This window comes from Tasmannia lanceolata, unplaced genomic scaffold (assembly GCF_043159265.1).
Source record: "Tasmannia lanceolata isolate RefF3 unplaced genomic scaffold, GAP_Taslan_0.1 ptg000006l, whole genome shotgun sequence".
NCBI classification, from domain to species: Eukaryota; Viridiplantae; Streptophyta; class Magnoliopsida; order Canellales; family Winteraceae; genus Tasmannia; species Tasmannia lanceolata.
The window spans coordinates 46,784,439-46,919,337 of record NW_027518683.1 but is presented as its reverse complement, the minus strand read 5'-3'; the positions used below and the strand labels follow the sequence as shown (position 1 = coordinate 46,919,337).

The window sequence follows — 134,899 nt, the reverse complement described above, 5'->3', positions numbered from 1 at the left end:
ATGGAGGAAAATCAGCAGCTTTTCATACATTCTTGAAAAAATCTGAATCTTATGGGTTTCCTTAAAAAACCCACATGGAATTGGGTTCTCAATTTGAGTATTTAAACACCATCAACGGCAGAATACAGCCATGTTCTGAATCTGTGCATTTGAGGTTAATATTTTGCATTTTAGCAATCGGGATTTTGGTTTAGATTGGAAGGAGGTTGGAGGGAGAGAAGTTTTTCTTCTACTTTCTTGCTTCTTCGAGAATGCAGCAGTTTTTCATATTGACTTGAAGAAATCTGAATTTTCTTGGTTTCTCTCAAAAACCACACAAATGGAAATGAGGCCTTGATTTGAGTATTTAAACTTCAATGGAGAAATATAACCCAGCTTTGAATCTTTGTAATTGGGGTTTAGATTTTGCATTTTGGCAATCCATTATTAATCAACAACTTCTGCTTGTGTTGCAATTTTTTATTAGACAATGAAATATCAACACTAAGGAGGGAGATGTCTCAATTCCTGATTCTAGTGCTTACCCAAACACTTGAAACGGAATCGACATTCCCTTTACCGAGGGAATTGGAATAGGATTGGAAATCGATACCAATAGTCCAATACCAATTCCTCATTCCTGCAATCCAAACGCACCCTTAGCTTTTATAGGAGCTTTCTTCTTTTCTTCTTTTGCCTCTGGTTCTGGATGGAGAAGGATGAATTAGGCAGGGTTTTAAACGGTGAATGCCAGTGGGGTATTTTGTTTCTTCCCTCCGTGGGGCCCATAATTTTTGGGTGATCTAAATCGATGAGTCCAAGGGACCTTATAGGATGATCCTAATGCCTTCACATGTGTTAACTTAGGGGTGCAACTGGTCCCGGCGGGTTCAACCCAATTTTTGGACGGGCTGGGTTGAATTTTTTCGGGTTGGGTTGGGTTGCGGGTTGAGAATTTATAATACTATTCAAAATCGGGTTGGGCTATCGGGCAACCCGACCTGATTTGTAATGCGACCATTTTTTGCTAAATTTTTTATCTTTTTCAAATTTTAGTGGTATTTACAGTTTTAGACTTATAGTCTTTTACTTACTTTTAATAGTTAAAACTTTTAATTCATCTAGTTAAGACACTAATTTAGTTAAGACACTAATTTAGTTAAGATACTAATTTAAATTACAGAATGCCACTTGCCGTCTTGCACTCTCGGTAGTGTTCAATCTACATTTATGCACCTAATATCTAACTTTCTATCTTGGATAGTTAGTGTCATAACTAGATACTAGTGCATCACTAAATCAATGACCCTTCATTTCTGACTTTCTATATTGGATCCATTAGTGTCTTAATTAGATGAATTATATGACATCCGTACATATTTTCTGAGGAAAAATACTGGTAGCAAAAATACAAGTGGGGCCAACATATTTAGATGGTCTAAACACGATTCAATATGGAAATCGGGTCGGGTTGAATCCCACTGGGTTGGAACTCGGGTTGGGTTGGGTTGGGTTGGCTTCAACCCTACCCAACCCGACTTGGGTTGCACCCCTAATCTTTTAAATGGTTCAGATCACCCAAATATGATGGCCCATGGAATGAAAAAAACCATGTTTGTTCGCACTCATCTTCTTGGTGTGGGCCAGTCTGGCGGTTGTGCCCCAAAATTCTTCTCTGTAATTGCCATTTTTCATGGAAAAAAAGCCAAAAATCAAGGGAAAGATTTCTAATGTATCATGAAGCTACTAGTTGTAGTCCCGTACGATGCACGGGCGGCCCAAAATTTTTTTTTATAACTACAAAAGAAAAAAAGCTTTATAACTAAAAAAGAAAGCTTTATAACTTGTATTTAAAAGATAAGAAAAGAAAGAAGAAACATTCATTCATAAGAAGATCTAGAGAAAATTTCAAGAGAAGAGGGCATAAGGAAACAATCCAAGGATATATATATCTTCAACAAAAAATAATGAATAATTAAAAAATACATAACAAATTTAAGCACAAAAATAAAGGAATTCATAATCCGAAACAAAATTAGAAAAAAACACCTAACTTTACAAACAATGAAGCAAAATAACAGATATAAACAAAAAAAAAAAAAAAAAAACGAAATGAAGCAAAAAAAAAAATTCCAAATTGCAACAAAAATAAAAGGAAATCCAACTAAACAAAAAGCATAATTGGTAGAAGCATATTTCTGCTCATTTGAAACATTCAATGAGAAGAAATTTTCTACCTTTTTTCATACACATAGAAGCACCACGAACAGTATTCAGAACTGCAAAAATAACATGAGTAAATAATTTTTCATAAATATCAGCAGTACCCAATACTAATAGTCAATTAATATAAAAAAACTCCATTCACAAACAACCGGCATCATAATTCAACCCTATACTAGGAATATAAACATAAAAAAGAAATCTAATGACATGAACAAAGTAAAACACATCGTAACATAGAATCCCAATTGGTCAAAATATATGAACCAACATAAAAATTAGTAGTAGAAAATATTACTTAACTGTGAGTTATAAGCATAACAGAACAATTACAGATGCCATACGAATCTGTAAAAAAACAAATAAACCGGCATTGACTCCCAATCAGCAAAGCTCCTGGAAAAAATAAAAGTATGAAAACGTAAAAGTCTAAACACCCCAATTCAAAGAAATAAGTAGGCACATATTGTTGGAAAAAATAAGAATTGGTGATGGAAATAGGATAATGGAGAAGTGAGTGAGAAGTTGAAAACCAGATCTGTTGAGTTCCTCCAAAATTGCATCTGGTGGACTGAAAACTCTCGACTGAAGCACCCTATTGTAGTCAATGTTGACTTTTATTTAAATGGAAAAGTCATATGTAATTTAAAATTACATATGGCCTCAATTTTGTCCTTTATGGTTTGTCCTTTGTGATCTACTTTATGTGTTCGAGGTTTTTTCACTAAAATTTGAACTTCCCTCCAAAAGGGCTAAAGTCAAGTGTAAACCATTAGTCCTAGATGGGAAGTTTGAGAGGGAGAGAGTGCCCTTATATATACTTTCACTCTCATTGTCTTGTGAATGAGAAAGAGGAAAAGGGAGACCCTCGCGCTTGAGCCGTCGGGTGGCCCGGTGGGCCAAACCATACCACACGTGCGCGCCGCCCGGCTCGGCCGGCCGCCCACGTGGGCCCATGGCCTTTTCTTTTTCTATTATTTATTTTCTCCTTTTCTTTTAACAGTTCAAGAGTTTCTTTATTTTGTTTTAACTCTTTTTACCGTTTGAGATTCTATAATTGTGGTTTAGTGACCGTTTGGGAAACGTCTCTCACGCACTAAAAGAGTGCGACGTTTCACCCCAACGTATCTCTTATTTTCTATACATTCGGATTTAGAGAAACAGAAAGAGATCCTCAAAGGATTCTTCTTCTGTTCTTATTCTTCTCTCGTTTTCTCTCTAGTTTTCTGTTCTTTTCCCCCAAGCTTTCTGATCAAGGCTTTTTGACACATACAACTGAGTTCAAAGGCATCCGGGCTGCGTGAGTGTACACCCTTAAAGTGAGAGTTGTTGTATCCTGGAGGCATACGCCAAGACGCCCATCTGCACCATTGATTCGTCATAGTGGGGGCGAGATTTGCCTTAAGACAGTGAAGATCCTTCATGCCTCAACTCAGTAAGTAGTCTAACTATTTCTCTATTTATTTACAATTGATTCTTGCAGAATAGTTATTGTTGATTTCTGGCTTCACAAGTTAAGGAATTAATTACGATAAGGTATTCATGAATCCATAAATTCTAGATTTGCACATCAAATTTTCTAACAATCTTAAGGCAAATCTTCGATCTGTGATCTGTGATCTGTAATTTTGGGATTTCGATTACTGGAAATTAATCATCATGGCTTCGCAAACCGAAAGACAGAAAAATTTGACGGATCGAATTTCGGTAGATGGCAAGAAAAGATGCAATTCTTTCTGACCTTTCTGAACCTAGACTATATCTTGAATGATCCTGAACCATCACCTAATGAGGAAGAACCCATCTCACTGAGAAAAGGAAAAGAGATAATTATCTCTGTAAAGGACATATACTGAGTTGTTTCAGTAATCAGTTATTTGATGTGTCTTTTAGAATTGAGTCTGCCAAAGAGTTGTGGAAAACTCTAGAGCAGAAATACCTAGTCGAAGCAGCGGGTTCTAAGAAACATCTTATTGGAAAATATTTTCGATATCAGATGGTGGATGGTAGATCAATTATGGATCAAGTGAATGAGATCCAGTTGATTGTTTCTGACATTCTTGCTAGAGGGATCAAAATAGAAGAATAGATCCAAATTGGTGCAATTATTAAAAAACTACCACCTTCATGGGAGAAATTCCAAGACACACTATTGCATGACAAAAATGATTTTTCTCTTCAAGACTTGTTTGTTTATCTTAGAACTGAAGAGGAAAACTGTTTCAGAAAACAGAAATCTAAAGCCTATGAGTTTAACTCTAAGGCAAATCTCATTGAATCTTCATCTGGAAAGAAAATCTCTTCTAAACCTGGGTCTGGATCAGGAAAAGGTCATTTCAAGAAAAATAATAAGGATTTCAAGAAGAAGGGTAACTGCTTTGTGTGTGGGAAAACATGTCACTATGCTAAAAAACTGTCGAAAAAATGATAAGAAGAAAAACCCTCAAGGAAACAATATGCCTCAGGCAAATGTGGCTGAAGATCAATATCTGTCGGCCGTGGTATCTGAAGTGAACCTGGTTAGTAACATGAGGGACTGATGGGTGGATACTGGTGCTACCAGACACATCTGTAGTGACAGGAGTGTATTTTCTTCCTACAAGATGGTAGGGCATGCAGAGCGGCTTTTCATGGGAAACTTGTCATCATCTGTTGTGGCGGGTAAATGAACAGTGTTATTGAAGCTTACCTCTGGAAAGGTTCTGAAGCTCTGTGATGTCCTTCATGTACCAGATATAAGAAAGAATCTGGTGTCTGGGTCACTTCTGATCAAGAAAGGTTTCAAACTTGTTTTTGAGGCGGATAAATTTGTAATAACTAAGAGTGGTGAATTTGTGGGAAAGGGCTATTCAAGTGAGGGTTTATTCAAACTAAATGTAACTGAGAACATTATGAATAAAGCTTCTTCTTCTTCTGCTTATATTATTGCTTCTTCTTGTTTATGGCATGGTAAGCTAGGTCATGTTAACTATGCATCCTTAAAGAAAATGATGTCAATAGATCTAATTCCTAAAAGTGATCAAGTAGTAGATAAATGTGAAATATGTGCAATCAAAATATTCAAAGAAACCATTTCATAAGGTGGAAGAGAGAAAAATAGAACTTTTAAATTTAATTCACAGTGATGTATGTGACTTAAACAATATTTTAACTAAATGAGGTAAAAGGTATTTCATTACATTTATAGATGATTTCTTTAGATATTGTACTGTTTATCTTATTAGAAACAAAGATGAATCTTTTGATAAATTCATTACATATAAAACTAAAGTAGAGAATCAGTTAGATAAGAAGATCAAAATTTTAAGATCTGATAGAGGTGGTGAATACACCTCTAATGCTTTTAGTGAATTTTGCGAAATCCATGGCATAATACATCAAGTAACTACACCTTACTCTCCACAACAAAATGGAGTTGCTGAATGTAAAAATAGAACTTTAATGAACATGGTAAATTCAATGTTAGGAAGTTCAGGATTACCTCAGAACTTATGGGGAGAAGCTCTTCTCTCTGCTTGTTATATCTTGAATAAGATACCTTTTAAAGAACCAACAAAACTCCTTCTGAGTTATGAAAGAATAGAAAACCTCATTTCAAATACCTTAAAGTGTGTGCGTGCTTAGCTAAAGTTAGGATTCCAGATCCTAAGAGTACTAAGTTAGGACCTAAAACTGTAGATTGTGTATTCATTGGATATGCACAAAACAGTAGTGCATATAGATTCTTAATCTATAAATCAGATCATGTTGATATGCGACCTAACACTATAATAGAATCCAGAGATGCTGAGTTCTTTGAAACCATATTCCCTTATAAGACTAGTCTAAGTGAGAACACACTTAAAAAAGATCAATTGAATCTATAGATAAAGACCATCTAGTGTCTGAGGAATCAGTAGAGCCTAGAAGAAGTAAAAGGGCAAGAATAGAGAAAAATTTTGGTCCAGATTTCATTGCTTATCTTCTAGAAGGAGATCAAAAGACATATAAAGAAGCAATGTCATTTCCAGATTCCTCATTCTGGAAAAAAACTGCCAAGAGTGAAATAGACTCAATTTTGAGTAACGGAACATGGATCTTGACTGATCTGCCTCATGGTTGCAAACCTATTGGTTGCAAGTGCATCTTTAAGAAGAAACTAAAAACTGATGGAACTGTAGATAATTACAAAGCTGGACTAGTAAATTAAAGGGTTTAAGCAAAAAGAAGGAATGGACTTCTTTGACACCTATTCACCTGTAACCAGAATAACTACAATAAGAATCTTAATTGCCATAGCTGCAATCTATAACTTAGAAATACATTAAATGGATGTTAAAACTGTATTTCTGAATGGTGAATTAGATGAGGAGATCTATATGGATCAATCTGAAGGCTTTATAATCCTAGGCCAAGAGCATAAGGTGTGTAAACTTAAAAAATCTTTATATGGTTTGAAACAAGCACCAAAACAATGGCACGAGAAGTTTGATAGCATGATGCTATCAAATGGATTCATAATAAATGAATCAGATAAGTGTGTATACAGTAGATTTAATGAAGATAATGGTATTATTGTTTGTCTGTATGTAGATGATATGTTGATCATCGGAACATACATAAATATAATTAAAGACACTAAGAAATTTTTATCAAATAATTTTGATATGAAAGATATGGGAAAGGCAGATGTAATTCTGGGTATTAAAATAAAAAAGAAACCCAGAAGAAATAATATTAACTCAGTCTCATTATGTTGAAAAATATTAAGAAGGTTTAATCAATTTGATTGTAAACCTGTAGGTACCCCTTATGATTCTAGTATAAGGTTATGCAAAAATAAAGGAAGTGGAGTAAATCCACTTGAATACTATAGAGTTATAGTGAGTCTAATGTATTTGATAAACTGCACTACGCCAGACATAACCTATGCAGTGGGTAGACTCAGTAGCTATACCAGTAATCCTGGTAGTGATCACTGGGAAGCACTAATTAGCGTATTGAAATATCTTATAGGAACCATAGACTATGGTTTGCATTTCATTAAATATCCTGTTGTACTAGAGGGGTATAACAATGCCAATTGGGTATCTGGATTTGAGACCAAATCTAGGACTGGATATGTCTTCACTCTAGGACGTGCAGCGGTTTCTTGGAAGTCTACCAAGCAAACATGTATACACATATCCACTATGGAGTATGAGTTCATTGCTTTAGAGAAAGTAAGTGAGGAAGCTGAATGGCTTAGAAATCTTCTGTCTGATATTCCACTTTGGAATAAGCCTGTACCGGGTATTACAATCCATTATGATTGCCAAGCTGCTATTGGAAGAACAGATAATAAATTATATAATGGTAAATCCCAACACATTCGTCGGAGGCATAACTCCATAAGACAATTGTTGAAGAATGGAGTGATAACCATAGATTATGTAAGATCAATTGATAATATATCAGATTGTCTTACAAAAGAACTAAATAAAAATTTAGTCATGAGCACATCGAGGGGGATGGGGCTGAAGCCCACTGTTTAGATCACCTATAACAGGAACCCAACCTATCTGACTGGAGATCCCAAGAAGCAGGTTCAATGGGAAAAACAAGTTATTTGAGTGATTTGTTTTGCACCAAGTTGTATGTGAATTAAGTTCACTAAGTATATCCCTATGGTGTGGGTGCAACATGTAATGATAAGAGGATGAGTTGTAGGACTCTTAATGTTATCTATAGCTGACTAGCTGGCAAGCTGATTGTCAGTAGGGTGCGTAGTTACAGGGCACTCCTGATAGATACACCTATGTGAGTGTGGAAGTGTGGCCGCTTCCTATGAGAATTGGGTTAAATTCTCTAGAGCGCTCATGAAAGCAGGATATAGCACATGGCCGAAAAGTGGGACACTGTATGAACTTGCTTATGCATTCCTTGTTGTGTGTGTGTGGTGTATTGTCTTGGTTTATTACCCAAAGTAATTGGTTCATGACGTATGTTCACCAAGTACTTAATAAACCCGATATACCTACACTAAGTAAAGGTTCAAGTCCAAAAGACACCTCTACTGATGCATAAGATATTTGCCTTGATCAAATCAATTATTTGTGATTTCATTATTTTCTGGTAATTTTAAATTAGTGGGGGATTGTTGACTTTTATTTAAATGGAAAAGTCATATGTAATTTAAAATTACAAATGGCCTCAATTTTGTCCTTTATGGTTTGTCCTTTGTGATCTACTTTATGTGTTTGAGGCTTTTTCACTAAAATTTGAACTTCCCTCCAAAAGGGCTAAAATTATGTGTAAACCTTTAGTCGTAGATGGGAAGTTTGAGAGGGAAAGAGTGCACTTATATATACTTTCACTCTCATTGTCTTGTGAATGAGAAAGAGGAAAAGAGAGACCCTCGCGCTTGAGACGTCGGGTGGCCCGGTGGGCTAGACCATACCACATACGCGCGCGTGGCTCCATGGCCTTTTCTTTTTCTATTATTTATTTTCTCCTTTTCTTTTAACGGTTCAAGAGTTTCTTTATTTTGTTTTAACTCTTTTTACCGTTTGAGATTCCATGATCGTGGTTTAGTGACCGTTTGGGAAACATCTCTCACGCACTAAAAGAGTGTGACGTTTCACCCCAACGTGTCTCTTACTTTCTATATATTCGGATTTAGAGAAACAGAAAGAGATCCTCAAAGGATTCTTCTTCTGTTCTTATTCTTCTCTCGTTTTCTCTCTAGTTTTCTGTTCTTTTCCCCCAAGCTTTCTGATCAAGGCTTTTTGGCACATATAACTGAGTTCTAAGGCATCCGGGTTGCGTGAGTGCACACCCCTGGAGCGAGAGTTGTTGTATCCTGGAGGCATACGCCGAGACGCCCATTTGCATCATTGATTCGTCATAGTGGGGGCAAGATTTTCCTTAAGGACAACGAAGATCCTTCATGCCTCAACTCGATAAGTAGTCTAACTATTTCTCTATTTGTTTGCAATTGATTCTTGCAGAATAGTTACTGTTGATTTCTGGCTTCACAAGTTAAGGAATTAATCACTGTAAGGTATTCTTGAATCCATAAATTACAGACTTGCACGTCAAATTTTCTAACAGTCAAAAGTTCAACAACAATCTCGCAAATAAAATCATATATTAGCCAAGAAAATTTTTTTAAAAAGAAGAAAAATATAAACAAACAATTCAGAACCCACTTCTTCTTCTTCTGTATGAAATATGGAAATAATGTAATGGTTGTCAAACACAGCCTTTGGATATGAGAAAAAGACCCGCTGATCCAATGACCGAAGTCAAATCTTTTTTGTTCACTCTCCAGAAAAAACAATTAGGGCCTGTTTGGATACCTCATGCATTTGTATTTTGATTTGGATTTGAGTTTTGGATACAAAACACATCATTCATCTTCATGATCATGTTTTAAGAGAGAGAGAGAGAGAGAGAGAGAGAGAGAGAGAGAGAGAGAGAGAGAGAGAGTGAGGGATGGATGGATGTCTCGTGCTGCCGGAGCAACGTTGAGGAGCAGCGATGGTGACGGAAGTTGCCACAAACGTTGATTTCCAAATAATGTCTCGCAAAAAAGATTTGAAAATCAGAATTTTTGCACTGTTGTAACTGATTTGGAAATTCTAAGGATCTGATCCAGTTCAAAATATCAACTAAATCCAAATCTAAATCTTGCTGGTATCCAAACGTGGCCTTAGCGGAAAGTGAAGGCAGGGAAGGCAGCGGACGTTTCTTGCTTAATTAGAGAAACATTTGATTTCGGAAAGAGGGCAACTCTATCCCTTCCTATTTTAAAGCCTAATTTAAGAAAGCTTATTTTGCGTTAAAAGCTAGATTTTCATTTTGCGGAAAAAGATGCCACGTTGGAAAATCTTTGCAATTTGAATGTTAGATGGTTGATCCTGACACTATAGATCAGAGGGTTAGGATCAACCTATGGAAAGAATTTTTGGGTCACAACCTATTTAGGTTGTGACCCATCTAATGGACAGTTTGGATCATCCTATGGTGCGGGCCATACCGTACTTGTAATAAAGTGAGGAGTACTCTAATCAAAATACCGTAGTGCGGATAACATTTCCCTTTTGGAATTCAACGTAGATAAAGAGGGCTGACACGAATAGTCCGTGAGCTGGTTTTAGGATAAAGTCCAAAACATCCAGAATAAAGTGGGGAAAAATAAATAGCAAGTGATAAAGGCAGAGAGATAGATGGGACTCTTTTGTAACTCCGACTTTTGCCGATGGGGGAGGCCACGTGGCACAACCAGTAAAAGAAGGGGTAAATCCCTTTGGCTCTGTTCACTTCTTTTCCCTGGTGCTGTTTTCCCTGGAAAATAGCCTTTTTTCCCTGACAAGACCTTGACAAGACAGAATTTCTGTGTTCACTTCTTTTCCAGAGAAAACTATTATCAGATGTGGAATTTCTTATTTAAAAGCTAAAAATGACGTGGAAATTGACTTTTTCCTTGTTACTTGAGATTTGCTTTCCGATTAAATATATCAGAAAGAGGCTTTCCAGGGAAAACGAAGCATTTTCCTCTGGATTCCTTTTCCTTCTGCCATGTCACCTGGAAAGGAAAGGAGGAAAGGAAAGGAAAACGAAATCCTTTCCTTTCCTTTCCGGGGAAAAGAAGTGAACAGAGCCTTTAATTATAACGCGTTAGAATCCGGGGAATTGGAAAGTTACTTTTGGAATTCCGACTTTTTACATACAATGGATGTATAGCTGCGGTATATAGAATGGCTGAGCGTTTTTAAATTTCGGGTTGCAGTGGGGGTGCCACGTTGCAACACCCTAGCTTATCCCGTTCAGCTTTATAGATAGAAGTGGGGGTGCCACGTGGCAACACCCCACCTTACCACATTCAGCTTTATAGATAGATTTGAATCTCTATTTAGTATTTCGTTTTTTGTTTTCTTAGACCTCACCCCCAAGTCTCCAACCCTCTCATGTCTCTCCATCTCCCCCACATCTCTCCCAACTGGTCCGTACAAATATTCCACAGAATACAGAATATTATTTCAAGGTGGCCACACATTGCCTTGATATTAGGGTTGTGCAGAGACAAGCTAAATCCGTGATATTTTTTAGGAAATGATATCAACACTCACATGTTTTAGAGGCACTCAAGCTCCTCTCGTTTAGTATTTTAAGGCTGTCAGAAGTATATTACAGTTTTCAAAAAGCCCTTTCAATTCCTTTAAATACTAAACGGCAAGAGACTTGAGCGCCTCTTATTAAAATATGTGAGTGTTGATATCATCTCGCTATTTTTTTTACTACTTTATCTTATAGAAGAAATGTATTGTTAGTATGTGGTCAAAGCCATGCGGGCGATGTCTACAAGATCAACGGTCTTGATTACGCGTACATATTCTCACGTGGGGCCAAATTTTTTTGATTAGATCCGTTTTAGCAAATAAAATGATCACTACAATGCCAAAAGTGCCTTACTTAGGCCCTGTTTGTTTTGGAATTTGATAACCCACTGTGAGTCCAAAACTGATTGTTCGATTCCAAATTAGGCCCGTTTGTTTTGGATAAGAGAACTGACTGTGAGTCCAAAACTGATTATTGGACTCAAATTTATTGTAAATCTAAATGTAACAATTCAACCTATCCATTTTTTTCCACTAGTCCATTCTTTTCTCTCTCCATATGGGAGCAGGAGATTTAGAAAATGATTGTTATGCACAACTCATGTCTTGATATGGAAAATGACGTGTGTCCGTTACTAAGCACAAACATTGAGTAGCAGGGAAACATCGAAATGGTGAAGTTCCAATATCACCTTGTATTTTACAAGGATGGAATGTGCATCCTCCCTTTTTAAAGTCATAAAATAGACTTGATTGGTGGTTAACCTTCATGAATCACTGTAGACACCCCATTTTGACCGTACCCCTAATAGTGTTATTTGGTTAAAAATCCTTTTAAGTAGTTAAATTAAAGTCCCAAAACCAGTCCTAGTGTAGGTTGGGGTCCCATAAAGATCCTATCAAAATTTGGTTAAACTCCGTGAAGGTTTGTTAAATAGGACGAGCTAGGAAAGAGGTGTAATATCAATGTATAAGGAGGGTGAAATATCTGCAGAGGGGTCCATCCAGGTAAGAAGGGAGGTGAATTCATCCTCCGAGAGGCTCGCCTGAGCCGAATAAGACAAGAATGGCGGGCGCGACTTATCATTTTTCGTGTGCTCATCAAATTTTGGCGCGCTCATCAGTTGAGGGGTGCCAATAGTGGTGATTTCATCTTTTGTATATAAAAAACCGAAAAAAAAAATTGGAAAAAAAAATCCATTTTCGTTCCAAAAATCTGAGAGAGAGAGAGAGAGAGAGAGAGAGAGAGAGAGAGAGAGAGAGTAGATCTGAATCTGGAAACCCTTGTCCGAAACCCTAACCCTCCGATCTCTTTCTCCGGCATTTTTACCGATTTCGACTCATCTTCTCTGATCATCTCCCTCGGCTAAGATTTCGGCCGGATTGCCGGAGCTCCGGCCAAATAGTGTTTCACAAGTTATTTTCTTCTTTCCTTGGCCTATCTCCAGTTTGAAAATTTTAGGTCTAAGTCTCAAATCTTAGCTGAAACTTTTCCCCTATTTTCGATCATCTTCTCCGGCAACTTCACCGGATCTCCAATCCTCATCTCAAGCCAAGATCTGTTTGATTTCTTTTGTTTTTAAAATCACTTTGTTTTTCTAGATTATTCTATCATTTTCTTCCAGCTTTTAAATCGTAGCTTCTACTCAAATCCTAAATCCAAAGCTATGAACTCCAAATCTTCTTCTTCTCTAATTTCAAAACCCTAACTGAAACCTTGATTTTCTCTGAGTTTAGAGTGTAAGATCTCGATAATTTGTAATCCGATTTAAGAGTGTAAATCGAAAGAAGAGGAGGAAAGCAGACCCTCGGCTTTGATTTTGAAGAAAAAATAAAATAAAAGAGAATAAAGGAGGTAAAATTGCCGAGGTAAAATTTCATCTCATATTTTGTTATAAATTTTCTTTATTTTTATTTTTTTTAGAAAATGTTATGTGTGATTCAATACTGTGATCACTATCATTCAATACAAGTAATTTCTTTCCCTTTTCTTTCAGTTTATGGGTTGGATTGAATTCATGCTTAGGGTTATTCAGTAGAATTACAATTTATTACTAGTGTTCTATATATTTTCTCATCATATTAAAATACCAATAAGTTTTGTGAATCATATTTGATCTACTTTTGAATTTCTTTGAGTCTCTATTTCACAACAGATCTGCAGGAATTTTAGTGGGCTTATCGTTGGATCTGTTGGAAAGTGAAAATAAATGATAATCAAATTCATTTCGACTCAATTTACTGTCAGAATTTCTTTGATCAATTGAGAATCTGAGCATTAACTTCAGTCTGGAATGATTGTTCCAAGTTCAAGGGTTTTATGATAAATCTCAGTTCATGAATGACATATTTGTTGGCAAAATTTAATGCTCTGCCTGAATAAGCATTTTGATTGCCCTTGGGTTTGAAATGTTGAATGTCCATGATTTTTGGGCTTTGCTTTTCCTCTTTGCATACCGAACTGTGTTTAATTTTCGGATAAGAATTTTGCTCTTCATTGGTTGATACCTCACCTGTTTATGTTGTTAACGGCATAAGATCATTGCTAGGAATTTCCAAAATTATTTGGGTCCATATACTATAGCATAGACCTGCTACATTGTGGTGTTATTTAGGCTTCAATTGACACTTGGCCTTTGTCTTTATTCAACCCTTACACATGGGAGTATTGCTTCTTATTCAATTGATTTGATTCATACAAGAGTAGAATAATGGCCGACATGTGTCATTTGCATGCTATATGATTACATTTGGGATGTGGAATTTTACTCTTACATTTGAAGAGACTATCACAGGACAAAGATTTTCATTAACTCTTTATTTGGGCCTTTGGGATGGAATTTGGATGGGATTTGTTTACTGAAGCTGAATTTCATTTGCTTTAAAATCAATTTGAATAATCTTTCATTTCATTTTTTCCTACTACTTCTAAGCTTTTCTGTGTGACACAAAAATAACTACAAAAAATGTTTCTTGGTTGGAGATTCAATCCATATCTAGCTAGGGTGCCATGATGGATCCAATCTCCATACCCACTTGAGTTGAGTCATGGGTCTGTGATACCTTGCTTTTCCATTCAAATTCTGATTGTGTTGAAAGATGATTCATATTACATAGCTTGGAGTTTGCAGAATTTCAGAATTTTGTTATCAATAGATACAACTTTTGAGTCATTCAGAGGGTTGGATATATCCATATTCAGCTAGTATTGGACTAGCTAACAATTGTGAGCAACTGTCTTGGCAGACTAAACTCGGCAATCTGGGACATGGTTTCACAAGACTTGGATTATAATGCATTACTCATACAATTGATTGGGTCATTTTTTTATCATGCTACTATAAACATTGGTCTGCATTCATTTTTTTATTCAAAAGAAGACTGATTGAAATTTGCCTTGTGTGAGTGTACATGGCCTGTAGCTAGCTTTTATCATGTATTGATGTGGATGTCACTAGATGATTTTATGCTGTTTTGAACAAAGAGTTAGCTCATAGTATTGTTTTTCTTCATTCCAAAAATTCTATCCATGGATAATGTGATTCCCCTTCATTATTATTTGTAGTGAGTATCTGCTGGTAGTAATTTTATTGGATAGATGAAATTGACTCTTCCTATTGCATGTCTGTACATAAAAACTCAGAAAATGTTCTGTTATATTTGTTCATGGGGTTCAGAGCATGTCCAGCTATATTTGCCTATAAAAATTTAAAGCATGCTTAGTTGTATTTGTTAAAAAGGGCCTTACATGCTGCTGATGGGGTTATTTTCATTCTAATTGTACTTCTTAGCTGTTCTTGGGTTCACATACGTGTGACAAAGAAAACTTTAGTGTGTTTCAGTCGGCACTATAAGTTGTAGCCATTCAATTCCACTCACAAAACAGCTCTTGTTTTGCACAATTTCACTCACAAAATAGCTCCTGGTTTTGCACAATTCCAATCACAAAACAGCCCCTGTTTTTGCATAATTCCCCCTATAATTTAACCCCTGTTTTGTGTCACAAAGTTAACATCTGGACGAGATCTAAAAGTTTTCCTTGTTTAGTTGAAAATTTCAAGTAGCAGTTCAGGAGTATCAGGTTCAATTGTTCTCTGTTAGGGGACTCATAATCAATCATTCTTTATTCTAGTTACATGGAAATCAGTGGTAATCTGTAAGTCATTTGGAAAAGGAAATTTTGATATATTCATCCCTTTTAATATTGACACATGTATTGCTATTGAAAAATAGAGATGTGTGTTGAGGCTAAGTGTTGTTTTAGACTCAGCAAATAAGGTGAGAGATATTTGTGTGATGAATTTTTATTTTTTTTATTTGTTTCATCTTTTGAACTGATTTGGGTTGAATTGGACCGACAAAAGTTGGTCTGAATTATGTTCTTAATTGAATTGATTGGAATTGAATTGAGCATATGATGATTGGTTTGAACTGTGTTCCCAACTGAACTGATGTGCATTGATTTGAGTGGATATTCTTCTTTTTATTGTTATAAAGTAGGGAAGTATGATTCATGTGCTGCCAAATGAGTTTGGAGTACACCAATTGATCTTTACTGAAGGTATTAGGTTTGATTCGGTATACTGTAATTGTTTGAATACTTAATATGGGGTGCAAACCCCCAATCACTTGGAAAAGAGTAAAAAGAGCTAATCATAGATTTAAGAGGGTATGTTTTAGTTTCGATGAATGTATCCTTTTAGACGAAAGGTTTTCATGTGATAAGTGATCCATGATTTTGTTTCTATAAATGGTTGATAAATATCAGTATTTGTTTGAGAAATATGATAATGAGATTTCATTACATGCCTTTATTTTTCATGTGATCTAGTATTATAGATGATAGATGGAAGGATCAATCTTGGATGGTAGTTTATTCTCATAGTTTCACATGTTTTTATTTGGGACACATGTCTAAGAATCCAATGATTAGTTTTGTTCCTTCCAAAGATATATCTTTGAAATGTTTGGTGTGAGCATAGAAATAAGGTTTAAAATTTCAAATTTATTTAAGCACATATGTTTCTTTGCCCTGCCTTTCCGAAATTTGTTTAACCCTTTAGAGGTACCCTTAAAGCATTAGCCACCCTTCTTCATCGCAAGGGCGATGAAGGTGTTAGCCTAAGCCCATCATTTTAGAGGACTTGCTCAGTTCTAGTAGAGTTTCCTCTCTTTTATTTAGAGACTTCTCTAGTCTTTTAGACACTATTAGATGATAGTATCTTCTTTTCATTGCAAGGGCAATAATAAGGTTACTTGGAGCCCACCTTCGTGTATAGGAGGCATGCCTTGCCTCATTTGTAGAGCCCCCATTTGGAGGCGAGCCTGGTCTCATTTAGAGAGTGTTTCCTTTAGGAGGCTTACTCAGCCTCATGTTAAAATCCCCCCTTCTTTTGGGGTGAGTCTTTGACTCGTTTGTCCTTTTAATGGTATCGTTAGAGAGTCTTCGACTCATTGGGTATTATTAGAGAGTCTATAACATTTAACCTTTTAGTGGTATTATTAGAGAGTATTTGACTCACTCGTCCTTTAGGTAGTATTATTAGATAGTCTTTGACTTGTTCGTTCATCTCCTTAGTATTAACAGTTAGGAGTTTCTCTTTAGTGTTGTCGTCGCTTTTCTTCTTTAAAGACTAGCGTTCTCCTTTAAGCTTTGCTTGTTTGTGATCTTAGATCATCTCCTTGTCTTTGGCGTTAGTCTACCCAGTTTAGGGGTTTCCCCTGTTAGCCCTAGGGTTTTGGTTTGCATATTCCCTTAGGTCTTTGACCAAAAGGGTGAAAAGATTAGAAATTCAAAGAAAATCTAAAATACTTAAAACCTTTAAAAATCCAAAAAATATTGAAATATCTTAAATTCAAAAACATCAAAAACACCAAAAGCATTAAGTCGTTTGAAGTGTTAAGTTTTTTAGTGGTAATTAGGAGAGTTTGTTTCGAACTACATTGGTTTGATCCTCTTCCACAAGGTACGTAGTGCAGCTCGGGATCTGTATCCCAAGTCCAGCCAAACTTTATAAATAAAATTTCTAAATTCTTTCTTTAAACAAATCTTTTATACCTGTTTTCAAAAAGATCTTCCTCTAGAGTTAGGACTTTGTCTTAGGTAGAGAGTTTTTTAGAGTTAGGGGTTTGTCCTTGATGTATTGTTTGTTTGTTGTGTGCTTGTTTTAGAGTTAGGGGTTTGTCCTAGAGTTATAGGAATGCCTCTGTCCGGTCAGTTGGCGATCCACATCACCGACTGATGGCTAGAATAGGATGCGTTAATCCACCCTTTGTTTTTCTTAGGAAACACAGCCTAGTTACACATAGGTTGTAGGAACCACCTGCATTAGCTTAGAGCTAACCTGCATTTAGTTAGGGCATATAGGGTGTCCTAAAATCCACAATCCATTGGAATTTAAAGAATCACACAAGAAGCTTTAATAACTAGTTCGGTCTTTTAGATCGAGTCTAGGATAGAGGTCTAGATGTCTTAGGCATCATAGTTTAGAATAGGTGCAAAGAACTACGTGACTCTGATTCTTGGGGAGGTAGGGATACGTACGCTTCTTTGGATGAACATCAGACCATCCAAAGACTCGGGTTAAATCGTTTAGAGTCCTAGGATTTGTTGTTTTGCCCTGTTGTATGTTTTGTTGTGTTTTCTTACTTTCATGTTCAGACCTTATACCTTTAGCTGTAGCATGCATGTGTTTGACTACCAGAACTTAGACACCCATTAGGCATGACACTCATAACCTAGCTATGTTTAGGTGACACTTCTTTCATTATTTTGTGTGCGCTTATTATTTCATCCTCTAGCCATGCATGTTTAGGTAAACGTCCGCTCGAGGATTTTTGTTCCCATTTTACATGATTTTCGCCCAAAACTCTTCAAGGTTAATAATAAATGGCATAAGAGACCAAGTGCTCGCACTCAAACGAATTGAGGGTGCTTTTCTGACCTTCTCCATTCGTAATCAGGCACGAGCCCATATATATTTCTAGTTACCCATTGCACAGATGATTGTGGACCCCGATCCGAGAGAGAGGTGGGGGACGAGCCCCCAGTGGCCTCTGGATCATCCACGTGTGAAGGAGAGCTCTACCAATGAACTCTCGAAACAGTGCCACCCTCATAGCATAGCACGAGTGGTGATATAAAAAGAAAGAGATACGTCTTGATCCAGAGCCGAGGCTCGAAACCAAGACGTACCTAAAATAAACTCAGAGTCTGGAAACAGACGCCACTCGTGCTATGCTATGAGGGTGGCATCTGTTTCGAGAGTTCCTTGGTAGAGCTCTCCTTCACACGTGGATGATCCAGAGGCCGCTGGGGGCTCGTCCCCCACCTCTCTCTCAGATCGGGGTCCACAATCACTTTGTTATTTTCCATGAAAATAAAGATAGGCTAGGGTGCTAGCAACAGATTTAGTATGAAATTATGACTCAAGTCTGGAAACCAGAAATATCAAGCCAATTAGGGTCCCTTTTTTAAAATTTTTGTAAACATGAAATAAGGGCCCGTTTGGATACCTCATGCATTTGTACTTTGATTTGGATTTGAGTTTTGGATACAAAACACATCAATCATCTTCATGATCATGTTTTAAGAGAGAGAGAGAGAGAGAGAGAGAGAGAGAGAGAGAGGGAGGGATGTCTCGCTGCTGCCGGAGCAACGTCGAGGAGCAGCGATGGTGACGGAAGTTGCCAGAAATATTGATTTCCAAATAATGTCTCACAGAAAAGATTTGAAAATCGGAATTTTTTGCACTGTTGTAGCTGATTTGGAAATCTAAGGATATGATCCAGTTCAAATATTAACTAAATCCAAATCTAAATCTTGCTGGTATCCACCTTTCTTGTAATTGTTCGGACCATTGTCCTCTTCTATTAGACCTCAAATCATGTACTGCTCCATCACTCCAGCCATTCAAATTCCAAAGTATGTGGTGCAGGCATGAGAATTTTCAGGAGGTGGTTAGAGATGCCTGGAGTGTGTCAGTAGATGGGACAGCACTTGAGGTTTTGGCAATAAAACTAAAGAATACTAAAAGGAGACTCAGAGCATGGAACAAGGATGAATTTGGGAACATCTTCCAGAATGTTAAAGATGCAGAAGATACAGTAACAAGAGCAGAAAGCATCCACCAAGGCGAACCTAACCAAGCCAATCATGATAGACTTGAAGGAGCTAGGGAAAATCTAAATGAGGCTATTCTCCGGGAGGAAATTTTCTTGAGGCAGAAATCCAAAGACAAGTGGCTTAAAGAGGGAGACCGAAACTCAAAATTCTTCCATGCGTCAATCCAATTACAAAGAAAGTATGGAGGGATAAAGATGATATTGAATGATAATACTTGGGAGGAGGACCCAAAAAAAATCAAGGAATTGGCCACAGATTACTTTTTCAATGCTCTTCAAGATGAGGGAGTCTCAGCAGATGAAGAGCTTCTTGAAGCAATTCCTTGTCTGCTAACATCTGAGGATAATGACTACCTCTCTATAATGCCATCAGTTAAAGAAGTTGAGGAAGCTGTATTTGGGTGTCCTGAGGAGAGTGCCCCAGGCCCGGATGGCCTAAATGGGACCTTCTTCATTAGTTGTTGGGAAATAATCAAAGAGGAAGTGGTGGAGGCTGCAAAAGTTTTTTTTGCTGGGGGCAAGCTATCTAGACACTATACTTCAACCTTGATTGCTCTAATCCCTAAAGTTGAAAGCCCAAAAAATTTCTCAGAATATAGACCAATAAGTTTGTGTAATTTTTGTTATAAATTTTTTGCCAAAATCATAGTTACAAGAGACTCTAAAGTCTTGCCTAACCTGATTTCTCCTGAACAGGGCGCATTTGTAAAGGGTAGATGCATTTCAGACAACATATCTATCGCCCAGGAAATGATGGTGGGAGTGGGAAGGAAAGTGCGAGGTGGGAATGTGATGCTTAAAATCGACATGGCCAAGGCGTATGACAGACTAGACTGGGCTTTATGCAAAAAGTGCTTGCTCGCTTTGGATTTTCTGATCCATGGAGAAAACTCATTGAGGAGGCAACCCAAAAGTGCTGGTTCTCGGTTGTCATCAATGGGGAACCTAGTGGTTACTTTAAGTCCGCGAGAGGGCTTAGACAAGGGGACCCGTTGTCCTCATGCTTATTCATCCTGGCGGAAGAAGTGTTAAGTAGAGGGATCTCGAAGCTCTTTCTTGATGGAAAAGCTAAAAATTTCATGAGAAGTAGAGGCAGCACCCCAATCTCCCACTGCTTATTTGCGGATGATACGGTTATCTTCACTAATGGAGGCAAATCAAGCTTGACACAGATCATGAGGTTCTTAAAGCGATATGAAGTTATGTCACTACTTCAGATAAGATGAAATCAAGCAGGCAGAGAGACATTGCAAAATGTACAGGGTATATGCAAAAGAAATCTCCAATAATGTATTTAGGAGCCCCTCTTTATTCGGGCCGGCCAAAAGCATGCTACTTTGATGGTTTGGTTGACAAAGTCTGGAAGAAGATAGAAGGGTGGAAAGGAAAAATGTTAACTGCAGGGGGCAAGCTAGTTCTAATCAACCATGTTCTAGCTAGCATGCCCATCTACATTCTCTCAGCTATGAGCCCCCCCAAGAAAGTCCTTCAACGCATTGACAGCTTAATGGCAAACTTCTGGTGGGGTAAATCGGATTATGGGGCAAGGAACCACTGGGTCTCATGGAAGCAAATATGTAAGCCCAAAGATGAAGGGGGTTTAGGTACAAAAGCAATGGTTGATTTGTGCGTGGTGTTCCGTATGAAGGCTCTCCATAGGCTCCATCAGAATCAAGGGTTATGGAGCTCTTTCTTGAGATCTACGTACTGTAGGGGTCAGCACCTCAACTATGTAGAGCCAAATGCAACATCGTCAAAACAATGGAGAGACATCCTGGCCACAAAATGCTTGTGGCAGGAAAATGCGATGTGGTCTATTGGGAAAGGAGATGTGTTTTTCTGGACAGATGTTTGGATAGGGAAAAGCCAATTGTGGAATATACGATTAGAGCAGAAGGCATGAATTTGAATTGCAAAATTAGTGATTTGATCAACAGTGAAGGAGGATGGGTCAAGGAACAAATATTGCAATTCTTACCTGACGGATGGCAAGCCATTCTAGACAGCATTCACCTTGCTATCAACCAAGTTGAAGACAAATTAATCTGGTCTAAAATGCCTTCAGAGAATTTCAGCACCAAATCAGCTTGGGAAGTAAGCAGAAGCCGAGGTGAAAACGTAGACTGGTCGCATGGAATATGGGACCACATTCCCACAAAGGTGGGCTGTTTGCTTGGAAGCTCTTCAAAAATGCAATCCCAATAGATAACAGAATTAAAGATTTGCAGATTCAGATAGCTTCAAAGTGCAACTGCTGCCCCTCCTCCAAAGAAGAAACTGTAAACCACCTCCTAGGGAATGGTGAGTTAGCAAGCAGTATATGGAGTCTTTTTGCTCGTCTTTGAGCGGTACAACTGCTCCCCCTGCAACCAGTGAGAAGCCGAATTAAAGATTAGATGGCCATTGGTCGCTTAAGGAAATCTCAGACAGGTTTTCTCCTGGGTATGTCAGCCCTGCTTATCCCTTGGCACATATGGAAGGAATGCTGCTTGAGAAGAATGGAAGGCAAGATCAGCAATATAAGCTGGGTTATAGAGAAAGTTGTGAGTGATTTAAGAGCAGTGAGAACTAGCCAAAAATTCTCGAAAGAAATCAGCATGCTGGACCGGCTTGCTTTAGAGGATTTGAAGATTGACGTTCGGAATCAAAAAATTAGCAGGGAAATCTGGATTTGGTGGGAAAGACCTGTGTGTGGTCTTTTTAAGCTTAACATCGACGGGGCGTCAAAGGGAAACCCGGGAGAATAAGGAGGCGGCGGAGTCTTGCGCGACACTAAAGCAAAAGTTATCTTTGCCTTCGCCTATTTCTATGAGATATCCACCAACATGGTGGCAGAAGCAAGGGCGCTCTTGGACGGTCTCAGGCTATGCAAAGCATTCGGAATAGTGAACCTCTTTGTAGAATCGGATAGCAAGGTGTTAATGGATCTCATTTCAAAGAAAGAGAGCTACCCGTGGTCCATCTCCTCTTTCTGGATGGAGATGATGTTACTCATGGATCAACTTTGCCTCTCCCATCAACACCAATTCAGAGAAGGCAATAAAGTTGCGGACGCTCTCGCAAATGAAGCAATTATTACCAAATCGAACCGATTTATCAAGGCTGGTCAGAAATGCCAACCACGGCCCGTGGGGCTGCAAGATGTGATGCTTTAGGTCTTCCTAATCTCCGGTCGAGGATGACCTAGGTGGTGGGCGGTTTTTAGGGAATGTGTTGTTTTTTTTTTTTGTTCTTCCCCTTTTGGTTTCTGATTTAGAGGCGAGTTGATTAGCCCTCTTTCTGTAATTTTGCAATTCCTATATAATATTTTGAGGTCCTCCCCGGGGCCGCAATCTGTTCCGGGTTTAAAAAAAGAAAAAAAAAATCTTGCTGGTATCCAAACGTGGCCTAAACTTCTTTCTTTTGAAGATAGAGAGCTATACAAAGAAGAAAGAAACACCTGTAATTCTTTTGGTGGGATCAAATGTCAACATTATCTCCATAAAATCTAGGGTGCAACTCAGGTCGGGTTCAACCCGTAAAAAAGTCGGGTCAGGTTGGATGTCTTTCTGGTCGGGTTCGGTTTGGGTTTTCTTAACCTGGGTTGAGTTCGGGTCGGGGTCGGGTTGAGAACTTGGAAACCCAACCCAAGTGAAACCCGTCATTTTTTTTATCATTTTTTAAAGTTTTTAGTAAGCTTAAAAACTCGAGTTGGAAAAAAAGGTTCCTCGGGTTCGCTTGGGTCGGGTTGAACCTCATCGGGTTGGAACTGGGGTCGGGTTCGGGTTCAGATTGAGTATTTGGATCCTCGGGTTGGGTTCGGGTTGGACCCAACCCGACCCGAGTTGCACCCCTAATAAAGTCAATGGCAGGATGAATTTTGGGGAAAACCTCTGCTAGCAGTTGGAGAGGATGATGAGGAAGTTGCTGGATATAACAATTATTGTTATTATTTGCTAGGTAGTAGTGGTTTTCGAATTGACAAAACTACAAAAAAGTACTTAATATGAGTATAAAATGCTTTCCTTTTTCAGAAATTTTCAGTCATAAAAGACTTCCAACTAATAAGGACTACACAAAGTAGGGTTGCTGTTTATTGAACAATCTGATGCAATTGTTTTTTTTTTTTTTTTGAAAATTGACATTTATATATATTTTCATACTTATAATTACATGGAAGAGGGACCAGGGGTCCCCCGTGATTACAAGCATGAAGACAATCTGATACAATTTTCAAGCATATAGATGACACCTACAATCTTATCTCTGTCAATAAGTGCATCTGATGCACAAGATCTCTACCTAGAAATAAAGGTTTCTTGGGCTTGAGCCTCTAGCTCCGTTGGTAAGAGGCTTTGTTACTTGACCAATAGGTCAGAGGTTCAATCACAGCTTACCTACAAAAAAAAAGTAGGTTTCTAGTTCATTAACTCCATGACAGCAGTATAATCCGCAGTGCAGCAGCAATTCTGGTGCCCTGTACCATTTGGTAACAACATATATGTCATAAACTCATTTTCTGATGCGGGACTAGAGCGACCAAAATCATAGATCTTCAGATCACTGTTTCATTTAACAAAAGGTTGCTGGGCCTTAAAGTCTCGATGAAGAACATTTGCAAAACGTATATTTCAATCCGCAAAGGATATGACACAAAAATACTGAATAATTGGCTAATCATAGTCATTTATCAGCTATGCAAGTTAAAAGCTAGTACATGTGACGGCTGAGTTATTATTTGCATATGAAGTAATTACGTGACAGCGCTCTTATGTTAATCTTGATTGGAGAGAATTATGTAATGAAGATCAGTATCCATTTGCTCAGTAGCAAATATAGGCATTATTAAATGCTTGTGGCAGGTGCGGGGATTACATCTCTTATTGCTATGACCCGTTTTACACAAGATTTCAACAACGATTAAAATTAAGAAACCAAAATTATCCATGTGTATCAAAATGGATTTTTATTTTACTACCCCACTCTTTGTTGTTTTCAAGTCTTCAATGTGCAGTACTTCAGTGGTAAAAAAAAGCTCAAATATTTATCCTACATAATTTTTGCGTCTTACTATTCATGGTTCTCATTTAGCAACTATCCTGGCTTAATGTCTTCCCCATATATTCCCTTTTCTAAAGTCTAAACTCACTCTTCAGCCATTACAAAACATAAATGCAGTCTTGAAGCAAAAGCCAGAAGTGTGATAGTCTGAATCAGAAACAATTATTTATGCAATAACTGCATCCAAATTGACTAATGGGAACCACTTAATGATAAGCTCTCAATGCAAGCTTTCAAATTATATTATTGTCAAGGACTTGTGAAACTACTGATTTTGTTTTCTCCATCTAGCCCTCCAAGGTCAATGATCAACAGGAACTGTTAACCTGTTTTGGAGATGTTGAGTTCAATGTTCTTGATCAAGTGGCCGCCATTTGATATCAGGAAATGGTTACAAATTAGCATCTAGGCCATGAAACAAAACCTATGTAAAATTGGATGTGTTATAGAATCTGTCAAAAGCTCCTTCCTCAAATACGAAGTCTCTTGATCGGATAACCAGAACCAAGGTACAAGAGAAAACAAAGTATGAAAAAATATTGACTAGTAAGTAATAAGTGAGATAGATCAGACTCGGTTCTGTCAATCTCCATATTGGAGGTGTTAGAAGTCGAGCGAAAAATGGGTCCTAACTCATAATAAAGTAGACATTATCTGTTCCTCAAAAAACAATAAATAAATAAATAAAGCAGACATCTTTGTAAAACATAGGCTGCTTTTTTCTTAGTTACTCCGAGAGGGGCTACCAACATGACATTTCCTTCCAACTTTATTGACATTTCCTTCCAACCTTATTGCACTTCTCCTAACTCATGCTAATTGATACAAGTCTTCTCCTTCAAATAAAATGCCCCAATTGGATTATCATCACACTGATATCGTCAGTAGACCCTCGCATTACAGATAAATCAGTAAGCTTTTTACAGGCAGATAGCACTGTGGGATTATTGGTGCCTACACACAAGGGCCGGGCCATATCTATTGCCTCCTGATTACCAACCTGAGAAAACAAAGATAGTACCACTATTTAATTAAGAATTCAAAAGTGAACAAGTAACCGAGATTTTGGAAATGAGAATCATGAAATTAGTGAGAAGTTTCTAAAATTAAATTACCTTGTCCCATAAACCGTCAGATGCGAGAATTAAGAACTCGCAATCAGGCTCAATTCTTAGGATCTTTGTCTCGGGCTCAGCTATTGCCCATTGTTTAAGATGTAAATCACCGATTCCTCTAGATACAGCTAGTGATCCTTGTATTCTCCACACACCACGGCAGCAATCAACATAGCCACCCTGCAATACAATATTTCTCAAATTATAACTCACAATTCAAATTTGAATAACACAGATGAGGAGAAAATATAGGATCATATGGGCAATTCGATTAGAACGAAGCTTCCATAAACCAAGTAAAACTATAGTACAACAATCGACACAGTTAATTCAATGTAGAAAATATGAAGAAGAAGAAAATTGGACTCACAAGGTTCACAATTCTGTCTCTTTCGTCTTTCCTCGAAGGTTTTTGATCAACAGTAAGGGCCTCAGCAACCCCACCTCTGCTCATAACAGCACGACAATCCCCAACATTTGATACCACGAGATTACCATTCCTAATCAATGCAGTTACACAACAAGTGCCACTTTGAACCTCCTCTTTTAGGAACTCCAAATCTGTCGTTAGATAACCATTTTTAACTGCCTCCTCCATTTTCTCATCTCCCCTTTTCATCACTTCATTCATTATATTCTTATCCATATTCTCCATCGCAAATTTGGCTGCTCTTGTACCTCCATGCCCATCAAAAACCCCAAAAAAAGCCTGCCAAAAATTAAGCAAAGAAAAATAAAATTACAATGCTGCTTTTTCCTGATTTATTGAATGGATTTCAGTAATCAATCACCAATTCCTAAATTTCAAAATTTCCCTATCTAGTTTTAGAAATTAATGATGAAAGTGGGAAAATAAAGAAAACCCAAACCCAATTTAGATCGAGAGGCATCCTAGTACTACTATTATGAGATCACCCAGCCTAGTACTACTCTCTATCAAGCACTCTTAACTGCACAGTTCTCTAAAATCAGTGATGATAAGGGGAAACGTGTGTTGAAGTATAAATGACTAAATAAATCTAACAGCTTAAGCTTTTGGAGTAATTGGTTGTTTCAATTGGTATCACAGCTATCGGGACAGGTCGGGGTTCAAAACCCCAAAACTCCTCGATATTAAACATCGAGCCTAACCCAAAAAAGGGGGCCACATGTTAGGGGAGTGTTGAAGTATAAATGATTAAATGACACCAACATCTTTAGCTTTTAGAGTAATGGGTTGTTTTACAAAACACGAATAAATTAAACCTCAAAACGCAATTAAGATTGAAAAGCATACCTGCTTTGGATCTCCAAGAACATCTGCAACTGCAGAATGTGTATCTTCCATCACTTCTTTTCTCCCTTTCTTACAGAGAACTGAGAATCGAGCAGTCTCGACCTCAACCTCTTTCATATCCTGAATCAGACCCGGCATAGTCGCGGGAAAGCTGAGTGGAGAAGAGAAAGGAATATCAATGCGAGCTGGCCTTTTCCTCTTCAGAACTGAAGCTTGATCCTCTTTCTTGTACACCCCAAATCCACTAGCTTGTTTTTGTAATCGGAGCCTAAAAGAAGAAGGAGAAGAAGGAGAGACTCCACGAGGAGATCCAGCCAGGGTTAGGGTTTCAGAAGAAGAAGAGGTTTTACATAAAAGTGAAGATCGAGTTGGGGAGAAAACAGGGGATCCTACCATTGCAACAGCACAAGACATGACTATTGTTGAATTCAGAAAAAACACAGAGATAGAGAGTGTGTGTTAGATTGTTTTCTCTTTTTTGTTTCTGGGTTTTGATTGATATGAGTGTGTTATAAATCGAGAGGAGTCATTGAGTCAAAGGGAAAATTTTCTTCTCTGCTGTAAAGAGCGTGTTTCTCTCTGTTTTTTTCTCCGTATTTTTTTATTTTTGGGCGGTTGATAGGTGGCTGATAACACGGATTTTCTTTGGGGTCATGATATATTCACACCCCCTATAGAATGTTCCGCACCCATTATGACGTGATTTGACGTCAAAAAGCGTCAAAAGTCTGCCATAATTCACGTTACAAGGGGTGCGAATCATCCTATAGGAAGTGCGAATTTATCATCTCTATTTTCTTTGTTATGGATGAGTAGAGTGAGGTTCGGCGAAGTTACCGTTCGAATATGAAAACGGTTCATTTCGATTACGTGGCAAGGTTCTGCGGGACCCACACTAAATTAAAAGAAAGTTGAGTGGCCTTGACTCGGTATCCATTGACGACTAAGGCATATAATTAAGTTAAGCCTAAGAGCCGTTGGATCTAGATCGGACGGATAGAAGAAGGAAAATTTTCAAAACCGAGTTGCTTTGGAAAGAATGGCCGTCCGTGACGGTGCGGACTCTTCACACTAGAACCGGTTCTTGTTGAAAGAGACTCTTTGACTCTTTGTTTTACGCGAAGAGAGAATATCTGTTAATAAGAAGGGGAGGTGATAAATTCGCACCCATTGTAGGATAATTTGCATCCCTTTTAAAGTGAAGTAACAACAAAGAAGCGTTAAAGTAAGCCTACAGTGGGGCGAATTATTCTACAGGGGTGCCAATTTATAATAGGCCAATAAGAATAGGGTGAAGATTCGATGAAGATGGTATGGAGGAAGGAAGAGAGGAGACTTTTAGTGCAAAAGTCATGGCCCACTGCCACGTGTACAGTGGTAACTGGCTAGATCCTTGATCTATTGGTGCTCACTACAAGGATGACCATAGCAAAGAGTGTGGGGGTGTGGAAATATCAATTCCATGGTTAATTTTTATTTTCAGAAGTAATTGATATTTCCACACCCCTTGCTATTAGACTATTAGCGAGGGGTCTGAGGAAAGTTCCTCGACCCCGACCTGAGACCTGAGCCAAGTTTAACGCGTTCTGTCTGGAAGCATTCAGCTGTCAATTTTCCCAGGCTTTTATCTAATCGATGAAACTTATAGAATCATCTAGTCGTGGTCCATAAGATCAACGGTTCTGATCGTCAAAGATGTTTGCCACATGTACGATCCCTTTCCATTTATTGGACAGTCGGAACTTCTTAGATTCTTTATATTAGAGTTACACTCCACCTTTGAATGATCTGATCCGTCCATTTGACAAGTCTTGGCCAAAAAATAATGCAGATTATTCGTTTTGGCATCCATTAAGATGTACTATTCCTCATTGAATGTGGACGATCAAAACTACATTTATGCAGCACTTTAGATTGCATGATTGGTGTGATTTTTGAGCTATATGAGATCCAAAGCAAGGCCTATGAAATGCACGGTTCAGATCATTCAAAGAAGGACAAAGTTTGCTGTTGTGGTTGTGCCTCACTGTACTCCAATGTAGTAGCGCCCTACGGAAGCATTCTTCACGGAGTAATATAAAATCATGGATTCCAATGTTGAATTAGTTGATTAATAGCATAATTCACTTTATTAGTTGGGATCAAGGTTTCAAATTTTAGTTTCGGAATTCGTTTCGTTCCTCACCGAAACTGAAATTTCAATAGAAATTTTGAAATTTCGAACGAAATATAATGAAATCAAATAAAATAATATTTTATCTCGTACAAAATTTCGAACGAAATTACAGAAATTTTGGCTGAAATTTCTAGAAAATTTTAAATAAAGAATAAAATCCAAATTGATGGAAATTTCGAAATTTCTGTTGAGATTTTTTAACATTTCTAGTTTACCCAATTTCGGCTTCCGGGTTAATCGAAACCCGAAATTTCGGATTTCGGTCGAAATTTAAAACCTTGGATGGGATCACATATTTTCTTCATTTAACCATGATGGTCTTAGAATTAGAAGAATGGAAGGCATAAACTTAGCCATTCACATTTGATATTTTCAGATATTAAAGTAATTTAAAATAAATTATCTCAGTAATTAAAGTAATTTAAAATAAATTACTATTTTCCCATCATGGATCTTTTCACATGAATATTCATGGATTCCTGAAAGTAATTGGTATGAGAATTACATCACTTTGCAATCCAAGTGTCTTGTTGATTGATGTAGCGTATCCTAGCATCGTTCCCTCTAATATTCATGCGTGGTGGGGCCAGCCTATGGCCAATCCAGGTGCTGCGAAGATGTTTGCTTTGAGGAATAGCCAAAGCTACTTATTAGTGGTCATTAGCACTAATAAGTGTCATGTGTCAATGGTGCATGCACACATATATAGGTTAAGTGTCAATGCATTTAGGTTAGCAAATTTAGTTTTATTTGCATTTCATTTGGGTTGTGAATGCTTTTAGGTTCTTTGATTGACATGCAAGAAGAGATTCGAAATAGCTCTGGATAGGGGTGCAAGTTTGGCCCCCTGACCCGCCCTGAGCCCGAACAGGGTCAGGGCTGGATTTTCTAACCCTGAGGGCGGGTCAGGGTTCATTTTTTTTTTAACCCTGACTCACGTCGGGCGGGTTTTGGGTTAATGCCTCGGGTACCCTGACCCGGCCCGACCCTGAGTTTTCTATTATAGAATTGAACCATCTGTGCATGTTTCTTTTGCTAATGTTTTCTATTATCTTGGATTGATGTTTCTTTAGATTATTATTATTAATTGTCTCTGTTGCCCGCATGTTGTTGAATTCATATTGTCTTATTTTGTTCCCTTTCTCTGTTTATTGATCATTTTGTTCCATATGATAAGTGGTTGTCTTATTTTTGGCACTCTTAACAGGTATTTGCACTAGGGTCAATTAGGGCCGGCCCTGCCCAATCAAGGCCAATCAGGGCTGGCCAGGGCCAACACAATACCTTGTAGGGCAGGTAATGGGTTGTGGTTTTCCAGCCCTGACTCAGGGTCAGGGCGGGTCAGGGCCGAGATAATGGGATCCAGTGTTGGGCTAGGGTTTTGAAAAACCCGACCCAACCCGACCCTGTTGCAGCCCTAGCTCTGGACAATGATTGTTGGCATTTTCAGCATTGCTGCAATGAGATTTGTCTTGAAGGTTTTTCTTGACTTCCTACCTTCCAATTTCAAGAATTAATTGCATCTTTGGTAAGCTTCTTCGAATTCCTTGGATAAAACTCCTTTTGAAATGAATTTGTGGTACGAAATTCTTGCGAGATGTGAAGTTTCAAGGTGCTGGAATGCTATGTTCCTGAACTATTGGTTTTCTGGATAAAACCTTCCAGATCTGGAGTTGGAGTTTGACTATCCCTTGTTGCACAATTGGACATCGTTTTGAGGATTACATTTTTCAGACCACCAAAATCACTTGGATCTGGCCATAGCATGTTCATTTTGGTGATATGAAATCTTACATTGAACTCATGTACTGTGAGTGATCGGTTTGTACCATTGTATTGAATGTTTAGTGCTTTTGAGGTAGATTTATTTCTTAAATGGAATCCGTACTTACTGGCACATGAGAACTTTGGAGTTCTGAGCTAATCCGCATGTTAATTGTGAAATTACCGGTTACTCCAAAAGCATAAGCTGTTGGAGAAGGCGTTATTTATTCTTTTATACTTCAACACTCCTCCTCACGTGTGGCCATTCTTTCTAGGGTTGGCCTACACGTGCCACATGTGACCCCACTTTTGGGTCGACCGTTGCATGTGTGGATTTTTTTGACATCAAGGAGGTTTGAACTCAGGACCTTTGCTCCGATACCATGTGAAACTACTAGTTACTCCAAAAGGTTAAGCTGTTGGAGAAGGTGCTATTTATTCTTTTATAGTTTCATCACCTTCTTTGGGCTGATTTTCTCATGTTTTCATTATGAAACTGAGACTCCTTCCTGTGCATGTGTATCTGCTACTGGAAGCTCATTGGTTTTTTTTTATTAGTATTTCTATGTTTGTTGTCAACGAATGAATCCTAAATCTATTGACATGCTCATCGTTTCTTGGAAGGCGGGGACTTGAACAGCTTTGGTTAGACTAGCATGTAGATATATTATGCCGTGTTAAATGAGTCAACCAAACTCTAGAATGATTATTGTTTCGGAGAAGTTTTTTCTAAGAAATAAAATGCCTACATCCAAACATGCTCTTAGCCTTCCCAATAAGGGCTGCAACTCGGGTCGGGCAGGTTGGGTTCTGAAGAACCCAAGCCTACCCGAGAAATATCTCAGGTCGGGTCGGCTTTTTTTTCCCGAAAACCCATGATTCCCAAATCCGGCCCTACCCATGATAAATCTCGGGTCGGGTCGGGTTAGGTTTTTTTACGTTGACGCAATTTTTTAAGGAAAACTCTTATTTGGCAAGGTAACTCAACTCATAGAAGTAGAAAAACTCAAGCATGCCAAACTCTTTAGTGCATTAACTAATAACTAGTCCAAAGAGAATAAATTGATGCATTACCAAATGAAAATGATTATACTCATATGAGATAAACAACAAACTATTTAGTGCATTAACTATTTAGTTGAAACTTGAAACCCTAGAGCTAAAAGGAGGGAAACGAACAGAGGATGGAATGAGTCCCTATGATTGCGTGTGTGCGTGAGTTTTACTTTAAAGTTTTCACTTTTAAAGTAACAAAGTTTTAGAAAAAAAAATACATACTATAACTTAAGTAACTCGGGTCGGGTCAGACCCCTTCAAACCCGGCTCGACCCGAGATCCATGCGGGCTTTTGGATCGAAGACCCGGCTCAACCGAAAACCCGAGAAACATGAACCCAACCCAAGCTATTTTCGGGTCGGGTAAAACCTGACCCAAGTTGCAGCCAGCCTTTCTACACCCTTTCTACACCAGGATGTGAGAAGATATAGCCTAAAACTACGGGAGTCTAGGACTGATTAATAGGGAGTTGGGGATTGGTTTGGGAAGGAGAAAGGTGAGATAAAGGTAGTTTTGAAAGAGGCTTTTGGCTAGGACTTAATGAATGTTTTGCATGAAAAAAATAGAAAAGAATAGGGAATTACGATAATAGGGAAGCAGCAGATGGCTTGCGAAGATAGGTGACTTTTCCGGCTAGATTTTGCGACAAGGACAAGCAGCAGGTGCCTTGGCAACTCGAGTTTGCGACTAGTTGTGAAGATCTTCTTCAACTAAACTAAATTTCAATTAATCAAAATCTTCTCAATAATTTACATCGATGTTGTATTTATAGACTTGCATAGAACTTTCACCAAAAATCAAAAGGGGAGTGATAAATCGACTCCCCATGTGTATTTCTCTCTCCTCTGGGTTAGAGAGAGAAAGAGGAGAGAGATAGACACATGGGGAGTCGATTTATCATTTTGGGGGGTCAATTTATCACTGCCCAAATCAAAATTATATCATATTCCAACTAGGAAATTAAAGAAATTCCTAAAATTTCTCCTACACTTGGATCACCAACTAAGGTGAGAATTTCATCCAACAATGAAAAACACAATTTAAAATCATAAAATATCTCTACAACTTCCTAAAACTTTTCTCCATAATCTCCTAGATTACCTTAATTCATACTTAAGTCTAAGTCAGTCTCTAAAATTTGTCCAACTTAAAAATATAAAAAATAAAAAATAAATAAAATAAAACTAATTTAGGACTCTTGAAGCATGATGATCAACGTGGGCCATTGATCTAGACGATGTTTGATATCTTCCTATTTGAGAATGATTGGAGTTTGGAAAATGTGAGTTGGCATCATCCAGGGCTTGATCTCGGATCGGTGATGTGAGTCTTAGACAGTCCGATCAAGTTTCTGACGATCATAACTATTGATCTTCTTGATATGGCGAGATGTACCTGCATCAGCACCACCCCAGAAGCTAAGTTTAATTTATGGTTTTTGCTAGAGAGGTATTTCAGCAATTTTTCTCTGTAGTAATAGCTTAATTACCTGGATGATTTGAATCCTCAACCCTATCATGGCTAACTATGATTGGATTTGATCTTTCCAAATCGAGACGTTTCATCCCATCAAATTCTCAATTTTTGTAGATTTTTTATTTGCTACTCTATTAGCCATGATACCTTACTGAGAATTTAAATAAAAGAGAGTTAGATTACTTACCAAAAGACCGGAATAGTCAAGTTACCTGTTAATAAGCTCGATCTATGCCATAATGTCCGGAAGTCTTCAGTTGGTATTCCGATCAGGATTGACGGTTGAAATTGATCCGCGATTGATGCTTCTGCTCATTGTTGGCTGTTAAAAGTGGGCTGGATGAGACTTTCACATCTATTGAACAAATTTTGTGTCACATCTAGAAATTCCTCAATTATTTGCATTCTTATGGGTGCAGGTTTCTCAAAATTGTAGTCCACAAAGTTACCCTTCTGAAAATGACTCGGGGCTTACTTTATCATGGCATGGTGGTTCCCGAGGGCTATCGAAAAGAGAGAACACGAAATCGGGCGAGATTCACGTGGTCCAACTCTACAATGGTTTCATTCACCTATTTTCTGTTCTACGATTGTTTCGATAACTTGTCGAAAAAGAAAACCATATGCGCTAAAAGCCCATCCGTTCTTCTTTATTCTCTCTTCTTCAAAACCCACTTCCTCATATTTTGAAGAAAACATATATTGCTTGGTTTTTGACAGAATTGTTGCTTCTTCTTCTTCTTCTTTTTTCTTTTCTTGCATTCGTATGTGAGAATGTGTGGAAGTGTTGTTCTTTGGAACCATGGATTTCCTTGTGTATAATTAAAATGCAAGTGTTCTTAAGATTTATATCAGTTGTTTGATGAAATGCCTACAAGAACTTAGTTACCTTGCAGTTTTGTTTTTATGTATCTGTTATCCACTTGTCCTGAATTCTAAGAAGGCAGGATATTTGAAGTTCTAATTTGGGTAATACATGAAAAAAGTAATTCTGTGAAAAGAGGCTGTATTGGGGCCTGCCATTTTGGAGGTATAAATAGATGCACACCAACACATGAAGACCCACATGAACATTTGCCCAAGATTTTCCCCACACCAAGAACTGTGATAGAAGAAGATAATGGGTTTCTTCAATTTAACATTGAAGATTTCATGTCATTGGACATGATACATAGTAATTTAAATAAGCCTCTATTTTCAAAGACGCTCTTCAGATGCTGAAATTGAAAAACTGAAACCCCTATGTAGACACCCAAGGACATGATACTGAAACATGCAACTCTAGCATTTGTAAGCTACCTTCCTTCCTCCATCTCTACTTCCCTGTATTCAGATATTAAAAGTTATGAAAAAATTACTGCACAAATAGGAGGCACACTAAGCACTCGAACAACAATGACAGATATTGTAACTGTTCTTGACATATAGTAAATTCTCATTTATGGCTGTTTAGATTTGATTTTACATCTGATAATTTTTTCCTTTAGAAGTAAATATTTAATGTGTGGATTACTAGCATTTAGAGAGTGCTATCATTTTCAAGGCTTGCCAAACATTGGCTTCCCTCTTGTGGTTTAGTCTCTCAAAACTGTAAATTTAGTGAAATTGGGTTGACGGAATTGAATTCAACGGTTTCTTGGGTTTCATTTCTGACATTGGATTGTGTGATGGTTTTCTGCAAATTGTTTGTTACATATTCATGTTTTCAAAATGGATTTTTTTATGGGAATATTTTATGAACATCATGTGTTGGGAATACATCATTGATGGCCTATTCTGGATTGGTGGCCTACTCCGGATTTAAGTTTTTAATTTCAACCCATCTTTCTTTTGATTTGTAGGAGGTGATCTTTGGATGGCATCTTCATTTTTTTCCAAAAATTGAATTATGTTGTTTGGATGAAAACCTTCATTTTTTTTATCAAAAAACATGAAAAACCTTCATTCAAAAAAATACTTCTCAATTAGGCGACCGACTCGGGCTTGCCACCTTGATGCGGATTATAGGCTAATAAGAGGCATATTTGCCCATTAGGACTTTTAGAAATTTATTTTCATGGTAATTAGTTTCTAGGATTTATTTTTTAGTTTTAGGGCTTTTATTTTCCATGTTATTTTATTTCCAGGTGATTTCAGTTGCCTATATAAGGCCCTCACGTAGTAGAGGTTTTTAGTTTTGATGATTAATTGATTGATTGAGAATTTCTTCTCCATATATCTTCTTCCACCGTCTTCCCCTCTTTTTCCTCTTTTCTTCCTTTCTCTTCTTCTCCTTCTTCCTTATTTCTCTTCTTCCTCTTTTTTTTTCATCTCCCTAGCTGATGCATGTGCATCTCGCACGATCACGAAGATCAATGGTTGAGATCATTAGAACCTTACTCGGATCGGAAGATAGAAGACGACGTCTCGATGATGACCAACATTGATTACTATTACTTCAAGACTTTTAAGAGTTGTAGGAATTTTAAATACTTTAAAAGTTGGACGTCCCACGCAGAGTTTTAGTAGAGAATTTCTTTAAGGGTCCGTTCACTTGTTTTTTCGGGAAAGGAAAGGAATCTGACGTGGAAGAAAGGAAAAGAAATTGTGCAGGAAAAGGAATCCTGCGCCTGTTCACTTGTGCAGGAAAATCTGAGAATTCTAGAGAAAAGGTTTCCTAAGCCTGTTCACTTACCAATTAAACTATATTAGGAAAACTAAACCGAAAAGTCACATTAAACCATATTTCATAGTCTGACATACTTATAGGCCTACAAATTGAAAAGCATAAACAGAAACACCACAATAAAACCTAACTGGAAGAGGAACACGTCACAGAAGAACTTGTTGAAGCTTGGGGCGTAGGAATGTTGGTCTCTTCTTTCCTATCTTTGTTGGGCCCACTAATGCCATGTAAAACCACAGTAAGTTCAGCTTCTGCCTCCTCCCTACTCCCATACGAACGGAAGCACGCTCCACTAAACCCGTTAACTTGAAGATGACAGAATTGCCAACTGTCATATGCGCCCACCTGCCTTCCCTTAAAAACCACATAAAACTTGTTTTTTGCCATTAACCTGCAGAAATGCAAATAAAAATAACCAAATAACCAACACTACTGAATCCATATAAAGTCTACATAAACAAAGTATTGGTCTTTAAGTTTACATGGCTAAGAGCCATAAACAGAATAGGAGCAATAACAGTACGAAAAGCAACATTGGATCCATAAATTCTAAATAAATAGTAACAGAATTGGACTACAGATGCCACTTCCCAGTTAGATAATCAGTAACCTAGTCACTCTGTCCTCTTGAATGGGCCCACTACCCAGTTGCATAATCGTCCCCAAAGACTACAATGCATTCGTCATACAAGTCATGTCGTTGTGCTAACACAGTTAAAACTTCAGGGTGAGTCTGCATGGAAAATATGAGTAAGAGATGTATGAATTGTAATAGAACAAAACATAAACATACTACATGGACATACGTACCGTAATATGTGATGCGCCCAGTTTATTGCATATGGAAATCATCTTACTCGTTGAATCCCAAACAAACCCACCGTGTTCCAACAATGCCTTGACTTGTTTGTAGTTCTTTTTTAATGTTTTCAACCTCTTTTGGAGTTGGGATATGTTTAGGTGCAGATTATGCTCATTGTTGACATGGATGAGGGCATTGTTAAATGCCATGTCATTGAATCCATTCATCCCTCTATTTCCTTCTATTATTGGAATCACCATGCCAGCTAGTAAAGTCTTGTCCATGTCTAGAGTCCACATATTGCTCTAATACTACAAGAATATAGAAAATAAAGTATTAAAAAGTAACAACATCAACAAAATAATTCCAACACCATAAGAAACATCTCATTGATACTAGTCCAACAACATAAACCAAATCAACATAAGAACTCCTCCAAAATAAGTCCAACAATATAAGCCAAATGACCAAAAAAGTCGGACAAACACATAGGATATGCGGTCCAACAAAGTAAACAACATCACGATAAAGCCCAAGAACAACATAACAAGTCCGAAAAAACAAGTCCAACAACAACATAACAAGTCCTCCAAAACAAGTTCAAAATAAAGATGCAGAAAACTAGCAGAGTCATACTACGATCATATAATATAATCGTATGATTCCAAAAAAGATCTCCAAATCATAGCAACCTACGCCAAACGCGTCACAATATCGCCCATCACAGCCACTCGCTCTTCCTCGCAAAGGTAAATGAAGACTTCAGCATCCTTGTGATTTTTATGCAGGTACGTATAGGCCGTAAGCAGCTCCATCATGGTGAAACCAGAAGTGCTCATCACAGCGGTTTTCAATTCAGCAAGGCTATGGGCCTCACCAGTCTTAATGATGGCCTCAGCAACCAACCTAACACTATCTGACAAGTAAGTCATATCAGATGAAAGTTGTCCAGCACTTGTTCGCCTCTTCCTCTTTCCCTTACTACCTGATGCTGGGGCTTTCAGCGGTGATGAGTCACTAAAGCCCATGCTAGTGTCTCTGAATGGGGATGAATGACGTGATCTGGAAGCACGAGGAGCTGGGGGGAGTAAAAGTAGGGGCGAACCGTCGAATATATCATCGAGCCCTACTGCCTGGGTCGATGAGAAAAGCCCCTCCACATCCTTTGTGTCCTGAGAAGGGGCATGTTTGTCCTTAGCGAACTCTCCAGTGACATAATCTTCCCCAAACACTTCTTCCATCTCCTCATATAGCTCACATCGGTTATTAAAGAAGCGAAAATGATCAGGATTCCTCTGAAAACAAAACGAGGCATTGTAAGGATTATGACCAAATTGTGATGAAAATAATGAAGGAATTTTGAGAACTTATAATTACCGCAAAATAGTCATTCTTTACTTGGTCTTCAACGTATATTTTTTTCAGCTGTGGATCCCAGCCAAATCCGCTCAGGTTGACGATAGTGTTAAGTTGCCTAAAGTTGGCTTTCATCGTCTTCATACGGTTCTTAACATGCTCCTTTGTGATCTGCTTTTTAATAACAGTAGTAAGCTCCACCGCTGCGCCACTGTACACAGCCTTTCTAAAACCATTGAGGGCCTTCTGCCCCTCGGCAATCTGATGCTGTATGGCTACTATTAGATACCTATCCATCTCGTTCCAGGAGATATTTTTCTTCCTCTTATCTACTGAAGCTGATTCCATTATATCTGCAACATTGTGAAACATAGTAGAAAAATATCAAAATCATCACTGACAACAATATATCATCAAATAGAGTATGATGAAACATATTATTATTACAACCCAAAATTATTCCAAATCCCAATACAATCAAACAACATATGATGAAACAAAGTTACAGAAGTCTAATCGAAATAGTCATAAAATTATTACAACCCAAAAATATGTCATCCTAGTGACGACCACGTCGTTGTGCTTGAAAATCATTCCACATCTGATTCATTATTCTTGTTCGAAGTACACCGCCAGCTCTCACATCTTCAGCCCTAGTAATAAAACGATCTTCTTCCTCCTCCTCCTCCTCCTCCTCCGCTACAATTAGCCCCAACTCATTGTCTACAATCGAAATGTATGTATCGTTCGGCATCTCCCTCCTTATGTGATTGTGGACGCGGCAACAGGCTAACACTATGTTGACCTGTCGTGGGTACATGGGTGGCGTATTTATTATGTTGAACTGCTTCTTCAAGACACCGAAAGTTCGCTCGATTACATTCCTTGTTGATGAATGCCTTTGGTTATACAACTCCTCTGTAGTTCGAGGTCTGCGCCCTCTAATGTCGTTTAGGTGGTAACCAATGCCTCGGATAGGAGTTATGAAATTTCTCAGGCATGGGTACCCACCATCAGCAAGGTAAAATTTCCCTACAGACACGAAGGGATATATATATATATATATATATATATATATATTCATAACCGAGACCAACAACAACAGTATGGAGAAAAAGACAAACTCAGTACTACCTGGTAAACAAGGAATCACGTTTGGCTTTGATAAAGCAGATGCTAAGACTCTAGAGTCTGATGCCGACCCTTCCCACCCAGCTAACACGTAAGTAAACTTTAGGTCGAAGTCACATACAGCTAGCACATTTTGAGAGGGCCATCCCTTACGACAAATAAATCTAGGTTTCATATCCTCAGGTACTGTTGCTTGAATGTGTGTCACATCAATTGCACCAATGCAATCCTACAATATGGACATTCAAAATGTCAACCGTCAGTGCTAAAATATGAGTCACTTGCTATGCAACTTACATGCCACTACATAGGTAATAAACGGTACCTTAAAGTACGGCATAAAATTCGGGTTGTCAACAATGTGACGTGGTGTGTCCCTTGATGGAGGTAATATGAATAACTCTTGAAGTTTGAGCACAACACATAGAACCTTGTTAAAATACTTCGAAACAGTTGCCCCTGATCGTCTAATGGATGCCCTAATAGTACGGTTTCTTTGGCTGTGGGCAATTACTTGTAAGAAAATCGCCACTTGGTCCTTAACACAACAGTGTATTGTGTCTTCAAGCAGGTCTGTGTTTCTAAATATCGTGACGAAGCTGGAGAAGCACCGCACATCCATTCGCAGAAGCGCAATACAATGGTTATCTGCATTCGTAATACGTGTAACAAATGTCCTACGAGTTTCGTACCCACTTTCATAAGGGGCTCTTGTCATATTTTCTTCAATGTAAAGTCTAACCCTAACCATCACTGTAGCTACCGCAGCCATTACTAGAGCTGCAGCTCGAATGATCAATGTCCTCCTACTTGCTGGTTCTCGAGGCATGATGATTGATGGTAGCCCTACATGGAGAGATTCCAGTTCCAATCCATTAAAAACCATACTTTGAAACCCAAATACTAGCAACACCAAATCACCAAAATATTATATCGGAAACAACGACATATCTTCAGCTCCGAACCACCAAGGCATTATATCAGAAACACCCTCGTATCATCAACACCCAACCATCCATTATGATAAACATAGCAAAAAACATAACCGATCACACAAGAAAAGAAGAAAAAAACAAAAAAGCTCTACAAAACATGCTGTAAAAGATCAAATTAGTACCCTTAACCAACAAAACAAGCTAGGGTTTTTTATGAAAACCAAACCCAAATGTACAACACCCATCCACCCACATATCATCCACACCCACATATCATTAACACCCATCTACCCACATATCATCAACACCCATTCACTCACATATCATCAACACCCATCAACGAAACCATTATATCATAACCAGCAATGCAAAAAACAAGAATCTTAAAAATCAGTCCAGTAACCCATAAGCTGCAATTCCATTGCAAAAAACATAACAATCCGAACCCTACTGTAAAAACAACACCAAAAAAAGTTAAAAAATAGTGAAAAAATCGAAAATCATGAACCTCTACTGTACAACAAAAACCCAAAAAAAGTTCAAAATCAGTGAAATCTGCAACCCTATTGGAAATACCCCAAAATTCATAACCCAAATATAAAAAAAGACAAAAGAAATTAGAAATCAATGATATAACACATAATCTGAAACTACATTGCAAAAACAGAACAATCTGAACCCCTACTGTACAAAAAACACCCAAAAAAATCAAAATCAGTGAAAAGAAACCCAAAATCTGCAATCCCACTGCAAATACCCCAATATTCAAAACCCAAATGTACACAAAGACCCATAATCTGCAACTCCATTGAAAAAAACCCAACAATCTGAACCCATAAATCTGAAACAATAAAAAACCTAACAATCCGAACCCAGATCCGCAACCCCATTGCAAAATCAGTGTAAAAATCCAAAATCTGCAACCTTATTGCAAAAACCCCATAAATCCGAACCCAAATCTGTTAAATGTGTGAAAAAACCCAAAAAAATAAAACCCTAGATCTGGGAAAAAATATCACAAAAAGGAGGGACTGAGAGAGAAGAGGGAGTGGGGGTACCTTGTTGGAGAGGAGCTGGAGAAGGATGCCTTCAAAAGGAAAAAAAAAAAACCCTAGCAAATCAGTTACAGGGAAGAGAGAGAGAGAGAGAGGGACATACCGACCGGAGACGAGCTGGAGAAGACGATGTCGTGCAGGGGTCTCTACTGCTTCGTCGAGAGAGAGGGAGTGAGGGAAAAAAAACCTCGAAGTTTTATTTTCCTGTGGGAAAAGGAAAACAAATCCGGTGGTTTTGGGCGGAAATAGAATCCCGTGAGCGCGAGAAAATCGCATTTTCCACGTCATTTTTACGATTTCCACGTATTATAAACATATTTTCTCGTCAACGCAACAGAACACGTTAAAATAGGTTCTCAGGAAAAAAAAGTGCGACTTTCCTTTCTCGCGATAGTGCGGGAAGGCAAGCGAACACAACCTAAGTGAAATTTTAGGAACTTTCAAGATTTGTTTTTTGGAGTACTTTTAGGAATTTGATTTGAGAGAGAATGTTTAGGACATATTTTAGGATTTTAGATTTTTTTTTTAAGTTGGACGAAATCCACTTTGATTTACCGTCCAATAGTTAGAGAGTTTTTAGGAGATTTATGAGTTGGAGTAAATTTAAAGTGTTTTTAGGGATTCTATATGTGTTATTTTCCTAGTTTGAATAGGATTAGGGAGCTTTTGAAAAATGTCTATAAGTAGATTACTCATCTAAACGTTTCATGATTTTGATTGGAAATAAATTTTGTTGCCTTTGTTGCCGTGTTGCCTTCGGAAAATTGCATGCAAACAAGCCATCTGCTGCTTGTTTGGCCCGCCTCAATTCAACCAGCTGCTGTTGAATGATTTCACGTTCACCTTCACCTTCACCTATCTGTTCCAAACCAGACCCTATTTCATAGCCTATCTCCACCTTGTTTTGTCACCCCATAGAACCTAGAAATATCAACAATATAGCCACCCATTAAACCTTCGCTTCCGCTAGTACGCCCCTGCGTTACTAGCCTACATCAATTTGGTGTCAGAGCTAGGTTCCAAGACATATCAGAGCGAAGGATTCAAGCCTCTAAGATTGAAGCGTAACTTCACCAATCAGCGCTTCAATGTCCCTGTAAGTTAGTTTTTCTCAGCTCAACCACCATCTAGAACCCTTTCGTGACTAATCGATACCCAACAACCATCCTTTTACCAATAAAGCAGTCCCATAATAGCTTAAGAAAAAACCCTGCACCTAACCTTGTTCTTCACCTACTGTTAGCCCATCACCACGCACTTCACCCATTGGTTAGTTCACCACAACCCATCCTTTAATTTACAACTTCTGTGTTGACGCCCTAACCATCCATAACTTGTCCGTTTCCTCTCTAATAGAACCATCCATGAACTCCCTGAATTGTAGCCGATTCTCACACCTAAAACCTAAACCCCTACTTATTTCAACCCATCCATTATTGAAATCCAAACCAGTTTCCTCTTGAAACCCAAACCAGTTTATAGTCCCATAATCCCATACTTTTAGGCGTTTGTACACCTCCTTACACCACAAGATTAGAAAAAAACTCGGCTACGCAACGTTGCGCAGGAGGTTCCTGCGCAATGAATTAAAATACACTAAAAGCAGGGGGTGTGGCAATATCAATTCCATAGTCTGATATTTTTCACACCCCATGTTTGATATTTTCACACCCCCTGTTTCCTCTTTATTTTAGGGCGTTGCGCAGCCAAGTTTTGTTCGTCAGATTACACACCCTTTTCATCACTATTATCACCCACAAAACCCAAAACCTTGCTGTCCAGAAATTCAAAACCCCTCCCATAGCACCAAAGCCATCCAGCCATTAAAACCAGTCCTAGTTTCACCCTCGTAACCCAATTCTATGTATAAGTGCAACCCCAATCCCCTCGTAACCCAATTCCATAGATGGCAGGAGGTCCGCGATGAGTTTATGAGGAATCTATTGTATTTACTCTCCTTCTTCTTCTTCTTCTTCTTCTTCTTCTTCTACTACATTCAAGATTGTAAAGAGGTGGAAATGGCACCTTAGTTAAATCCCTTAGAGTTTAAAGACTCAAATTGTACGTGGCTCGGTTCCGGCCCTTAAGGAGGATCCAAGATAGTGGAAGTCCAAAGGAGACAAACTTGGGAAGAGTAGAGTAGGCCTCATTGGTTGAGGACCGAACCACTATAAAAAGTGGTATGTTCATTGTTCATTCTTCTCTTTCATACTCTCCTCTCAATTCCCTACTTTAGTGCAGAGTAGCATCTTCCCTTTACATTTTCATTTGACATTATTAACAAGGGTAAGATTTGATTTGAAAATTAATTTTTTGTTAAAGTTTTTATAAACCAATTCACCCCCATCTTGGGGTGCCTTTAGGATTTCAGAGAGCATTGGGCAGTGGGCATAGCGGGGACGAGACTGGGTGGGCATTGTGGGGCTGAACGGCGTGGAGAGAGAGAGAGAGAGAGAGAGAGAGAGAGAGAGAGAGAGTACTAGTTGTACGTATTGGTAGTGAAATGGGGGTGAGTTTATCACCGCCCATATTTATACTAAAAAGAGCCACCAAGAATATATTAGAACTCCAAATGCATATGGGAGTTTTCTTAAAAATACACAAGTGGAAAAAGTATAATGGATCTCACCTATTTGGATTGTCTGAACTATTCATTTGTGTAGATAGGCCGTGTCTCAAAATTTGTCACTAGTCATTCGATTTATGTTACTTCTTATTTTTGAACTTGCTAAACCGCTCATTTTACACCAAATATATTGAAAGCTTAAGGTCATCCTATGAAGATTTTTAGGAACATGGTCTATCTATTGCAAGATCAATAAAAGAATAACTTAGATTATCCAATAGGTAGGTCCTACTATACATTTTTTGCACATATATTTCCACAAATATACGTATAAAATCTCTTAATATTACAAAAAGCTTGCTCGTAAGACCATCTAATTTTCCCGAACGGATAAGTTGAAAACTCCTATTTGTTTCTCCAAGAGTAGTAGGAATCCTTATCTGATTTTAAGGCTAGGAAAATCGTGAGAAATTATATGGTGGACACTCGTGCATGCACGTGCAGCTCAAAAAACAGTGGGGCCAATCTAGTTTGGGTGATCCCCAACTATTCATAACATAGGGTATACCCAAGAAATCTTCTCCATAGGATGATCCTAACCCTCAAATTTGAAGAGGTTTAAAATAGACTGTACATATGGGGTCACCATCATCCGAGTGAGGAAATTTCTTGGGCACACCCTATCTAGGGAAGGGCCCAACAAATGACTGTTTTATATCACCCAAACAAGGTAGGCCCGCAGTATTTTTTTTTTGGGACTGCACGCCCCTCCACGGCCGTTCACCGTACAAAATAACCATACGGCCGTTCACCGTATAGTTATTTTCCACCCGGTGAGTCAGCAGACAAAATTTGACTTAATCCGCAAATGGTTGGAATGGAATCTCTCCACATGGGAAAGCCTATACTTTCTTTCCACACGGTGAGTCAACCAACACATGGGTTTCTGAACTATCCTAGCCGTCCATTTTACACCAACTATATTGGAGGGTTAAAATCATCCCATGAAGAAGAATTTTGGGATATTGTCTATAATCAACTGCAAGGATTAACAAATGAATTTCTTAGATCATACAGATAGGTGGGCCCTACTATACATTTTTTTTCTCACATGCATTTCCACATATAAAATCTTCTATTACAGAAGTTTCTATTAAACAAAGTCATGGACACCCAATCTTCTATTACATTTAATTTTTGGGTCCTTCAAAAAGCTATACATGTAAAATCGAGACGGTTGATCTTTTATACCATTATAATTTGATCCACATGATCGTTGTCCTATCTGAGCGACAAATCCGACTAAACCCAAGTGGGATTGAAAAAAGATAGATGCTTTTTGTCTCTCAGTTCTTCAAGACATCTGGTTAGTTTTTTAGAGCAGAAGCTATGGCAGAACTGGCACAAGTATTTGTATGCAATCTTCTTGATGCAGTGGTTGGAAATTTGAAGGAATCAGCATTACAAGACATTAAATCCATATGGGGTTTTGAGGAGGAGCTCGAAAAGTTAGAGAGTGCAGTGACAATTATTCAAGATGTTGTTGAAGATGCTGAGGAAAAGCAAGTTAGTTCTAAGGCTGTTCGAAAATGGCTTGGAAAACTCAAGAATATCGCTTACGATGCTGATGACGTTTTGGATGATGTTGCGACGGAAGCTCGACAATCTGTGTTGATGTGCCAAGTTCAAACAAGCAAAAGACAGAAGGTAGTCCAGTCCATCTCCTCTCTTTTAAATTTCAGTTCTAATTACCCACTTGTATACAAACGTGACATAGCATGTAAGATAAGGGAGATTAGAGAGAGATTCGATGTGATCGCAAATGAACGGTGTTGCCTCAATCTCGAGAAGAGAGGTGAAGAGAGGCCTCTCCAAGGAGAAACTAGCTCTTTGGTAAACGAATCTGATGTTATCGGTAGACAAGTCGAGAAAGAGAAAATTATACAGTTGCTGGTATCAGATGATGAAGAATTGTCTGTTATTCCCATAGTTGGCATGGGTGGGCTTGGGAAGACTACTCTTTCGCAATTAGTCTATAATGATGAGAGGGTTGGGAATCATTTTAAGCTGAGATCATGGGCTTGTGTGTCTGACAATTTTGATGTAAGGCGAATAACAAATGATATCATTGAATCTGCAACTAGATCCAAATGTAATCTCTCCAACATGGATGCCATCCAACAGTGTCTCCAAGAGGTTCTGAAGGATCAGAGGTTTTTAATTGTTCTAGATGACGTGTGGGATGAAAATCAAAATCATTGGGACAGTCTCCGAGTGCCCTTTGGAGTTGGAGCAAAGGGGAGTAAAATTATTGTAACTACGCGCAGTGAAAGGGTTGCAATTATAGTGGGCACAGTTGCTGCCCACCATTTGAAGGTTTTACCAAATGATGATTGTTGGGAATTGTTTACTCGGAGTGCATTTGGGGGACAGATTTCAAATGCCCATCTGGAATTGGAGGAAATTGGTAGGCAAATCGTGGAGAAATGCTAAGGACTGCCTTTGGCAGTAAAGACATTGGGGGGCATCTTGTCTTCTAAGAGGAATGTGAGTGAGTGGGAAAGCATCTTGACAAGTGAACTATAGAAGGAAGATAAAAATGGAATATTTTTTTTTTGAAATAGAAAGATAAAAATGGAATATTACCAGCTTTAAGATTGAGCTATAATCACTTACCAATGAATCAAAAGCAATGTTTTGCCTATTGTGCCACATTTCCTAAAGATCATTACTTTAAGAAGGATGTGTTGGTCCAACAATGGATCGCTGTGGGCTTTATTCAACCCAAAGGAAGCACAATCCTAGAAGATATAGGTGGGAAGATATTTGATGATTTATTGCTGAAGTCTTTCTTACAATATTCTCATCAAATCTATAGGAATACTTCAATATACGTCATGCATGATCTCATAAACGATCTGGCAGAATCTATCTCAGGTGATGAATGTTTTAGAATGGAACATGGTACGTCACGAACCATCCCTGAAATGGCACGTCATTTATCATGGATTGACAAGAAAGAGGCTTCAATGTCCTTGGAGGCCTTGAACAAATTTAAGAGATTGCGCACTTTTCGACTTATCACTTTATCTTCCATTGACAAGCAGATTTTCAACGATGCATTGATGGAGTTGAGATGCTTGCGTGTATTGGAATTGAGCTGGTCTCCTATCAAGAAGTTGCCGGATTCGATTGGCCATTTGAAACATCTACGCTACCTTGACCTCTCTGGCACGAAGATAGATAGGCTTCCTGAATCAATAACCAGTCTTTGTAATCTGCAAGGCTAGCTTTGGAATGTTGCAGTAAGCTTCATTGCTTACCCAAAGGTATCACGAATCTAGTTAATCTACGACATATTGTACAGTCGATCCCTTGCAATCAGTATTCGATTTCTTTTCCAGAAATTGGGAAATTAACTTTCTCCAAACATTTCGGATATTCAAGGTATGCAAAGAGAGTGGATGTCATATAGGAGAGTTGAAGAATATCAGGAACATTAAAGGAGAACTTCACATTTCAGGTCTTGAGAATGTGCAAAACATAGAGGAGGCAAAAGAAGCAAAAATTTAAAAGACAAAAATACCTTAATGAGTTGAGTTTGCAATGGGCCCGATCTGACCGTTCACAAGATGGAATAATCAATGACGATGGGGTATTGGAAGGCCTCCAACCCCATGCCAACCTCAAAAAATTACATATAAAATCCTATGGTGGTGTCAGTTTTCCAAGTTGGATGGGGCGTCTCTCCGCACTAAAGATTCAACAGTGTGATCAATTGAAATGTTGGCCCAAGGAGGTCTCTTTGCAAGATCTACCGTCTCTCCAACGTTTGGAAATCTTAAACTGTCAAAAACTAGAGTCCTTGGGAGATGGAGAGGGAGGCCTTCCCACCACGCTCAAATCTCTAGAAATCGACGGTTGTTCTAATCTCAAGTCCATGCCTACGCGGCTGGAGAACCTCACCTCCCTTGTGAAGTTATCCATTGTTACCCAACTCCCGTTTTTCTCACAAGAGTTAGCACTGCCCACGACAATTGAAGTCCTTAAAATATTTTCATGTGACAATCTCATGTCCTTGCCCAAGGGGTCTTAGCGGAATTGCCACATATGAAATTGAGCACAATTTTGTAAAGAAATACCCCACTTGTTTCTCGAGAAGAGATGGGAAACATGCTCAATATCATTTGATTGAATAGTTGCCTCAGCTCCTTGGTGAAAAACCTCACCTCTCTCAAAACATTGATGATTCGAGAATGTCCTCAACTCCATTCCTTATTTCTAGACGATGAATATAATGACGATTGGCTGCCCACCACGCTCAATACTCTAGAAATATGCACTCGTCCTAATCTCAAGTCCTTGCCCATGGGGATGCGAAGCCTCACCACTCTCACAGAATTAGTAATCCATGAATGTCCTCAACTCCATTTTCTAGATGTTGAAAATAATGAACATGGGCTGCCCAACACACTCAATACTCTAGACATCTCCACTTTTCCTAATCTCAAGTCCTTGCCCAAGGGGATGCAAATCCTCACCTGTCTCAAAGAATTGACAATCAATGAGTTTCCTCAACTCTATTCCTTGTTTCCTGATGATGCCAATAATGACTATGGGCTACCCACCAAGATCGATACTCTAAACATCTCCACTTTTTTTTTTAAACCCGGAAAGATAAAGACCCCGGGGCAGATCGGCATAGTTATATATAAAAAGTTGGGACCATACAAGAGGAGGGGAAACCTCCTAGCCATCAATACAGGAAGCCGTAGCCCTAGAAAGAGAGTAAGGAGGAGGGGAAGCCTCTAACTCGACAAAATAGCAAGCAAAAGCCATAGGAAAAAGACAACAATCAATGCTTATAAGGGAGAGTGCCCTTAGTTGATCTTGCTTCTGATGTTGGGAAGGCCAAGTGCATCACATCTTGCTGCCCCTCTTGCCAAGCGAGGCATGGAGGCCCAGGAGGGATAGAACAAATTGGATCTTGATGAGCAGCCGAAGTTTGCAAGGGCATCTGCAACTGAGTTTCCCTCTCTGAATTGGTGATTGCAAGTGGGAGACAAAATGCAAAGGAGTGGTTGAATCTCCTTCCAGAGATACTGGATTGCCCAAGGGATTTGCCCTTTCCCGTCGATGAGATCGATTAGAACTTTGCTATCTGATTCCACGATCATCTTGCTCATATTAAAGGCCTTGCAACAGCGGAGCCCGTCCAAGAGCGCACGAGTTTCCGCAACCATGTTAATGCCTTTCTCGTAGTAAAGAGAGAAAGCTAAGATAACCGTTGATTTTTCATTTCGAATAACTCCTCCTCCACCTGCTTCTCCAGGGTTCCCCTTCGAAGCTCCATCTATGTTGAGCTTAAGAGTTCCTTTAAGGGGTCTCTTCCATCTCTAAACATCTCCACTTGTCCTAATCTCAAGTCCTTGCCCAAGGGGATGCAAAGCCTCACCTGTCTCAAAAATTTGGCAATCCTTAGTTGTCCTCAACTCTTTTCGTTGTTCCCTGATGATAACAACAATGACTATGGGCTGCCCACCATATTCTCCGATCTTTCCTTACACTGTTGCAAGAATTTCAAGTCCTTACCCAATGGGATGCAAAACCTCACATCCCTTAAGTGTTTAACTATTTGGGAATGTCCAGAAATAGCATCCTTGCCTGAAGATGGCCTCCCCACCACGCTTATAGATCTCACTATTAGAGAATGTCTGAATTGAAGGAACGATATCAAAAGAACGACGGCCAAGATTGGCCCAAGATACAACACATCCCCCATATTCACTTCTCATGATAATCGTCATCGAGACAAAGGTGCGATCTCTTTCCCTATTTAAACATTTTCAACCATTGCATTATTATTATTATTTAAATCTTCATGAATTTAATAAAAATTAAAGAGACTAAGCCAAGGACAATCCTTCCATACAAAACATGGCAGATGTAGAAACATGGATGGAGGAATCTAAGAAAAAGGATGTGATTTCAATTTCAGGATTACAATAAGAGCGAAAGTTGAATTTATGGAATTCGATGGTGAAAGAAGAGTTTAGAATTTAGATGTGATTAAAGGATGGATCGTTGAATTACTCTTAGTTTCTCTACCTCACCATCCACAACCACAACAGGTAAAAAAAGTCTTTTTCTATTCATTTTCATTAACATGAAATTGGAGCGATGTTTTCTTTTCTTGTATGATTCTAGGTGGGTTTTTTTTTTTTTTTTTTTTTTTTTTTTATTATTCCTAAGATTTTCTATTCAGCTCTAGAATCATTAAAAATAATTTCTCGTTTTGAAAATAGGTTTCAGAAAAATAAGAACTAGAATTATTATTATTATTATTTTTATTTTTTTTTGAATGGTTGCAATTTCATTCAAAGAAAAGGGCAAGACTGAGAAAGGCAGCCCCAAAGATACAGAGAAAAAGAAACCTGACAATTTACGCGCAGGGGGGGGGGGGGGTGTATACTTACACCACCTCTAGCTAAGTTATCTGCTACATAGTTCGGCGATCATCTAATGTGAATGAAAGTGACAGAGGATTGACCTATTCGATCTTGGATCTCGTCAAAAAGGTGTTCAAATCTCCAAGGTGATATTGCCATCCCTATAATCTATCTAATGACATTCTTGGAATCTCTTTCCACAATCGTCACATCCTTTTTAAGAACTATAATTCTAATTAATACCGTGTTGGATTGTAAATGCTATTTGTTTTAGAAGTAATGCTTTCTAAAAAATATAAAGGGAAACGATATCAGCACAACCATATTTTGATATTTTCACAAACCCATCTTGTCTTATAGTATTTAAAGAGTTGTCAAATGGTTATTACATTTCTAAAAATGCTCTCACCAGCCAATTAAAGAAGAAAAGATAGCTGAGTTTGTGCAAATACAAAAACATGGTTGTGCTGACAGCATTTCCCAATATAAATAGTCATAATCCTATTGTAATACCCAGCCCCATCCACACACACACACACACACACACACACACACACGTACATTAGGAATAATTTTGAGATAGGTTCCCTTATCAAAACTGAGCATGCGTTTTGGTTGTACTCGTCAAAACAAGGCCTAAAGATGTCTATCTATTACTCTGAGTGGCCTTACCAAAAGCGGAGATGGTGAAAATATCCTATCTTTGGATTAGAGTTTCAGTTAAGATAAGACCCTAATAGGTTTCGTTTAGACTTTCTATGTTGGTTGAGTAATGATAGATTGAAGGGCGCCCTTGCAAAAATCAGCTACAAGGGTGCTCCTATTGGTTCGTTTCAGCAAAGTGCATTCACATCATAACTGTTTCCTTATTTTCTGCGCCTTCATAAACACTTTATGACATGAATGCACTTTGCTGAAATGAACCAATAGGAGCGCCCTTGTCGCTAATTTTTGCAAGGGCGCTTCAAAGGCTCTTCAATTATTTTGAAATTTGATTGTATCATGAATTTCTAAATTTATTGATTTTGATCTCTTTCCTAAATACTTTCAAATATAATTTAAAATTTATCTATACTATGTCAATTTTGTTGGAAAAGTTTTTTGATGCATTTAACTTTTTATACTTATGGGTGATTGTTAGGGCTGCAACTCGAGCCGGGTTTTACCCGACCCGACCCGAAAATAGCTTGGGTTGGGTTCAGGTTTCATGGGTTTTGGGTCGAGCCGGGTTGAGCATTCAAAAGCCCGAATGAATCTAGGGTCGAGCCGGGTTTGAAGGGGCCTGACCCGACCCGACCCGAGATACATAAGTTATAGTATGTACATTTTTTTATATTGTTAGTTAAAAGTTAAAAGTGAAAACCCACGCACCCACTGTTATTGTATGTGAGTGTAATTTCTGCTTCTATGAGTTGAGTTGATTCAAGTGTTTGATTCAGCATTGTTTGATTGTAATTACAACATTGTTTGATTACAGCATTGTTTGATTCAAGTGTAATATGAGTGTAATGACATCATTGTTTGATTCAAGTGTAATGTGAGTGTAATTTCTGCTTCTACGAGTTGAGTTGCCTTGCCAAATAAGAATTTTCCTTAAAAAATTACGTCAACGTGAAAAAACCCGACCCGACCCGAACCGACCCGAGATTTATCATGGGTAGGGCCGGGTTTGGGAATCGTGGGTTTTCCGAAAAAAAACCCGACCCGACCCGACCCGAGATATTTCTCGGGTAGGGTTGGGTTCTCCAAAACCCGACCCGCCCGACCCGAGTTGCAGCCCTAGTGATTGTTCCAGTCTTCCTTCATTTAAGGCCCTCTTTATTTTGTATTTTGAGAAACGATTGAGTCCAAAACTAATTATTGGACTCATAATTACATTTAATTTTGAGTACAATAATTAGTTTTGGATTCACAATTGGTTCTCAAAATCCAAAACAAATAGGGGCAAAGTTTTATACCTTTTTCTTACGAGAGCCAGATTTACAAGCAACCAAACGTATGCTGCAGTATTGATTGGGAGATAATCCTGCAAATTAGGTGCACCCAGATATGAGCATATATCCATGCTACTTCTATTGGTGATTTGATCCTCCTTTTACCAACACCAAAGATTGTCGCTTGCATCATTATAGTGCTACATGCTTTTATGAATATTGTTGCTTCTCTATTTTGAGTTGGAAATCGATTTTCTTGTTCTTTTAATAGATTTTTTTTGTTTGATAGTCTCTCTCTCGATTAATATTTTTTTTGTAGGATACATTGAAGGGTTAGGATCTTTACCTGAAGCCATGATGTCCTTGAATCTTTGATTTTCGTACGTGCACTATGTTGTTTTGATTTGCTAGATGTGTCGCCTCCTTTGACTATCGGAGTGTCACCTTTGGTTTCCAATCTCAATCACTTGTTCCGTATGGTAAGAGAACAATGGGTGTTCTTTTACCTCACTTTAATTTTCTTATGTGACGAGATGGGGACCAAACCAATGTATTTATATTGCTATATTCCCTCTTCCCGTAATGGAGGGACTTTAATAAGATAACAAATGCATGCCTGTTATCTCCTTTACTTTTGCTAACCATCACCCATTAGTATGACTTTATTTAAGAGCATTTAGCAATCTAAGGACCCACGTTTTACAAATGTCAAGATGAGGCCATAAATGTTATGGGAAAACCTTAATTCTCCCACTTGACCCATCTTGACGATATTATATATAATTATTTATTACCTTTGAAAGTAGACTAAATGGGTCCAAAGCTTTAAAACTTGATGTGGTACCACAAATTTTTTTTTTTTTTTATTTGAAAAAATAATGCTCAAAGCCAATCAGTGAGGGTATCTGAAACTTAATTAAAAGAAACCAATGACATGAATCATGGCGGCAAATATGTCAATTTGTCGACATACGACCTTCCAAGCATTACAATGCCACTGACTCCTTCTAAGTAAGTACTTTATTGGTAGCATACTTTATGAGTAGGCTTTAACCTTATGCCCACTCTTTGGTCCAACCTTTATTGCCAATATCGGCATTCTGCTAAAACATCCATCATTATATATACTATGATATGGAAAGCAGACACTAATGATCATCATTCTAATAATGTTATGGTGTCACTACACACTAAAAGAACTTATCAGACCCATACGGTCTACATGGTCCTTAAGTAGTCCCGGTGCTAGCCCTTTGGTGAGAGGGTCTGCTACCATCAATTTTGTGTTAATATGACTTATTGACACATGATGATCCTTGATCTTCTCTCTGACAACAAGATAATTTATAGGTATAATCTTAGACCCACTGGAACAGTTGTTGTTCTTAGAGAAGCATACTGCAAATTATCACAGAAAATCTTAAGTGGTCTAGCAATAGAATCCACTACTTGAAGATTTGTGATAAAATTCTTCAACCAGATGGCCTGTAGTGTGGCCTCATAACAGGCTATAAACCAGCTACCATAGTCGATGGAGCTGTCACAGTCTGTTTTACGCTCTTCCATGAAACAGCTCCTCCTGCAAGTAGGAAGATGTATCCTGAAGTTGATTTCCTACTATCGAGGCATCCAGCGAAGTCTGAGTCTGAATTGTCAATGACCTCAAGATTCTCTGATCTCTTATATGTGAGCATGTAATCTTTAGTTCCTTGTAAGTAGCGCATGACTTTCTTTGCAGCCTTCCAGTGTTCTATGCCAGGATTACTCTGATATCTGCCGAGCATCCCAATAGCAAAGGCAATATCTGGACGTGTACATGTTTGTGCGTACATCAGGCTTCCAACAGCAGAAGCATAAGGAATATCCTTCATTTGCCTCTGCTCTATTTCATTTCTCGGACATTGTATTTTACTGAACTTGTCACCCTTCATGAGAGGCGCGACCCTAGGTGAACAATTTTGCATGTTGTACCTTTCTAAAACTTTAGAGATGTAAGCCTTCTGAGACAATCCAAGATACCCTAGGGATCTGTCTCTGTGAATCTCTATGCCAATAACATAAGATGATTCACCCATATCTTTCATCTCAAATTATGTGGAAAGAAATTGCTTAGTTTCATGCAATAAACCTAAGTTACTACTAGCAAACAGAATATCATCTACATGTAACACCAAAATTATGAACTTACTCCCACGGACCTTTAAGTATATACATTGGTCAACAATATTTTCTGTAAACCCAAAGGATGTAATGGACTCATTGAATTTGAGATACCATTGGCGGGAGGACTGATTAAGTCCATAAATTGATTTCTTTAACCTGCATACTAGGTGCTCCTTTTCCTTTGTGGAAAACCCTAGAGGTGGTTCCATGTACACCTCTTCTTGTAGATCCCCATTCAAGAATGCCATTTTCACATCTATTTGGTGTAACTCTATATCGTAATGAGCCACCAAGGCCATGACTATTCTAAATGAGTCTTTCTTTGAAATCGGAAAGAAAGTCTCAGTATAGTTAATGCCTTCCCTTTGAGTGAATCCCTTCGCTACAAGTCTGGCCTTGTATCGTTCTACCTTACCCTTGGAGTCTCTTTTAGTCTTGAATACCCATTTGCATCCGACTGGTTTGACTCCTTCAGGTGGATCAACAAGGTCCCAGACATGGTTCGCATCCATAGAGCTTAACTCTTCTTTCATAGCATCAAACCATTGTTTGGAATTCCTACTCTCCATAGCTTGTGAAAATGTAGCCGGATCATCCCCATATCCAATGTCATAATCAGACTCTTGTAGATACACCATATAATCTGAAGATATTGCAGATCTCTTTATCCTTGTGGATCTCCATGGTGCCCCTTGATCCGTATTTTGTGGTGGTTGGGCTGATAGTTCCACAAGGATTGGCTCTTCATGGGGAAGCTCTTCTAGCTGGTTGTTCCTCTTGAATATTATCCTGAGGAATAATCATAAGAATAACCAACTCATTAGTCACAACGGGTGTATTTTCCGAATCCTGTAATTCCTCAAAGACTATATCTCGAGGTTCTATACTCCCACTAATGTTGCCATCCTCAAGAAATCTAGCTTTATTCGTTTCAACTATATTGGGTGTATGAGATGGACAGTAAAATCTATACCCTTTTGACCTTTCTGGATAACAAATGAAATATCCACTGGTTGTTCTAGGATCAAAGGCTTTTTCCTGGGGGTTATATATTCTAGCTTCCGCTGGACAGCCCCATATGTGCGTGTAACTTAAACATGTCTTCCTTCCTGTCCATAGCTCATAAGGAGTTTTTGGAACAGCCTTAGTAGGAACCTTGTTCAAAATATGCACAGCTGTTTTTAATGCCTCACTCCACAAGGAGGAGGGAATCATAGAATGACTCATCATAGCCCTGACCATTTCCTTAAGCGTACGATTCCTTCTTTCTGCTACACCATTTTGATTTGGTGTACCCGGTGTCGTATATTGAGGCACGATACCTTCTTCCTTAAAGAATCTTGCTAATGGTTTCGGCCTCTGTCCCATCTCTGTGTACCTACCATCGTATTCGCCACCTCTATCTGATCTGACTATCTTAATCATCTTTCATAATTGTTTCTCTACCTCTATTTTGATTTCCTTAAAGGCTTGAAATACATTAGCCTTTTCAGATAGTAGGTAAAGATACATGTATCGAGAGTAATCGTCGATGAAGGTGACAAAATACTTTTCTCCAGTTATACAGGGGGAAAAGGCCCACATATATCTGTATGAATTATTTCTAGAGTTCCTAAACTCCTTCTGGCACCTTTCTTGAATGTGTTAGTCTGCTTTCCTTTGATGCAGTCTACAAAAGTCTCAAAGTCTGTGAAGTCTAACGGTCCTAAGACCCCTTCTTCCACCAACTTCTTGACCCTCTTTATGGAGATATGTCCTAATCTCCGGTGCCATAACATGGATGACATTTCATTTACTCTACCACGTTTCATGCTAACTGACTCGGTATTGTGCTGGGTGAATAAGGACAATTCATATTGTTGTTAAGATGAAGTTTGTATAAACCATCACATAAGAAATTAGAACCAACAGTTATGGAATTCTTTATTAAAGAAAAGGTAGAATTTCCAAAGCTAACATTAAAGCCAATAGTATCAACTCTAGGGATAGAAATTAAGTTTCTAGTAAATGATGGAATATAAAAGGTATTTTCAAGATCCAGCACAAATCCTGTATTCAAGATCAACCTAAAAGTGCCAACTGCCTTTACGTGTGAATGCATCCTGTTTCCCGTAACGATGCTTTGTTCGCACTCAGTTGGTGTCCTTGTTAAGAAGCCCTGTAGGGAGTTGGCAATGCGAACAGTAGGTGACAAAATACTTTTCTCCAGTTATACAGGGGGAAAAGACCCACATATATCTGTATGAATTATTTCTAGAGTTCCTAAACTCCTTCTGGCACCTTTCTTGAATGTGTTAGTATGCTTTCCTTCGATGCAGTCTACACAAGTCTCAAAGTCTGTGAAGTCTAATGGTCCTAACACCCCTTCTTCCACCAACTTCTTGACCCTCTTTATGGAGATATGTCCTAATCTCTGGTGCCATAACATGGATGACATTTCATTTACTCTACCACATTTCATGCTAACTAACTCGGTATTGTGCTGGGTGAATAAGGACAATTCATATTGTTTGTTAAGATGAAGTTTGTATAAACCATCACATAAGAAACTAGAACCAACAGTTATGGAATTCTTTATTAAAGAAAAGGTAGAATTTCCAAAGCTAACATTAAAGCCAATAGTATCAAGTCTAGGGATAGAAATTAAGTTTCTAGTAAATGATGGAATATAAAAGGTATTTTCAAGATCCAGCACAAATCCCTTATTCAGGATCAACCTAAAAGTGCCAACTGCCTTTACATGTGAACGCATCCTATTTCCCGTAACGATGCACTCAGTTGGTGTCCTTCTTGTTAAGACGCCCTGTAAGGAGTTGGCAATGTGAACAGTGGAGCCAAAGTCAATCCACCATGTATAAGTAGGAACTTCAATTAAATTAGATTCATAACAAACATAGCATGAGTTTTTACGTTTCTTTTCCAGCCAAGCCTTGTATTTTGGGCAATCTTTCTTTAAGTGTCCCGGCTTTTTACAAAAGAAGCAACGGACATTCCTTTTGACATGTACGTTCTTCTTCTTCTTTTTCTTTATCGGTCCACTTTTGCCTTTTTCCATATGTTCCTTTCCTTGATGAGAGACAAAGTTCACAACTTCAAGTCTCTCCCTTTTCAACCTCTCTTCCTCTTGTACACACATGGTCAGTAGATCATTCACTGACCATTTTTCCTTATGTGTATTGTAAGAGATTTTAAATGGCCCGTATTCAACATGCAGAGAGTTGAGGATGAAATGAACCAGGAATGTGTCTGAAAAGGTAACCTCCATCACATTCAATTGGGCCGCTATGTCCCTCATTTCCATGATGTGTTCACGGATTCCACTTGCGCCTGAGTATTTCATTGATGACATCTTGCTCATCAGGGTGCTGGCTATAGCCTTATCGGAACTTATAAATTGTTGTTCCACAGCTTTCATGAAATCGCTAGCCTTTTTAGTATTAGGAATGGAACCCCTAATATTCTTAGCCACATGTGCTTGCATGAGCAACATGATTAAGCGATTGGATTTCTCCCATTTTTCATGAAAAGTCTTTTGATCTGGAGTACTTTCCGCTGTAAGTGGTAGTGGCTCTTCCACTCGGAAAGCCAGATCTAAGTCCATGCACCCCAATGTAAACATAATTCGTTCTTTCCATTCCGAGAAGTTTGAACCATTAAGAAAAGGTACTGTCGTTGCATTACCACCAACAACAGGTGAAGAAAAAACTGCATATAAAGAAATAAATGCATGCTCACATCAATATTAAAATTTCTCAAAGTAAATCCAATTTTAATCTTTATGATTCATCTTGACGGATAACCCATCGCGTCATTACAGTCTCTCCTTTGGGTGAGTACGGTAATATGCTAGTGATTCACCCGATTGGTGATTGACACCATAGAACTAACAAGACACACACATTAATGCAAGCTAACTCTATGCCTTTGGGCATTAAAAGCTACATAAACCAATGTGTATACTTGTTATTCTATTCCATTTATTTCGCGAACATGATGGCTCTTCTTTGGAAATGATACATCATTTCAAAGAAATAAATGCAATTTGATGCCACTTGATCTTTATTATGAAATTAATTCATATGGCTTTATTTGAAATTTTAAATCCCTCATATTCATGACCACTTTGGTGGTCACATAAATACTTAGAATTTAAAACTTCCAGTTCTTTAAAAGTGCATAAAAAAAGGCTTAGACATACATCAACAGTAAGAAGTAAATACATGTATGCCTAAATATGTATTAACGTCCTCTTTAAATAGTTAAAAAATTTCTTTATTTAAAAAAAAAAGGCCTTAAGGGTTCAGGAGCCAGAATATGAGCACGGACTCACAACTTGATTTTATCGACAAGTGGGTTAAGCATTAGGCTTATGCCCTCAAGTGGACCAAAAATCCAAAACCCATCTTCTTGTCATGTAACCCAAAAGTTTTCTTTATCGGACATTAAATGTAATTTCCCAAAGAAACAGCCGTTGGATCTTCCCGAAACTTTATGGGAAGATACCTCGGTGATGGTTGATCGTTTTAATATAATCTGATCGCCAGAAAATTTCTCCGGTCGCCACCTGCGACCGTTTTCCGGCGACTGGTTATAATTTTTCAAGGTTGGGCTAATTACTTCTGTTTATGGCGATCCAACTATAGGATCATCTTTAAAAAATTTATGAAGATTTTTCACCAACAAAATTATTTAAATATGATCCAATCACCAGTAAACAATAATTATTTAAATATGATCCAATCACCAGTAAACAATAATAAAAGCCACAAAAATTCTTTCTTTCTTCCGGTATCGACATCTATGAGAAGTCCAAAATTCAATTTTCATGGTTTGTTTAGATTAGAATCTCATCAACAACATTGCATTTTCTTAAGATCAATCGTGATCGATCATTGAATGCGACAATGTCGATGAAGACTTTAATCAACGGCGGTAAACGACAAAATCCGTCGGATCGATTACATAACTATGAAAACTGACCAAAGAAAAATCCAAGACATTAAGACTCCAACCCTGGAGCTCTGATACCACAATGTAGGATACATTGAAGGGTTAGGATCTTTACCTGAAGCCATGATGTCCTTAAATCTTTGATTTTCGTACATGCACTACGTTGTTTTGATTTGCCGGATGTGACGCTTCGTTTGACTATCGGAGTGTCACCTTTGGTTTCCAATCTCAATCACTTGTTCCGTATGGTAAGAGAACAATGGGTGTTCTTTTACCTCATTTTAATTTTCTTCTGTGACGAGATGGGGACCAAACCCATGTATTTATATTGCTATATTCCCTCTTCCCATAATGGAGGGACTTTAATAAGATAACAAATGCATGCCGGTTATCTCCTTTACTTTTGCTAACCATCACCCATTAGTATGGCTTTATTTAAGAGCATTTAGCAATCTAAGGACCCACGTTTTACAAATGTCAAGATGAGGCCATAAATATTAGGGGAAAACCTTACATTTTTGTCATTTGAACTTTTTTGATGAACCTCTTCTTTCTAGAAGGTAAATAAATCATGGTTTCTAATGAGATGCTAATGAGATTAGTATAGTTTTGTAAAATGTTATTTTCACATAAAGTACTATGCATTTAGCAAGCAAGTAATATGTATTCTGTTCTGTTTGTGGAGAGCAAGACAAAAATACTACAGAATGGAGCATGCATACAACAATAAAAGAAGCAAAAGTAGTCTTCATTAATCTGGAAGAAGTTTCAATCATTATTTAAAATTGTTACTGTAAATTACCTTTGACAAGACGTTGAGTTCTATCATCATTTTATCATATGAGATCTTAAAGCTATTTTGATACAATGTTAAATCATTTTGATTTGGTAATGGACAATGGTGGTGATTGGGCTATAATTATTCATAAATAAGGGCTATTAAATTAGTGATTTTAATTGAATATTTGTGATTAATGTGACTTTGTTATTTCTTTTAATTGCAAGGGAACCCTTCTGTTTAGCATTCCTCATTTTGAGATGGGTGCCCTTATCAAAACTGAGCATGACTTTTGGTTGTCCTAGTCAAAACAAGGCTTAAAGATGTCTATCTATTACTATGAGTGGCCTTACCCAAAAAGGGGGTGGGGGTGATGAAAATATCCTATCTTTAGATTAGAGTTTCAATTAAGATGGGATACTAACTGACGTAACATGTCAAGAAATGGAAGGAAACAAAGTAGCATGAATAGCAAGCTTTGACAGTCAATAGCAAGCTTTGATTTATTTCCTTGTTTTATTGGCATAAGAGTAGGAGTATTTTTCCTTATCTTCTTAGTTACTATGTCAATAGGATTTGTTTCCCTATTTTAATGGTTTCTTACTTTATTAGTTTCTTAAAGTCAATAGGATGATTTTCCTCAGTTTTTTAGTTGCTTTATGTCAATAGAGCTAATATGTAATGTGAGAACGTGAGAGGCATTCATTCCATTATTGTGATTACAAGATATTATTCTCTCTCTCTCTTGATCTCCCTTGTTCTTCTTCTTCCTGAGTGGATTCTAGGGTTTGCAAATTGTGCGCTTCGTCTACAATTTTCCAATTGCTCTGCTACGCTAGTTGGTATTAGAGCCTTGATTGACCTGGACTGATGGCAACTCGAGACCGAGAGAACAACCACAAACGATGTTAATCGTGGAGAAGTCCTTATGAAAGCTGTTAGAATCAGTTTTCCTTTTTCTTATTCTGTTGGTTTAGATTGTCTTCTATTTAGGTTATTGCCATATTTAGGGTTTCCTTATTTTCATGTGCACATTTTGCTGATTTATGTTTCCTTATTTTGCTTCCCCTAATTTTTATATAATGTAGATGCCGTATGGCTATTGAGCAAGGAATAATCAAATTAAGTGCAGTTTGCATATTGGAGGTCGAGTTTCCTCGAATTAACTCATTGGAGGCCTGAGTTTCCTCGAATTAACTCAATATTTATCTTTTCCCTATCATCTTCTTCCCTAATTTCTTTTCTGATAGAATGGTGTTCTATCAAAGGCTGAGTTTCTTGAGTTCCTATGTGAAAATCAATGAGTGTTGCAACGTTTAGAGGCAGCAATCGGTAGACTCAAGGTGGAGCCCAATCGGGATCGCAACAATTACACACCTTGTACCGATGAAGGGGCTCGCGAGCAGTCTTTCTAGAGCACTTTCCTGGTCACGTTTCTGCTATGGATAGACCTATGGCCTATGAGGAGGAATCCAGCGAGGATGGTGAATATGACGAACGAGTTTTTGCGAGACCGAACAGCGTTAGAGGTTATCATGCGGTGGAGATCGGGATTCTTGGGATTTTTGTATGAAGATTGACCTTCCCACTTCCAATGGTCATCTTCATATTGAATATTTCCTAAATTGGTTGGCAGAGGTCGAGCAATTTTTTTTATTAGATGGGGATTCCCGATGAGAAGAGGGTTAAGCTTGCAGCCCGGTGGAGCATCGGCATGGTGAGTTACAACTTTCCCGAACATGACAAAGAAAGGCACCGTGAGAATTTAGCAATCTAAGGACCCACGTTTTACAAATGTCAAGATGAGGCCATAAATGTTATGGGAAAACCTTACATTTTTGTCATTTGAACTTTTTTGATGAACCTCTTCTTTCTAGAAGGTAAATAAATCATGGTTTCTAATGAGATGCTAATGAGATTAGTATAGTGTTGTAAAATGTTATTTTCATATAAAGTACTATGCATTTAGCAAGCAAGTAATATGTAATCTGTTCTGTTTGTGGAGAGCAAGACAAAAATACTACAGAATGGAGCATGCATACAACAATAAAACAAGCAAAAGTAGTCTTTATTAATCTGGAAGAAGTTTCAATCATTATTTAAAAGAGGAAAATGTTCGTGAGCTTGAGCATTGGAACCAAATGGTGAGCTTGAGCTCTCAAACCAATGAGGCCCACATTGTTAGGATGATCCAAAGCATTCACTAGAAAGGGCCTTACATAGATAGGGTGTGTACAAAAAATCAGCTCCATAGGATCATCCTAACCCATCCATTTGTTGAGGTCAAAATGGACAGACCACAAATCTGCCCATTTTTGCCCTCCACTTTTGGAGGGGTTAGGATGATTCAATGGAGCTGATTTTTGGTACACACCCTATCTATGATAGGGCCTTGCAAATGAATGGTTTGGATCCTCACAGAAATTGTGAGACCCATGTGAATGGTGCACTCAAGCGCACCATTTCCTATTAGAGCTTGAGCGCACGAACATATTCCTCTTATTTAAAATTGTTACTGTAAATTACCTTTAACAAGACGTTGAGTTCTATCATCATTTTATCATATGAGATCTTAAAGCTATTTTGATACAATGTTAATTCATTTTGATTTGGTAATGGACAATGGTGGTGATTGGGCTATAATTATTCATAAATAAGGGCTATTAAATTAGTGATTTTAATTGAATATTTGTGATTAATGTGACTTTGTTATTTCTTTTAATTGCAAGATCTAGGTTCCGTGCCAAACAAGGGTCTCATCTGCGACATTGAGGTGGAAAACATCAACGGTTTAAAGGCATTTTAAAGGGTGACATTTTCATTAGGCTTGATCAATGGTTTAGAATCAGCTGACAAGACACTGACATCATCCAATGGGTGGTTCAGATCATACAATTGAAATAATTTGAGGGGCATTGAGGCCCCACAAACGATAAACCCATTTTTGTAACTGGCCCATCATTTGGACGGTTATGATCGTCCTATGGAAATAATTTGTGGGCAGAAATGAATCAACAATATTGGCAGTTGGGATAAACCTATGCTATTAAAGTTGGAGCAACCTATTTACATTGAGGCCTACAAGATGAATGGTTAGGATCATACAAGAAAGGACAACTTATTTGGGACTCTTGAGAAGAGAAGATAGCCGGCGAGATATACATCCGAATGAGGGGGATGTTTAATTGTTTATCACCTTGGAGGCAAGAAACCCAAAGGAGAAGGGAGAGAAAGAGGCATAGAGGCAGAGGTCCGAGCACTCCTCTTGCCATTGGCCACCTACCACACCCCCATCTTTATCGCTACCCATTTTCTTCTCATCCGGATTTCTGCCCTCACCCCACAACCATCTCTATTTTCCACCTTTAACCCCGTTACCTTCACATTGGCTACCTACCCAGACCCAACATCCACCTCCATTAAAACTTCCATCTCCATCTTACCCCTGTCCAAACCCATCCAAACTCCATCGCCACCACCACTGCCCCTATCATTCACAAAAACCCTCTTCTCAAACCCCATATCTAATCCCATTCCACCATTAATTCCGACCACCCCACCGGAATCCGGTCACCATCACCTTCTATCCCAACCTTCACCTCCATTTCCACCGACCTCTACCTTCATCAAACCCACTTTGCAAAATCTGAAATCGTAAGAACTCTAACTGGTTTTCCCCATTTTGCAGACGTCATTCTTCTCCCATTTCAGCATCCAAACCTCAACTTCTTTCATTACAGATTATCAAACCCTCCATTTCTTCCAGTCACCTCTTTTCACCTCCACCCAAACCCTTCTCATTTGTTTGGTCTCCACTATCATATGCCCTGTAACAAGCCATCATTACCCTCGTCAAATTGAGCCTTTAGTTACCCCATTCTCGCCACCTCCCTTCGATGTCAAGTTACCACACCATGAATGCCGATCACTAGCTAAGTTTCTTTTGTCTTTAGGTGTAGATGAACCATTGAATTCAGTTAATTAGTTTCTGATTTAGTGCACTTAATTGCTTGATGTGACCCTCATCTTATTAAATGAATTTTTAATGTTAAATTTAGATGAGAAAATTTGTTTCTGTGATTCAAAATTTTTTATTCAAGCAATAGTTCTTAGAGTGATTGTGATTATACCGATGATAATCTATAACTGGCCGAACTAAGTGTGCTAAGCGTAGCGAAAGACGACAGTGATTGGGAAGATAGATTATAACTAGGAAAATTTGCAATTATTTTTCTGGAGTATCATTAGACTTGTAGTCGTAGTGAATCAAAGTGGGCATCGGAAATTAATTAATGAATCAATGTGGATTCGAAACCTAAAGACAGCTTTTTCTCTAGATTTTTAATCCTTCAGTATTTGTTGAACTTTAGGTTTGATTTCCAATTCAAAAGAAAAAAAATCTTTCTTTTCTTTTCTAAAAAAAATAAAAATAATCGGAAACTACTTTCTGTCAAAAGTATCTTAAAGTATCTTAGCCTTCTGGTTCCCTGTGGATACGATCCTTTTCTTACCACTATTCTAGTAGTAATAATTAGGTTAATTAATTTATTTTGATCCGATAACGACTCGATCAAATTTTGGCACCGCTGCCGGGGAACTGAAGCACGGTTGCTTTGTTTGATTAAGTAGCTTCTTTCCTTTCTGTTTCTGTTGTGTTAGTTTTTTTTTTTTTTTGTTTGAGTTATAATTTTGTTCAATCTAATTTTCTTTTTATTTTGTTTGTTTTTGTAGGCAACCAAGTGGACGAAGCAAAGAGATTGCAACGCCTTGATCCTAACAGCGACACCATTGGTTGTAAGTTTTTTTTTTATTTCTTTTATAGGCTTTGAGTCAGTTGATGCATGGTTGATGCATGGTCGCCACTCGTATCAACCTGAATTGGTCGATTCATCTTGCTCATATTCTTTCCATCATGAGCTGGTGACTTATATGCTATTCCAGAAATGCTGCCAGTTCAGCCAGTCAAATCCAATGCAAGTTGCTCCTCCTGATAGGGCTGATGAGGACAACAAGCTTAAGGCACTAATCAATACTTCTGCTCTGGACTGCCAAGGGTGAGATGTTTTCCACAGTATCCCGTCTAATATGATAATGGGAACCTTTGATTATTGCTTTGCCCATTATTGCGATTTAGGACTTCAGTACTCAGTTCTGAGCTTTGTAGCTGACTGGTTTATAATATTTTTAGATTTTGATCCTCTTGTGGAGAACGAGGAATTAAACACATAGCTTTTGGACCAGTTTAGCTTGAAGAATAATTAATTATTTGATTTAGTTTCATTAACACAACTGTTACAATACCCAAAATGCTATCTTCTCTTCTAAATTAGTCTCCTATCATGTCTCTGATCAACTGTGAATGCTAGAGAAAAGGAAAGAGAAATGATACTGTAAGACCCTATTCCGTAAGACTTGTGATCCGGCCTGGTATGTATGTGGGCCCTGTTTGTTTTGGATTTCCAGAAGCTATTGTAAGTTCAAAACTGATTACTGGACTCGCACTCGGTTCTCATAATCCAAAACAAGCAGGAGCTCTAGTGTATGAGATTATTCAGATAAATGTTATGGACTCATATAAACTCCATCCCGATTAAATTAAATTAGTGGCAAAAAATGAACTAATTTCTTATCCTGATGTCTGTTATAGTGTTATGTTTTTTTTATAATTTCACCCTCGAGAATGGCTGGTTTTGCTGCAATGGAGCTTAGACAACCTAATAACCGATGAATAGTAAAGTCTAAAAATTGGAGAAATTAGACAATTCTAAGCCATTGGATGCGAATGTGGTCCGTTAATTTTTTTCGGTATATTACTTGAAAATGAATAATCAGATGGCTAAGGATCATTTGGTATTTGCAATTTTATAATCTAGTCATCAGGACTTCCGTCGGTGGGGGCCATCGACGGGTGCAACTAGGGCTGCGTTAGGTCGGGTTGAGGCCAATCCTACTCAACCCGATGTAGTATCATATCATAGTAGAGAAAGAGAAATGATATGTGCAGTCTCTTCTATTGGTAATGGTATTCTTAGCACTTTAATAACTTTCTGAAAATTGAAACAGCCTTTGCAGCTAAAAAAAAATGGTAAAAGGACGGGTGGATGTTAGGCTCTTTCCTAAAAGCTACTTTTGGGGAACCACATGTGTCACGTTGACATGATGATGATCTACAGAATTAATGGACTCGATTACATTTACATGTAATCGAGACCTCCCCTTCCACTCTCCAATATCCAAATGAATATATTTTTGGCGTGAGATCAAGAAAACCATTTGAAGATCTACGAATTGGATTACAAGTAAAACCACTCCCATCTGAGGATTCTAACCCTCCAACCCCACACAATGTGTACCAGTTATATATATGATAAGAAAACAAAGAAGCAACGACCCGAATTTATGGCCACAAATTGAAAAGACGATCTTTGAAAATCATTAACTAGATCGTTTATAGCAAGACGATCTTTTCTAGACATCTTTTTCTCTTCCGTTCCTCAATCGTTTTTTCTTTCCAGTAAACTTTCATTCACTATCAACAAGGACTAATTACTAGAAAGTTTTATCGTCATGCACCCTCTAACATTGGAGTTTTTTTCAGCAATAAGATCCTATTCTTCATCAGAATCATAAGTTGCTAAGATTTTTTGTTGTTTTGTAAGTAGGACCTACTAGGACACTCCGATGGACGGTCTGATTTGAAATGGATCGTGATCGGGACCCAAGAAGTAGGATCCGAAAAACACTCCGAATCCGATCTGACCGATAAGGAATTTGAATGGATCGTGACTAAGACATAGCTGGGTCCGATCCGAAGTGGATCCGTTGACACCCCTAGTGTATTTTTGCCATGCTTGATCAAAATTCTAGAATCAACCATGTGGGTCGGATCCAGGGCAGTAGGCCGGACTTGTGAAGGCCAACAATATTCACTGGCCCATCTTACACCTCATGTTTTCTTTTTTTATTGAAATGGTGATATTAGTAATAGGAAAGGGTCACTACCGAGCCAGTCATTTGGGGCAAAGAGAACAAGACAAAAGAGAAAAACACTACAAGAACATAAGTGCTCAAGGAAATGACCAAAGAGAACAAGAACAAGGGAAAAACACTACAAAAACATTAGTGTTCAAGGAGGTAAGAAATTTAAGGTTTCTAGCACTGATCTAGATACTCCAATGCGAAGGTCTGCCTCTCAGCTCGCTAACCTTCTGATGTGATGAAAATGTGCCAAGTGGGCCCTTACACGGTCTAAGATCTCATCTATGAACTCTAAAAACATCCATGGAAGAGCACACTCCAGACGAAAGCTGTGATGGATGGGGCAAAAAGCTAGATGAAGGTAAAAAGGCTTCATTCCAGAGGAGTTGAGAATCCAAACCCCTTTGTCTCTCTCAGTATTACCCATGCAAAGATGTTCCAAGATTATACACTACATGTTCGACATAAAAAAAAGGGCGATGATATTTTCACTCCCCCTGCATTTTCATCACATCCTTCGCCGAGGCTACTTTTCAGCTTGTCACCCATCCTTTGCTGCAAAGATCGGCAGAAGTACGATTTGAGCAAAGGTGGCTAGCAATAAATAATAGCAATATATAATAATCATGCGGGTACTAAGTTTTAAATGAAAAATTACGGAAAAATGGTAGCAAAGCAGAAAATTTTCCAAAAATATACCTATTAAAATGTGACAATTACCAAAAAACCTAGAAAGAAAATTATAAAATTATGACAATTAGGGGAAAAGGGGCTAAAATAAAACTTTTGTACTTCTCTATGGCACCCGCGGGCACCTGCGGGTCCACCCGGCCCAGCCCAATTTTGACAGGCCGGGTGGACCCGCGGGTCCGGGTCACTTTTTGCGAGGTCTAAGTGCTTTCATGGTGGGCCCCCATATTGCTCGATCTTCGATCCTACGGTTATTAACTCAGTGGGCTATCCAATCAAGAATGGACAGTTGTGTAATCACCGATCCAATCAAAGCACCCCAATTAAGATAATGTCAGGTGATGATAGGAGTTTTTATTTGTGGGCCCACATTGGTGGAGCTAAATATCATAGCAGCAATCTTTTAAAATTGGTGCAAAATTGTGAATAAAGCCTGCATGTGGAGTTGGTATCTATAAAATGTTGCTTACAGTAATCAAATTGAGTTGATGTGTTGTTTTTTTTTTCTTTTATTATTTTAAAATTTTTTGCTCCTCAAGAGTTTAAGATGATTAACATTCTTCGACACTTCAAAACTCGAGGATGAGTCTTCTTGAACAAGGGAAGTTTGGCGAATTTCAAGATCGTGCGAATGTTCCATTTCGAGTTCAATCACCATAAGATTATGGCGTTTCAACTACTTTCAATGTTTTTTATCTTATTCCATATCATGAAAGTAACTAGGTCAACTCAAGGACGAGTTGACGTTCAACATGGGGAGAATAATGCAGGTGCAATTCCCGCTACAAGCTTCTGGACCGTTTTTACCACGACTTTGGGCTATTAAATGACAGAATTATGGAAAATGATAAACTATAAAGTTTTAGGTCTTTTTGAGATCTTTCCAACAAGTACTTATGAAAGAAATTTAGAGCAGTGGTTAGAAAGTATGTCAGTTTTAGTAAAATGTATTTTGTTAGCCTTGACTAGTCAATGTTTTGAGTTCCTAGGCTATTTATTATGTTTGTAAGTCCCTAAACTAGTTAGTGGGCAAGCTTGAATGTCATCTCTTATGTATTTCTCTATTTAAAGAGTAGCAAACATCTGTAATTGAAAGTTTAGTAGAAAAAGAAAAGCTTTTTAAGCATTTTGCAAACCGAACCCGACGGGTTGATTTTGGCTCGAGTTTTGTTGGGTTGGGTTGGGTTAGGGTTAAGAAAAGCCAACCCGACTTAACCTTGGGTTGGGTCGGGGTTGAGGCCTTAGCAAACCGACCCGACCCGAACCCGACCTCTGTCCTATAATTTTATTTTGATTTCCTTTGGGTTATTGTATTTTTTGTTTGACCCAAGGTGAATCTGAACCAACCCGACTGGATTTCGGATTGGAGGTGTGGTTAGGGGTGAGAGATTTAGAGGTGGAATGGGTTAGGATTGAGCCCAAGGCCCGGGTTGGGTTCCAACCCGGCCAAGTTGGACCCCGTGTTACTTTCTAGGCAGTGAGTCCACCGATAAAGTCATGCTTATTTTACTTTGTTACAACTTACAAGAAGTCAGAACATGGTAAGAGGGTAAAACCTATCTTTTCTTCCCACGATATACATTGGCCGACGAATTTGACTAGTCTGCGTTTTGTGTGAATGGAATCTCTATCGTAAAATAGGGATAAGGAAAATCTACATGTCCATTTTACACTTAATATATTGGAGGGTTAAGATCATCCAGCCAGAAGATTTTTGGGATATTGTCTAATCAACTGCGAGGATAAACAGATGAATGAATCAGATCATACAAATAGGTGGGCCCCACTATACGTTATTTTTTGGGATAATTACATTTACACCCCCTCTAGTTTCTGACACATCCACACCCCTATAGTTTAAAAAGTGACAAATACACCCCTGTAGTTTCAATTTGTTTAAGGTTTGCCCCCTCAGCTGAAGGTTTGTCCATAGATTGAAGGGTTAGGATGATCCGATGGAGCTGATTTTTTGGGCACACCCTATCTATGTCAGGACCCATCAAATGAACGCTTTGGATCATCCAAATAATGTGGGCCCATACCCGAATCCAAAGCGTTTGGTAGTGTTTGGATTCAGGTATGTGCCCACATTATTTGGATGATCCAAAGCGTTCATTTGATGGGTCCTGACATAGATAGGGTGTGCCCAAAAAATCAGCTCCATCAGATCATCCTAACCCTTCAATCTATGGACAAACCTTCAGCTGAGGGGGCAAACCTTAAACAAATTGAAACTACAGGGGTGTATTTGTCACTTTTTAAATTATAGGGGTGGAAGTGGATGTGTCAGAAACTAGAGGGGATGTAAATGTAATTATCCCTTATTTTTTCGCGTAGAAGAAAATACACCAGCATTAATATGTGATCCACATGATAGGTTGTCCAGGCTCAATTTTCCACCGACAAATCTGACTAACCCGCGTGGGCTTCATTACTTTTGATTAAACTTAATACTTCTTCTCTCTCTTTCTCTCTCTTCATTATTTTCTCCATCTAATGTAAGTGAGAGCTACGAGACATCATAGATCAAGGGCCGAGATCATCCCATTGACTTATGGTCGTTGTCCAGACTCAACCTTCCACCGACAAATCCGACTTACCCGCGTGGGCTTCATTACTTTTGATTAAACTCTCGCTCTTCATTATTTTCTCCATCTCCACTGAGACGTCTGGTTTGTCAATCTGAAGAAATCGGCATTACAAGAAATTAAATCAAGGGCCGAGATTATTCGATTGATTTGGCTGGTCGTTGCCCAGGCCCAACTTTCTACCGACAAATCTGACCAACCCACGTGGGATTTGATTAAAGTTGGTGGTACTGCATGCTTTCTTTCTCAGTGTTCTCTGGCTTCATTATTTTCTCCGTATCCACTGTAGACAAAACATCGGGTGTTCGTTCGTTCTTTCCTGGGGAGGAGAAGAAGGTAAGGCAACGTCCTGCACTCCTGCTCGTACAGACTTGAGTGTCGAAAGGCCTGTCCTGAGCAACAATTCCGTGTTGGTCTTTTGACCTCGTGTGCTCCTGTGCAGAGCTCAGCTCCTTCACCTCGGCTCCTCGGGTACTCCAGATCAGCTCTGACGTCACTGCCGTATCTGTTACCGATTTTAGGCCTAACAATTGGAATCTCCATTATATTAATGGTGGGTCGGCCGGGAAATTTGAGTAATCCGCATATGCTGTTATTGGAATCCCCATTATATTAATGGCGAGTCGGCCAGCAAATTTGGAATCCCCATTATATTAATGGTGAGTCGGCCGGCAAATTTGAGTAATCCGCATATGCTGTGATTGGAATCCCCATTATATTAATGGTGAGTCTGCAGGCAAATTTGAGTAGTCCGTGGATTCCCCATTATATTAATGGTGAGTCGGCCAGCAAATTTGTGTAAACCTAACCTTGGTTCCAGAAGGTGTGTGTTGGCTAGGGGTGTAAACAGATCGAATTCGAATCGGATATGGCTATATCCGAATTCGATTACAGTATAGACTATCCGAATTCGGATTCGGATTTGAATTTGACGGATATTTAATATCTATTACCGAATTCGTATCCGTCGGATATTATTCGATTTCGGATATTATCCGTATCCGTTTATCCGGTAAATTCAAACATTTTATTCCAGCACTTTATCTTTCTTCTCCTTCTTACCCCTCGAATGAATTTTCTAAACCCTAAAAACAGACCTCTACTTTCTCTTCACAAAATTAACTCTCAAACTAAAATATATGAGATCCTCTTCTTCCTTTTAAAACAAAGGCAGAGAGAGAGGCGACGGGGATGGATCATGGTGTTGGTAGTGGTCTTTGGGTTTTTTTTTTTTTTGTATATGATGGAATAGGTTTGGGCTATTTTGAACAGGGGAAGTGGGAGTGCTGATTGTGGAAGATGAAAAGAAATGGGGATTGTGTTAGAGATGGAGGTGACTGGCGGTGATGGAGGTGGCTGTGAGAAGGTGGAGAGGGGCGGCAGTGGATTTTGGTGGGTTGGAGGCACCAAGGAATGCCGAAAATGGTGCATAAGCCTCCTTCTTTCTCCTCTCTCTTGCTTCTCTTTGTAAAACTTAGAAGTCCCCTCTTTTAATTGCATTTTGGGTTTTTATATAACCATAAGTTGGGAAATTGATCTGAGCCATCCATTTACCATCAATGACCTAGATGGCCTTTTTGCTTTATAATTCTCTAGAAACTATGACATCTTCTTTCAATCACCACCACCCATTTGTCTCTTTCATCCTACAGCCCACATTTGTTGCTTCATAAAGACGCCATGTCAAACTCTAAAAATGCCCTTAAAATGAGAGATTACTTCATTTCCTACTGAAAACATTTTTTGTTTTTTTTTTCTTCTTTTAGAAACAAAAGATAGTGTGTCATTACTAAAAATAAATATTAATGATATTATTAATAATAAATAAAAAGAATTTACTTCTCGGATTCGGATGTTAAACGGATCGGATATACCATTTACCAGATTCGCATCCGCTTAGAGCCGGATATCTCATAAACGGATTCGGATAATATCCGCTTGAAACGGATCCGGATAATATTCGCTTTAAACGGATTCGGATGCGGACGGTAATCGAATTTTCGAATATCCATTTACACCCCTAGTGTTGGCCAACAATTAAGCTTTGGTTTATCAAATTAAAGGTCCCTATACAGGTTTTTTGAAAGACTTATGATGGCTGTCGTTCATCCTGAACGGTTCGTTTACGCGAGGTGATAGTGGAGCCCATTAAATTTCAGGAATGGGCATAAAACTAAAAGTCACTTTTTAATGTACACAGATGAATTTCTTAGATCAAAGAAATAGTTAGGCCTTATTGTGATTTTTTTTTCGCATTTATTTCTAAGAAAATACATATAAAAATCTTCTCTTACAAAGTGCACGTTTGGCTGTCCGGAATTTGCTTTCATGATAAATGGGCATCTTCTAGTGGATATTACAATGAAATCCCTAAGAATAAGAAAACTAAATCCTGGAATTTGTTTTCATTACCGGAAGCTGGTTCCGAAGGCCATCTATTTCTCAGAAAAAAAAAAAAAAAAAAAAAAGTGTGAATGGAATCTTTAAAATTTGACTAGTCCGCCTATGGTGCGAATGGAATATCTTGTGGGTAACTTGGGGGAAAACATATCCTTACTCTCCACATGGTGAGTCCACCTAACAAATTTGACTAGCCAATGTATTGTGTGAATGGAATCTCGTTCCCTAAGTACCAACAGTAGCCCACTTTTGGATACCTACCCAAAAAAAATACATCTAAAATCTACCTGAAAATACATCTAAAAAAAAACATCTAAAATCTACCAAAAAAGAAACAATCTAAAACTCGAGGATGAGTCTTCTTGAACAAAGAAAGTTTTGCGAACTTCAAGATCGTGCGGATGGTCCGTTTCGAGTTCAATCACCCGAAGATTATGGCGTTTCAACTACTTTCAATGTTTTTTTATCTACCCAACATGATATATATGTAAAATCCAGACCTTTGATCATTTTATTCCAGTATGATGATCGTTGCACCGTGCTTTTAATGTAAAGACTTTTCTAAGGGGAACAATAAATGAGGCATCATAGATCAAGGGCCGAGATTATTCGATTGATTTGGCTGGTCGTTGTCCAGCCCCAACTTTCTACCGACAAATCTGACCAACCCACGTGGGCTTTGATTAAAGTTGGTGGTACTGCATGCTTTCTTTCTCACTGCTCTCTCCCTTCATTATTTTCTCCATATCCACTGTAGACAAAACATCTGGTGTTCGTTCGTTCTTTCCTAGACGAGGAGGAGGAGGAGAAGAAGTTATGGCGATGATGTTTGTAACCCCTGTTGTTACGAACATGGTAAGAGGGTAAAACCCATCTTATCTTCCCACGATATACATTGGCCGACAAATTGGACTAGTCTGCGTATCGTGTGAATGGAATCTCTATCGTAAAATAAGGATAAGGAAAATCTATCCTTATTTTTCAACTACCTGTCCATTTCACACTTAATATATATATTGGAGGGTTAAGATCATCCAGCCAGAAGATTTTTCGGATATAGTCTAATCAACTGCACGGATCTCAACAGATGAATGAATCAGATCATACAAATAGGTGGGCCCCACTATACACCACCATTAATATGTGATCCACATGATAGGTTGTCCCATCCCATATTCCCATCCCTCCCAAACATGGCATGCGTAAAGTAAAGACTTTTCTATGGGGAAGGTTAAGTGAGAGCTACGAGACATCATAGATGAAGGGCCGAGATCATCCCATTGATTTGGCTAGACTTATGGTCGTTGTCCACTCTCGCTCTTCATTATTTTCTCCATCTCTACTGAGTCTGAGACGTCTGATTCGGATTTTCTTCTTTGGTAGAGTATGGCAGAAATCACGAGAAATTAAATCAATATGGGGTTTTGAGGAGGAGCTTGAAAAGTTAGAAAGCGCAGTGACAATTATTCAAGACGTGAATCTAGTCCAGTAGAATTTGATAAAATATTTTGTCAAATTATTTATTGTTATTTACAAAAGAGATTTTTCAGATTTCTTTTGAAAGTCCAATAGTGATAAATGATTGTAATTATTTCAACTCTAAGGACAAGTTTGGCTACCATGGATTTTTTTTTCATGATAAATCGGTGTTTCCAAGTGGAGATGAAGATGAAGATGGTAAAAATCAGGAGACATAAAACAGGAAACTAGTGTCTCCAAGTGATGAGAAGCGGCAAAAAAATGAGAAAACAGCTATAGTTTTCGGTTTTTTGTTTCCTGATTTTTAGCCATTTCACTCACCCAACTCCCAATTGGCCAATCCCTCTCTCACCACTTATCATTTACTTACCTTATCATTTAAAATAGAGGAGTTAAAAATAAAAAAGCACATTAAATAAACGTCTATTGAATAATCAAAACACCCTTTCTTAAACAGATATTCTTTTAAATCGAAGCACCTTTTTCTATTTTTATATATGTTAAAAATAAAATTTTTAAAAAATATTCAACATTTGTAAGGTCATGAATGAATCCACCTTTGCACATATGACATACACTTTGTTTCTCAAAACTTGAGATCGTGGGCTCGATCCCAGCTTACCTACCCAACATGATATATATATGTAAAATCCAGACCTTTGATCATTTTATTCCATTATGATGATCGTTGCACCGTGCTTTTAATGTAAAGACTTTTCTAAGGGGAACAATAAATGAGGCATCATAGATCAAGGGCCGAGATTATTCGATTATTCGATTGATTTGGCTGGTCGCTGTCCAGGCCCAACTTTCTACCGACAAATCTGACCAACCCACGTGGGCTTTGATTAAAGTTGGTGGTACTGCATTCTTTCTTTCTCACTGCTCTCTGCCTTCATTATTTTCTCCATATCCACTGTACACAAAACATCTGGAAAATTTTACTGGTCATTGAGCTTAGACCCGCACCCGGCCCGTACTGGCCGGGTCGACCCTCGGGTCATCCGGATTTTTTACATATTTTTAAATTTTTTTTTTTTTTGTATAGGGATTCGCTAGCCACCTTCGGCGAGGCTACTTTTCAGCTTGTCACCTATCCTTTGCTGCAAATATCGGGCAGAAGTTGGCTAGCAATAAATAATAGCAATATATAATAATCATGCGGGTACTAAGTTTTAAATGAAAAATTACGGAAAAATGGTGGCAAAGCAGAAAAATTTCCAAAAAAATACCTATTAAAATGTGACAATTACGAAAAAACCTAGAAAGAAAGTTATAAAATTATGACAATTACGAGAAAAAAAGGCTAAAATAAAACTTTTGTACTTCTCTACGGCACCCGCGGGCTCCTGCGGGTCCACCCGGCCCAGCCCAATTTCGACAGGCCAGGTGGACCCGCTGGTCCGGGTCACTTTTTGCCAGGTCTAAGTGCTTTCATGGTGGGCCCCCATATTGCTCGATCTTCGATCCTACGGTTATTAACTCAGTGGGCTATCCAATCAAGAATGGACAGTTGTGTAATCACCAATCCAATCAAAGCACCCCAATTAAGATAATGTCAGGTGATGATAGGAGTTTTTATTTGTGGGCCCACATTGGTGGAGCTAAATATCATAGCAGCAATCTTTAAAATTGGTGCAAAATTGTGAATAAAGCCTGCATGTGGAGTTGGTATCTATAAAATGTTGCTTACAGTAATCAAATTGAGTTAATGTGTTGTTTTTTTTTCTTTTATTATTTTAAAATTTTTTGCTTCTCAAGAGTTTAAGATGATTAACATTCTTCGACACTTCAAAACTCGAGGATGAGTCTTCTTGAACAAGAGAAGTTTGGCAAATTTCAAGATCGTGCGGATGGTCTATTTCGAGTTCAATCACCAGAAGATTATAGCGTTTCAACTACTTTCAATGTTTTTGAAAGTAGTTAGGGGTGAGAGATTTAGAGGTGGAATGGGTTAGGATTGACCATCCTCAGCCCAATGCCCGGGTTGGGTTCCAACCCGGCCAAGTTGGACCCCGAGTTACTTTCTAGGTAGTGAGTCCACCGATAAAGGCATGCTTATACTTTGTTGCAACTTGCAAGAAGTAAGAACATGGTAAGAGGGTAAAACCCATCTTATCTTCCCACGATATACATTGGCCGAAGAATTTGACCAGTCTGAGTATTGTGTGAATGGAGTCTCTATCGTAAAATAGGATAATCTATACTTATTTTACACATGATTTTTTCAACTACCTGTCCATTTAACACTTAATACATTGGCCAGAAGATTTTTCGGATATAGTCTAATCAACTGCAAGGATCTCAACAGATCATACAAATAGGTGGGCCCCACTATACATTTTTTTTCGCGTAGAAGAAAATACAGCACCATTAATATGTGATCCACATGATAGGTTGTCCCATCCCATCCCTTCGAAACATGGCATGCGTAAAGTAAAGACTTTTCTATGGGGAAGGGTAAGTGAGAGCTACGAGACATCATAGATGAAGGGCCGAGATCATCCCATTGACTTGTGGTCGTTGTCCAGGCTCAACTTTCCACCGACATATCTGACTAACCCACGTGGGCTTCATTACTTTTGATTAAACTTAATACTTCTTCTCTCTCTCTCTCTTCATTATTTTCTCCATCTCTACTGAGTCTGAGACGTCTGGTTCGGATTTTCTTCTTTGGTAGAGTATGGCAGAAATCGCGATGATGTTTGTAACCCCTGTTGTTGATGAACTGCTTGGAACTTTGACGGCATTGGCAATACAAGAAATAAAATCAATACGGGGTGTTAAGAAGGAGCTGAAAAAGTTACAGAGCACGGTAGAAAAAATTCGAAACGTGCTTGAAGATGCTGAGGAAAGGCAAATCCACTATAAGTCTGTGCGAGATTGGCTTGTTGAACTCAAGCATATCGCTTATGACGCTGATGACATATTGGACGATGTTGCTACGGAAGCTCTACGGTCTACGTTGAAGGACCAAGTTGAAACAAGCAAAAGAAATGAGGTGCGGAGATTCTTCTGCACTTGTTTCAGTTCCATGAACCCTGTTCTATATCGATGCCACATTGCACATAAGATCAGTGATATTAGAGGGAGGTTAGATGAGATAGCAAAGCAAAAAAATGACTTCCATCTCGAAATAAGAGAAGGATGGAGGCGTCCCCAGATCGAGGAGGTGCGACGAGAAACTAGCTCTTTCGTAAAAGATTCTGATGTTATTGGTAGACAGGTCGACAAAGACAAAATCATACAATTGCTGGTATCAGATGAGGATGTTGAATTGTCTGTTATTCCAATAGCTGGCATGGGTGGGCTTGGGAAGACTACTCTTGCTCAATTCGTCTACAACGATCACAGGGTCAAGACGCATTTTGGGCTAAAAGCCTGGGCTTGTGTGTCTGACAATTTTGATGTACGGCGAATAACAAATGATATCACTGAATCTGCAACTAAATCCAAATGTCATCTCTCAACACTGGATGCCATCCAAGGGCATCTCCAAGACGTACTGAAGGATCAAAGATTTTTAATTGTTCTCGATGACGTGTGGTATGAAAATCAAATTCATTCTCATTGGGTTAGTCTACGAGCTCCCTTTGGAGTTGGAGCGAAAGGAAGTAAAATTATCATTACTACACGAGATGAAAGGGTTGCAAGGACGATGGCCGCAATTCGTTCCCACCATTTGGAGGTTTTATCAGATGATGATTGTTGGAAATTGTTTACTCGGCATGCATTTGAGGGAGGGATTTCAAATGCCCATCGGGAACTGGAGGAAATTGGTAGGCAAATCGTGCACAAGTGCAATGGTCTTCCTTTAGCAGTAAAGACATTGGGGGGAACCTTGTCTTGTAAAACGAATGTGAGCGAGTGGGAAATGATTTTGAAAAGCGAAATATGGAAGGATGAGGTTAATAAAATTTTGCCAGCTTTGAGATTGAGCTATCGTCACCTGCCAACAAATCAAAAGCAATGTTTTGCCTATTGTGCCATATTTCCTAAAGACGATGAGTTTGAGAAGGACGTGTTGGTCCGACGATGGATGGCTGCGGGCTTCATTCAACCCAACGGAAGCTTACTCCTAGAAGATATTGGTGGGAAGATATTTGATGATTTATTTCTAAAGTCTTTCTTTCAATATTCTTATGAATGGGATGGGACTTCAGTATACGTGATGCATGATCTCATGCATGATCTAGCAGAATCTATCTCAGGTGATGAATGTTGTAGAATAGGTGATGAATGTTGTAGAATGGAAGACGGTACGCCACGAAGCATCCCTGAAATGGCGCGTCATTTATCATGGACTGACGTCAGGGAGGGTTCAATGTCTTTGGAGGCCTTGAAGAAATTTAAGAGACTGCGCACTTTACGACTGAAGACTCCATCTTCCATTGACAACCAGATTCTCAATGATGCATTGATGGAGTTGAGATGCCTGCGTGTATTGGATTTGAGTAGGTCTAAATTCGACAAGTTGCCGGATTCGATTGTCCATTTGAAACATCTACGCTACCTTGACCTCACTGGCACGGAGATAGATGGGCTGCCGGAATCGGTAAGTAGTCTCTGTAATTTGCAAACACTAGGTCTGAATTTGTGCATCAATCTTAAAGGGTTACCCTATTCGATTGGCCATTTGAAACATCTACGCCACCTTGACCTCTCTTACACGAAGATAGATAAGCTGCCTGAATCAGTAACTAGTCTCTGTAATTTGCAAACGCTAGGTCTGAAATCTTGCGAGAATCTTGAAGGGCTATCCAAAGGTATCACGAATCTAGTTAATCTACGACATATTGCTCTAGATCGGGGCAGCTGGGACTTGATTTCTGTGCCAGGAATTGGAAAATTAACTTCGCTCCAAACATTGCCGAAATTCAAGGTGTGCAAAGAGAGTGGTTGTCAGATAGGAGAGTTGAAGAACATGAGGAACATTAAGGGAAGACTAGAGTTGAAGAACATGAGGAACATTAAGGGAAGACTTGAGATTTCGGGTCTCGAGGACGTGCAAAACATAGAGGAGGCGAAAGAAGCCAACTTGAAAGATAAGAAATACCTTAATGAGTTGAGTTTGGAATGGGTCCGAGATGACAGTTCACAAGATGGAGGAGTCAATGATGATGGGGTATTGGAAGGCCTCCAACCCCATGCCAACCTCAAAGAATTACATATAAAATCCTATGGCGGTGTCAGTTTTCCAAGTTGGATGTCACATCTCTCCAATCTGACTTGCTTTGCCGTTGAGGATTGTAGAAATTGCGAACATCTCTTTCCTCTTGATTGCCAGCTACCTTCTCTTTGTAAGCTCACCTTACAGAACTGCCCCAAGCTGCAGGAGTTGCCCGCTGACCTTCCTGCCGTCACAGAGTTACATATAAATGGTTGCGGAGAATTGAGTGCCCTTCCGAGGCTCCCATCTATTTGTGACTTAAAACTCCATAGTTGTGGCATGAAGATGCTATCAAGCTTGACAACCCCTTGCCTTGTCTCTCTTCAAAGGTTAAGCATAGGATGGTGTGATCAGTTGGAGTGTTTTCTCGAGGAGGTGTCTTTGCAAGATCTAACCTCTCTCCAACATTTGAGAATCTTTGGCTGTCCACGACTAAAGTCCTTGGGATATGGAGAGGGGGGGCTTCTCACCACGCTCAAATCTCTACAAATTGAGCGTTGTCCTAATCTCAAGTCCATGCCTACTCGTCTGGAAAACCTCACCTCCCTCGTAGAGTTATCCATTGCTACTCAACTCCCGCTTTTCTCGAAAGAGTCAGCACTGCCCATGACAATTCAAGACCTTCAAATATTTTCATGTGACAATCTCAAGTCCTTGCCCAAGGGGATGCAAAGCCTCACCTCTCTCGAAGAATTGGTAATCCGTGAATGTCCTCAACTCCATTCCTTGTTTCCTGATGATGAAAATAATGACTATGGGCTGCCCACCGAGCTCAATACTCTAGAAATCGACACTTGTCCTAATCTCAAGTCCTTGCCCATGCAAAGCCTCACCTCTCTCAAAAAATTGGTAATCTGTGAATGTCCTCAACTCCATTCCTTGTTTCTAGATGATGAAAATAATCACCATCGGCTGCCCACCACGCTCAATACTCTAGAAATCTCCACTTTTCCTAATCTCAACTCCTTGCCCAAGGGGATGCAAAGCCTCACCTCTCTCAAGTCTTTGAGAATCAATAGTTGTCCTCAACTCTTTTCGTTGTTCCCTGATGATAACAACAATGAGTATGGGCTGCCCACAACTCTCGTCCGTCTTTACATCGGCGGTTGTGAAAATCTCAAGTCCTTACCCAATCGGATGCAAAACCTCACATCCCTTGAGTCTTTATCTATTTGGAATTGTCCAGAAATATCATCCTTGCCAGAAGGTGGCCTCCCCACCACACTTGGATATTTGAGTATTGAGGAATGTCCTAAATTGACGGAACGATGTCAAAAGAACAGCGGCCAAGATTGGCCCAAGATACAACACATCCCCACTATAACTGTAGATTATCGTCTTCTAGACAGATAAAGGTGCGACCTCTTTCCCTGTTTAAACATTTTCTACCATTGCATTATTATTATTATTATTAATTAAATCTTCATGATTTTAAGAAAAATTAAAGAAAGTAAGGCAAAGACTATCCTTCTGTACAAAACACGGCAGATGTAGAAACATGAACGGAGGAATCTAAGAAAAAGGATGGGGTTTCGATTTTTGGATTAAAGGAGCGTATGAAGATTAAAGGATGGATTGTTGGATTACTCTCACTTCCTCTACCTCACCATCCACAACCACGACAGGTAAACAAAATTAATAATTTCTTTTTTTTCATTAACACAAAATTGGACCATGTCTGTCTGCTTTTTTTTTGTAATATATATTCTGAAGATTTTCTATTTAACTCTGGAATCATTAAAAATGATTTCTCTATTTTTAAGTAAGTTTCAGAAAAATAAGAACCGGGATTCTAACCAGTACTGTGTTGGATTGTATATGCTCTCTGTTTTAGAACTAATGTTTTCCAAAACAGAGGAATGCTAAAATGAAGAGCGTCCTTACAAAAATAAAGGAAAAGGGCGCTCCCATTGGATCCATTTTGCAAAACCGTATTTATTATGGCATTGAAAAGGCAAAATTAAAGGAATCATAAATGCTTATAAATGAGGTTTGGCAACATGGATCCAATGGGAGTGCCCTTGTGCGCGCTTTGACAGTCAATAGCAAGCTTTGTTTTATTTCCTTATTTTATTGGCATAAGAGTAGGAGTATTTTTCCTTATTTTCTTAGTTACTATGTCAGTAGGATTTGTTTCCCTATTTTGTTGGTTTCTTACTTTATTAGTTTCTTAAAGTCTATAGGATGATTTTCCTTATTTGTTTAGTTACATTTAACAGAAATTAGTTATAAATGTTAACATTTTCCATATTGGTTATAGTGGTATATTAAATTACATATTATAGGTTCTGAATGCTGCTACCCCTTCGACACAGCCTGAAACTAATTGCGCTCCAAGTCGGGCAGCTCCAGCCAATGAGGTATCTACATTTATTTATTTTTTCTTTTTTTTGAACAAAACTATGTTTATTACATTGCCGTCCACATGGGTTATTACTTTACTAGTATATTTGATTCGATTGCACGTACTAATTAATTTCATTTGTAGGTTGTGGTTGAGGTCTATTTGATGAGTGGCCTACAGCCTGATACAAAAGTGGCATGAGGAATTCTTCTAAGTGATGATTTATCTAAAATAGTGGGAGGATTACAACTAGGTCGTGGATTTTCCGAAGTTTCTATCAAGGTCTCGCTGATGCATGATGATCCTTTGTTTAAAAAGTTTGTACCTTTTTAATACTTGAAAATTTTAATCGATATAGTTACTAATTATTTATAAATTATCCTTTTGCAGGTACAACGCATATAGAGCGAAAGGGGGAAATGATTTGACTAATAGTTGATATAATAGTTTATAAGCAAGAATTGTAATATGGACAAGTTTGTTTTACGAATGAATTGTTTCCTAATGAATTGAATGGTTTTGATATTAATGAATGAAATGATTCTCTCTCTCTCTCTCTCTCTCTCTCTCTCTCTATATATATATATATATATATATATATATATATATATATATATATATATATATATAATGGTTGTATGGAGATATTTTCATGAATGAAAGCTATTACTGTCAATTGTGCTAGAATCGAAGAAGCGATTAGAAGGTAAATTTTCTTTTCTTCTATTCATTTTTTTCCTAATTATATCTCAATCCTAACACTGTCCATTGTCGTCTGTCACATCTTTGATTTTAGATTTCATCTCTCGAAGATATCAAGGAGGATATAGTGCCTCCCTTTAGGTAAAGTCTATCTAGGCACCATTGTTTAGACCTTTGAATTGAGTAGGTGCATATCTTGTGGATGTCATTTTAACTTGGAGCATTGCATTTTCTAGTTTCCCTTCATTCATTTTGTAAATTCATATGGTTGTCTCTCTCTCTCTCTCTCTCTCTCTTACATTTTTTTTTTTTTTCTTTATTATATTGAAGTCATTTTCCTTTTCTTCTTGCTTATATTCTAAGTTTTGTGATTGGTCGGTGTTTTGTAGGTGAAGATTTAGTATCATGATAGTATCCATTCTTCTAAGCTTTATAAGTACGTATTGTCAAAATAATTTTTTGTTTTCTATCCTTTACACATTATGTGTATTGATAGCATGCTCTAATATTTATGATTTTTTTGTGTTTTTCAAGTGAAGATTGTCTTTCCGCTTGGATTTCATAAGGAATAGTGAAGTTAATTAAGGTTTCCTTTTTGCCAATCTTTTAAAAAAAGTGACGTTCAGGTTCCTTTAAAGTAATGTAATATCAATTTTTCATGTATTTTTTCTTATTTCCTTTTTTCTGTTCACAGGAGCAGGAGCAGTTGGCCAGCATAATTCAGTTCCTCACAAGTACGTAGTACTCCAGCTTTTTACTACTCTCTTTATTCATAATTATTTAGAACTCATTCAGACAATCCTTATCTTAATATAATCTATAATATATACTGAGCGTGAAGAGCTGGTAGAACTCATTCAGTTTGGAGGTTTGATATATGTCTTCATGTCGACATGTCGATGTGTCTATGTTCTTTGTATTACAGTTGCAGTGCCAGACAAATCTCTTTCTGGTCCATGGCCTTCTATGCTTTCCTGGTGAGTAGGCTCTGACTTATTTTATGAAAAAGTTTAAGTTGATCTTATTCGTTTTAGAACCAATGCTTATCTAAGTTGGATGGTTTCCATTCCGAGAACGAATTGCATAGAAAAACCCATTTCATGTTCTAGTTTGATGCCCAGTTCTGAACTTGTGTGAGTCCCACAATCTCTGTTTTTGAATGTTTTGAACTTGTTCTGTACTATCAATGAAGACAATAGTATTAGAAATGCTAACTATGATGTTTTGTTTCACATAAAAAATAACAATATAATTGCAATAGTTATTGTAATACCCGGTGCCCACTTGGACACTCACGTGATCACCACAAATTTCATGAAGTTTCATGAAGTGTGTGGGCTTGAGTTAAGTCGGTGGACTTAATAGTTTTTTTTATAAATAAAAGAACAGAACTGCCCCTCTTATCTCTTATGCTCATATAAGCATCCGAGAGTTTATTTCTCTCTTTCACAGACAACTTAGACACTTAGGTTTAGAAAGGAAAAAAGAAAGAAAGAGAGCTACAACAATTTTGCCACAAACCCTTTTCCCATCCTTTAGGCATACTAACCCCCCAAGTTCGCCATCCAATCTCTCCAAACAATCACTCTCCACGGGTAAGTTTCATTATATGGGTTTTTCCCTTTTTCTTTTTTTATTTCTAACTTAAATACTTTAGAATTTAGGGATAGTATAGTGATGATAAACGAAATATTTAGAAGTGGGCTTTGGACGTTTAGGTCAAGTATAGAGGGTGAGTGATTCTCTACCTTCTCTAGATTATTTTAGAGCGTTATTTCAAAGTGGTTTTGGATATTATCTTTGGTATTTGGCTATATGGATAAAGGTATTAGTTTATGTGATATATTATTTTGAAAATCGATTTTGGTTCTAAATAAAGTTCTCAGATCAAGTATACAAAATTGGTATTTTATTTGTATCATTGGAAATTTGTCTGAGTTAGAAGTTCGATGCTTTGACCTTGAATTGTGAAATATTGCACTTTGTGATCTTTGAATATTACCTTAGTAAACTCTGAATAAATTGATATTATGTTTCGTATTGGTGTTGACACAGCCTCGCTATGTTCTGGACCCTGCCAGTTGGGGGATTAGGCACTGGCAGCATGATCATGTTATTCTGTTCTACGTGGTATTATTGTAAACCTGCCACAGGTGTATATGGTTTTTGGGCCTTGTCACAGGGTTACTGTGGCCGTAGTCACAAAGGCTGTGGATTTTTAGAAGTGATTCTGTAGAAGTGTTTTGGCAAAGAATATAGATTTCAGAAGTATTTCTATAAAGAATATAGATTTTTCAAAAGTACTTTTGCAATGAAAATAGATTTTTTCTCAAAGTGTTTTAAATTCAGGAATTGTTTTATAGAAAAATAGTTTGCAGAACCTTGGAAATATGAATTCAGAAATTCTTATCATTTTATAAATACATATATTTGTCTATTTACATCTTGTAAGTGATTTTATTAAAAACCTTTGTTTGAGCTGTTTGATTTCGAATACTTGATCCGACTAGTTAAGGTTGAAAATTACTTATTGAGTCATTTAGCTCACTCTATATATTTTATTTTTTTACAGATGATCAGCCGGTCTAGTAGGAGATTTTTGGGAGCTGATAGTTTATCCTTTCTTTTTGGCTTGTAGGAGAAAACTCACTGTAAAAATTGCAACTTTTCTTGTTTATAGCTTGTACTTATTTTGGCCTATGAGATATGGTTTGAGGATTTTGGATCTGTACAAAACTCTGACCTTGTTTATAAGAGAAGTGGACTTTATGAGGCCTTCATTAGCTTTATTTAGAAATGTTATAATATGAGACCTTGCATGCTTATGGAACTGACACAATGAGTATGTGGTCGCTGCCAAGTTACTGGCTCGTGCTGCCGGGTTCGGGGCATGACAGTTATATTAAGAACATGCAAAATATTACTCGGCAAGGCCAATGGTGAAATTACAGAATGGCTGGTTATATAAATATTATAAAAAAGCTTACTTGGCAAGGCCAAAGGTGAAATCACAGATTGGCTCTTTTCCCACACACTTTCATCTCTAATCCTCATCCTAATTATAAAAAAAGATGAGGAAATAAGAGAGCTTTTATCATATGACTAATCGTCCTTGATAGTTGAGTTCTTTATAATGATGGTGATGCCGGAACGAATGTGAAATCCTTCAGATGATCTATCTGCCTCCTGAACTCCCTCTGTATTAGAAATAGTAGCATTCTTTCCAATCTTTGCATTCTTGTCTAAGATACAGTCCTTGATTTTGGTGTTCTCCCCTATTCCAATAGGAACCCTTTCCTCCGCTAACATCGAAGCTATTTCAGCATCAGTTTCATAATAGTGAGCTACGAGCATCATTGTGTCCTTTAAGTGCACATTACTGTTTACTCGAGATCGGATACCAACAACACTTGGTTTCAGATATGTGATATGATAAGTGGAGTTCATCTTACTTGAAGTTGGTTTAAAGCTGTGTTGCATGACCAACGGATGCTCAGAAACAAAAGACTGTTTCATGTAAAACTTAGGAGGTAGAACAATGATGAGAGAGAGAGAGAGAGAGAGAGAGAGAGAGAGCCAGGTAGATTCTTTTCTTCTATAGTATTATTTTGTAACTACTGCCATTGATATTGTGTCGTAATTGTGACTACTACTTGAAATAGCCTTCTTATATACAAAAGAAATTCAGCCCCCAAAAACCTGCAAGACTTTGAGTCAACGGTGTTTGGCCCATTACAACACCCTCTAGATTATCACCATTTCAAAAATATGCCTCCCATAAATCTATCCAACTCATACCTCAATTTCCATTGTATAATGGCCTCAAGAATTTTCTTTTACCAGATAGCAAGCAGAAAATTGTCTTTGGCTTGGCATGAGACATATGGAATAAACTGTAAAATTGAGTTACTTCATTCATTACAGGTGTTTGAGATGTTTATTGAGCTATGGGAATATATTCTTTAGAGGCTCCAGGTTATATTGTATCCCAAAGTTGGGTTTTCGGAATATTAAATTTTTTTATTTACAAAAAACTCTTTTTTCCGGCGTTTAGGAACTCCGACAAATATTATTTTAAAAAATTTGTTTGGATCTTAGGTGGCGTTCATGAACGCCGAGACAGGTTGTTGACATAAGTTAAGCCGACACCCAGTATGATTATATCGGCGTATTGTGGCGGCGTTTATAAACACCGCGGCGTTTATAAACACCGGGTAAACTTGTCGGTGTTCATAACCGCCGACTAAATGTTTCCCGACGCAAGTACAGCCGGCGAAAATTGAAATGCAGGCAATACGCCGAGATATCCTTAGCCAGCGTTTTTCGTATGTTTTGTCGGCGTTCCGGGAAAAATCGATTTTCTTGTAGTGATCGTCGTGGTGGGATCAGTTACAACTTTCCCGAACGCGACAAAGAAAGGCACCTGTGTGAATGTGGACGGACAAAAAAAAAAAAAAAAAGGTGGCCCAGTGCACGAGGCTCCCGCCATTGCGTGGTCCGTCGAGGGCTAGATGTACGCAGCCTTACCCATTTCAGAGAGGCTGTTTCCGTGACTCGAACACGTGACCACCAGGTCACAATGGAGCAACTTTACCATTGCGCCAATGGAGGAACTCGACAAAATTAATTTTAATTTTGTGTTCTCCCAAAGCTTGTCATAGGACTTCATATGGGTATGAAAACTTGTCTCTGAAGAATGAGAAGGTAACAAGATGCAAAATTTACAACCTTTTCTTCCTATACATTTTTCTTTCCCAAGCATTGTGGGACTAGAAGTTTCAATGCTTTTCATACCAAATCTTTCTTTACTTATTATTGTTATCCTTTGAAAGTAAAATAACACTAATAACTGAGCCATTCGTCTTAGATGTTGAAAGTCAAACCTAAGCAGTTCAAAAATCTGGAATTGAATTCATATAAATAAGTGTTTAGCATTATTTTGGGACAATTTTGCATCGACATTTTAAACCAAGACCATTACACAAATTAGTTATCTAAAAATGACATGAGGGAATTTTTCACAAAATAGATATTTTTATCTTTTTATTTCGACCCAACAGCTTCCATTGGTGGAAACAATGGGAATATTAAGGAGAATCCTATCTTAGAAGGAAATCTCACCAAACATGGCAACTTCCCTTGTAACAGTCATTGTAAATAAGGACACTAAATATTCAATTAATTGTTTCTTCTATAGTTGCTTTTATTTTCCTTGTATATTGTTAGCATCCCTGCGATCAAGGGATTTTCCAACTCATTGTAATGTGTATAGTGTTTTTAAATATATCAACAACACAGACCAACACAAGTTTTGAGTTGGTCAAACTTCATCTTCTTCTTCTGTGCAAAGCATTTCTTCCTCTGCCTTTGCAATTTTTTATGGTATCAAAGCTGTAGACTCACGTCCTTCTTCTTTTTTCCTATTCTCTTCTCATGGCCTTGTCAACCAACAACAACAATTCCTCCTCCTCCTCCTATTCCTCTTCCTCTTCTCCATCCTTCATCATTTCCAATATATCCAACCTTGTTTCTATTAAGCTTGATCACGGTAATTTCCTACTGTGGCGCTCCCAATTTGAACCACTTCTTCTCAGCCATGATCTCATGGGTTTCGTTGATGGCTCTAAACTATGTCTGGAAAAGTTTCTCCGTGACAAAGATGGGACCATTACATCGGTCATTAATCATGCCTACATTGAATGGTATATACAAGACCAAAATCTCTTATTGGCTGCGTGCAACTCTCTCTGAACATGTTTTCTCTCAAGTCGTTGGCCTCCACACCTCTCGCGCTGTGTGGACTGCCATTGAAGAGCGCTTGGCCTCGCTCTCTCGCGCACGCATGATTGAATTAAAAAGACAGCTACAGAACCTTTGCAAAGGTAATCTATCAATCACAGATTATCTCCTTAAACATAAGAGTCTTGTTGATGAGTTATCGGCCGTGGGTCACTTTGTTGATGAATCTGATCAAGTGAATAGCATTTTGGATGGTCTGCCCGAAGAATATGATTCCGTTGTTGTGCATGTTTCTGCCACAAATAAAAAAGAGCTTGTTTCTATTGCTTCTGTTCATGGTCTTCTCTTGAACATGGAGATGCGGCTTGCGTGTCATCATCCACAGCCCCTATTATCAGATCAAACAACAACTGCACTTTTTACACCCCATAATTCATATATGTCATCGCACAACCGGGGTGGTAATCGACCACCTTTCCATCATGGTCGCAGTCGCGGTCGTACATCTCATGGAGGACGTGGTTGTGGTTTACTTCCAACTCCATCCGCTACCACCAATCGTCCTACTTGCCAGTTATGCGGCCGACTTGGTCACACGGCTCTGGACTGTTACAGCCTCCCTTCTGTGCTTCAAGGACGCCAACCACCCCCAAGGCTTGCTACTATGGCTACTTCTCCCACCGCTCTTGATCAAACTTGGTATACCGACACTGGTGCTACCGATCATCTCACTTCGGACCTTGAGAACCTCTCCTTGTATTCTGAATATCAAGGCACTGACAAGGTTTCTGTTGGCAATGGTGCAGGTTTGCATATCTCTCACATTGGTCATAATATCCTTTATACTCCCCATGCAAAATTTAATCTAACCAACATGTTACATGTTCCTAATATTTCTACCAATCTTCTCTCTGTTTATCGTCTCACCAATGATAATAATTGTGTTATTTGTTTTGACTCATCTGGTTTTTGCATTAAGGACAAAGCCACGGGGAGGATGCTTTTCCGCGGATGGAGTGAGAATGGCCTCTACCCCCTTCATTTACAACGCACCCACATCACTAAACCCCGCTCCATTGGTTACATTGGTGAACGAGTCTCCGCACCCATATGGCAGTCTCGGCTGGGCCATCCATCTTCTAATGTCTTGCAGCACATTGTTTCCTTTTTTTAATTACCTGTCCTTGCCGCTGCTCAGCTTTCTTCCATTTGTCCTTCATGCCAAATGGGTAAAAGCACGAAGCTTCCATTTTCCTTGTCTTCTTCTATCTCTTCTCATCCTTTAGACTTGATCCATTGTGACATTTGGGGCCCTTCCCCTATTTTATCAATAAGTGGGTTTCGTTATTATATTTCTTTTATTGATGATTGCACAAAGTATGTTTGGCTTTATCCCTTAAAAGTTCGCTCCCATGCTTATGATGCGTTTGTTCAATTCAAAAAATATGTAGAAAATATGCTATCCGTTAATATAAAACAATTTCAATCTGACAGCGGGGGTGAGTTCATGAGTCATTGTTTTCAAAAACTACTTTTTGGTAATGGCATATCTCACCGTATTTCATGTCCTCACACACTGGAACAGAATGGAGGCGCTGAGAGAAAACACCACCATATTGTTGGCATGGGCCTCACCCTACTCGCCTATGCCCACATGCCCACCCACTTTTGGGTTGCGGCCTTCAACACAGCCATTTTTCTCATCAACCGGCTCCCTTCTCGGATTCTTAAAAATCACACTCCATGGGAATGTCTCTTTGGCAAGCCGCCTAACTATACTTTTCTTCACACTTTTAGGTGTTTGTGCTTTCCGTGTCTACGTCCTTATACTAAGACTAAGTTAGATTTTTGCTCCTCTACATGTGTCTTTCTTGGATATAGCTTACATCACCATGGGTATCGGTGTCTTGACATTGCCACAGGTTATGTCTTTCTTTCTCGTCATGTGGTCTTCGATGAGCACACATTCCCCTTCAAGGACATCTCGGCCATGCCTCCACTCACTCCTGCTTTTTTTGTCTGATTCTTCATGTTTTTTTTTTCTGTAATATTCTGAAGATTTTCTATTTAACTCTGGAAACATTAAAAATGATTTCTCTAATTTTTAAGTAAGTTTCAGAAAAATAAGAACCAGGATTCTAACCAGTACCGTGTTGGATTGTATATGCTCTCTGTTTTAGAACTAATATTTTCCAAAAAAGAGGAATGCTGAAATGAAGAGCGCCCTTACAAAAATAAAGGAAAAGGGCGCTCCCATTGGATCCATTTTACAAAAACGTATTTATTATGGAATCATATATGCTTATAAATGAGGTTTGGCAACATGGATCCAATGGGAGCGCCCTTGTTCTTTATTTTTGCAAGGGAACCCTTCTGTTTAGCATTCCTCATTTTGAGATGGGTGCCCTTATCAAAACTGAGCATGACTTTTGGTTGTCCTAGTCAAAACAAGGCTTAAAGATGTCTATCTATTACTATGAGTGGCCTTACCCAAAAAGGGGGTGGGGGTGACGAAAATATCCTATCTTTAGATTAGAGTTTCAATTAAGATGAGATACTAACTGACGTAACATGTCAAGAAATGGAAGGAAACAAAGTAGCATGAATTGCAAGCTTTGACAGTCAATAGCAAGCTTTGATTTATTTCCTTGTTTTTTTGGCATAAGAGTAGGAGTATTTTTCCTTATTTTCTTAGTTACTATGTCAATAGGATTTGTTTCCCTATTTTAATGGTTTCTTACTTTATTAGTTTCTTAAAGTCAATAGGATGATTTTCCTCAGTTCTTTAGTTGCTTTATGTCAATAGAGCTACTATGTAATGTGAGAACGTGAGAGGCATTCATTCCATTATTGTGATTACAAGATATTTTTCTCTATCTCTCTTGATCTCCCTTGTTCTTCTTCTTCCTGAGTGGATTCTAGTGTTTGCAAATTGTGCGCTTCGTCTACAATTTTCCAATTGCTCTGCTACGCTAGTTGGTATCAGAGCCTTGATTGACCTGCACTGATGGCAACTCGAGACCGAGAGAACAACCACAAACGATGTTAATCGTGGAGAAGTCCTTATGAAGGCTGTTAGAATCAGTTTTCCTTTTTCTTATTCTGTTAGTTTAGATTGTCTTCTATTTAGGTTATTGCCATATTTAGGGTTTCCTTATTTTCATTTGCACATTTTGCTTATTTATGTTTCCTTATTTTGCTTCCCCTAATTTCTATATAATGTAGATGCCGTATGGCTATTGAGCAAGGAATAATCAAATTAAGTGCAGTTTGCATATTGGAGGTCGAGTTTCCTCGAATTAACTCATTGGAGGCCTGAGTTTCCTCGAATTAACTCAATCTTTATCTTTTCCCTATCATCTTCTTCCCTAATTTCTTTTCTGATAGAATGGTGTTCTATTAAAGGCTGAGTTTCTTGAGTTCCTATGTGAAAATCAATGAGTGTTGCAACGTTTAGAGGCAGCAATCGGTAGACTCAAGGTGGAGCCCAATCGGGATCGCAACAATTACACACCTTGTACCGATGAAGGGGCTTGCGAGCAGTCTTTCTAGAGCACTTTCCTGGTCACGTTTCTGCTATGGATAGACCTATGGCCTATGAGGAGGAATCCAGCAAGGATGGTGAATATGACGAACGAGTTTTTGCGAGACCGAACAGCGTTAGAGGTTATCGTGCGGTGGAGATCGGGATTCTTGGGATTTTTGTATGAAGATTGACCTTCCCACTTCCAACAGTCATCTTCATAATGAATATTTCCTAGATTGGTTGGCAGAGGTCGAGCAATTTTTTTTTATTAGATGGGGATTCCCAATGAGAAGAGGGTTAAGCTTGTAGCCTGGTGGAGCATCGGCATGGTGGGATCAGTTACAACTTTCCCGAACACGACAAAGAAAGGCACCCGTGAGAATGTGTACGAATGCAACAAAATAGAGCGGCCTAGTGCACGAGGCTCCCACCATTATGGGGTCTAGGGAGGGCTAGATGTACGTGACCACTAGGTCACATTGGATCAACCTTACCGTTGCGCCAATGAACGAACACGACAAAATTAATTTTAATTTTGTGTTCTCCCAACGCTTGCCATAGGACTTCACATGGGTATGAAAACTTGTGTCTAAATAATGAGAAGGTAACAAGACCCAAAATTTACAGCCTTTTCTTCCTATACATTTCTCTTTCCCAGCATTATACATTTCTCTTTCCCAGCATTGTGGGACTAGAAGTTTCAATACTTTTCATACCAAATCTTTCTTTACTTAATATTGTTATCCTTTGAAAGTAAAATAACACTAATAATTGAGTCATTCGTCTTAGATGTTGAAAATCAAACCTAAACAGTTCAAAAACCTGGACTTGAATTCATATAAATAGGTGTTTAGCTTTATTTTGGGACAATTTTGCATCCACATTTTTAACCAAGAACATTGCACAAATTAAATATCTAAAAATGAAATGAGGGAATTTTTCACAAAATAGATATTTTTATCCTTTTTTTTTTACCCAACAGCTCCCATTGGTAGAAACAATGGGAACCAACTTCTAACTACATAGGCCATTGACCACGGTTGTAAAATATCACTATTTTAATATCGGATTTTAAACTATCTTGATATATCAGAGCTTTAAATATCACAATCTATTGTCCTAGATACTATATATGTATCATGATATTTTAAATATCACCCGTATATGTAGGTAAATCTGACATTCGCCCCCTTTTATTCCTAGACAACCTCTTTTGGGATAAAAAGAGTAGTTATAAACATGGTTTTAAATTTCAGTTTCAGTACCGGTTTCGGCAGCAAAATCAAAATTTCGACTGAAATTTTGAAATTTTGCTCGAAATCCGACGGACTAATAAAAAGAATATTTTATTCGTTATCGAAATCCCTGAAATTTCGGTCGAAATTTCGGGATAATTATAAAATAATTAAAAAATCGAAAAAATGGTCGAAATCCCTAAAATTTAGCACGAAATTTCGAAATCTCGTACGAAATAATGACTCGTTTCGGGTATGTGCCATTTCGGATTTCGGTCGAAATTTAAAACCATGGTTATAAATACTTGAGGGTGGCTTGGAGAGGAAAGGGGGAGAATATGTAGGGCTTCGTATTATTAGAGCCTCCATGAAATGATGTGGGGTTCAATTGTTGGACACGTGCGGGTCCCAATGCTTCCACGAATTATGGTTGCAAATTCTCCCCCTTGGGTTTGGTCAGGCACAACAGGCCCAATTTCTCAATGGGTCAAAAATGTGGCGCTACAAGAATCAGGCCTACACTTAAAACCCACACTCGACCTAGACAGTCGGCCTCTCTTTCAGACCTACCACCAACATCTTTTCATACCCTCTCGATATAAAATGTAAGACACTCATGATTCTCGAGTTTTTATAGAAGCAGAAGAGTTCAAATTTTCATGAAAAGGAAAGGTTCATCAGGCCCAGTCAATTAATTAAAGAGGTCATTATACCTAGATCGTTAATTAATATCATTACTGTTGTCTCCAAATCATTCTCATAAACAGAATTATGCAACAATGTGTTTCCTAAAACAAATAGCTATTAAGGACGAGGATGTTTATGCTACACAAATGGCAAAGATAATCCCATAGCTGGCCACATGTGTGTGTGTATGTGTGTGTGTGTGTGTGTGTGTGTGTGAGAGAGAGAGAGAGAGAGAGAGAGAGAGAGAGAGAGAGAGAGAGAGAGAGAGAGCACCCTTCTCTGTTTTCCCCCCACCTAATCAAGCAGGCCAAATGGGGTTAGAAAGTAGTGAAGATGTTGGCATGCCACCTTTTCTAACCCCCCAATATAATAGAGACCACCACCCTCTATACATTACTTTTACTTTACTCCTACTCAATGGTAAAAATTACCCCACAAAATTTCTTTAATTTCTCATCATTCTGTTGCACCCCCACATGTTTTTTTTTTTTTTCAAAAATACCACCCACATGTTATTAATCACTCAATCTCTTTATATTTCAAAATAGAAGCTCTCCCCTCACACCTTGTCTGAATTTTCTACTCACAGTGATATGCTTTTCACACAAGCTATTAATGAAACCATCGAAAGTGAAACTTCCCCTCTCTATCATGGCTGTCATAGTTTGCGCCTTCGCCTTTGCCGGTCTTCTCTACGCAGAAGATATTTGCGCACTCACTCGCACCTCCATTCTCAAGCTTACACCTTGTTCTAAACAAGATCTGATAAGTGAGGTTACAACAGGTAATTATACTTGGCCACTTTTGCTACTCGACTAATATTTTGCGATTTTGACATGAACTATTTGAATGCTGTGTAGAGGAGAAAGTGGATTCCTCTGAAGAAGAGGACTTTGTTGCAGAAAAGATGGAGTTCGATGCAGATAAGTGCAATGTAGGAAAGGGGAAGTGGGTGTTCAACAGTTCAACAAGCCTTTGTATTCAGAGCAGACTTGTCTGTATTTGGATTGACAAGTATCAAGTGTAAAGAATGGAAGGCTGGACAATGATTATCAGCTTTGGGAATGGCAGCCGAACGAATGCAACTTTCCGAGGTTAACTAACTCTTGTATAAAATTCTTTCATTCTATCAGTAGTAATATCTGTTTAAGTTTAAATGAATAAATAACACCAACTCTAACACCTTATGCTTTTGGAGTGATTGGTTGTTTCACTTGGTAGCAGAGCTATTGCCTCGCGCCAGGTCCTGGATTCAAAACCCAATAACTCCGTGATGTTAAAATCCACCGAACCCAAAAAAAGAGGAGTCACACGTGAGGGGGAGTGTTAAAGTATAAATGATCAAACAACACCTTAACCTACTGGAGTAATTGGTAGCTTCACGGCTCCCAAGTTTGGAATTAGTACAAAACTATAGATTAATGTCAATTTATCTAAGAACCCGACATTTTAAATTGCATGATAGTTCAACATTCATAATTACATCATGTACATATCACTTAGTGCCAGACAAAGCATATACCAACTTGTAAACAAATCTCATTCCCCATTAAAGCGTGGTTTTTATGTTATAATTGAAAACCCGTAAGTATTGACTTCATCTTCCAGGTTTGATGCGAAAGTCGCCCTTGAAAGACTGAGAGGAAAGAGGCTAATGTTTGTAAGTGATTCACTACAAAGAGGGCAATGAGCTCATATACCAATAGACCAAAATCCTTCAAAGAGGGCAATGACAATCATTTGTCTGTATGGTACAAGCTCATATACTAGCAGACCAGAATTCCATAAGACGCGGTCGATCTTTATCTGTATTCAAAGCTAAGGTACAAACACCCCAATCCTCCACAGATTAACGGCCTGTTTGGATAAAATTTATTTGCATATAATCTTATATGCAAATGGTTTTGAAGTTAAATATGATTATTTGCAAATAATGGTTATCATAGTTTTAGAAATGATATGCTTAATGGCTACAAAAGAGGCCTTACTATGCAAATTCTATTAAATTCAAAGTCTTATTCACAAAGAATCAATCTTAGTTGAATCCAAAGAGGCCCAAAATCTTGGATTTCTCTGAATATTAAGCTAATAATGGTTTTATCCAATGCACCCACAGGAGTACAATGCTTCAATTAAATTATACCGGGCACCTTGTCGAATCCAATTATGATCTTTATATAATAGGAACCCAAACATGAGAATACTGAAAGTAGATTCTATCTCCAAGCATGCAAAGAACTGGATAGGGATGGATATCCTTGTGTTTAATACTTATGCATGGTGGATGAGTGGCCTAAAGATAAAGTCGATGTAAGTTCTTCTAACTCCTATAATTGAGTATAGTTTTTTAAGTTTTTTGATGATGCAGCCAAATAGTGTAAGCTATTTAGATGATGCTAATCAATTGCAGCACAACATGACTTTTTTCCATAACTGATTAGTTCTTCAGACTTCTGAGATCTAAATGCTTAAACATTCTGAACTAGGTGATCTGTTTTATGTTATAATTATCATTTTAGGTTTTTCGAATGGAGAAGAAGGGTTTGAGGAGCTTGAAGCACCGACTGCTTATAGGATGGGTTTGAAGACATGGGCCAATTGGGTTGATTCTACAGTGACTCCTAATGAGACTAGAGTGTTCTTCTCTAGGACCAAGGTATTTGGAATTGGATATTAAACTTTGATGGAAGTGGTAGATTAAATCTGGATATTTCTCATCCTTGAACAAGAACTTTCCTAAAGTAAACCCAATTTTTTATTGACTCCAGTGAGCCGAGGGAGTTTATGATTAACGCAGTTGGGCCAAAAACAGAATCAACCTGGGCGAGTCAATGATTGATTCAAAGCTTTTAAATAGTGGTTCCAGTGTTTTGAACCCTCGTGAAGTTCTTTGTTGTTCGTGATGGGGAAACTGTTGCCACTGTAACTTAGTGATTATGTATTTGCACATCTTGGCTTTACTTTCCATTTTGGACCGAGGGGTATATCTGACTCCCAAAATGCTATCAAGTGTTACATGCATGCTTCCCTAATCCTCGATGTCTATCAAATGGCTATATGGGTCTTATCTTTTTTATGTCCATTTAAGTTGAACGGTGAAATCCAAGTAGTGACTTGGTTTGGCAACCTAGAGGGGGGGGTGAATAGGATGTTTATAAAACCTTTACCTTTTTAAAAACTTTTTCTAAGATTTCACCCAAGACTTATCCCTTGTTTAATTAAGTTTGAAATAGTTGAACTTATACAATATTACAAATTAATATACGTTCAAAACCATTGTTGATTAGCAAACTTAATTAGGTAATTTTAATAGCCTAGTTAGCAAGGTTAAGATATTTAGGTTGATTATCAATGCTAACTACTCACTCAATTCTAAGGACAAATAATCAAATAAGAGAGTGAGAGGGAGTGAGAGAAATACCAATCACACAAGTGACACAAAGATTTATAGTGGTTCGGCAAACGGCCTACTCCACTCTTCTCAAGGTCGCACTTGAGGATTTCCACTATTGAGACCTCCACGACGCCCGGCTCCTAGGCTTTTACACTCCAAGGGAATTAAATAAGGATGCCCTTCCACCTTTACAATGACTCTCCTTCTCCGCCGAGTTCTAAGCGGTTCACCCAAGGGAATTAAAAACAACGGATGCCCTTGCCACCGATCGAGTAAAGAAGAAGATAAAAGCTTTGCCTCTATGTAGGCTACAATGCAAGTTGAAGCTCCAAGGATGCTCTCAAGAATAAACAAGTTTAAGCCTAAACCAATCTCAAAAGATTTTCTCAAATCAAGGCACAAAGAGTTTGGTTGGTGAGAGAATTTAACCCAAAAATAGTTCACAAATGAATTTATAGGGTTTATTAGAGTTGGACAATGTTCCTCATGTGTTTTGGACCCTTGAATGGGTATATATAAAGTCCCAACTCCATGTGACCGTTTGGGGGGTAAAACAGTCAAAACTGGGTCAAAAAATCAACTAGCCGTTGGGCCTCCAACGGCTATAATTTTTTTTGAGAAAATACACTTCTCGGAGTTCCGAGAATTTTCTCGGAGTTCCGAGCTCGGAGCTCCGAGGGTTTCTCGGAGTTCCGAGAAACCAAACAGAGATTTAAGTTTAAGAACCTGGTGCATTTCTCGGAGCTCCGAGAATAATTCTCGGAGTTCCGAGACTGGTTTCCAGCAAACAGTGTCGAACTTGTAAAATTCATATCTCCCTCATTTCTCGTCGGATTTTGACGTTCCTATACTCTACGGATATGAGAAAAATGAGAGCTATCTGTTAAAAATATTTTCAAAAATATTTGAAAATATTTTAAATAAGTTTTGATAGGATTTAGTTGCTGGTCCAGGTTGTTGCTTCGGAACTCTGTTTTGTTCATTCTTGTGTTGAATGCCATATGGGTCCCAACATGTTGGTACACCACCATGGCTATTCACTTATCCATTTAAGTCCTTAAAGGGTGTGTTAGTCTCTTTGAAAAACATATTTTTAGGGGTTTTAAGATGTGCCTTGATCAAGAGAAAACACAAGAGAGAAAGGTGATACATACTACCCTTTTGAACACTCTCTTGAATGAACTCTTGAGCCAATCTTCATTTGATCTTCAATGTGGTTCTTGGATTGCTTGTGGGATCTTCACTTGAGCTCCTTGCTTTAACATCTTCCAAGGATGATGCCACCAATGTGTTCAAGCTCCTTTGCATGTTGATCCTCAAGCATGTGTTGTGTTGCATTGTGTAATGGCGATATGACATGTCAAGCATGTCAAGTTCCTGTCTAAGACACAACACTCAAGGCAACTGATCAGTCCATAAACGACTAATCAATCTGTGTTTGTTAATCATCAAAACAAGGTGATTGAATGAACCCATGGGGAACCCTTGGGCTTACAATCTCCCCCTTTTTGATGATGACAAACCAAATTGATTAGATAGGTGGGAGGAACCTCTTATGAGGATTATATGGACAATTTAATCATGACTACTCCCCCTCAACATATGCATGAGATATATTCAACAAGGTATAATACAAGAATGCATATGATAATGGATCTAATCAATTATACAAATTCTCCCCCTTTTGGCATAAGCAAAAAGGAAGAATTAAGCACTTAAGCACAATACATAAAGCATCAAGATATACAATGAGAATATGATGCTCCCCCTAGTTTCTTGTCATGATTTACCAATTAAATTAATGTATATATGGCATGATAAGAGATAATCAACATAGGAAAGGAATGACACAAAACAAATCAAGCCTATGTTGGAAAAACAAAGAGACATTCCAAATTTAGCACAACTTTTTAGGGTATATCTTAGTATATATATAATTCCAATATAAATCTACCCTATGACCCATAATATAGTAATAGATTAGCAAGTTAAAGCTTATATTTTACTTATCATGAAAGAAATTAAGCAAGTTTTAGACTTAGCATGATAAGCCCCCTTTTGTTTTTAAAATTCCTATTAGAATCTTATCATGAGGTGATGTGTAAGTATAGACTCATCATGATAAGCAAGAATATGTATATTTCAAGTTAAAAATATATTCTTAAATTTGCATGCATAGAAATGGACATTTGATCCTAATATGGCTAACTATTAGGATATATGGCATGACAGTGAAACTTATCATGAAAATACAAATTTTCAAGTGAAAGTACACATGATAAGCAATCAAATTCATAGAGATTAAGATTACAAAGTATAATTTTCTCCTATGAATGGGAAACAAGAAAGATATTCAAGATTGAGCACAAAATTCAAAAAGATGAACATTTAAGCCTTTTTTTTTTTTTTTGTTAAAGTATGAACATATAAGCACATATAGGTGGGGAATGAAAAAATGAACTATATAAGCAAGTCATTATAGTCATTTTAAACATGAATATAGCAAAGGTAATCTCTCCCCTTTGTATTTGTCATTTGCCTTATATAAAAACAAGGTATGACATTACACAATAGGCCAAAGATATGACAATTGAATGCTTGGCCATCAAAACTTATTCTTGGAATAGATGATACCAATCTAGATCATCCAAGATAAGTCTAAAAGCCTAAAAGATATGACTTTAAGTCCTAGGCTATGGGCTTTTTGTCTTAAAACAGTCACATGCTAGATGATACCAATTTAGGAGCATAAGACAAGCCCGAACTAACCACATATGGAGCAATCATGGCTCCTAATGGGTGTACTTATCATAATCCAAATGATATATACATTGAGTATCATATGATAAGCCACTAAGGACAAATCTTGACCTTTAAGCTCCCCCTTTGAAAGAGAGTCATGCAATGCATGAATCCAAAGGGTAGTCCTAACATAGACTCTAAGGGATCTTCAAATGAATGATTTTAGATCAACCCTTGGGCTACGAAGACACTTTACTCTCCAAGTGTCGGTTTATCATGATAAAATGATAGTCATAGTCTAGCTCATCATGATAAACAAGCATAGCACAAAAGATGTTCAATCTTTGGCTCATGCTCCCCCTAAATGTGATATAATATTTTTCAAATTTAAGTTTTACTTCCCTAAGTATGCAACATATATAACTAGCCAGGGAGATCACATGTAAATGTATACCTATTCATGTTTGAGAGGTTGGCACAATGCCAATTTGTTAGATATTTTAATTACGGTGAGTGTACCATCTCCCTCTTAGAATCTAAGAAGGCTAAGGGCACCAATTGAGTGACTTTTAAGTTAAAGTTTGACATCTCATACATGTAGATATAATCAACCAAGGGGTGATATCTATAGAATATATATATAAGAATTCCAATTTGACTTGATTCTATAGAACTTAGACATAGAAGAATGGACATTAAAGAACCATGTCTAAGAGAGACATCCATGGCTCATGAGTGAGAGTATACCACTATGGGTAATCATGAGGAAGATATGATCTATATCAAAGCTTCCATGGATAGTCTACCATGTTTGGACACAATGATCATGATACATAAGGTACATGGTCCAAACATCTTCTTCCTACATTCACATACCACAAATGTAAAGATAAGGCATTAAGCACATAGTGCATAAGCCCATTGAAAACCAAGATGTGTGGGAGATATATGTTCCCATCATAATCTAGTGTACACAACCACCATAGTGAATTTTAATTTTACTCAAGTGAGTAAATGCCCAAATATGATTCTAGATTCCTATGATATTTTCATTTCAAGTGATACATTGAATCTAGGCATATTTTCAACTTCCTTACAAATTATATCCTTTTATGAATTTTGGGAAGAGACCAAGGATTTTAAAACCATTTAGGTTCAAGTCTTAAACCTATGGGTTTCCTTTGGTTTTGCTAGAAAGATGTGATCATTTAATGTAATTACTAGCAACTACCAATATGGGTTCAAATGCTAAGGAGATACTTGTAGATTTAATTTGAACACATGGGCAAGTGATGTGGTTGTATATTCTATTATGATCAAATTATGGTTTTCACATTAAATTCTATAGTGGCATGAATGTGGGTGAATACTAAGTGCAATAAGATCTAAATCATAGTGTGTGCACTTAGAGTAGAACGTATAGATACATGAGAATCAAACAAGAATAAGTACATGGTATCTACACAAACAAATCTATCAAAAGATATTTCATTTTAAGCTCATTACCCCTAAATCTACTAATCATATGATGTGATTCAAGTAGGGGATTTTGGAACCCAAACCATGTTGGTTCCAAGCAAGTTTGTTCTAGTTAATTTATCTTTTCTAACCCAAATAAACTTACTACTTTTTACAAATCTAAACATGCATTTAGATTTGTAATGTCCAAATCTATCACAATAGTCACAAGATGCATAAGGGTAGGTAGATGGACGGGATGAACATGATGAATTACAAGAGTGATAATGATGGCAATTGAATTTTACATTCTCTTGTAACTTATGATTTTCCAACCTTAATAATTCATTCTTGATGTTTAAGTCATTGATTTCCGTTTTAAAATTTATTAATTCAAGAGATGAAAGCATTTTGATTTTCTCTTCTTCTTCTTTAAGGAGTTGATTTTCCTCTCTTAGTGAAGCAATGGTATCACTTAGTTCAATAAAATCTTTTTTAAAAATTTCATTTTCTTCACTAAGATGTGCATGATCTATTTCTAGTGACCTAAACTCCTTGTGAATACTAGCTAAATTGTTTTTCAAGTTTAAATTCTTAGCTAGTTGATCCTCAAGTTTCTTATGTAATTCTTGGACATTTTCAATAAGTTCTTCAAGTGTGAATTCGGCATTATCCAAGGGGTCTACATTAGATAATCCCATTAAGCACATGTTTTGATTTTGAAGATTTTCAATAGAGTCCAAAACATTTTTAGCATTTTTACAAGAGGATACTTTCTCATAAATGTGTGGTGGTAATGCACAACATGTTGCAATTAGGGCTTTTGTATTTAGTAAAGATAATTTTTTATTATATTCATTTAATCCTTTAGATTTAGCATTTAAAATAAATCCATTTTCAATTATCTTTACCATATCTTTATCTAGACATTTTAAGTATGTCTTCATATGGATCAACCATGATCCATAATCCGAACCATCTAAAATAGGTAGTCTAGATCCCATCTTTTAAGTTGCCAAAAAATTTGATCTTTTTAACTCTTAACCGGTTAGGGTCTTAATCAAGAGCCCAAGCTCTGATACCAATTGAAATCCAAGTAGTGACTTGGTTTGGCAACCTAGAGGGGGGGTGAATAGGATGTTTATAAAACCTTTACCTTTTTAAAAACCTTTTCTAAGATTTCACCCAAGACTTATCCCTTGTTTAATTAAGTTTGAAATAGTTGAACTTATACAATATTACAAATTAATATACGTTCAAAACCATTGTTGATTAGCAAACTTAATTAGGTAATTTTAATAGCCTAGTTAGCAAGGTTAAGATATTTAGGTTGATTATCAATGCTAACTACTCACTCAATTCTAAGGACAAATAATCAAATAAGAGAGTGAGAGGGAGTGAGAGAAATACCAATCACACAAGTGACACAAAGATTTATAGTGGTTCGGCAAACGGCCTACTCCACTCTTCTCAAGGTCGCACTTGAGGATTTCCACTATTGAGACCTCCACGACGCCCGGCTCCTAGGCTTTTACACTCCAAGGGAATTAAATAAGGATGCCCTTCCACCTTTACAATGACTCTCCTTCTCCGCCGAGTTCTAAGCGGTTCACCCAAGGGAATTAAAAACAACGGATGCCCTTGCCACCGATCGAGTAAAGAAGAAGATAAAAACTTTGCCTCTATGTAGGCTACAATGCAAGTTGAAGCTCCAAGGATGCTCTCAAGAATAAACAAGTTTAAGCCTAAACCAATCTCAAAAGATTTTCTCAAATCAAGGCACAAAGAGTTTGGTTGGTGAGAGAATTTAACCCAAAAATAGTTCACAAATGAATTTATAGGGTTTATTAGAGTTGGACAATGTTCCTCATGTGTTTTGGACCCTTGAATGGGTATATATAAAGTCCCAACTCCATGTGACCGTTTGGGGGGTAAAACAGTCAAAACTGGGTCAAAAAATCAACTAGCCGTTGGGCCTCCAACGGCTATAATTTTTTTTGAGAAAATACACTTCTCGGAGTTCCGAGAATTTTCTCGGAGTTCCGAGCTCGGAGCTCCGAGGGTTTCTCGGAGTTCCGAGAAACCAAACAGAGATTTAAGTTTAAGAACCTGGTGCATTTCTCGGAGCTCCGAGAATAATTCTCGGAGTTCCGAGACTGGTTTCCAGCAAACAGTGTCGAACTTGTAAAATTCATATCTCCCTCATTTCTCGTCGGATTTTGACGTTCCTATACTCTACGGATATGAGAAAAATGAGAGCTATCTGTTAAAAATATTTTCAAAAATATTTGAAAATATTTTAAATAAGTTTTGATAGGATTTAGTTGCTGGTCCAGGTTGTTGCTTCGGAACTCTGTTTTGTTCATTCTTGTGTTGAATGCCATATGGGTCCCAACATGTTGGTACACCACCATGGCTATTCACTTATCCATTTAAGTCCTTAAAGGGTGTGTTAGTCTCTTTGAAAAACATATTTTTAGGGGTTTTAAGATGTGCCTTGATCAAGAGAAAACACAAGAGAGAAAGGTGATACATACTACCCTTTTGAACACTCTCTTGAATGAACTCTTGAGCCAATCTTCATTTGATCTTCAATGTGGTTCTTGGATTGCTTGTGGGATCTTCACTTGAGCTCCTTGCTTTAACATCTTCCAAGGATGATGCCACCAATGTGTTCAAGCTCCTTTGCATGTTGATCCTCAAGCATGTGTTGTGTTGCATTGTGTAATGGCGATATGACATGTCAAGCATGTCAAGTTCCTGTCTAAGACACAACACTCAAGGCAACTGATCAGTCCATAAACGACTAATCAATCTGTGTTTGTTAATCATCAAAACAAGGTGATTGAATGAACCCATGGGGAACCCTTGGGCTTACAAACGGTGTTTCTACTTTCTACATTGATCGTATGGTGTTCTCATTGTTGATATTTTTGGCTATCACTATTGAAAAAAATGTAGGAAATCAACTATGTAAAATATCCGCAGTGAACAAGGTCTGATGTTTCTTTTTTATCTAAATCCCCTAGTCTGACTTGTCATATTGCTCATTATACAATTTGAGATTGTTTCATGTATATTTTGACATTGGAATATCATTTGTTCTTACCAGTTACCAGCATCACAGCTTGAAAATGCATTGAACCAACCAAACGGCGATCATCATTACCAAGGTTCTTGCGGACCCTGTTTTTCTTTCTTGTCCAATTTAACTCCCCCCACAATATTGATACATTGGAGTTTGGAAATGTGAATATTATATTAGGTCAACATTGGTGGTGTTGGGGCTTGCCCAAGAGTCTCATACTGGAAGTCATGCACAGACATCTCAAACTCAGACTGTGAAGACAAGTAACTCTGGTGAAATATCATTTTGGGCTGGGTAGTAAGTGCTGGAGTTATTTATTTATTTTTTAGCATTTAACGTCTTAAATTTTTTTTGTCTGTATGTGAATGAAAATTCAAAGGTTATAATTTTATAATGCTACCGTTTTACTTCTTTATAATATTTTATTGCACTTAAAAGCTTTATGCGTTTTCACATTGTAATATTATAATGCGTTTACAACCTTACTCTCATTTAAAATTTTAGTCGTTTGCAATGCCTATTGTGACCGTTGTACAACGGTAGACATATGGATTGTAATGAACAGTGTATTATAAAGGTGTATATTTGAGACACCTTTTCGCACACAAAGACGATCATCTCCATTCCTCACCTTGGTTTCTCTTGTTTCTTGAGTTGTGTTTACAAGCTTTAAGCTTTTCAAGACTTTGCATGTTTACAAGCTTTAAGCTTTTCAAGATTTTGCAAGTTTCTTTTCAAGTGGGCAAATTATTTGGCATCAACCATTGTTCGCAAGGTCCGAGCCGGTGCGTGCACACCGTCAAAGGCAAAAGATAGTGGTGTTGTATCCTAGAGATAGGTTGCAAGAGAACCCGATTGCATACCGTTCGTAGTGGGGCGATAATCTATCTTAAGGGTAGCGTTAATCCGTAACGTGCCTCTACCACTCAACTTTATTTCAAATTCAATTTCATTTCCATTATATTTTGCTTTGAATCTTGCTAACGGTTTTGAGGATCGCAATTAAGATCACCACCGGTAATTTCATTTTCTTATGTGATTCCAATTAGTTACTTGATTTACTTCATTTAAATTGTTGAACTAATCTACTTGACCCCAAGATTATTATCCAACAGTAAGATGGCATCCAACACCATATTCATGTTGATCGTATTAACAAATTACCTTCAAGACAAAATCCTGCCTACATTTGATGGAATTAGATCCCATACCTGGACCCACTTAGCATGGTCAAGGTGGTGAGTTTAACCCAAAAAAAATGCCACTCTTTCAAAGGCAAGACATTGAAGGGAAGAAATTGGCTTCATGAAGCCATTAGTTGTTGATTTGTGCTCTCTACATTGCTGGGGCTATAGAAGTATTCTCACAGGATCCAGTGTATTTTCCAATTTGAACACACTTCCTAAAGGTTGTGAACAATGTAACAAATTTGGTTCCCAAGTCGAATACAAGTTTTGATGAACTTTACATTTGTTTTAGTGAACCAGAAAGCATTACAACATACTCAAGTTTCTATGTAAAAATACAGTAGTATATTATAGAGGGTTAAGAGTATGAAGGTTCAATGAGAGATCTTTATGCCTCCTAATTTATTATGTAATAGTTAACAATTTTGTGAGGTTTAAAAAAGGCAAAGTATAGGCTCATGAAAGTGGATTTGAACTTTATTCTGTTTCTAAGAAGATGAAATTTCTATCCTTTAGCTTCAACATTCTAAACGTAGGCTTTGTGGTGGAGTTTTTTGTTGGACTGTTTACTTCCCTCCAAGTGGTATTCTGTACGCTCTCTTTATCTTTTCTGTAATTTATGATTACCTCATGTTTTGTATTGGGTTATTTTTTATTTACATGTCCTATCCTATTATATAAAATGTGTGATTGTTTGGATTAGCTCCATCACTCAACCTGGATTGATTGATTTACTGTGGGAACCTTTTCCAAGGCTCCAATTTGTATGAGGGCCCAAGTTAGGCTCAGATTCTGTTGAAGTTAATCCCATATGCTGGAAGAAGAGTTCAATGTAGAGGGGGATGTGAAATGAAGAAATTGAAATACTTTCTATAGGTAATTTTAGGCAAGTTTCCTTTGCAGTTGATGAACTAGGCAATTTTTGATGAGTTTCCTTAGCATCCCTTTTCCAGCAATTGATGAATTACGCAGAAACAACCCACCAAGAAAACTATAACTACTACGACAGTTGGTACTAAAATAACACAGCGGATCAAACGTGGAATCGCATCCGAAGCATACGATCCGATAATTGCCCTAGAATCCACTATAGGAAGAGGAAGAAGAACCCTAGAATCCACTAGGAAAGGGAAGAAGAAGAAGAAGAGAGAGAGATAGAGAGAGACAAACATCTTTGATATTATTCCATGATTCATTTAAAACTACAGCTTACAATGTCTTATATAAAAGAAATGCAATTTCCAACTTAGTAAACTTTTCTTAAAAGAAAGCCCTAAAATTAGAACACCTATAATTAGAAGTGTAATCCTACTACACTTAGGAAACAAATCCTAATAAACTAACTCATTACTAGCTTTCCAAAGAGGAAAAAACCAAATAAATAGTAATCTATTGTCCTACGTCCTAAAAAGGCTAACATTCCTCATGGTAGAGTAGAAGAGATACAAGGATGAGCTCCACCTCATTTTTCCATCACCAAGAAGAAGAATAAAAAAACCATAAATGCCATATTTTTCACGAAAATGACTAGGTAGAAGTCATTTTCGCGGTGAATGGTAACAAGCAATTTTTGGGTCTCACACATGGACATGTATGTGAAATCAAATATCATTGTGCATCATGAGGCGACCCACATGGTCGTGGTCCCATCCCAAATGACATCCCATGCCCAAGATAAAGAACTTCAAAAATCAATGGATTATCATTTCGTGGTCGTAACATAAATGAGGCTTATGCATCAAGGGTGTTGGATCATCCAATGAAGGTGTTCTCAATGACATTTGGCGGAACATGGTTTGTAGCATTTTCCATTCAGAAGCAGGTCCAAACTGTTTATCTACTAACTTCAATTTTGTGTTCTGCTAAAGCTTGTCATAGGACTTCACATAATATGAAAACTTGTCTCTGAATAATGAGAAGGAAGCAAGACCCATAATTTGTAGTCTCTTCTTTGTGTACATTTTCCTTTCCCAAGCATTGTGGTACTAGAAGTTTCAATGGTTTTCATACCAAATCTTTCTTTACTTATTATTGTTATCCTTTGAAAGTAAAATAACGCTAATAACTAAGCCATTCGTCTTAGATGTTGAAAATCAAACCTACGAAGTTTAAAAGCGGGGCCTTGAATTCATATAGGCTACGTTTGGATACCTCATGCTTTTGTATTTGGATTTGGATTTCAGTTTTGGATACAATAATTCATCAATCATCCTCATGCTCATGTTGTGTGTGTGTGTGTGTGTGTGTGTGTGTGTGAGAGAGAGAGAGAGAGAGAGAGAGAGAGAGAGAGAGAGAGAGGACTCACTCTGCTGCTGCAGTAAGGTGAAGGAGCAGCGAGGGTGAAGGTAATTGCCACAAATATTGATTTCCAAATAATGTCTTATAGAACAGATTTGAAAATCGGATTTTTTTCACTGATCGAGTTCCAAATCTCAACTGCAAAAGTGAGAAATCCAAATCTAAATCTTGTGGGTATTCAAACGTGGCCACGAGGGACTTGATAGGGACCATCGCATAAGACATTTCACGCAACGGCTGTTGCATGAGAGAGCAGCCACATAGGCTTAGATTTTGTCTTATTCATTTAAATCATCTGAGGTGGCTGCACTCTAATGCAACAACCATTCCACGAAATGCCTTATGCGATGGGCTTCGATCGACAGATGAATGTGGTGATGAGTATAGTTGATAAAATGAAGGTTCTTGTCTCCTCCATCAACATAACACAACTCTCAGAGCACCGGATAGACGGACATGCATCGGTTTACACAGAATCACAAGGGAAGTAATTGACAGAGGAGCCAAAATCAGATCCACAACACTACACCGACTGCAAACATTGGTGTTTGCCTGGAGTGCCCGATACATGGAATCAACTATTTTATTAATATTCGTAAGCAATATGAAAATAGGAAACCATTCATGCATTAGATAATTAATTTCAAATATACATAAAGAGTACATACTCGTCTACAAACAACTATACTTTCTTCATACATGACAAGTTTTATTAACAACTTAAAACATAATTTTATAGAAGATACTAGGTTGTAATTGTGAGGGATGGGGGATTCAGTTCAACCATCCTTGGCTTCTTGTTAACAATCTTAGAAGAGACCTTCCCAAGTGGAATTGACGAAGGTATCGGATCAGATGCGGAGACATGGACTCCCAAGGCAGCTCTACCTGAAGGGTCAGGGTTGTTGGACCACTCTGCATCCCATTCAAGAGCCTTGGCTGTGCTGCAAGCAACACTAGCACCCCCTGGGACTGCTAAGCTCGCCGAGTTCTGTATTGAAAGAAAAGTGAATTCAATTTTTTATATTTCCACCATAACATATTTCTATATAATCAAACCTAGTTTCAGCTAATTACCTGTGGGAAGAACCTTTCAAAGATCATTCTGTAGTAGTATGCTTCCTTGGTGATAGGTGTATTGTGTGGGAAGATGTGTTTTGCATTGAGCATCATTTTATCTGTCACCTGGAAAGATAAAAGAGAGTTAAAAGAAAGAGTGAACAGAGTATTGAGAGAGAGAGAGAGAGAGAGAGAGAGAGAGAGAGAGAGAGAGAGAGAGAGACTTTACATGTTAAGCTGCATGGGCATTGAGTCCATCAATCCAGCTGTAGCCCACACCATCACTAAACTGCTCTTTCTGCCTATAAAGAATATGCTGCAGAACAAAAAAAAAAGGTATCGTTGTTAGCTATGTTCATAAAGTTACACATACATCAATAAATAATGCAGGGATCGCATCTTAAGTGTCAATGCTTGTGGAATAGACCTTTTTTCTTTAGATTATTATACATAATTAGCGTTTACATGCATATGTGCAAAATGATTTTGACCTTTGGCAGATAAGGATTTTCTTCATCATCGAAAGCTTGATGTTATAATTCTTAAACATTCTGAACTAAGTGATCTGTTTTATGTTATAATTATCATTTTAGGTTTTTCGAATGGAGAAGAAGGGTTTGAGGAGCTTGAAGCACCGACTGCTTATAGGATGGGTTTGAAGACATGGGCCAATTGGGTTGATTCTACAGTGACTCCTAATGAGACCAGCGTGTTCTTCTCTAGGACCAAGGTATTTTGAATTGGATATTAAACTTTGATGGAAATGGTAGATTAAATCTGGATATTTCTCATCCTTGCACAAGAACTTTCCTAAAGTAAACCCGATTTTTTATTGACTCCAGTGAGCCCAGGGAGTTTATGATTAACGCAGTTGGGCCAAAAATCGAATCAACCTGGGCGAGTCAATGATTGATTCAAAGTTTTTAAATAGTGGTTCCAGTGTTTTGAACCCTCGTGAAGTTCTTTGTTGTTCGTGATGGGGAAACCGTTGCCACTCTAACTTAGTCATTATGTATTTGCACATCTTGGCTTTACTTTCCATTTTGGACCGAAGGGTATATCTGACTCCCAAAATGCTATCAACTGTTACATGCATGCTTCCCTAATCCTCGATGTCTATCAAATGGCTATATGGGTCTTATCTTTTTTATGTCCATTTAAGTTGAACGGTGTTTCTACTTTCTACATTGATCGTATGGTGTTCTCATTGTTGATATTTTTGGCTATCACTATTGAAAAAAATGTAGGAAATCAACTATGTAAAATATCCGCAGTGAACAAGGTCTGATGTTTCTTTTTTTATCTAAATCCCCTAGTCTGACTTGTCATATTGCTCATTATACAATTTGAGATTGTTTCATGTATATTTTGACATTGGAATATCATTTGTTCTTACCAGTTACCAACATCACAGCTTGAAAATGCATTGAACCAACCAAACGGCGATCATCATTACCAAGGTTCTTGCGGACCCTGTTTTTCTTTCTTGTCCAATTTAACTCCCCCCTCAATACTGATATATTGGAGTTTGGAAATGTGAATATTATATTAGGTCAACATTGGTAGTGTTGGGGCTTGCCCAAGAGTCTCATATTGGAAGTCATGCACAGACATCTCAAACTCAAACTGTGAAGACAAGTAACTCTGGTGAAATATCATTTTGGGCTGGGTAGTAAGTGTTGGAGTTATTTATTTATTTTTTAGCATTTAACGTCTTAAAAGTTTTTTGTCTGTATGTGAATGAAAATTCAAAGGTTATAATTTTATAATGCTACCGTTTTACTTCTTTATAATATTTTATTGCACTTAAAAGCTTTATGCGTTTTCCCATTGTAATATTATAATGTGTTTACAACCTTACTCTCATTTAAAATTTTAGTCGTTTGCAATGCCTATTGTGACCGTTGTACAACGGCAGCCATATGGATTGTAACGAACAGTGTATCATCTCCATTCCTCACCTTGGTTTCTCTTGTTTCTTGAGTTGTGTTTACAAGCTTTATGCTTTTCAAGACTTTGCATGTTTACAAGCTTTAAGCTTTTCAAGATTTTGCAAGTTTCTTTTCAAGTGGGCAAATAATTTGGCATCAACGATTGTTCGCAAGGTCCGAGCCGGTGCGTGCACACCGTCAAAGACAAAAGATAGTGGTGTTGTATCCTGGAGATAGGTCGCAAGAGAACCCGATTGCATACCGTTCATGGTGGGGCGATAATCTATCTTAAGGGTAGCGTTAATCCATAACGTGCCTCTACCACTCAACTTTATTTCAAATTCAATTTCATTTCCATTATATTTTGCTTTGAATCTTGCTAACGGTTTTGAGGATCGCAATTAAGATCACCACCGGTAATTTCATTTTCTTATGTGATTCCAATTAGTTACTTGATTTACTTCATTTAAATTGTTGAACTAATCTACTTGACCCCAAGATTATTATCCAACAGTAAGATGGCATCCAACACCATCTTCATCTTGATCGTATTAACAAATTACCTTCAAGACAAAATCCTGCCTACATTTGATGGAATTAGATCCCATACCTGGACCCACTTAGCATGGTCAAGGCGGTGAGTTTAACCAAAAAAAATGCCACTCTTTCAAAGGCAAGACATTGAAGGGAAGAAATTGGCTTCATGAAGCCAGCAGTTGTTGATTTGTGCTCTCTACATTGCTGGGGCTATAGAAGTATTCTCACAGGATCCAGTGTATTTTCCAATTTGAACACACTTCCTAAAGGTTGTGAACAATGTAACAAATTTGGTTCCCAAGTCAAATATAAGTTTTGATGAACTTTACATTTGTTTTAGTGAACCAGAAAGCATCACAACATACTCAAGTTTCTATGTAAAAATACAGTAGTATATTATAGAGGGTTAAGAGTATGAAGGTTCAATGAGAGATCTTTATGCCTCCTAATTTATTATGTAATAGTTAACAATTTTGTGAGGTTTAAAAAAGGCAAAGTATAGGCTCATGAAAGTGGATTTGAACTTTATTTTGTTTCTAAGAAGATGATATTTCTATCCTTTAGCTTCAACATTCAAAACGTAGGCTTTGTGGTGGAGTTTTTTGTTGGACTGTTTACTTCCCTCCAAGTGGTATTCTGTACGCTCTCTTTATCTTTTCTGTAATTTATGATTACCTCATGTTTTGTATTGGGTTATTTTTTTATTTAAATGTCCTATCCTATTATATAAAATGTGTGATTATTTGGATTAGCTCCATCACTCAACCTAGATTGATTGATTTACTGTGGGAACCTTTTCCAAGGCTCCAATTTGTATGAGGGCCCAAGTTAGGCTCAGATTCTGTTGAAGTTAATCCCATATGCTGGAAGAAGAGTTCAATGTAGAGGGGGATGTGAAATGAAGAAATTGAAATACTTTCTATAGGTAATTTTAGGCAAGTTTCCTTTGCAGTTGATGAACTAGGCAATTTTTGATGAGTTTCCTTAGCATCCCTTTTCCAGCAGTTGATGAATTACGCGGAAACAAGCCACCAAGAAAACTATAACTACTACCACAGTTGGTACTAAAATAACACAGCGGATCAAACGTGGAATCGCAGATCCGATAATTGCCCTAGAATCTACTATAGGAAGAGGAAGAAGAACCCTAGAATCCACTAGGAAAGGGAAGAAGAAGAAGAGAGAGAGAGATAGAGAGAGACAAACATCTTTGATATTATTCCATGATTCATTTAAAACTACAGCTTACAATGTCTTAATAAAAGAAATGCAATTTCCAACTTAGTAAACTTTTCTTAAAAGAAAGCCCTAAAATTAGAACACCTATAATTAGAAGTGTAATCCTACTACACTTAGGAAACAAATTCTAATAAACTAACTCATTACTAGCTTTCCAAAGAGGAAAAAACCAAATAAATAGTAATCTATTGTCCTACGTCATAAAAAGACTAACATTCCTCATGGTAGAGTAGAAGAGATACAAGGATGAGCTCCACCTCATTTTTCCATCACCAAGAAGAAGAATAAAAAAACCATGAATGCCATATTTTTCAGGAAAAATGACTAGGTAGAAGTCATTTTCGCGGTGAATGGTAACAAGCAATTTTTGAGTCTCACACATGGACATGTATGTGAAATCAAAGATCATTGGGCATCATGAGGCGACCCACATGGTCGTGGTCCCATCCCAAATGACATCCCATGCCCATGATAAAGAACTACAAAAATCAATGGATTATCATTTCTTGGTCGTAACATAAATGAGGCTTATGCATCAAGGGTGTTGGATCATCCAATGAAGGTGTGCTCAATGACATTTGGCGGAACATGGTTTGTAGCATTTTCCATTCAGAAGCAGGTCCAAACTGTTTATCTACTAACTTCAATTTTGTGTTCTGCTAAAGCTTGTCATAGGACTTCACATAATATGAAAACTTGTCTCTGAATAATGAGAAGGAAGCAAGACCCATAATTTGTAGTCTCTTCTTCCTGTACATTTTTCTTTCCCAAGCATTGTGGTACTAGAAGTTTCAATGGTTGTCAAACCAAATCTTTCTTTACTTATTATTGTTATCCTTTGAAAGTAAAATAACGCTAATAACTAAGCCATTCGTCTTAGATGTTGAAAATCAAACCTACAAAGTTTAAAAGCAAGCCTTGAATTCATATAGGCTACGTTTGGATACCTCATGCGTGAGAGAGAGAGAGAGAGAGAGAGAGAGAGAGAGAGAGAGAGAGAGAGAGAGAGAGAGAGAGAGAGAGAGAGAGAGAGGTCTCACTCTGCTGCTGCAGCAAGGTGAAGGAGCAGCGAGGGTGAAGGTAATTGCCACAAATATTGATTTCCAAATAATGTCTTACAGAACATATTTGAAAATCAGATTTTTTTCACTGTTGTAGCTGATTTGGAAATCTAAGGATCTGATCGAGTTCCAAATCTCAACTGCAAAAGTGAGAAATCCAAATCTAAATCTTGTGGGTATTCAAACGTGGCCACGAGGGACTTGATAGGGACCATCGCATAAGACATTTCACGCAACGGCTGTTGCATGAGAGAGCAGCCACATAGGCTCAAATTTTGTCTTATTAATTTAAATCATCTGAGGTGGCTGGCTGGCTGCACTTTAGTGCAACAGCCATTCCACGAAATGCCTTATGCGATGGGCTTCGATCGACAGATGAATATGGTGATAGTATAGTTGATAAAATGAAGGTTCTTGTCTCCTCCATCAACATAACACAACTCTCAGAGCACCGGATAGACGGACATGCATCGGTTTACACAGAATCACAAGGGAAGTAATTGAAAGAGGAGCCAAATTCAGATCCGCAACACTACACCGACTGCATACATTGGTGTTTGCCTGGAGTGCCCGATACATGGAATCAACTAATTTATTAATATTCGTAAGCAATATGAAAATAGGAAACCATTCATGCATTAGATAATTAATTTCAAATATACATAAAGAGTACATACTCGTCTACAAACAACTATACTTTCTTCATACATGACAAGTTTTATTAACAACTTAAAACATAATTTTATAGAAGATACTAGGTTGTAATTGTGAGGGATGGGGGATTCAGTTCAACCATCCTTGGCTTCTTGTTAACAATCTTAGAAGAGACCTTCCCAAGTGGAATTGACGAAGGTATCGGATCATATGCGGAGACATGGACTCCCAAGGCAGCTCTACCTGAAGGGTCAGGGTTGTTGGACCACTCTGCATCCCATTCAAGAGCCTTGGCTGTGCTGCAAGCAACACTAGCACCCCCTGGGACTGTTAAGCTCGCCGAGTTCTGTATTGAAAGAAAAGTGAATTCAATTTTTTATAATTCCACCATAACATATTTCTATATAATCAAACCTAGTTTCAGCTAATTACCTGTGGGAAGAACCTTTCAAAGATCATTCTGTAGTAGTATGCTTCCTTGGTGATAGGTGTATTGTGTGGGAAGATGTGTTTTGCATTGAGCATCATTTTATCTGTCACCTGGAAAAGATAAAAGAGAGTTAAAAGAGAGAGAGAGAGAGAGAGAGAGAGAGAGAGAGAGAGACTTTACATGTTGAGCTGCATGGGCTTTGAGTCCATGAATCTAGCTGTAGCCCACACCATCACTAAACTGCTCTTTCTGCCTATAAAGAATATGCTGCAGAACAAAAAAAAAAGGTATCGTTGTTAGCTATGTTCATAAAGTTACACACACATCCAGGGATCGCATCTTAAGTGTCAATGCTTGTGGAATAGACCTTTTTTCTTTAGATTATCATACATAATTAGCGTTTACATGTATATGTGCAAAATGATTTTGACCTTTGGCAGATAAGGATTTTCTTCATCATCGAAAGCTTTCCTCAACACCCACTTCTCAATCCGTCCAAGATCTGGTTTTATCTGACACAAATCACATACACAGAAATGCATTTAAAAGCTTTTAAAAGGTATGATTACATATAGAAAAAATAGTAAATTTGTATTTAAGAAACATTTAGAAATAATGACTATAGATATAAAAAGAAATAGTAAATTTGCTAGTTTTATAGGAAATTTGCTAGTTTTATAGGAAATTTAGTAGTTATATAAACCAACGATCTATACCCAGATAAAAAGTTTTCACTGTCCAACAATTGTTTCTCTTAAGGATGTGATGGTATATAATAATGCAAGTTCCATATGTACCATCTTCCATTCAGGATCAATATCCATTGCAACATTTATGAATTGTTTATCCAAAAATGGTACACGAGCTTCCAAACCCCATGCAGAAGTTGCTTTGTTAGCTCTCAAGCAGTCATACTGATGAAGGGCCTTTATCTGTGAGACAGCAGTATTAACAGTCTATTGACCACAGTTATAAAAATTATATGATTGCAATCTCTGACATAATTGCAAAATCCATGTAACATCAAAGACTGCATCAAAGGACCTTTCTCGTGTAAGGAATTCCACAACAAATTTCTAGAGAATGTAGCAGCAAACAATTGAAAATTGGATTAAAATGTAAAGGTTTCAATAAAAAAATCAAGGAGGCCAAAATAAGAGTAATCTCAATAAAAAATCAACAAGGAGGCCAAAATTAGAGTAATCTTTGCAAAATTTGGGACTTAATTTGACCGTGAGAATGCTAACCAATATTTACACTACCATTAGCTAAGATATAGAATTGTAAACATAAGCCCAAGCTTAGAATTTACTTCAGATGGAAACAGGGATTCTAAGTTGCGCCATTTATAACAAAAATCTATTGCTAATGTAACAGTCACGTGAAAGCACAGAGTTGAACCAGATATGCACCTTGCGACATGTCTCACGATGGAACTCTTCCTTGTTAGGAGCCTTGTGAAAATACAAGTACCCTCCAAATATCTCATCGGAACCTTCACCAGAGAGAACCATCTTTACTCCTAAGGCCTTGATCTTGCGAGACATAAGAAACATGGGTGTGCTTGCCCTGATTGTGGTTACATCATATGTTTCAATATGGTAGATAACATCTTCAATGGCATCAATACCATCCTGCCATTTTACCGAAACCACAAAACCTTATTTCTTAACTTCAAGGAAAAAGAAATGTACATGAAATCCATTTTATACAACTTGAAGACAAATCTAGTTCAGCTACCTGAACAGTAAAGTGAAATTCATGGTGAACGGTCCCAAGATAATCTGCAACCTCCTTCCCAGCCTTCAAATCGGATGAACCCTAAGTAATAAACAGAGGAAATTGGATTTGTAGTAAATCCCTAGTTGAAATTCTACTTAGGGGAAAGGTATAACAAGGCATGTTATGCTAACCTCGAGTCCAACACAAAAGGAATGAAGTTGTGCTCCCCATTGCTTGGCAGCCTTGGTCCCAGCTAAATGACGTGCTGTAACAGCGGCAACTAATGATGAATCAAGCCCCCCAGAGAGCAACACACCAAAGGGTACATCAGTCATCAGCCTCTTAATCACAGCCTGTGAAATGTACAAGAAGAATTCATTTCTTTAGTAACAAGAGTCATGAAAACTAAGGAATGCACTGAGCAAACCCCATCGCACATAGATGGAAGAAAAAAGAAAGGAAGCATATAAGAGATATATGTATAAAGGACACCATGCATTTCTATTATGTAGGCTTCTATTATCATAACAAGATTAATATATGCAATTTTTTTTACTATGGCACTTTAGGAATCTCTAAATATGTGAAGCTAACTACTCTTTTTGTGCAATAATGGAATTTGATTTCGAGGTTTCTCAGTGGAAAATCTTTCAAAAAATATTGGAATTTGAGTTGCTCACATCTTCAAACGCCTTTCTAAAAACCAGTGGATCGTATGGAGCTGAAGGAATGGCCTCTGAATACCAAGGGTGGTTATACCATCTCCAAAAGCCACCTGGTAGATTAAAAAAAAACAAGTAGAAGAAGAGAGATTGCCTGCGAGAAAGCTCGAGAACTCGGACGCGTTTCGACCGAGAATCGTCCGAGCAACCTAGAACTGCTAGTATTCCACACATGACTCCTCTAAATCTCTCTCAAAAAACACAGAATAACAAAAGAACGAGTATAAGGTGATGATGAAGAAAATGGTGGAAAAAAGATCAACGTTTTTGTAGTAAAAAGAGCAAAAACACTTGGGTTGGTGAAACACTAGACACATATCAGAAGCTCTACCACAAGTCCACTATTTATAGAGACAATTGTAGAGAGAGAAAATTGTAGAGAGAGAAGAGAATTGTCGAAAGAGAGAGAGAGAGAGATTTGAAGTGGCCCCGTTGCATCTCGTGCAGAGACGAGTGCGAGGAATCGACACCGAACGAGCTATTTCCAAGAAATGGGACCCACAGAGGCTAACCTTATTGTGACACGTGTCTACACGTTCTTCTCATTTTCTTAATATTTTGGCGATGTTTATCCATTTCTGTACCAGCAGCTGACTCAGCAACGACCATCTTAGCCAATGAAGAAAGAGAAGTGCTCATTTTTCAACCGTACACGTGTCGATGAGAAGGCACCGTCAATTCTTTAGACTGCGAAAAATCTCTGCCATCCAAATTTACGGTGCATGGTGATTTCTTCAATCTGAACCGTCCATGTTTGTTTACTCATCGTGGATGGGTTTCTATTGAAAAATATCACTGTGGTCATATCTGACGACTAAGCCAAAGGAAGACTAGTGCTAATAGTAAAAGTGACATTCTTTATAAATTTTACATATCATTTCTCAACTCACGAGCTATTTCCAAGAAATGGGACCCACAGAGGCTAACCTTATTGTGCCACGTGTCTACACGTTCTTCTCATTTTCCTAATATTTTGGCGACGTTTATCCATTTCTGTACCAGCAGCTGACTCAGCAACGACCATCTTAGCCAATGAAGAAAGAGGAGTGCTCATTTTTCAACCGTACACGTGTCGATGATAAGGCACCGTCAATTCTTTAGACTGCGAAAAATCTCTGCCATCCAAATTTACGGTGCATGGTGATTTCTTCAATCTGAACCGTCCATGTTTGTTTACTCATCGTGGATGGGTTTCTATTGAAAAATATCACTGTGGTCATATCTGACGACTAAGCCAAAGGAAGACTAGATTTTACATATCATTTCTCAACTCAAATGGTTAGAAAATTCTCCATAATTGGGGCCCACAGGCTCCATGGCCAATAATCTATATTATCCATTAATTTGATCCTGATTATTAAGCAAAAAATCCTGTTCACACCACATTATTGTACAGCATTTTTTTCAATTTTATATTAATTATGGGAGAAATGATAGATGAAAGGGCGCCTTTGCCAAAATCAGCTTCAAGGGCGCCCCTATTGGTTAATTTATACAAAGTGAGCGCCCCTATTGGTTAATTTATACAAAGTGAGGCGAGAAAAAAGTGAATGGTGCCTAGAAAAGTGGAAACCGTGTTGACTTTGCAAAAATCAACCAATAAGGGTGCCCTTGAAGGTGATTTTTGCAAGTGCGTCCTGTAAATCAATCAAATTTGCAGTGGATAAACAAACTCTCTTTTCAAGGGTATTTTGGACACTTTCCATCAGGAAGGGGTATTTTAGTCAATTTTCTATGAGATAAGGCATTTTGGTCATTTTCTAAGAGATAAGAAACTTTTGACTATTTTTTATGAAATAGGGGTGTTTTGGTTTTTTTAATGTTTTGGTCATTTCTAATGAGGACGTAGTATTTTGGTATAAGATTGTATTTTGGTCATTGTTTATAAAATATGGTACATTTTTTTTGGGAAGTGATATTTACGCCCCTTTTGGCTTTTGATCACCCAGCGTCAGTGTATCAATGACAAAATAGGGCTGGCAATTTCACCCGGGAAAGCGGGGATCCGCCCCGCCCCGCTTGGGGAGGGGATTCCCCGATTTGAGTGGGGAAAGGGATTTAAAAAATTCCCCGGTGCGGGGAAGGGGATGGAGTTGGCCCCGCCCCGCCCCGCATTAATGCCATTTTTTTCTTGTATTTTTTAAGTGTTTTTTTTTTTGGGAAAACTACTAGAAACCCCTTGGATCAAAGCATATCTACAAGATTCCCCAAAAATTTTCATAATTTCCATTAGTACAGTTTTGTCCCTGAAATAGCTTTTTATGTTTTCTTTCACCCATAATCCATTGGGCATTGTCCCTCATTATATTAGTATATTACCCTTAAAAATCCCTAAAATCTCTCCATCGAACCATCACTGTAAGGCAACATTAAATTCTTTGAAAATCTCCCTCCCCCAAATAAAGGCAACATCTCTCTGATGAGTGATGAGATTTTATATGGTGTGCGCTCATATAGTCCATTATTTTTCAAAAAGTAATGTATGGGCTACGCCATAGGATGATCCAAACCGTCCATTTGATAGGCTACAATTTAAAAGTACTTTACAGGCCACACCATAGATCATCCAAACCGTCCATTTGATGGGCCACAACGTAAATAGATTGCGGCCCAAAAATCATTTCCATAGGATGATTGCAACCTCCGATCTATAGAAGGTATCATAATATGCAATTCCTCTATAGATTAGAGGGTTGGGATTATCCTATGGAAATGATTTTTGGGTCACAACCTATTTACGTTGCGGCCCACCAAATGGACAGTTTGGATCATCCTACAATGTGCCCATCAAGTGGAAGGTTTGGATCATCCTATGCCTATGGTAGTATGGTGTGCCCATCAAATGGACGGTTTGGATCTTCCTATGGTGTGGCACGTACAGTACTTTTTGGCAAGTGGGATTGGGAATTAGGGAGCTGGGACTATTGATCAATTAAATGAACCTGAGAGCAACCACCTTTGTCCCCAGGTTAATAAAATGAATAAGACAAAATCTTAGCCTATGTGTGGGTTGTGTGGCTACTCTCACATGCAATAGCCAAGCCGCAACATGCCTGAAGTGATTGTCCCTAGCAAATCTTTAGTTTTAAACCTAACATTTAACAAAGTAAAGTGAGAAAGTAAAGTGATTGTCCTCGAAGGATGCGGGGCGGGGAAGGGGAGGGGATGGGGATTAGATATTCCCCGTGGGGAGGGGAGGGGGATTCCCCACCATCCCCGCAGTGGGGAGGGGAGGGGGAGGGGGAAAATTCCCCGCAGAGGGGAAGGAGTAGGGGACCCCAACATCCGGCCCCGACCCGCCCCGTTGCCAGCCCTATGACAAAAGGAAGCTAATCCTTTGATATTTGATCCAACGGCAAATCCTTAAAAAGTGGTCTGCTGTTGGATCAAATATCAAAGGTGGTTCCGCCCACACTTGACTTTACGGCCAGGCACCATATAAATCATCAAGAAACGTATATAAAAAAAAATAGCCAAGCAGCGAATATATCTCAGCCCACATCATATTTGATTCAACTGAAATCCGAAATTTATGGAATTTCATCAAAAAATCTGGATTTTATTCATTATTTAATATTCTCCCAAAATTTCGACCCAATTTCGGTAATTTCAGCCGAACTTTTGAATGAGATAAAATATTGGTTTTTTATGTTAATTTGATCCAACGATTCAGGGTGCAATCTCAATGTACAAAATAAAAATACCCTCTCTTTTACTTTTTTCTTCTTTTCCTTTCAAGTATAGGGGATTGAACATGATGCCTAATGTTGTCAAACCAACTAAGCTAGAGGCTCATTCCCTTATATACCCCTTCTCTAGAAGAGAGAAAAGGGTGGCCCGAGGCACGAGGCTACCGCCATTGCGGGGTCTAGGGAGGGCTATATATACACCGCCTACCCCCTGCTTTGCAGAGAGGCTGTTTCCGTGACTCGAATCCGTTACCACCAGGTAACAATGGAGCAACCTTACCGTTGAGCCAAGGCTCGCCCTCTTTTCTAGAAGAGAGAAATGACACAAAAATAGGGAAAATATAAGAAATGATAGAAAATAAAAAAGGGAGATGATAAATGCGCCCCCCTCTTGGGATAAATGCGCTCTTTTGAAAGGATTTTGAAAAGAGGGCGCATTTCTCTGGAGAGGGGGCGTATTTATCATCTCCCAAAAAAGTTGTAAAGATTACGAATGGAAGAAAGAATTCTTCCCGGGAAAGGATAAATTCACCCCCTCTAACTTTTCTCTTTGCCTATAGAACTTAAGGAATAACCGTGCGCGGCGCGGGGGTGGGGGATTTTAATCCGTCATTTCCCTTCTTTCGAAGAAATTAAGAGATGTCCATGTCCTGTCATGTTCTTAGGATGGATAATGATTGTGTTGAAGACAAATGACAATAAATTCCACCAGCTAATAATTTTGTAATAATTGAAATAACTATTCCACCTCGTGAATTATGTTCCATTATGAAAATGACTTTTTATTTCTTTTTTTGGTGCTTCCAGAGATGGAAAAACAACAAAATCAATTTATGAACGAACATGTTTTTCCTTATTTATAATTTTAAAAATCAAGAAAAATAGGAGAAACGTTTGTAAAAAAAAATTAGCCAAACACACCCTTAAACGACAGCGACTATAACTCAAGGCACGTCACATCATATGTCAATACAATCAAATAAATTACCAATATTTGATCCAACAATGCATGGTGCAAGCTCAATAATCCACAAAATAACAATGCCCTTCCTTTTTCATTTTCTCTTATTTTCTAGTAAGAACACGAGTAATGAACAAGCAGCCTCAATGTCAAACCATAGTTAGCAAATGTCCTTTTAAACTCTGGAAAAAATGCCTTTTATTTATAATTAAAACTGGTTTTGTAGATGAATAAAATTTTAAACCCAATTTTTTGTGTTTTTGATTCTATACTACGTTTTTTTTTTACCAATACCATACGAACTCGAATTTTTCAAGTTGAAATATGGGAGGTGATATATTGAGATTATTTTGGAATATTCCTAATATGGGATTTTCTAGGCAATTTCGTGGAAAGTCATTTTGAGCCTGACACTTTCACAATTTTGAACAACATGGGCCCACCGGAAATCACAAGTTTATCCCATTGCATCTACCACTAGTGATGAAAAAGTTCTACTTTTGAGATGATTCCAAGCCATTGATTATTTGTACGCATCAAATGACATCTTGTTATGGCCCATCCGATCAACGGTTCCAATCGATCAAAACATATGGCCAGGCAAGAGGTTCGTTTGGAAAGATTCTTTGCTCATCTGATCAACCAGAAAGAGAAAGATAGTAGTCATTATACATGGGCCCCACCGTGATCTATCTGGACCATTTGCTTAGAGGACTCATCTCTGAGACAAGATGTGCTGTTGTGGGCCCCTGGAGTAAACCCCGTAGGAATATTTCTTCACAATTATAAAAGGAAACACAGAGAGAATGACTTATTATTCTATGGCTCCTTTCTCCATTGCCAAAACTTATACGCCATGACCATTGAAAATATGTGAACGCCAGAGACATCTCTTTCTAATGCCCGAATGCTGTCTCAGTCATGGCTTTAATTCTTGAAAGCCTCTATTTTGATGCAACTTTGGTTGGAGTTACTTTATGGTTTATTTTGAAAAAGAAGTCTCCTACTTTGCCTTATTTGCAAAAACAGTCTTCTATTCAAATGGAGTCATCACATTTGAGTGAATTTTGCAGCTCCAACCTTCCCATCAATTTGTCACCAAACTACCCATGCTAATTTTTTTTAATCGAATTTGCTAGGGACCATCGCCGCAGACAGGCTGTTGCATGAGAGAGCAGCCACCTTAGATGAACAAATGAATAAGACATAATCTGAGCCCGTGTGGCTGCTCTCACATGCAACAGCCGGTCCGTGAAATGCTTTCTAAGATGGTACCTATCAAATTCCTTTTTTAATTGTAAAATGTAGAGAATATCCTTGTATTTGAGAAGACAAAAAGCTCCTCGATCAAATAAAAGAGAAATTATATGATGCCTGACCGTCAAAATAAAGGGCGGAGAGAGACAAACCCTCTCTCCCTTGATTTTTAATCCAAGGGAAAGCACAGTTTTTTACTTGTCCTTGGCTAAAAACCAAGGCAGTCAGGTTTTGTCTCCTTCCGCCCTTTACATTTTGACGGTCGGGCATCATATTCTCCAAATAAAAACCTTTCTTTAATTCATACAATTTCTCCAAATAAAAACCTTCATTTAATTTGGGAAATGATAATAGTATCCTTTCTTAAATCTACGCCTTTTCACTAATTTTGGGACCCATCCTATCAAAACATGGGGTAAAATTTGGCCCCACTCCACGCAACCTATGCGTGGAGTTGGTGGGAACCACTCTATCAACACATAGTGTAAAATGGTGAGACCCATCCGGCCATCCTACCCATGAATTTGGGTGAAGATGGTGGGCCTGCTCATGGGCGTAAAATGGTGAGTCCTACTACTTGCAAAAAGACGGCATTTCGCGGAACATCTGTTGCATGAGAGAGCAGCCACCTCGTGAATATTGACAAAATCTGTTGGAAAGTGACCCTATGTGGCTGCTCTCTCAAGCAACAGATGTTCCCGCCAAACACCTTTTGCGAAGGACAATAGCAAATGCCACTAACTTTTTAGTCTACATTTATACACCACGTTTAAATACTGTTTTTTTCAAATTTCAAACATTATTTTCATAAATATTTTTAGAGTCAGGCTAGCGAGGCAATGGTAATACCGGTCGAGGGACCGAATAAATGGGTTCTCCCCATCATGATTGGTCCTCATCATTTTGACTTAAATCCAACGAAATAAAATAAAACGCCTATTTTATCTCCTACAAAATTTTGGCCGACATTTCGGGAAAATATTAAGGCCCGTTTCGATACCCGGAATCCGGGATTTCTTCATTGTTGCTAAGAGACGAGAATAAGCGGACCAGCCTTCGTTTTTTACTCGTTTTTTGACTTCTCACCCTTCTTTCCGTCAGCAAAAGAGTAGCAGATCCTCTTATATTTCCAGGTTTTAGAAATCTTAAGATGCACGAGAGATTTTTAAAACCTGAATTTCTTACTTAAAATCCAAGAAACGCTGTCAGGACAGCATACCAGCAGCTTGATCATGACCCTCTTTTACACTGTTTTCAAACTAAAAACCTGGATTTTAAAATCTACGTATTTGGTACTAGTTCTGTGGTTGGTTCGATCTCCTAAAACGAAACGGTCAGGACAAGATCAAATCTTTCTTCTAGCGAGTTGCTGACTCTCCTTTAATTGAATTCCCGGGATGACTCTTAAGGAACTAAGCGCTTCGCTTTCCGGGCTCTCACCTCGGGCTCAGTTAGCTGACCTTCCTACTCGCTGACAGGACTGACTGACTAATAGGATCAGAAGAACCGGAAGACTGACTGGTTGGCTCACATAAGACCAGTACCCAGCCAGTAGTGAGCAAGATAACCTTTCTTTTCTTTAGAACTAGGATGAACTAAAGTGACGTGAGGGAGAAGGGAAGGAGCAGTTGGAACTGCTTGTTGCACAGTTGATGATCGGATATAAGCGGATAGCTAATCCTTCTTTCAGCGAGAGTTGTGGTCCCTCTCTTACTTACTCTTAGTGCTGTGCGAGCCTTGGTTTCATTTCTTCTTCTTCTAAGGCAGCTACCTAGGCCTGTTGAGAGCTAAGGATTGGACGGAACCCTGATGATTGGACTATCGAACAGCTGTTGGTGGGGAAGAATCTCCTTTCCCTTGATTGCTGCGGGCCTTTATTGCTGAAACTGGACTGGCAGGATCACTAGAGGGGACAGACTACCAGGACTAGTCTGTTTCCCAATAGAAAGAGCAAACAACAACTATTAGTCCAGCTTTCCGGGCTCACACAACAACCTTGGTTTGAGCATCTCCCTAGCCTACCTACTTTCCTCGCTTTCAGAAGGTCAAGTCTAATAGAGTAGAGGCAATCCACTCGAGAGGAAAGGAAAGACCTCCACTGATCTCTTAAGGTCGAGCTCAGCTTGCTTTCCTTTTGAACCGCTTCCCCCTCTTAGTCAAGCAAAAGCTCTTGACTCGGCTCCTTTCGTGGGCCACGAGGGCGGCTAGCCTGCCTAGACCTATGTGATTTTGTCTTCACATTTCCTCTAAGCCAGGATCGGATCCAATATTGGCTCTATAGTGGAAAAGATCTTCATGCACTATATCCCATCCAAGCCTAAACCTTAGCCCAGAGAAAGTCACACTTACACAACCACATGAGCAATCACCCACGACAAGACCTGAACACGCATTCTAAGGGCTTGAGGCCATTCGTTCCTCTCCTTTATAGTCGAGCTTTATAAAAGCCTTTAAGCTAGCTCCTGTTCGATAGTCCAATCAGGAAGTTGAGCTTTCTTGCCATAAGCTGATTTCAGGATTAGCTTCTTCCTGAGCGAGAGTGGGACTTTCACTTCCTTAAGAGCTGCTTTCCTCTCCCACAGCTATCCTAGTTCCATATCTTCCACTCGCACGGTCTAGTTTAGCTTGCTTTCTTTCCTTAACCAACTGACCTTTCTTTTCGTAACCTTCCTTTCGCTTTCCTATCCTTTATATTATAGTAGAGTGAGTTCCACTCAAAGAAAGAACTTCCCAAAAGCGGTTATTAAGAAAGAGTCTTTAGGAAGGATCGAACCACGTAAGTAACTAGGCGCTAACGAACAAAGGTTTTATGGCCTGAGAGTGAATTGCACTAGATCGTCAATCCGAGATTGAATACGTCCTTCTCACCCTATGGTCACAGGTCGGTCTCCGTCTGGTGGAACTACTCTCGGTTACGTATGAATTAGACTGGCTATCTAGGCAAAGCTATTGAGTGCTTGCTCTTGCTTTCAGAAGATTGTGATCCTCATTGTGTATTTATTGAATTCTTTTATTTTCTTTGTCGAGAGAGGCTGCTGAACAGAGTGTCGAAGGAAGAATCTCTTGCATCTTTCCTATCTATGGGACCAAAAGGAACGAATGTAATGTAATGAAAGGACCGGCACCTAAGAAAATAGCGAAGAGAGCTTGACTTTACCAGGAAGTACCATACCCTAGTAGTCTCCGCTGTCTCCATACCATTTCATATATGGAAGGATTATTAGCAAGAAGTTATTTTAAATACTTTTATTAATATGTTCTGTCAGAGATTATAAGAATTTTTAGAGTGATGGATCGAAATCGGTTCTTTAAGTCTTCAGCCAGATGCGAAATTCAATTCAATTCCAATGTGACGAGAACCTCATATTGAGAAGTAGAAGGGAAGGCTTTACTTATTTACTAGTAAAGGGAAAGATAAAGGAAAAGCCCGGTAAGCAGCAAGTTGAAAGAAAGGGACTTTCCAACCTTTCGCTTTCCTCTCCTAATAGGAGCAAGAGCAACCTAAACGATTAATCCTTTGGATAATGTAAGACGAGCTAGGTGTAATCACTTTCCTCTCGAAATCTCAGTCGAGCTAAACGCCTCCTCTAGTAAAGTTCTAGTAAAGTCAACGCCTTACTAATAACGGGGCGCCGATTCCATCTGTGAACGTATATTGCAATCACCGAATCTTCAAGAGTTCTTTTGTTTTTAGTGTTTTGTTTTATAGATAGATATTAGATAAGAGTTTGTCTTTTATGAACTTCTATAGGATTTGTTAGAAGATTCTTTTTACTATTCAAACTTCTCATGTATATATGGAATGCTTTAACGTGAATAAAGTTTAGAGTGTCATTCACGTTCTTTTGCAGAGAGAGCTTTAACATTTTTATTTTTGAGGTTGTTTGCAAGGCTTTATATTTCAAGGCTCAACAATACCAATTACATCTATTGGAAGTCGTGCTTGGAGTCATATCTTCAAGGCCAGGATCTATGGGAGATAGTGAATGGCAACGACACCGAGGTACCAGAAGAGGGAGCGGATACGCTACGGAAGTGGAAGATCCGTGGCGGAAAAGCGTTGTACGTATTGAAAGCGTCAATATAAAAGGAGTTGATCGAGCATATTAGAGATGCGAAAACTCCGAAAGAAGCGTGGGAGGCACTCTCATCTCTCTTTTCACGGACGAAAGATGCACAGTTGCAGTTCTTGGAGAACGAGATTGGCTCATTAACACAAGGTAATTTGTCTGTTTTTTATTATTTTATGAAAGCTAAAAACTTGTGTAATGAAATATCTCAATTATTGGAGTCTAAGATTAGTGAAAGCCGCATACGGAAAATGATTATCCGCGGTTTGAGGCCTGAGTTTAGCGGTTTTATTACTACTATTCATGGTTGGCCAACGCAACCGTCTCTCCTGGAGTTGGAGAATCTCTTGATTAATCAAGAGATGTTGGCAAGGCAGATGACCGGATTGTCTGTGAAAGAAAGTGAGGAAGTGCTTGCGGTGAATAGCAAGCGGACGTGGCAGAAAAATACGAAGCCAAAGGATGGCTATAAGAAAGGTGATCGGGCTAATAACAATGAAAAATCACATGAAAAACGTGATTTTTATTGTTATGGATGTGGCAAGCCTGGTCATATTAGAAGAAATTAACAGGCTAGGATTGAGACCGATGACGGGAATGTTGCCATCGAATCCAAAGACAAGGAGGATGATGATGATGGTGAATGGGACATGCAATCTTCTTTTGCATGTGATGTGGCAGTGGAGGAGACTGGTACGGAATTTGACTTTGAGGGGGAGATTTGTTTTGCACTGAATGTTGCGGAATCTCCTATTGTGAAGAGTCATGATTGTGAAACAAATTTGGTTGGTGATCAAGAGACACTTATGGAAGAGCGTAATGTCTCAGAAGATCATGAGGTGGAGGAGCCACTTACGGTAGATTGTAATGTCTCAAGAAATCGTAAGGTGGGGGAACCGACTTATTTTGAAGAGTGCAACTTTGACGTTTTCTTCTTGAGTTTCTTTAAGTGACCTTATATTTTGTATAGAAGTCTTCTCTCTTGTTAGGTCTAAAATTGGTAACAGGTTATGGTAGGGCCGGAAGGGCTGATTTGGCAGGGCACAGCTGAAGGCCAGATGGAGTTCTGCACTGCACACTTAAGTCATGCGCTGTACAAGGGAATCCTGCGCTGCATAAGGGCACAGACGAGTACACAAAGGGTCAGAAGACCGACCCGGAGTGGTGCTCCGGACGGGCGCTTCGACACTCAAGTCAGTATGAGCAGGAGTGCAGAGCAATGTCAGAGCAAAACACTAAGGGTCTTAGATTTTCAGAACCCTCACCTTAGCACAAGTGAAGGCTATTTATAGTGATTCGGAGCCACCTGTCCTTCCACCTGTCCAAGACAGGTGGTAGCCCCTGTATGGACCAGATCTCATACCTAAGAGGTGCAGGTGGAACCTAGGAGGTGCTGGTGGAAGTCCCTGATTGGTCCAGGCAGCATACCTAGCAGAGGACAGGTGTTGGCTTTGCAGTGGCCCCTGTGAGGGCCACGTGTCAACAGCCGATTGGTTGTATATTTTGGACCCCATCAGTTGCCCCCTGGTTCTTCGAGCCATGAGAGTGGCTGGGAGAAGCAAAGAGAAGGTCAAAACAGCATCGGACCGGCCTTAAGGCCTCTGGGCAGCTCAGGCCGGTCTCAGATTCAGCTGGAAGGAACCGTGGCTGGACAGGAGCCTCCGGGCGCCCTGGTCTGGCCTTGAAGTTTGGCCTGAAGGAGCACGGCCGGGCAGAAGGCTCTCGGTTATCCAGTACGGCCAAATTCGGCCGGGCAGAAGGCTCTCGGTTATCCAGTACGGCCAAATTTTGGACCAGAAGTCTGGCCGGCCAGGCCTCCTGAGCGTCATAGCCGAGCAGAATTGGTTCATGCGATCCTGTCCGGCAATGGCGCTGGACGGCCAGCCGGGCAGGTCTTTTGTCGTTTAGCGCTTTGTCGTCTAGCGATTGCTCCATATCCTGTCCGGCTAAGGCTGTGGACGGCCAGCCGGGCAGGTCTTTTGTCGTCTAGCGCTTGCGCCATATCCTGTCCGGCTAAGGCTGTGGACGGCCAGCCGGGCAGGTCTTTTATCGTCTAGCGATTGCGCCATATCCTGTCCGGCTAAGGCTGTGGACGGCCAGCCGGGCAGGTCTTTTGTCGTCTAGCGCTTTGTCGTCTAGCGATTGCGCCATATCCTGTCCGGCTAAGGCTGTGGACGGCCAGCCAGGCAGGTCTTTTGTCGTCTAGCGCTTGCGCCATAACCTGTCCGGCTAAGGCTGTGGACGGCCAACCGGGCAGGTCTTTTGTCGTCTAGCGCTTTGTCATCTAGCGCTTGCGCCATATCCTGTCCGGCTAAGGCTGTGGACGGCCAGCCGGGCAGGTCTTTTGTCGTCTAGCGCTTTGTCGTCTAGCGATTGCGCCATATCCTGTCCGGCTAAGGCTGTAGACGGCCAGCCGGGCAGGTCTTTTGTCGTCTAGCGCTTTGTCGTCTAGCGATTGCGCCATATCCTGTCCGGCTAAGGCTGTGGACGGCCAGCCGGGCAGGTCTTTTGTCGTCTAGCGCTTTGTCGTCTAGCGATTGCGCCATATCCTGTCGTCTAGCGCTTTGTCGTCTAGCGATTGCGCCATATCCTGTCCGGCTAAGGCTGTGGACGGCCAGCCGGGCAGGTCTTTTGTCGTCTAGCGCTTTGTAGTCTAGCGATTGCGCCATATCCTGTCCGGCTAAGGCTGTGGACGGCCAGCCGGGCAGGTCTTTTGTCGTCTAGCGCTTTGTCGTCTAGCGATTGCGCCATATCCTGTCCGGCTAAGGCTGTGGACGGCCAGCCGGGCAGGTCTTTTGTCGTCTAGCGCTTTGTCGTCTAGCGATTGCGCCATATCCTGTCCGGCTAAGGCTGTGGACGGCCAGCCGGGCAGGTCTTTTGTCGTCTAGCGCTTTGGAACCTGTGCCTCGCATTTAATGCGGACGGGGCATTTAATGCGAACGGCGCATTTAATGCGGTAGGTGACGTGGCGCACTCCGGCTGGCGGGAAAAGGGCGGGATTTTTCCCACTCTTCCCAGCCTCTCTATATATACCGAAGTTTACTCTTCATTTTTTACTTTTCACCTTTTACTCTCCTCCTCTTCTGCTCGGCTATTCAAGTTTCTGCCCGCTTCAGATCAGTGAGCCCGGAGATCTTCGTCCAACACTTCAGTTCGGTAATTTCTTTTAGCTTTTCTTTTCTCTCCTTTTTATGTCTAGCACTAGTACAGAGTCGGACTCTGGCTCGGGGGAGTCCGGTTCGATCAGTAATAGTGAGTCCGGGGGGACGGAGAGGACGAGGACGGCCTCTCCTACGGAGGCCGGTGGTGAGGAAGGAGGGATAATAGTTGTAGACGGGGATAGTGGGGACGAAGTGATCATGGGCTTGGACACAATCCCGGTCCGTGGAGACGGACCGGACCGGGCAGAAACTAGCGGTGATGAAGAAGACGTTGAGGCGGTAGTCCCTCTCTTGCGGCGTGCGCCCGTCGAGGTGATAGTGGAGGCACGGATGGAGGCCAATCCGCAGTACAACGTTGGGGCCCTGTACGAGGTGAACCGTCTGGGGCCGGACAAACTTCAGGCCGTCAGGGACAAATATTGTATCCCTGCTCGGTACGCTTTGAGGGCGGCCGTTGAAGGGGACCGGGCCAGCAACGATAGTGCAGATCTCTGCCTATACGAAGAAGCCTTCCGAGCCGGGCTTAGGCTTCCCCTGCATCCTTTTTTTGTCGCGGTGCTGAGGTACTACGGGCTGGCGATTACACAGGTCGTACCGAACTCATGGAGGACGCTGATCGGCTTCCTCCATCTTTTGGGAGTTCATCTCCGTAGGAATCCCACCCTGCCCGTCTTTAGGATGTGTGCGCACCTAAAGAGGCACAAGGACGGCGGCTGGATTTACATCAGCCAACGACCCGAAGTGAAAATGATCACTGGCATACCTACTTCCATTCACACATGGAAGAACAGGTTTTTCTACGTAAAGGACACCGAGCCGGGTTCCCACTGGCCGTTCTCATTGGATTGGAGAACGCCGGACACTCTTCTCCTTAGTAAGAAACCAGCCCTTGAGGACTACGACCACATGACCTTCGCTCTGATCAGAGAAGAGCTGAAGCGAGGTCAAACACACTGCTCAGAGTTCGAAGAGGAGGCCGAGCTGGTAGCGCTCGGGGTCAGTCGTGCGACGCCGGCACGTACGTAGACTTTTTAGGCCAGCTTTTACTTTTTTGAACTGCTCTTCAATTTTTCATAGTTCTGACTGCGTTCTGTTCTCTCTTTCAGAAATGGTGAAGCAGATGTCCCTGCTGGACAAAATCAAGCAGACCTCCCAAGCGTCCCCAGCGCAGGAGCAGCCCCAAGCCAAGGGCAAGAAAAGGAAGGCGCCGAAGTCGACTCCCCCAATGGTCGCACTGGCTAAGTCTCTGAAAAGCAGTCGGGCGACGCATAAGCTTGCCGTGTCGAGCCGGGCAAATACCGCAGGACAGAGCTCCAGGTCCGAAGGGATGACAGGGCCGGGGCAGTTCTGGGCATCGCTGCCGCCACGACGGTGGAAGGCGACAACGTCTTCCGCCCGAACTGGGCCGTGCAGAAAACGCACGGACACCGGCCTGGGGGATACCCGGGTGGCCGTGGAATTGATGTACAAGGGCGTCCTCCCACGCGACCGGCGTGAAGTCGAGAAAGAGGTGCCGGAGACCTGCAAAGCGGCAATCAACTCCGCCCTCTATCAACTCCAGGTGTACTCGAGGGACATGGCTAAGAAACGATATCTCTTCTCTGAGACGATCACAAAGATAGAGTCCGAGAAGGGCCAGCTCCATAAGGAGAAGGGCGAGCTTACCGAAGCCGTCCAGATCAAAGAGGCCGAACTCAACAGCTTACAGGACGAACTGCAGAGGGTCAAGAACCAGGCCGTGCAGGATCTCCTAAATTCGATGGAGAGGGCCGGAAAGAAGGAGAAGGCGGCCGTGGAGAAGGCCGTGAAGGAGACCGAGGAGAGGAAAGACGCTCAGCACTTCGACTTGGGCCTCCAGGCCTATAGGGCGGGTTTCCTTCTCTGCTCCAAGCAGGTGAAGAAGATTCACCCCGGCGTTTCCCTGGACGGACTGACCGTTCCGTATGCACCTCCTCCGACATCCCGAAGACATCGTTTGTGACTGATCAAGGGACCTATTGCTATCGGGTGATGCCTTTTGGACTGAAGAATGCAGGAGCCACTTACCAGCGGCTCGTCAACAAGCTGTTCAGAGATCAGATCGGCCGGAACATGGAGGTCTACGTTGATGATATGCTAGTGAAGAGCAGAAGTGCTTCCAACCACGTCTCCGACCTCAAAGAGGCCTTCCAAGTCTTGAGGGAACACAACATGAAGCTTAATCCGACTAAGTGTACGTTTGGCGTCGGGGCAGGCAAATTCCTGGGCTTCATGGTAAGCCAGAGAGGGATAGAGGCAAATCCAGTGAAGATCAAGGCAGTAATGGAGCTGACTCCTCCCAATACTATCAGAGAAGTGCAGCGGCTGACCGGGCTAGTGGCAGCCCTGGGGCGGTTTATTTCCAAGTCCGCCGAAAGATGCCTCCCGTTCTTCAACGCGGTCAAAGGTATAAAAACCGCGCCCTGGACTCCGGAATGTCAAGCAGCGTTCGAGGAGCTGAAGCAGTACTTATCCTCTCCCCCTTTGTTGTCCACACCAGAGCCAGGAGAAGAGCTGATTCTGTATCTCTCAGCGGGACCCTTGGCAGTTGCAGCAGTACTGATCAGAGAGGAGTCTAACCAGCAAAAGCCGATCTACTATGTCAGCAAGGTCCTCCATGATGCAGAGACCAGATATCAGCGAGTAGAGAAGCTCGTGTACGCCCTCATTATGGCGGCCAGGAAGCTAAGGCCGTATTTCCAGGCGCACACGATCAAGGTCTTGACAGGACGGCCCCTCAGACAGATCCTCCACCGGCCAGACACTTCAGGCCGACTTGTCAAGTGGGCCGTGGAGCTCAGCGAGTTTGATATCAAGTATCTGCCCAGACCGGCAATCAAAGCTCAGATTCTCGCAGACTTCATAGCTGAGTGTACAGTTCCAGATCCAGACCCCGGGTTGGTAGCAATTCCTTCTCCAGAAGCAGAGCTGGCTGTACCCGAGCAGCGAATCGAGTCCGAAACGGCCCCGCCCCCCGGGACTGAGTCCGTCAGCCCGCATCCGGATTTTGAAGAGCCGCTCTGGGAAGTGTACGTGGACGGGTCATCAAACAAGGCAGGCTGCGGCGCAGGACTAGTTCTCACTGGACCAGAGGACTTCGTCCTGAATTATGCCCTGAGGTTCGGTTTCCGTGCGTCCAACAATGAAGCAGAATATGAAGCGCTCATAGCTGGAATGAATCTCGCTGTTCAGACCTGTGCTCAGAGGTTGAAGGCGTACTGCGATTCACAGCTGGTCGTCTGTCAGATCCAGGGGGTATATGAAGCCCGTGAAGAGCGGATGTGCTATCGAAGCTCGCAGCATCAGGCTACACCGCTCTCAAAGAAATTCGCATGGAGTTTCTGAAGAAGTCCAGTATCGATGGCCAGCCCGTCGTAGTGATGCAGATCGACGATGAGCCGTGCTGGATGGATGAGATCATCAGATATCTGCGCAACGGAGAGCTCCCAGGAGAGAAGAAAGAGGCCCGTAAAGTCGTGCAGCGGGCGGCAAGGTTTTCACTGGACGACGAAACTCTGTATAAGAGGTCATATACCCTCCCGTATCTAAAGTGTCTCCGCCCCAGTGATGCCTTGTTAGCCCTGCAGGAGACTCATGAAGGAATCTGCGGAGAGCACCTCGGGGGCAAGGCCCTCGCCATTATCGGTAACATGTTATGGTAGGGCCGGAAGGGCTGATTTGGCAGGGCACAGCTGAAGGCCAGATGGAGTTCTGCACTGCACACTTGAGTCCTGCGCTGTACAAGGGAATCCTGCGCTGCATAAGGGCACAGACGAGTACACAAAGGGTCAGAAGACCGACCCGGAGTGGTGCTCCGGACGGGCACTTCGACACTCAAGTCAGTATGAGCAGGAGTGCAGAGCAATGTCAGAGCAAAACACTAAGGGTCTTAGATTTTCAGAACCCTCACCTTAGCACAAGTGAAGGCTATTTATAGTGATTCGGAGCCACCTGTCCTTCCACCTGTCCAAGACAGGTGGTAGCCCCTGTATGGACCAGATCTCATACCTAAGAGGTGCAGATGGAACCTAGGAGGTGCTGGTGGAAGTCCCTGATTGGTCCAGGCAGCATACCTAGCAGAGGACAGGTGTTGGCTTTGCAGTGGCCCCTGTGAGGGCCACGTGTCAACAGCCGATTGGTTGTATATTTTGGACCCCATCATCTCTCTTGTTAATTCCAAAGTTTATTCTTCTTCAAGAATAACAAAGAGGTTCACACCATCTTATCTCCCTTCCCTGAAAGTTGATGTTTTACCTGTCTTTTCAACAGCAAGCAATGGAAAAGCAAGCGGTCGAAGGGTCTACTTATTATCAATATACGGGCAAGAAAACGGATGTGCGTTAGCCTGTATTGTATAAGGGATGGGGGCTTTCTGGATACGCAGATTGTAGAAACCAGGTTTTTAGTTTGAAATCAGTGTAAAATAGGGTTCATGATCAGGCTACTGTGTGCTCTCCTGGCAGCATTTCTTGGATTTAAGCAAGAAAATCAGGTTTTAAAAATCTCTCCTGCAACCTGAGATTTCTAAAACCAGGAAAATGGGAGGATCTTCTACTCTCTTGCTGATGGAAAGAAGGGAGAGAAGTAAAA

The 134,899-nt window shown here is 39.0% G+C and overlaps 6 protein-coding genes, 3 long non-coding RNA genes and 1 pseudogene across 9 annotated transcripts; 7 read left to right on the top strand and 3 right to left on the bottom strand.

The window, feature by feature from the left end:
- Positions 1-24,873: 24,873 nt before the first annotated feature.
- Positions 24,874-27,443, bottom strand: LOC143880393 (putative protein phosphatase 2C 25). Its single transcript, XM_077383335.1, has 4 exons — positions 26,838-27,443; positions 25,932-26,270; positions 25,562-25,741; positions 24,874-25,446 (listed from the first exon to the last, which is right to left on the bottom strand). Exons 1-4 carry the CDS (start codon positions 27,249-27,251, stop codon positions 25,285-25,287), a joined length of 1,095 nt encoding a protein of 364 aa, XP_077239450.1. The 5' UTR covers positions 27,252-27,443; the 3' UTR covers positions 24,874-25,284.
- A 17,765-nt stretch (positions 27,444-45,208) lies between these two features.
- LOC143879104 (putative disease resistance protein RGA3 pseudogene) lies at positions 45,209-46,312 on the top strand (annotated as a pseudogene).
- Positions 46,313-47,555: 1,243 nt separating this feature from the next.
- On the top strand, positions 47,556-48,631 carry LOC143879103 (disease resistance protein RPS6-like). Its single transcript, XM_077381292.1, has 2 exons — positions 47,556-47,908; positions 48,019-48,631. The coding sequence occupies exons 1-2, from the start codon at positions 47,556-47,558 to the stop codon at positions 48,629-48,631; spliced, it is 966 nt and encodes a 321-aa protein (XP_077237407.1).
- A 15,931-nt stretch (positions 48,632-64,562) lies between these two features.
- On the top strand, positions 64,563-65,382 carry LOC143878650 (uncharacterized). The gene is made up of 2 exons (XR_013251070.1): positions 64,563-64,887; positions 65,035-65,382. It is a non-coding gene; the product is annotated as an uncharacterized LOC143878650 (long non-coding RNA).
- Positions 65,383-76,993: 11,611 nt separating this feature from the next.
- LOC143879102 (putative disease resistance protein RGA3) lies at positions 76,994-80,751 on the top strand. The gene has a single exon (XM_077381291.1). The coding sequence runs from the start codon at positions 77,263-77,265 to the stop codon at positions 80,749-80,751; it is 3,489 nt and encodes a 1,162-aa protein (XP_077237406.1). The 5' UTR covers positions 76,994-77,262.
- Positions 80,752-80,759: 8 nt separating this feature from the next.
- On the top strand, positions 80,760-85,233 carry LOC143880392 (uncharacterized). Its single transcript, XR_013251680.1, has 2 exons — positions 80,760-81,023; positions 85,017-85,233. It is a non-coding gene; the product is annotated as an uncharacterized LOC143880392 (long non-coding RNA).
- An 8,698-nt stretch (positions 85,234-93,931) lies between these two features.
- On the top strand, positions 93,932-105,784 carry LOC143880391 (protein trichome birefringence-like 3). The gene is made up of 7 exons (XM_077383334.1): positions 93,932-94,051; positions 94,221-94,415; positions 94,492-94,725; positions 96,151-96,287; positions 104,338-104,398; positions 104,491-104,640; positions 104,709-105,784. Exons 3-6 carry the CDS (start codon positions 94,662-94,664, stop codon positions 104,568-104,570), a joined length of 342 nt encoding a protein of 113 aa, XP_077239449.1. The 5' UTR covers positions 93,932-94,051; positions 94,221-94,415; positions 94,492-94,661; the 3' UTR covers positions 104,571-104,640; positions 104,709-105,784.
- A 3,646-nt stretch (positions 105,785-109,430) lies between these two features.
- Positions 109,431-110,553, top strand: LOC143878648 (uncharacterized). The gene is made up of 3 exons (XR_013251069.1): positions 109,431-109,587; positions 110,257-110,317; positions 110,410-110,553. It is a non-coding gene; the product is annotated as an uncharacterized LOC143878648 (long non-coding RNA).
- A 3,700-nt stretch (positions 110,554-114,253) lies between these two features.
- LOC143878649 (asparagine synthetase [glutamine-hydrolyzing]-like) lies at positions 114,254-116,526 on the bottom strand. Its single transcript, XM_077380911.1, has 7 exons — positions 116,450-116,526; positions 116,122-116,343; positions 115,507-115,641; positions 115,141-115,221; positions 114,890-114,976; positions 114,712-114,819; positions 114,254-114,625 (listed from the first exon to the last, which is right to left on the bottom strand). The coding sequence occupies exons 2-5, from the start codon at positions 116,263-116,265 to the stop codon at positions 114,923-114,925; spliced, it is 414 nt and encodes a 137-aa protein (XP_077237026.1). The 5' UTR covers positions 116,266-116,343; positions 116,450-116,526; the 3' UTR covers positions 114,254-114,625; positions 114,712-114,819; positions 114,890-114,922.
- On the bottom strand, positions 114,380-114,807 carry LOC143879101 (asparagine synthetase [glutamine-hydrolyzing]-like). Its single transcript, XM_077381289.1, has 2 exons — positions 114,712-114,807; positions 114,380-114,625 (listed from the first exon to the last, which is right to left on the bottom strand). The coding sequence occupies exons 1-2, from the start codon at positions 114,805-114,807 to the stop codon at positions 114,380-114,382; spliced, it is 342 nt and encodes a 113-aa protein (XP_077237404.1).
- Positions 116,527-134,899: the final 18,373 nt, after the last annotated feature.

Bases quoted from the DNA above. Each gene is read 5' to 3' on its own strand.
- LOC143880393 (XM_077383335.1), bottom strand. From the start codon at position 27,251: ATGTCTTGTGCTGTTGCAATGGTAGGATCCCCTGTTTTCTCCCCAACT. The intron at 26,271-26,837 runs GTATGCTTTTCA...AATTTTTGGCAG, and splicing joins TTCTTGGAGATCCAAAGCAG to GCTTTTTTTGGGGTTTTTGA. The intron at 25,742-25,931 runs GTGAGTCCAATT...ATTGTATTGCAG, and splicing joins GAGACAGAATTGTGAACCTT to GGTGGCTATGTTGATTGCTG.
- LOC143879103 (XM_077381292.1), top strand. From the start codon at position 47,556: ATGGGGCGTCTCTCCGCACTAAAGATTCAACAGTGTGATCAATTGAAA. The intron at 47,909-48,018 runs GTCTTAGCGGAA...TTGATTGAATAG, and splicing joins CTCATGTCCTTGCCCAAGGG to TTGCCTCAGCTCCTTGGTGA.
- LOC143879102 (XM_077381291.1), top strand. From the start codon at position 77,263: ATGAACCCTGTTCTATATCGATGCCACATTGCACATAAGATCAGTGAT.
- LOC143880391 (XM_077383334.1), top strand. From the start codon at position 94,662: ATGGAAGGCTGGACAATGATTATCAGCTTTGGGAATGGCAGCCGAACG. The intron at 94,726-96,150 runs GTTAACTAACTC...TTATCATTTTAG, and splicing joins AACGAATGCAACTTTCCGAG to GTTTTTCGAATGGAGAAGAA. The intron at 96,288-104,337 runs GTATTTGGAATT...TGTTCTTACCAG, and splicing joins TGTTCTTCTCTAGGACCAAG to TTACCAGCATCACAGCTTGA.
- LOC143879101 (XM_077381289.1), bottom strand. From the start codon at position 114,807: ATGATGCTCAATGCAAAACACATCTTCCCACACAATACACCTATCACC. The intron at 114,626-114,711 runs GTAATTAGCTGA...CTTTCAATACAG, and splicing joins TTGAAAGGTTCTTCCCACAG to AACTCGGCGAGCTTAACAGT.
- LOC143878649 (XM_077380911.1), bottom strand. From the start codon at position 116,265: ATGTTTCTTATGTCTCGCAAGATCAAGGCCTTAGGAGTAAAGATGGTT. The intron at 115,222-115,506 runs GTACATATGGAA...GATTTGTGTCAG, and splicing joins TTGATCCTGAATGGAAGATG to ATAAAACCAGATCTTGGACG. The intron at 114,977-115,140 runs GTCAAAATCATT...TTTGTTCTGCAG, and splicing joins AAAATCCTTATCTGCCAAAG to CATATTCTTTATAGGCAGAA.